The following is a 144179-nucleotide window of genomic DNA, read 5'->3' as shown; positions in this document are numbered from 1 at the left end:
CGCTAAAGCTGAAGCATGCCCATCACATCCCAGCCAGTCCGTCTCTACTCGTGCTTTTGCTGTGGTCTGGTCCTGTCGCTTCAAAGTCCTGGAGATCAGCTTAAAGGAACAGGCCAGTGTTTTTCCACACTGAGATATGTTCTTACCTGAGCTGTGACGAGTTCTTTAGGACCTGTCTGATCTTCAGTCACGTAAACACAGCGCAGACGGCGTTAGCATTTAGCCTCTCCCTCTCTCCTCTATAGCTCCAAAACAGGTCGAGATAGAAGCTACCAAGCTCTTCCACGTCACATTTTTGTCATTTTTTTGTCATTTTTCGTCAATTTTTTATCAAATTTTGGGAAATTTTTTATCAAATTTTGGGAATTTTTTTATCAAATTTTGGGAATTTTTTTTGTCATATTTTTGTTATTTTTTGTCATTTTTTTGTCATATTTTTGTTATTTTTTTGTCATTTTTTGTCATTTTTTGTCACATTTTTGTCATTTTTTTTGTCGTTTTTTTGTCATTTTTCGTAAATTTTTTTTATCAAATTTGGGGAATTTTTTTTGTCACATTTTTGTCATTTTTTTGTCATTTTTTTGTCATTTTTTGTCATTTTTTTGTCATTTTTTGTCACATTTTTGTCATTTTTTTGTCATTTTTTTGTCATTTTTTGTCATTTTTTTGTCATTTTTTGTCACATTTTTGTCATTTTTTTGTCGTTTTTTTTGTCATTTTTTGTCATTTTTTGGTCATTTTTAGTCATTTTTAGTCATTTTTTTTGTCGGTTTTTTTGTCATTTGTCGTAAATTTTTTATCAATTTTTTGGATTTTTTTTCGTCAATTTTTCATCACATTTTTGTCACATTTTGTCATTTTTTTTAAATCAAATTTTTGTCATTTTTTGTCAATTTCTTGTGACATTTTTGCAACTTTACCGAGCTCTTCCACGTTTTCCCTATTTAAATATGGTTACGTGAAGTGTTCCACTACAAATTATAATTACACACAATTAAACAATGTGGATTTTCTAAGCGGATAAAAGGGGGGACTATATTGTAAGGCGTAATAATACCAGGAGTAGTTTGGCATCCGCACAGTAAAGTGAAGATTACTGCGCGGATGTCGAACTACTCCTGGTATTATTACGCCTTACAATATAGTCCCCCCTTTTATCCGCTTAGAAAATCCACATTGTTTAATTTTGTGTAATTATACACTGCAAAAAGTATTGAACTAGATCAGTATAAACATCTCAGTTTGAGCACAATAATCCAAACTTTATCTGTTTTGACTGGTTAAGAAGTTGTTGGGCATTTGTCCTGGATTATTTCACTTGTTCTGAGATGTTTCTGACTCGTTTCGATACATTTCGTCCTTATTTCAGGTCATTTTCTTTGCCAATGGGGAAAGAAAATTGCTCTTATCTCATTGGCAGTTTTACTTTCTTATTTCAAGCGAGATTTACCCTAGAACTGGTCTGAAATGTCCTCAAACAAGCAAAGTAAACTCGATCAGGAAAAGTGTCTAAATGAGTGAAAACCGCTCAAAACAAGAAACATTTCCTCAATTCAACTCATTTAATGCTTGACATTCACTTTTTGTAGTGTACTTTGTAGTGGAACACTTCACGTAACCATATTTAAATAGGGAAAACGTGGAAGAGCTTGGTAGCTTCTATCTTGACCTGTTTTGGAGCTATAGAGGAGAGAGGGAGAGGCTAAATGCTAACGCCGTCTACGCTGTGTTTACGTGACTGAAGATCAGACAGGTCCTAAAGAACTCGTCACAGCTCAGGTAAGAACATATCTCAGTATGGAAAAACGCTGGCCTGTTCCTTTAAATCCTACAAATGTGTGCAGTTAGTGAAGTGTAGAGGCGTCTTTGTGTCGAGCTCATCAGATTGTTTTGTTTTCTGATTCTACGCAGCCAAACACAGGCAAAAAGGTAAAAGTGTGTCGTGTCGGCCGCTTTGTGACGTCCTTGTTGTTCGTGCGTAGCCTGGACAGAAACGCCTTAAAGAAACTCTGCAGTAGTTTTTATATGACCCCATTGTTGTTCAGCTTTTTTATCACTCCAAGCAGGGGCGGACTGGCCATGTGTCCGTTCTGGAAGAGCACAGAAGGGCCGCCGGTCCCGCCTCAACAGAGCTTTACCCAAATCTAAAAGCTAAAACGAAAAGCGTCAAAATAGCGAGAAAAAGAGGATGAAAAGAAAACAAAAATGTGCTGGAAAAGCAACAAAAAAATGACAAAAATGTGATGAAAAGGCGAAAGAACATGAAAAAAACACGGACAAAAAAACCTACAAAAACGTGATGAAAACACAACATAAAATGACAGAAAAAATAATGAAAAAAACAAACAGAAATATGACAAAAAATGACAAAACGTTTCCATCACTTTTGTAGGTCTTAGCTTTCAAATGAGGCGTTACATTGTTGGTCTCCAGTCGAGAAGCTTTTAGATTTGGGTAAAGCCCAGTATAAAAAAACATGAATCTAAAAGGAATTCCGTGGAGTATGGTGCACCACAAGGGTCAGTTTTGGGGCCGTTATTATTTATTATTTATATTAATGATTTTGCTTCTGTTTCTACGACCGCCTTTCCCGCTCTTTTTGCTGATGATGCCGATCAAAAAAATAATAATAAAAAGTCGACCTGGGGAAAATGCACTGGTTAATGTTAAGGCGGGGGGTCAGAGGTTAAAATATGTATTTGTGGAAGTCACAATTACGCTAATTTGGGCCGGGCTGGTCAGAGTCCAGGTCCCAGTCCGCCCCTGACTTCAAGTATAAAAGCAAAGAAATAATCAGGTTCCTCATTCATTTGTAACTCAAACAAAATGCCACATTAGATCATTTTGGAAATGTCAGTTCAGCATAAATTCTTATACAAGTCAGTTTTTAACACGTGCCTTTGTTGGTGTCAACGACCATTGCAATAAAAGTTGGTAAAATGTGATTGATAAACACCAAGACACAAATGTTTCCTTAACTTTGTGAAAGGAGTGAAACAGCGCCCCCAATTTGACGCTGGTGGCCAAAAGGTGTACTGCATCCATATTTACAAGTGAGAATGAATGGGAGAGAGTTAGTATTAACCACATGTAGGTCCCTCTCTCAGAGTTGTTTGGGCACCCCTGCTTTAGCTATTTAACTATAATTTGAAGCCAGTACAGTATTTTAAATTATTTATATTCCAAATTACATTGTTAGTGGGGTCACGGTTTGGTGTTCTAGATTAATGGTGGGTCCTGACTTGGGATGATCATGAAATTTGGGGTCGTGATTATCTTGGCCAAAATAATTAACAATATTATCGTCATATTTGCCTGTGGTTTAAAAAATCACTGAAACTGCAGAAATGATCGGGCAGTTGTTAAATATTCCTCTTCATTGTCTGCTGTAAAAGTCATACTGAGTGAGATGTAAAGTAGGTGTTTAAAGGCACACTGTGTAACATTTTGGATTATACTGTTGTCATCAATACAAAACATGCAGATAATGAGCAGCTCGACACAGAAAATCTTCCTTCTGTAATCAAAGATCGATTAATTCCCGCATTTTTTGTCGCAATTAATGATATTATTGTTTATCGTCCCATCCCTCGTCCCGACACCAGCTCAGACCCGCTGCCCCAGAGGAATGAAAATGATAACTTTATATAGGGCTGTACAATTAATCGAAATTCGATTACGATTTCGATTACAACAGTAAACGATTACAAAATTAGCATAATCGCAAAAAATCGCTTATAAATTTTTTTTTTCAAATTTTGTTTTTTTTCAAAAAAAAAATTTTTTTCAAATTTTTTTTCACATTTTTAATTTTGGGATTTTTGTCACTTTTATGCTGGATTTTTGTCTTTTTTTTGCTGGATTTTTGTCTTTTTTTTGCTGGATTTTTGTCTTTTTTTGCTAGATTTTTGTCACTTTTTGATGGATTTTTGTCACTTTTTTGCTGGATTTTTGTCACTTTTTTGCTGGATTTTTGTCACTTTTTTGCTGAATTTTTGTCACTTTTTTTGCTGAATTTTTGTCACTTTTTTGATGGATTTTTGTCTTTTTTCTACTAGATTTTTGTCTGTTTTTGATGGATTTTTGTCACTATTTTTGATGGATTTTTGTCTTTTTTTTGCTGGATTTTTGTCTTTTTTTGCTAAATTTTTGTCATTTTTTTGCTGGATTTTTGTCACTATTTTTGCTGGATTTTTGTCACTTTTTTGATGGATTTTTTTAAAGGCAACAAATAATCGTTTGAATAATCGTGATTTCAATTATGACAAAAATAATCTTGATTATTATTTTTTCAATAATCGAGCAGCCCTAACTTTATACTAACGTAAAATGAAGATGTGGATGAAAACCAACTTAAAGGCCAAAAACGCCATTTTCTCAGAGCCTCGGTCACAGTTTACATTTTACTTTTAGAAGTTTCCCTGTAGAGCTTCTCCCCAGTGTTGAAAGTCTGATTCTTGCCGCTCGCTAACATGATGTTTTGTGACGACAGCGGGTGACCTACCACAGCTCGTCCCCCCAGCTGAGCCCCCGCCTGTCCACGGTGAAGAGCCCGGTGATGGAGCCGAGCAGCAGCGAGGAGGCGGCGGACTCGGAGCTGACGGAGCACCAGCAGGCGGCCATGCAGCAGGAGGAGAGGGTGCTGACGGAGCAGATCGAGAGCCTGCAGAAAGAAAAGTACAGGGTTCTGCTCAGAAATACACATCCCACATGAAAGGTTTAGGTGCGACTGGTACTGGAGGAAATAACAGTGTCGAAAGCAGGTAGCGGATAGAAATATAACATCTTCATTTTCGAGTTTTGATGCTGTCGGTCATCAAAAGTTGAAAGAAAAAAAAAAGTGAAAGACAAGTTGGAAAAAAGTGGAAAAAATGTGGCTACATTTGAGGAAAATAGGGGAAAAACACGTAAAAAATGTATTATTTTTTTATTGGAAAATTAGGGATTAAAAAATAAAATAAACAAAATTGAAAATTGGGGAAAAGTTGTGGTTAAATATGGGGAAATTGGGGGTAAACACATAAAAAATTGGTGCAATTTGTAAAAAAAAAAAATCAGTAATTTAGGAAAAAATTGGGGGAGGGGGTTGGTGGGGGAAAAAATAAAAAAATTGGGGGGGAAATTTGGAGGGAAAAAAAATTAAAAAAAATTGAAAATTGCCGAAAAAATGTGGCTGCATTTGGGGAAATTGGGGAAAAACATTAAAAAAAAATGTTTTTTTTTTAATTGGAAATTTAGGGGAAATTTTTTTGGGGAAAAAAAATCATATTTGGGGGAAAATTGAGGAAAAAATAAAATATACAAAATGTAAAATTGGGGAAAGATTTGGTTTAAAAATGGGAAAATTGGGGAAAAACACGTAAAAAATGTATACATTTTTTTATTTGAAATTTAGGGAAAATTTCGGGGGAATTGGAGAAAAAGTAAAATAGACAAAATTGAAAATTGGGGGAAAATTGTGGTTAAATGTGGGGAAATTGGGGGAAAACGCGTAAAAAACATTTTTTAAATTATTTATTTTCCCCAGAAATGTAGGGAAAAAAATTTTGGGGGGGGAAACTGAGGGAAATTGGGGAATAACATTAACATTTTTTTAGTTTTTTTCTTAAATTGGAAATTTAGGAAAAATTTTGGGGGAAAAACTGGGGGGAAAATTCAATTTTGGGGAAAATTGAGGAAAAAATAAAATAAAATGTAAAATTGGGGAAAAGTTTTGTTTAAAATTGGGAAAATTGGGGAAAAACATGTACAAAAAATTGGGAATAAACTTTACTTTTTCAGGGGGGGAATTTAGGAAAAATTGGGTGAAAAATTTAGGAAAAATTAAATAAACAAAATTGAAAATTTGAGGAAAAAATGTCGTTAAAGGAAGTTTCTTTGTTGTTTCCCCTCAAACAAATGATACAAATGCTAAAGAAATGAAATGGAAGGAACATTATTCATCTGTTTTTAGTTCTATATGTCAAATAATGTAATATAGGAAATAATATCGTTAAATTACTGGAATTGAAAAAAAAAAAGTACCCCAGCCCTTCTCAAAAGCAAACTTAAAATGGTTTGTATTTGTCTTAATTTAGAAAGTAGCTTTGGCTTTTCCCCGTTTGAACCTGACCTGATATCTCCATCCTCTCTAACGTGCTGCTGTGATGTTTGTCTCAGGGAGGAGCTGACCTTCGAGATGTTGGCCCTGGAGCCTCGAGCCTCAGACGACGAGACGCTGGAGTCCGAGGCTTCCATCGGGACGGCCGACAGCTCCGAGAACCTGAACGTGGACTCGGAGGGCCTGTCCGACCTGTCAGGTACGCTCAGACCTCGAGGACGCAGACGGGTCATTTATCAACACAAGTGCAGGCTGGGAAAAAGCCTATAGGTACATGAGGACGCCTAGTTTCCCTTTTGAAAGTGCCTGTACTGCAGTGTTAGGGCCCCGAATGTGATGCTGCGTGAGTGAAAAAGAGATGAATGACTCTCCTGCTGATCCACTTTTGCACATGAGCAAACGCTTAGCAACGCATGACACAGCTGAATCAGATAAAGGCGTAATTAGTGACTGACAGGAACGTATGAGATGGATTTAGTGTTTGCTAAATGTTTGTAGAGGAGAGTGAGCAGCTAGGTTAGCTACTGTTAATAACATATGAGCTTTACATTTCTATTGGAAACGGTTAAGGCTATTCATCATTTTCAGGCGTACATAAAATGATCCTGCATTGAAGCATATTTGTCTGGATTAGTAAAGTCAAACATAACAGTTTGAGTTGGGGGGGCCCAGGTGTGAGCGACTCCACCGCAGCTGTTTCCATAAACAGTTGAGCTGGTTGAGCTAGCTAGCTTTAGCTTCAGGTTAAACCTTGTAAAAGGTAAATAACTCCTGCCCACGAGTGCCGCATATCGGTGTTTACTTCCAGGGAAAAGTGTTTCCGGGTTAGTCCTGTTGTGTTGTGATTCTGTGCTGATGTTGTGTCGTTGAGCCTGACTGAGATCCTCGTAATAGCTGCGGAGAATGACTCGCTCTGAGACCAGCCTTCAGTGACCGGCTAATAACCCACACAAAATAGTCCCGTAGTCTGGCAGATTTAGTGACTTTAGTCAATGAAAAACACATTTATTATAGATGTTTTTTTTTATTTTTTTTTATTATTATTTCAAATTAAAACCATACATGACAGGACAGGACAATTGACATCGACAAAGCAAAAAAAAAAAAAAAAAAAAACACACACAAAACAGACACACACACATGCATGCACACCACATTCTATGAAATGTACATGGTCTTTTAACTTAATCAAGGAAATATAGAAGGCAAATGTTTAAAAGTAGATAATAATAAATATAACTAAACAATGCAAACTAAAATTATGATTAAATACATACATATTACAGGGAGGGAAAAAATAAATAAAATGAAAAAAAAAAAAAAAAAAAAAAAAAAAAGGAAGACTCATTTTGAAATATATTAAACCGGGGAAACTTATAACTACCAGTGACTAAGTAGTAGTTACGATACAAACAGACAAAACAGAAAAATCATCCGATGCATTTCTAATGGAATGATTTGAATTTTATACAAAAAATAAAAATAACAAGATCACCTATCTCTCCCAGATATCCACTCCATCAATCTGGACCACCGTTTTTCATGAAGGCTTTTTTCTTTTGCAGATATTACTGTACATCCCTCAACTTTGTTTATTATAAATGTTATGTTTGTGGGACCCTGGTATAAGCGGATTAAACAACGAGGAGCCGCGTTAGACGTTATAATGCAGGAGGAACAACACTGTGTCGGGCGTTAGAACCGTCTAATGTGGCTCCGAGGTGTTTAATTCTTACTTAAACAATGTGGATTTTCTAAGCGGATAAAAAGGGGGACTATATTGTAAGTCAACTCGTCCAAGCTCAGGTTTATAAAAGTGTTCCGGGACGGTGGCACATCAGTTATCGCTCGTGCTTCACAGTTTGAGTGTCCCTGTATCAGTGTAAGCTTCTTCCACCACTGAAAAACGAACGACGAGTGACTGATGGAATGGCGGTGTCCGGAAAGTCTGCGCCTCTGCCCCAAACGTAGCTTTACCTCCAGCTTTTCAAACACAGGAACATCTGGATTCCTCCTCACAGCGAATCATCCGCCATCTGATTATGTCCCGGTCCAGTCACGGCCGGTGAAGCACTTCAGTCGAATGTGGAAGAAAACGTTTCCTCTCGATAATCCCTTTATCATTCAGAACTTTACAACTTCTCTCTGATTATCACCGTCACTGTCGGACTATGACCATATCTGTGCCTGTAACCAGTGCTGGGCAGTGGCTGAATGACATGTACAACTGGATTCTGTGAGGGGAAAAGTGAAAAAAAAAGTGTTACCGATTAATAATAATAATACTAATAATAAACTAATGGAAAAAACATGACAGAAGGATCACTGGACTGGTCTGCACGAACTCTCCTGTGGTTTAAGACGGGCTTTAACATTAACATGAACAATATAGTGATCTGATTATTACAGATGTTAGATCAGTTTTTTTTCTTTCACAGCGTTTCATAAACTAAAACACTTGGCCGCGTCATGAAAATTAAAAAAGCAGCATTAAGAAAGCAGAAAACATTTGGGGGGGGGGGGATGAGAAATGTTTTGGGGGAAAAAAGGACAAAAACAGGGAAAATTTAGGTCAAAATTGGGGGGGGAATAGAAAAATTGGGGATTTTTTTAAATTCAAAAATTGGGGGGGAAATGAAATAAATGAATAAATAAGGAAAACTTGGGAAAAACATTAATTCTGCCCTTTTTTTCGTTGAAGGAAGTTTCGTGGTTGTTTCTCAAAACAAATGATACAAATGCAAAAGAAATTAAATGGAGGGAAAAAGGAAAACGGATAAACAATGTTAATCCATTTTATACTAAATTATTTGACACAGGTGCTCATTATATGATAAAGAGATCATAAAAAAGTGCATTTATTTCTGTAATTCAACTTAAAATGTGAAACTAATATCATATCGACTCATTAATTGCAAAGTGACATGTGTCAAACCTTTGTTTTAATTTTGATGATTATGGCTTACAGTTAATTTTATGAGATTTTTAATTTGGTGTTTTTACAAGCTGAGCCATAATAATAAAATTATAACAAATAAAGGCTGTACATGTGTCACCCAGCATGTAATGAGTCCATCATATATCAGTTTCACATTATACGTTGAAAAACATAAGTAAATGCACTTTTTTCGTGATCTCTTTATCATATGATGAGCACCTGTGTTAAATAATTTAGTAAAGGTATCGTATCGAAAACCAAATATCGTTAAAGTACTGGTATTGACATTTTTAACTGTATCCAGCTTTACTCAAAAGCAAACTTAAAATGAAGTTTTTTGGTGTTTGTCTTAACATAGGAAATAGATTTCTAGATTAGATTTTGATTAGTTGACGTTAGCATTAGCTGCGTTTTGCGCAGTGATTAAAAGTATGTTTACGTACAGGTACAGCATGTCAATATCTCTTAGATTTATTTGGGGATTTGATATTTGTTGAAGAATTTGCCATTAAGGAGTTGAATAAACTGTAATCCGTGAATCTGCTGTGTGTGTTATTATATAGACTACATGACAGTGGATGTTACTGTTACGTTACTTTTTAAATGGCGGTATTCTGCAAAATTGACTTTTTCAAGCTTTCCATCATGTTATTCTGTCACTCCCTCATTAAAAACATGGCTGAAGTGTTACCTTGGCACATTCACGTATTTCTGAGTAATCTGTAAAAACTCTGATGGCGGCCATTTTAGGGATAGGTTTGCCTGAGTCCTCCTAGGAACGCCCCCACCTCCTGGAGACGCCTCCGAGCTTTGGTCACCAGCCGAGTAACCAACCACTGCTCCTCAGCAGAACCCCCTCCCCACTGATGCCACAGACAGCGTGTGGAGGGGGCGTGTCTAAAGGCTCAGAGGTTCTTAAAGAGACAGAGGCCTATTTCAAGACATTCACTACAGCCATTTTGAGAGAGACATTTTATACAAGGCAGTTATTCTAATTTACTGCATTTACAGACCAACAGAAGGTTTGTCATCATTGTAGTGTGATATAGACTGGTGCTATGGGACTGAAAAAAGCTGAACACCCCCTCTTTAACCTCTTAACTCCCGCCTGAACCGAGAGGATCTTTTTCCTCACGCCATCAGATTTTTTTTCCATCATTTTTTTGTTGGGTATTCAACTCCTTTTTGTAACTTTTTTGTCAAATTTTTATCACATTTTTGTATTTTTTTTGTCATTTTTTTGTCACATTTTGTCATTTTTTTCCTCAATTTTTCCTCAATTTTTTGTCAATTTTTTGTATTTTTTCGTCCATTTTTTGTCAAATTTTCATCCAATTTTTGTCATTATTTTGTCACATTTTTGTTTGTTTTTTTTGTCATTTTTTGTCAATTTTGTATCAATTTTTCATCATTTTTTGTCACATTTTGTCATTTTTTTCCTCAATTTTTCCTCAATTTTTTGTCAATTTTTTGTATTTTTTCGTCCATTTTTTGTCAAATTTTCATCAAATTTTTGTCATTTTTTTGTCACATTTTTGTTTGTTTTTTTTGTCATTTTTTGTCAATTTTGTATCAATTTTTCATCATTTTTTGTCACATTTTTGTATTTTTTTTGTCATTTTTTTGTAACATTTTGTCACATTTTTGTCACATTTGCATCATTGTTTTCGTCTCATTTTATACAAGGCAGTTATTCTAATTTACTGCATTTACAGACCAACAGAAGGTTTGTCATCATTGTAGTGTGATATAGACTGGTGCTGTGGGACTGAAAAAAGCAGAACACCCCCTCTTTAAAGCAGAACACCCCCTCTTTAAGTATCTCCCCACTGTAACTCCGTTTGATTAGAAAAGAACGTATTTCTCACTGTGTCGTCTCCGTTGCTTTGTCTGTGCAGAGCGAGCGCCGCTGACCTCGCCGTGGCCGCGCAGGACGGACGGCCGCAGCCCCCGCCAGCGGACCCTCCGCCGCCAGCCCGACTCCCTGGACTCCGTGGACTCCTGCTCCAGCATCTCCTCCTACTCGTCCTCCTCGCACTTCCACCCCTCCTCGGCCTCCTCCTCGTCCGCCACCGCCCGCCGCTTCCGCTTCCACTCCAAGTCGCCCTCGTCCCCCACGCCGGGCCCCTCCCAGCAGCAGCATCCGCCTCCGCCGCCGCCACTGCGCGCCGACGCCCCCGACCCGAGCCCCGCCGCGGCCGCCGCCGAGCCCGACCCCGCCTACGACGAGCGGCCGCGGTTCACGAGCCGCGGGACGTTCAACCCCGAGAAGGGCAAGCAGAAACTCAAGGGGGGCAAGCAGACGGCCCTGCGGCACGCCCGGGACGGCAGGGACCCGCCGGACTTACCGCAGCAGCTCGTGTTGTACGGCAACAACGAGTTCATGGTATGAAGGAAGCACCGGCCCCCACCAAAGCAACACCCCCCCCACCCCCCTCTCTCTGGAAGGAAGAGGATTCCTAATCGGGAGCTGTTAGCTATTGGCTTGTTGCGCAATGTGGCTACGCTACTTCCTCTGAGCTGAAGTTGTGGGCGCTAGTACTTCCTGTTCGTATTAATTTCCATCTAGATTAGCTTAGACCCGTTCGAATCATCATATTTCCTAAAGATTCTGTGGTGGACGGTGAGTTCCTGGTAGATGATCACTTACTGCAGGTTAACGTAAATATTTTATAGCATGTTAGCCTTTAGCTTCAAGACAAACAATCAATCCTTTATGATCACAGGCGTCTCCGATCTGAACTCAACACATCCTACATTAAGATCGGAAAACACGCAGTAAATGATCGTCTACCGGGAACTCACCGCCCACAACATAATCTTTAGACAATATGATTATTATTGTTCCAGGAAAAAGAATACAGACAGGAAGTACTGGCGCTCACAACTTCAAGTCAGAGGAACTAGCATAGCCGTACCGCGCAAAACAAGCCAATTAGCATCCTCAATGCAACGTTCTCCTTAAAGCACTCTCGCTTAAGCCTTTTTATCGTGCAAAGAAATGTTCCCAAGTGCCACACGGAGCCGCCGTCAGAAGGTGGAAGATGTTTGGGGTTTTTTTTTGGGGCCGAGGAGCAGAAAACAAAAGTCAGCGGTGGCGGGGACTGTCGTAGGCCGCCGCCCCCCTCGCTCTCACCGTGCCTTGGCAGCTCTCGGCAGCTCTCGGCGACGGGAGGCGCTGAGAAAAGGGAATGTTCCGACTTTTTCTTTTTCTTTTTTTTGTTTTTTTTTGAACGGAAGAGCAAACTCCGCATCAGGGATCGTGTCCGGAGCGAAGAAAGCTTGGAGCTGTGGGACTTTCCAAAAACAGCGTTGAAGAAGAAGAAGAAGAAGTTACGACGTTAGCTGCTTTCTGAGTTTACACTTCACAACAATCAGTATAAAAGCAGTGGTTGTTTTTGTTTTTGTTTTGTTTTTCGTTACCGCAAATTAATTTTCCTTTTTATTTAATAAAGTTTTAAATGTCACAGAAATTCTTTATAGCATATAATATACAGGTATAAATACTGTACAAAGCCGGAGCCCCAGTGTCTGCTGGGTAGTTGAAGTCAGATATTTATCTTTTGTGTCTTTTTTTTTTTCTTTTGAGTGTCTCGGACGGAGGGTTTTGGGGCTGGTGTCTGTGTGTGAATGTGCCAAGCGTTCATGTTTGTGTGTGTTTGTGTGTTTGTGTGTGTGAGAGAGAGAAAAAAACACTCTGTGTTTTTATTTCGTGCTGCTATTTCCTGGACCGGGGGGGAAATGGCGCCATCAAAGGGACCAAGTGTGCTGCGCTCCAGCCGAGGGGGATCCCAGCTCTGTGGAGAATGTTACTTCTGTACAGAACGTTCACTGCTTCAGCCATACGACCGTCGTAAAAGTTCGGGTCATCGCGCGGACGGCGGACGAACGAACACGCCGTTATCCCGGAGAGACCGCGTTACCCGCGACGCCCCATCCATGTCTTTACTGTGTTCGCTTTGACGGCAACAATGAAAGAAAATGTTAAAAACCAATGTGGCTCGTGTCTTTATTCGAGAGTTTTTACACTTTTTGTTTTAGTTGTTTTTACTAAATGACAGGACTGAATATGAGTCAATGTTTTTGGGGACTTTCTCCATAACGGTGATGATGCTGCAAACGTCTTAACCTCTTACCTCCCACTTGAACAGAGCACTTTCTCTCCAGTTTGGTTTCACCCAAATGTAAAGGCTTATTGGAAGAAGTGTAAAAAAAAAATCAAATCAAAAATGTGACAAAAAAACAAAAATGTGACAAAAAAAATTATAAAAATGTGACAAAAAAAATAATTAAAAAGTGACAAAAAATAAATAAAAATTTGATAAAAAAATAAAAAAAATGTGACAAAAAAAATCAATAAAAATGTGACAAAAAATAAATAAAAATGTGACAAAAAATGATAAAAATGTGACAAAAAATAAATAAAAATGTGACAAAAAATGATAAAAATGTGACAAAAAAAATAAATAAAAATGTGACAAAAAATAAAAAAAAATGTGACAAAAAATTATAAAAATGTGACAAAAAAATTAATAAAAATGTGACAAAAAATAAATAAAAATGTGACAAAAAATAAATAAAAATGTGACAAAAAATAAATAAAAATGTGACAAAAAAATCAATAAAAATGTGACAAAAAAAATAAAAATTTGACAAAAAAAATAAATAAAAATGTGACAAAAAATAAATGAAAATGTGACAAAAAACTAAATAAAAATGTGACAAAAAATAAATAAAAATGTGACAAAAAAACAACAAAAATGTGTCAAACTCTGGCAAATATGAGATGAAAAAGAATGTGAAAAAGTGACAACAATGAGGCAGCAGTGCGAGGAAAAGGATCTGTTTTGTATGTCTGGCTTGAGGCGTTACTCTGGCCAATATGCTGTAAGCGCCAGGTGAGAACTTGTTAGATTTGGGTAAAGCCGAACTGGAGAAACTGTGCTCGGTTAAGGCGGGGGGTAAGAGGTTCATGTGCATCTTTTTGTTGCTCAAAACTCCTGAACAGACAAAAGGGCAGAAAAACACACACTCCACATGTTTCTAAACTTTATCCCCAAAATTTTCCCCGATTTTCTCCCTAAATTTTCCCATTTTTTTCACCCAATTTTACCCCTAGATTTTCCCCTTTTATTTTTTTTTTATTTTTTTTAACCCAATTTCTTCCCTAGATTTTCCATTTTTTCCCCATTTATTTCCATTTTTTTTCTTCTGAATTTTCCCCCAGATGTCGTCCTCGATCCTCTAATTTTGTTTTCAATGTTTTTTTTCCCAATTGTCTCCCAACATTATCTCAGTGTTTTCCCCAATTTTTCTCAAGTTTATCCCCAATTTTCCCCCTAGATTTCCCCCCCAATTTTTCCAACTTTATTCCCCAATTTTTTGCTTGCATTTTCCCAATTTTCTACTTTTTTAAACCCAATTTCCTCCCTAGATTTTCTATTTCTTTCCCAATTTTTCTCAATTTCCCCAAAAATTTTCCTTTAAGATTTTCTAATTTTGTTTTCAATTTTATAGAACTTTTCCCCCCAATTGTTTCCCAACATTATCTCAATGTTTTCCCAATTTTTTCCCCAATTTCTTTTTTTCTCCTCCTTTTTTGTCTCCGGTTTGTCTCCAGTCTCTGTGTCTCTGTAAAGGCGTCTCAGTGTTTGTGGCTCAGACGGTCACGAGGAGCCGTTGACCCCAATTGTCATTATTCCAAAAATAAACAGGCCTGATGTTGTTGGTAAAATAACTGGAGCTCAGGGGCAGAACTGGGCCTGAAACTGTTCTAGTTACTTTTTAGGCCTCCAGAAAACACTCAGAAGTATTTTTGTTTCTGATCAGATCATTTTTATTCCCTGATTATGTGTATGCGGCGACAAAGATCGTGGCAAAAATCAAAGTGCTAAAACTCTAAGGTGAAATCCTAAGTACTTTAAATTTGAATCCCAATCCAGAAATGAAAAAGTACAGATACGCGCTCAGAAATGTAAAGTGAAAATCATGAATTCATTATTTTCCAGCGCTGAGTAAGAGTAAAATACTGTGAGACGATAGAACTACTGGAGACCATCGAGTGACTTTTACAAGAGAATGTTTTTACGCATGAGCTGCAGACGGTGCTGGACAGAACAATAATAATGTTCTGTGTTAAACAAACTTCTTCCAAAAAAGTTCCACAAGTGTGACTGTGTCAGAGAGCAGACACTCTGTTTTACACTAATACAGACGATATCACAAATATTCAGTCCATGGAAGTATGAGGTGGACAGCAGTGCTGGTTGTGAAGAAATCTTATTTTCATTTTATATTCACTGCTGCCCCCTCAGGTCTTATGTGTAACTGCAGCTTCTATATTAAGCTCGTGCATGACTTTCTGAGTGACAGTGCAGGATTTTAGAGGCAGTTGTGGTGAACAGGTCTGAGCTCATTCTACACATGAGGACATGGAGGAACATGTAGGAGGAGGAAAATACTATACTCCGTATAGTCCCTTTAAAGCCACACCGTGTAGAATTTTAGAAGAAGAAGAAGAAGATCTTTATTTATATAGCGCCTTTCACAGACATGGTCACAAAGCGCTTTACATGAGACAGTTGTACATTCACTCCATACTCGTTTGTAGCTTCAGTTTCCCCTGGGGGAGACCGACAGAAGCGCTGTCGCGACTACACACGTCTGCGCCAACGGACCCTCTGACACCACCACACATTCCCTCACACACATCATTCATCCTGGCCTATTGTGCATGTTTTTAGTGGTAGGGGAAACCGGAGTACCCGGAGGAAACCTACGCAGACACAGGGAGAGCATGCAAACTCCACACAGAAAGGCCCCGTCCAGGTGGGAATCGAACCCGGACCTTCTAGCCGTGCCGCCCATTTTACCCAGTAAATAAAATTGAAATACAAGCATTTATTTTATGACAGATTGTTTCATAATTGAAAAATACCTCATAAATGTACAAACATTAATGAGGCTCACCCCTCCTACGATATGACTGTAAACTTTGCTGGGAGTGGGGGCGTCTCCAGCTCGTCTGAGATGTGACGAAAGGCAGTGGATTTAAACAGGTGAGGTTCTCATGCAAATACATTCTTTTATTACACACTGCAGTAACGGCATTTTCTGTGTTGAGCTGGGCATTAGGAGCAGGTTTTGTTTGTTGCGCAGTCAGTTTACCTTTAAACATTTTGGCCAGAAATTCTTGTCATTGTTCTACATTAAAAGATGTTTTATTTTTTTTATTTTTTTATCATCTTTATTTTACATAGTAAGTTGCCAACAAAGAACTCACAACACAATCTATGTGTTTTTCCACCCACTTCCCTTTAAGAAAAAAGAAACACTTAATGTATGATAATAACATTCAACATAACAGACAGAGTAGAAGGGAGGCCATGGTCGTTTTTTGTTTTTGTTTTTACATCATCATATTTTCTTTTCAATGAAGTTTAAATGTGTCTGCCTAAACTGACTAATTAAAATTAAATTTAAGGAAGACCAACTTAGAAATGTTTGGTCATGACGACATATCCCTGGTACAAAACGACCAGGAGATATTTTCTATCCTGAACATAAAGCAAGAAATAATTTCACTACATTGTAAAGTTTTTCATGTAGTTTGGTAATGTTTTTATTCACAAAAACAAAAGTCACGTCTGTATTTCTCCTTATTTTTGACCTCTTAACCCCCACCTGAACTGGTTTGGCTTTACCCAAATCTAAACGCTTCTTTGAAAAAATGACAAAAATTCAACAAAATGTGTCAAAAATTCAACAAAATGTGTCAAAAATTCAACAAAAAAAAAGACAAAAATTCAACAAAAAAATGACAAAAAATCAACAAAAATGTGAAAAAAGTTCGACAAAAATGTGACAAAAGTTCAACAAAAAGTGACAAAAATTCAACAAAAAAAAGACAAAAATTCAACAAAAATATGAAAAAAGTTCAACAAAAAGTGACAAAAATTCAACAAAAAAGTGACAAAAATTCAACAAAAAAATGACAAAAAATCAACAAAAATGTGAAAAAAGTTCGACAAAAATGTGACAAAAATGTGACAAAAGTTCAACAAAAAGTGACAAAAATTCAACAAAAAAGTGACAAAAATTCAACCAAAAAGTGACAAAAATTCAACAAAAATGTGACAAAAATGTGACAAAAATGTGACAAAAGTTCAACAAAAAGTGACAAAAATTCAACAAAAAAAAGACAAAAATTCAACAAAAATATGAAAAAAGTTCAACAAAAAGTGACAAAAATTCAACAAAAAAGTGACAAAAATTCAACAAAAAAATGACAAAAATTCAGCAAAAATGTGACAAAAATGTGACAAAAGTTCAACAAAAAGTGACAAAAATTCAACAAAAAAGTGACAAAAATTCAACAAAAATGTGACAAAAGTTCAACAAAAATGTTCATCGGGGGTTAGGCTTAATCAGGATATAACTAGGGTTAAGAACGGCAAATGTAAAGTAAGTTGTGTTTCACTCACACATATTTTTAGAAACTAGAAGGTCTTAGCTTTCAAATTAGGCATCACACTGACATAGGCTGTAAGCTCTCCTGTCAATACGCAAGCTCTTAGTTCTTAGCTTTCAAACACAAGCTCCAGTCGAGAAGCTTTTAGATTTGGGTAAAGCTGAACTCGGTTAAGGTGCGGATTAAGGGGTTAAGCAAGGCCGTGGGAACCCAGGGTGCTGAGGGCGCTGCAGCACCCGCTGGTGGATAGTTTGTGAACTGCAGGCAATATTAACCCCTTAACTCCCACCTGAACCGAGCACATTTTCTCCAGCTTTACCCCAATCCAAAAGCTTCTGGAAAAAAGGTGTGAAAATAGCAACAAAACTGAGACGAAAACAAGGAGGAAAATGTGGAAAAAGTGAGAAAACATTGACGAAAAAGTGACAATTTTTTTTTTCTAAATTTGACAAAAAATGAGAAAAAATTGACAAAAAATTGAGGAAAAAATGGACGAAAAAGTGACAAAAAATTGACAAAAATTGAAAAAAAATTGACAAAAAATGGAGAAAACATTGACGAAAAAGTGATAAGAATTTGACAAAAAAATGCGAATAATTTGACGAAAAAGTGACAAAAAATGGACAAAAAAATGACAAAAATGGAGAAAAAAATGGACAAAAAAGTGAAAAAAATTGACGAAAAATGGATAAAAAAGTGATAAGAATTTGACAAAAAAAATGCGAATAATTTGACGAAAATGTAACAAAAAAATTGACAAAAAAATCGAAAAACTTCACGAAAAAGTGACAAAAAATGTAGAAAAAATGACAAAAATTTACAAAAAATTGACAAAAAAGTAAAAAGAAATTGACGAAAAATTGAGAAAAAATTGACGAAAAAGTGATGAAAAAAAATCTGACGTGAGTAAAAAGATCAGTTTAGTTTTGTAGGTCTTTCAAATGAGGCGTTACACTGGCCTACAGGATTTGGGTAAAGCTGAACTGGAGAAAATGCTCTCGGTTCCGGCGGGAGTTAAGAGGTTAATAAATAGGATTTAAGCACAGAAAAGGTATTTTGGGGGTAAATTTTGTCCCTCAGCGGTTAAGAGCTAACAAACATGCTAACCGTAACGAGCGCCGGGTGACTGTGCATCTTCCGATGACGTGGGCCTCCCTCCCTCCCTCCCGCCTCTTGAGCCGCGCATGCGCAGTCCACAGCCGCAGCAGCAGCATCAGGGAGGACGGCTCACTGTATCCTGACCCAGAGCCGCAGGAGGAAGCGCTCTCTCTCGGCCCCATTTCGCTCCGAAACAACCGCAAACATGTCCGGCTTTGACAGCAACCCCTTCGCGGACCCGGTGGACGTCAACCCCTTTCAGGTCAGCGCGCGCTTACACCGCTTTAACCGCTTCGGAGTTGTTGGAAGTTGGAACAATATGGTGCACCTAAAACCTGTTTGGGTGGTTGGTTTAGGCTGCGGGGTTCGGTGCGTGTATTTCCTGGCTTCACTGAGGCGGGTTTTGCTTTTCAGGGAGAGTTAAAGCGTAACTGTGTGTTGTTGTGTGGTTAAAGTTGGATATAAATGAGTTTGTCGGTGTGTGGCGGGGGTGGAAACGAGCCTGCGCAGGTAAGAGACGAGGCAACAGGTGTTTGGACGCCTCCTCTGCGAGCGCCATTACAGCGGACACGGAGAGGATTGTGTTTAAAGCTCTGAACTCCCACCTGAACACGTCCCATTTTCTCCAGTTGGGCTTTACTCTAATCTAAAAGCTTCTTAGGGAAAAAGAACCAAAACAGCCACAAGAAATGAGAAGAAAAGAAGGATGTAAATGCGACAAAAAGTGACAAAAATTTTACGAAAAGTGACAAAAATTTTACGAAAAGTGACAAAAATTCAACAAAAATGTGACAAAAATTCAACAAAAATTCAACAAAAAAATGACAAAAAGTGACAAAAAACTCGACCACAAAGTGAGAAAAATTCAACCAAAAATGTGACAAACATTCAACAAAAACTCAACAAAAATGTGACAAAAATGCAACAAAAATGTGACAAAAATTCAACAAAAATGTGACAAAAATTCAACCAAAAAGTGACAAAAATTCAACCAAAAAGTGACAAAAATTCAACAAAAATGTGACAAAAATTCAACCAAAAAGTGACAAAAATTCAACCAAAAATGTGACAAAAATTCAACAAAAATTCAACCAAAAATGTGACAAAAATTCAACAAAAAGTGACAAAAATTCAACAAAAATTCAACCAAAAATGTGACAAAAATTCAACAAAAAGTGACAAAAAACTCGACCAAAAAATGACAAAAGTTCAACAAAAAGTGACAAAAAATCAACAAAAAGTGACAAAAATTCAACAAAAATGTGACAAAAATTCAACATAAATGTGACAAAAATTCAACAAAAATGTGACAAAAATTCAACAAAAATGTGACAAAAATTCAACCAAAAAGTGACAAAAATTCAACAAAAATGTGACAAAAATTCAACAAAAATGTGACAAAAATTCAACCAAAAAGTGACAAAAATTCAACAAAAATGTGACAAAAACTCAACCAAAAATTGACAAAAATTCAACAAAAACTCAACAAAAATGTGACAAAAATTCAACAAAAATGTGACAAAAATTCAACCAAAAAATGACAAAAATTCAACAAAAATGTGACAAAAATTCAACTAAAACTCAACCAAAAAATGACAAAAATTCAACAAAAATGTGACAAAAACTCAACCAAAAAGTGAAAAAAATTCAACAAAAATTCAACCAAAAAGTGACAAAAATTCAACCAAAAAGTGACAATAATTCAACCAAAAAGTGACAAAAATTCAACCAAAAAGTGACAAAAATTCAACAAAAACTCAACCAAAAAGTGACAAAAATTCAACCAAAAAGTGACAAAAATTCAACCAAAAAGTGACAAAAATTCAACAAAAATTCAACCAAAAAGTGACAAAAATTCAACCAAAAAGTGACAAAAACTCAACCAAAAAGTGACAAAAATTCAACAAAAACTCAACCAAAAAGTGACAAAAATTCAACAAAAACTCAACCAAAAAGTGACAAAAATTCAACCAAAAAGTGACAAAAACTCAACCAAAAAGTGACAAAAACTCAACCAAAAAGTGACAAAAATTCAACCAAAAAATGACAAAAACTCAACCAAAAAATGACAAAAAATCAACAAAAATGTGACAAAAATTCAACCAAAAAGTGACACAAATGTGACACAAATTCAACAAAAATTAAAAAACAAAAATAAAAACAACACAAGGAAAAAGATCAGTTTTGTGGGTCTTAGCTTTCAAATGAGGTGTTACACAGGCCTATAGCCAAAGAGGACAGAATGCATTTGGTTTAGGCGGGTGGTAAGAGGTGAAAGCTCTTAGCCTTGATATAAACGGGCGTGAGGACCTGAGTTTGCCTTCCAGCGTAGTTCTGAGCTGCCTGTTAATGTTGTGTACGTTTCTCAAAGGCAAACATGCTTTTTACTCGAGGCAATTCGGAGAAGCTGTTCGTTTGTTCTTAAATTAAACTAAAAACTGACACGTTTGATAAAGTGTTCTCAACATATAACATGGCGTACACGGATGTATTTCATGCTAAAGAGTTGTCCTCGTTTTCCTTGGTTTGACATTATTTGAGATGGTTATTGAGCTTCGGGCACAGGAAGTGACGTATGTCGAGGTGACGAGGCAGAGGTCATTTTTTCCAACTTCAACTCCTCCCTTTAGAAAACACCCTATTAGTCTGTTAACCCCCACCTGAACCAAGCACATTTTCTCATTTGGTTTTCATTCATATCTAAAAAAATAAAGTGTAAAAAATGAGATGAAAACAAGGATGAAAATACAATAAAAAGGCAACAAAAAAGGGACAAATGTGTGACAAAAATGCAACAAAAGAGGATGGAATGGAAATGTGACAAAAATGTGATGAAAGCCAAACAAAAAAGTGATGGGAAAAAAATTCAAAAAGTTGACGACAACAAGTGGAAAAAGATCCACCAGTTTTTAGGTCTTTGCTTTCAAATGAGGTGTGGATTTGGGTAAAACTGAACTGGAGAAAATGCACTCGGTTAAGGTGGGAGTTAAGTAAGGGATAATGTATAGAACGCTGGTCATTATCGGGAAAATAAGCACCGACAGGGCGAACCGGACTTGTTCGCACACTTATTATCCGGCCATTTTCCAACTGAACACACACAACATAAACTTCGTAGACTTTTATGAAGGTCGAAAGGTTTATTTAATGACTTCCGCGACAAATAGTTCCCAAAAGTTTGCGCGTTGCTCGGCAACGTTTGGCTAGGCTAGAAGCAGCAAGGCTAGCAGCTAGCCTAGCTACTTAGCTGAAGGCGCAGTTGGAGGAATGGTGGTGAATCTCTGGGTAAGTTGAAAGTCAGACTCACGATTCCCCAACTTCTCTCTCAGTGACGGGACAGATAGTGTCGCTGCTATGTACGTGCGGAGTAGGGTGCATCAAATCCCCTTAGGTCTTTCAATTCCACCTACCTTTTTTGGGGGGGTGAGGTTCATGCTAAATAGCAGCTCTGCAAAATTTGAAGCCAATCAGAGTTCATCTAAGGGTCCCACATTGACACCAAAATGTGTTTATCGGCATTTTAATGGGGTAAAGTGAGAAAAAAAAATCAGAACATAAAAAGTATGGTTTTGTTTTGTTTTAAAGTTATATAGTTTGTTACTGTCTGCTTTCAAGACATTGTATGCAAAATGTCATTTCATTTGCTCAAAAAATGTAAAAGTTATTGACATTTTAGTGCTAAAATAAACTTAAAACTCGAGAATCTATTGCGTTATGAGAGATAATCGAATTAAATTTTTATTTTTGACATATTTATATAAACCCTTTTTATAAATAAATAGTAAGCTTTATTCTGAAATGGTGCAGCACCTCCTGGGTTTGTCCCAGAGCATGGTGTCCTGCACTGGTCAGCTCACCTCCTTCCTCTTCCTCCTGCAGCTACCTCTGTTCCACAACAGTCTTTCACCATCTCCTCGTTTGTCCTTTTTTTGTTTTCTGTAGCTCCTCTTCCGTTGCCATTGGCAGCGTCATTATTTTTCTCAGACGTCCTTTATCAGAAAATAATGACCGGTAGAACGTTGGGAAATCCCATTCAAATCAACGGAGCTTCTACTTAGGTTGTGAAGAGCCGTATAATAAGAGGTTTTAGAGGAAATGTGTGAATAAACGTTTTTGGCAGAATTGCGTGAAACGAATGGGATTGAACCTGTTCACGAGGCCGTGTTATGACCATAGTCCAGGGGGAGGCAAGTCTGCGTCGTGGAGGCTGATTTTCATCATTTCCAAAACACCCAAGGGCCGAACCTCAACATTATAGCCTAAAGTAAAGAAGAATTTTCTGCAAATGCCAATGTTTTACATCAGTGTCTCTGGGATCCTCCATCACCCTCGGATGACGAGCCGAGGACCCAAATAAAACTCATTTGTCATATATCGCATGTGTATTTTCCACACGTTGTTGTTGAGCAAGCCGTAGATTTCCCCCCGAAACTCTGATCAAAACAACCCAATAACATTAATTTTAACACTTTAACACAGTTAGTGTTTCTGCAGTTTCAGATGGAAAATATTGAATAAAAGTTCCCCATAGACTCGCGACCCACTGGAAATGGTTCCGTGACCCACTTTTGGGTCCCGACCCCCCAGTGGAGAATCACTGTTTAACATTATATATGATCAAGCGGGATGTTCTGACATTTTAAAAATACTGACACTTCTTTATGGCATTTTCAGACAACTCTAACAGGTATTTGATCTCTTATTTGCAGAATAATATTTCTCAAAATCATCTTGGGGGCCAGAGCTTCTGTGCTGGAGGGCCGGAAAAAAAAAAAAAATTAGTGAAAAGATAAAAATGAGGATGTTTAAGATACGAATAACAAGTCTGTGTTCAATCATTACTTTAAAAAGGCCATAGAAGGCGGAAACCTCTGGAGGCAGCTGCCATTTCCTTACGGTTTCAGGACGAAGGGGTGTTATTATTACATTCTTAATTCATAGTTATGGTTATGGCTGGAGAAGCAGGCAGTTTTGTCCGTGTCGTCGTGTTATACTTTAGTCCAGGGGTCCTCAAACTTCGGCCCGCAAGATGATTTAATCCGGCCCCGACTTGTAGAGCACAAATCCCCGAGTATGTCACAAAAAAAAGTAAGTCTCAGCTAGGGCTGTGCAATTAATCGAAATTCGATTACGATTTCGATTATTACACTAGACGATATCACAAAAATAGCATAATCGAGAACAAACGATTATTAAGGATGCCCTCCCGCTCGTCGGTCCTGCTCTGTTTGTGTGACGCGTCTGATCAGCTGAAACACCAGCGTGACAGAACTGTAAATAATATCGTACTAATATTTTTTATACCTAACTCTTTGATAACTCCGCTGTTCAGAGCTCACCTTGTGCTGAAAGAGAACAGCTGTTCAGAAGCCTCCACATCCTTTGCTCATGCCCTGGTTTTGTTTAGTAGAAAAGTCTAAAACTCTACTTCAGGAGCAGATCAAGGAGCTCAAACAAACTCTTATTACTTCAGCTGAGATGATTGCTTCTGTTCCCTTCGCATTTCACGAGCTAAAGGCTCAGGCTTTGGTTTGACATAAAAACATTAGCGCTGTGTGATGATGTCATCAGGCCGCGCGGCTCTGTTGGACAGGTGTGAGGGCGGCCAGCAGGGGGCAGGTGTGAGGGCTGTCCAGCAGGGGGCAGGTGTGAGGGCTGTCCAGCAGGGGGCAGGTGTGAGGGCTGTCCAGCAGGGGGCAGGTGTGAGGGCTGGCCAGCAGGGGGCAGGTGTGAGGGCTGTCCAGCAGGGGGCAGGTGTGAGGGCTGGCCAGCAGGGGGCAGGTGTGAGGGCTGTCCAGCAGGGGGCAGGTGTGAGGGCTGTCCAGCAGGGGGCAGGTGTGAGGGCTGGCCAGCAGGGGGCAGGTGTGAGGGCTGGCCAGCAGGGGGCAGGTGTGAGGGCTGTCCAGCAGGGGGCAGGTGTGAGGGCTGGCCAGCAGGGGGCAGGTGTGAGGGCGGGCCAGCAGGGGGCAGGTGTGAGGGCTGTCCAGCAGGGGGCAGGTGTGAGGGCTGTCCAGCAGGGGGCAGGTGTGAGGGCTGGCCAGCAGGGGGCAGGTGTGAGGGCTGTCCAGCAGGGGGCAGGTGTGAGGGCTGGCCAGCAGGGGGCAGGTGTGAGGGCGGGCCAGCAGGGGGCAGGTGTGAGGGCTGTCCAGCAGGGGGCAGGTGTGAGGGCGGCCAGCATGGGGCAGGTGTGAGGGCGGGCCAGCAGGGGGCAGGTGTGAGGGCTGGTCAGCAGGGGGCAGGTGTGAGGGCTGTCCAGCAGGGGGCAGGTGTGAGGGCTGGCCAGCAGGGGGCAGGTGTGAGGGCTGTCCAGCAGGGGGCAGGTGTGAGGGCTGGCCAGCAGGGGGCAGGTGTCCCTATAGGATTAGTTTAGAAACGTGAGCATATTAAAAAAAAAATGCTTTTATTGTCCAAAGAAAATGTAGTCCATAGTTGTTTTTAAAATAATAATAAAAATGAATAAATAAAATAAAGATTTTTTTTAATGCAACAAATAATCGTTTGAATAATCGTGATTTCAATTATTACTAAAATAATCGTGATTATTATTTTTTCTATAATCGAGCAGCCCTGGTCTCAGCCCATTCCTGTGCGGAGTTAGGATATTTTAACTAAATAACCAGCATTCCAGCCACTAATTTGAATGAATAGAAAAATAATTCCACAGGTGTCCAGCAGAGGGCACTGACGTAAGAGATCAGAATATAAACACATTATAGCCACGTGGTAAATGAAGCTTAACCACAGAGTGTGGAGAGAATGAATAATGACGACAGAACTTTGAGAAACTTGTGAACAGGCTTGTAAAGCACAAGTGTAAGAAGTTATTACTTTGGTCACATTACATGATGTTTTATTTGAAAATATAAATAAATGGAAATTAAAACAAAGTGTGAAGACTTGGTCACTTACAAACCACTACAGTGAAACAAACATGAGCCTGAATCAGGTGTTGATCTTGTGGATAAAGTTGTGGGGTCGACTGTGCAGGCGAGTCGTCTCTACTTCACACTGAGGCATTTTGCTCTGAGTCAAACAATTCTATGTAATAACCCGGCCCGGCCCGGCCCGGCCCCCCATCACAGTCAGGAACAACAATGTGGCCCCCAGAGAAAAAAGTCTGAGGACCCCTGCGTTTAGTCTAATAAATCACAATCAAGTCATTATGTTGTTGGAAACTGAAACATTTATTATTTTTTGCTTTGGAAAAGAGTGTTCTAAATCAGTAAATAAACAATTGGTTCATGTGACATCACAACATTCTAAAGCGCCTATAGTTTAAATGGAGGTGGACGAGCTCATGGCGGTAACTGTGGTAACATGTAGTTTTCTATTAGTTTATTGATGATTTCTCTAATTACTGGGCCAATTCACATACAGCAAAAACTCTCACAAAGTTTGGAAATGAGCATATTTGCTACAATCTGGCATATTTACATTACAGATGTTCATTAATATGCACAAAAATAATAAAAATAACTGAAATACTGACCAGGGGAAACATTTGGACATTTTCTTTTTGGAAATTCCTTTTAAAGACGGTTTAATTCTCGTAGAGTTGTTTCGGCTCCGACTGAAACAGAATTCTTTAACATCAATGCAACCTGTTATTAGACACAAAAGTATTTTTTCGTGATCCAGTGTAATCGATGTCTCCTACAAACAGTACGAGCCACTCCCATTAGACAAATGTTGACTTAACTGGAGCAAGACTTTGAGTGTTGGGCTTGTGTGTCCACAACTGTAATACTTTTATTATCAATGACTAGTTTTTACTCTGGCTGCACAATATTAAAAAAAACATAATTTTACTAAACCAGTTCAACAGTTTGTTCCATTCGATCTAAGTCAGAGGGTTTTTTTTGGAGATATTTTGTTTTGTAATTCATGCAGTTCTTATAATTGAAGAGTTTTGTGGCGCTAGGCTAATGCAAGGCTAATGCATGTCTATGGTATCAGCTAGCCTGCATTAAAAACAGTGTGACCCGCTCCACAGAGCACCTGAGGCAAATCACTGATAACACCAGACTAACCATATAAATGTCTGTGTCCAAAGAATCATGTTTTGAATATAACTGACCTGCATCACATGAATGATCACATTTTGAGGGACTATTTTCTCACAGATCACTCCACCGCCGCGTAGCTTATACAACCACGAAGCTGAAGCTGCTCAAATATAAGGTCTTTTAAATGCAAAATGGTTAAAGTTACTCTAAGTGATTTGCCTCAGGTGCTCTGTGGAGCGGGTCACACTGTTTTTAATGCAGGCTAGCTGATACCATAGACATGCACTAGCCTTGCACTAGCCTAACGCCACGAAACTCTTCAAACATAAGAACTGCTTGAATTACAAAAGAAATGAAATGAGGCCCTATGTCAAAAATCCTGAAATACCTTTAAACTACAGCCCAGATGGACAGAAAGAGAAAGTCCTACCTCTGAGCTCCATCAGACTTTTAACATTTTTAGAAACGGTTCCGGAATGACTGAAATACGGCTGAACAAAAAACGGAGGACGCTTAATTAAATATGCGCGATCGTAATGCGCCAATAGTGCGGCTGTTTCCCAATCAGCAGAGAGCAGGTCTGAACCAGGGTCTGAACCAGTGACTAAACCAGTGACTAAACCAGTGACTAAACCAGTGACTAAACCAGTGACTAAACCAGTGACTAAACCAGTGACTAAACCAGTGACTAAACCAGTGACTAAACCAGTGACTAAACCAGTGACTAAACCAGTGACTAAACCAGTGACTAAACCAGTGACTAAACCAGTGACTAAACCAGTGACTAAACCAGTGACTAAACCAGGACTCGGTGTGTTGAACTGAGCAGAGGAGAAACGCATCACGTCATATAGGGCTGGGACGATCCACTTTTTTCACAATCCGATATGTAGCACGATACTCGGGCCGATCCGATATGTATTGCGATACAGTAAATAATAAAGATTTTGAAATATGTCTACCTTAAAACTTGGAAAACAAAGGAGTGCAGGATAAAAATGCCTCCAAACACAGATATCGAAAGTAGTTATTGTAGTTAAGTATTGCGATACTTGAAAAAGTATTGATACTTGGTATTGCAGCACAAAGTATTTCGATCCGATATTTTGTCCCAGCCCTACATATTATGTGCACATTGTGTATAATAGAGGCTGTGCTTTTTGCGTTTTAAGAGCCAAAACAAAAAACAATAACAGGATTCACTTAATTGCATTATTTTCAAATCACAGTAATAGATTTAATAAAAGCATAAAAATCCCTTTAATCCTGAATTAACCCCGTACGTTCCGGACATTTACGTGACCTTTTCATTTTTTTTTTCATTTTGGACTTTGGGGAAATTGAATCCGTGACCCCTGATCGAAACACAAAGTCTTGAATTTAAAACCATGGAAACTGCACTTTTACACACAGCAGTTTCTTGCGTTTTGTTTTTATTTAGGCTGAGTCTGCAAAAGATGTGTCGATCTCAGTCTTGTGGAAAATTTAAGTCATTTTGTCACATTGTGGTTTCTTGCGATATCTATTGCATCCCTCAGTATCGCGATACTTTGTCCCGCCCTGGTTTATACCTGGTTTTGGACCCCGTGCTGAACGTTATCCCTGATTCCCTTCACAGATAATGAATTCAAATCAAATGTGCTGCAGTGAGATGAACGTCTGCTCTTTAGACTCTTTAGTCGGGTTATGAAGATGTGTCACTAGAGGCCGGAGCAGATAAATAAATGATGTGGTGAAAGTCTCCTCTGTTTCTCCTGCAGGACGCCTCGGTCACACAAGCCACCAGCGGAGGCGCCGATCGGCTCAACGACTTCAACCCCTTCACTGCGCCGGAAACAGTGAGTACTTTCAATACTTCTGTAATACAGTACTCCTTATAACTCCTGCAGTGTGTTTATCATCATCATCATCTGTCCATCAGGGGAGCGTCACCGGCACCACCATCCCCATCACGGCCACTGTGTCCCAGCCCGCGGTGCTGCCGACGTCTGTGGAGCAGAGCGCACAGGTGAGCCTTGTAGGGCTTCAGGACCCGTCACTACACCGAGAGTAGAGTCAGTTTACATGTCAGAATCACTGTGTTTGCATAACTACACTGCAAAAAGTGAATATCAAGCATTAAATGAGTTGAATTGAGGAAATGTATCTTGTTTTGAGCGGTTTTCTCTCATTTAGACACTTTTCCTGATCGGACCAAGTTTGCTTTGCTTGTTTGAGGACATTTCAGACCAGTTCTAGGGTAAATCTCGCTTGAAATAAGAAAGTAAAATTGCCAATGAGATAAGACCAATTTTCTTTCCCCATTGGCAAAGAAAATGACCTGAAATAAGGACGGAATGTATCGAAACGAGTCAGAAACATCTCAGAACAAGTGAAATAATCTAAGACAAATGCCCAACAACTTAACTAGTCAAAACAGCTAAAATTTGGATTATTGTGCTCAAATTGAGATTCTGATCTAGTTAATTACTTTTTGCAGTGTAGTGAACTTTTGCTTCAGCAGCATTTGCCCAATCCGACCGTCCTTACCCAGGGGGAAGGGGAAGTGACATCACCGACAGCTGCTGTTCTTCTTCTTTAAGGCTATTGGCAGACTGCAGGCAAACACAAGCGCATGTCGCCCCCTACTGTACTGCATATGTAACAGTGTCCAAATAAAGATATTGAAGGTGGAAAAAGAAGAAAAATCTGAACAAGTCATCACATTTCCCTTTTGCCTTGTTTTATCTCGTAAAGCTACAGTATGCAAATGATCCATGTGACGTAAGTTTCTACCCAATGAAAGCAAAAGCACAAACTGCCTTCATTTAATCTGTTTACTGAGGCGGCTCTTAACCCCTTAACTCCCACCTGAACCGAGCACATTTAAGGACAAAAATGCGATAAAAATTTGACACAAAGTTGACCACAAATGGGCAAAAAAAATGACATGAAAATGACAAAACATGACAAAAATGTGACAAAAAATGGACATAAAAAGTGGCAAAAATGTCACAATAAATTGATGAAAAAATGACAAAATATTGACAAAAAATGGACAAAAATGTGACTAAAAAATGTCACAAAAAATTACAAAAATGAGTTGAATAATCCTCAATAAAAGATGGAAAAAAATCTGACGTGTGGAAAAAGATCCATTTAGATGAGTTTTGTAGATCTTAGCTTTCAAATGCCTACAGGATTTGGGTAAAGCTGAACTGGAGAAAATGCTCTCGGTTCAGGCGGGAGTTAAGAGGTTAACTCTGACATGTGACTGTGCTGTGACGACAACATGTATTTTGACGGTGAGTTAGCACCAGAGATCCCTATGCTAAAGTAGCTTTGATAGTTAGCATTGAGGCTCCTTTTCCTACCTACTTCCTAATTGCCCAATTTGGAGGCTTCTTATCATGGCGGACGCTGATGCACATCCGGTTTGGCGGGAGAACTCTGACCAATCTGCTCGTTTCGGACGGGGTCTGAGTTTCCATCTCATCAGTAGGCACTCAAAGCACTTTAAGGTCAGCACAAACTAAACGACTTTTATATAGAATGGGGGGTCCACACTACACGACTGGATTCAGGTCGATTATAGAACGTCTGGGGGTTCACACGCGACTCACGATTCTGACAAACAGCTGATGTTTTATAACACAGCGCGTCTGTCGTCTCTACGGCTTCAAAACTGAGCCCAAATCCACAAAGACAGGCCTGTGTTTGTGAGCGCGGGATAACGTGTGTGTCCCGATTGGTCAACGGTGTCAACAATGTCACAACACCGCAGCGCTAGCTTACTGCTACTACGAAGCTTCAACTGGGCTATAGTTCTGTCACATGGAGATAAAAGTCGGCGACAGGAAGAAGCGGGACGTGTTTCAGTGGATTTAATAAGAAAAGGGGACGGACCTCAGTGATGGAGGAGACGGAGGAGAAAGCGGGGAGGCTAGCCGCCGTTAGCCACCGTTAGCATCGAGGTGAAGCTAAACAGTTTGTCTCCAAACTCAGTAAGAGCCGCTAAACTCTGCTCGTGGTTGAAATGTAGCTGGAAAAGGTGGTTGTGGTGAACTTTTGCTGATATAAAGTTGTGCTGTTTCGTGTGTGGGGCTGTGGCCATGAAATGAGTCGTTTGTGCCGCTGGTTTAACAGAGAAGTGAAAAAAGGAGGCGCGGCGGTGTTTTTCTGTCTTTATATCTCTCTGTCATTCACATTTGTGTCGGTAAAATCACCCGCGTTTCTCCCGTGCGTCCAAAATCAAACATGTTTGATTTCCTACGACTGGAGTGTAGTCGTGTCTTTCTACCCCCCACACTACACGATTCGAACGTCAGTCCAGTCGTGACCCCCCCACAAACTCAAAGGGGAGCAGAGAGTACAGAGCTCAAAGGTTTGGTCCGGCCTAAACAAACGCTGGGGGGTGATGTTTTGGTTTGCTTGGGCAGGTGTGAGGGAGACTTAAAAGCTCTCATAGTGGATTAGTTTAGAAGGGTGAGCATCATTTTATTTAATTTGGACTTTTGTAATTGTTAAAAGCAGTGTTAATTTTGACAACATATTTTAATTTAGTTTGTCTTAGTCTTTTGACTAAAATGTAATGTAATTTTAGTCGAGATTTAGTCGAAAAAATATTTTTTTCAATTTTAGTCTACTTTTAGTCGACTCAAATTGCATGTCAATTTAGTCGACTAAATTTAAGACTAATTTAGTCGACTTTGCATTGATAATATTCATTATAATCATATTTGACCTCTTAACTCCCGCCTGAACTGAGAGCATTTTCTCCAGTTCAGCTTTATTTATTTATTGTTTATTCTGAGTTCAATGTACAATATATATATTTTTTTTTACACCATTTTTTACATTAACATGTGCAGCTTTTGCGACATTTTAACATGCATTCATGACATATATACTTGCATATAGACATAATGCTGTACATAAACTCGAAAAGGAGTGGGAGCTTTACCCAAATCCTGTAGGCCAGTGTAACGCCTCATTTGAAAGCTAAGACCTACAAAACTAAATTGATCTTTTTCCTCACATCAGATTTTTTTCATCACTTTTTTTTGTTGGGCAGTCGTCTCATTTTTGTCAAGTTTTCATGATTTTTTTTGTCACTTTTTCGACAAATTATTCAAATTTTTTCGTCAAATTCTTATCACTTTTTTGTCACTTTTTTCTAAATTTTTCGTCAAATTTTTCTCTTTCTCTTTTGTAAAATGTTGTCCATTTTTTGTCACTTTTTCGTTAGTTTTTTCCTCACTTTTTTCACATTTTCATCCTTGTTTGAGCAGCTCCTATAGCAGAATTTACATGATATGAGGCTCTTTCAGACTGGCATTTGTAGTTTAGTAGTAGTGGTAGTAGTAGATTTTCTGATCTGATTTTAGTCGACTAAAACATCTGGACATTTTAGTCACAGTTTTAGTCTCATGAAAAACTTTTAATTTAGTTTTAGTCCAATTTTAGTCACAAAAATATCACTTTGACTAAAATTAAGACTAAATATTTTAGTCGACGACATTAACACTGGTTAAAAGAACATTTTTGCATTGCTTTTGTTGATCGGAATTCGATGGATTATTACTAAAATAATCCTGATTATTATTTCATCTATAATCGAGCAGTCCCAGCAGGATGATGCATCAATAACATGAGCTGTTTGACAGAGACGCACTGCAGCAAGTCAAATACTCAGGGGATGGATTGTATACATGAAGCATACATTTATTTCCTCTGTTACTGTAGAAAAAGAAGACGATTGTTAACTGATTGAGTTGTTGATTGATTGTTGTCCGTCCACAGGCCAGTGCGAGTGCAGCCGCTGCCTCTCTGGCCAAACAGCAGGAGGAGCTGGAGAAGAAAGCTGCGGAGCTGGAGAGGAAAGAGCGAGAGCTGGAGACACGCAGTGCACCACGAACCAACACTGGAGGTCAGTGACAGACACGGATGTTCAAGGACACTCACACACTGCATCTTTGTGTCTGTCTCTAACTTCTTGTCCGTCACTTGTGTTGTTCCAGAGAAGGAGAACAACTGGCCGCCCCTGCCCAAGTTCTTCCCAGTGAAGCCCTGTTTCTACCAGGACTTTGAGGAGGACATCCCGGAGGAGTACAGGAGGATCTGCAAGAGGATGTACTACCTCTGGATGTGTGAGTCTTTGGAAAACAACACCCTGAAGTATAGAATAGACACCAACAACCATACGACTCGTTTTGTGGTTAAACAAAATGATATCTTTTACTTTAGTGATGTTAGTGATTGAAATGCTTAAGTTAAAGGTCATGTGAGGAAGAGAGTTTGAACTTTATTAATCTGTTAGGAAGGGCTGTTGGAAGTGATGCTGCTCCACAAGTGAAGTTTTTGGTAAAGTGTCTGAGCTTTAATACACAGAGGGGAAAAAAAGCTCCAAAAAGTAAATATTGCATGATATAGGACCTTTTTAACCTCTTAACTCCCGCCGGAACTGAAAGCATTTTCTCCAGTTTAGCTTTACCCAAATCCTGTAGGCCAGTGTAACACCTCATTTGAAAGCCAAGATCTACAAATCTAAATGGATCTTTTTCCTCACGTCATCAGATTTTTTTCCATCATTTTTGGGGCTATTCAACTCACTTTTTTCATTTTTTTTGTAATTTTTTTTCTTCATTTTTTTTTTTTTTCATTTTTTGTCACATTTTTGTCTGGGTTTTTTTGGTCATTTTTCCGTCAGTTTTTTGTCCATTTTTTGTCATTTTTCGTAAATGTTTTGTCACTTTTTGTCACACTTTTGTCATTTTGTCGTCATTTTTTGTGTAATATTTTGTCAAATTTTTATCACATTTTTGTCCATTTTTTGTGACATTTTTTGTCAATTTTTTGTCAATTTTTTATCACATTTTTCATCATTTTTCGTCTTTTTTTCCCTTTTTTTGTCATTTTTTTGTCCATTTTTTGTCACACTTTTGTCATTTTTTATGTCATTTTTTTGTCAATTTCCGTCAATTTTTTGTGACATTTTTTGTCAATTTTTGTTATTTTTTTGTCAAATTTTTTGTGACATTTTTTATCACATTTTTTATCATTTTTCGTCTTTTTTTTTCTTTCTTTTTTTTGTCATTTTTTGTCAAATTTTTATCAAATGTTTGTCAATTTCCGTCAATTTTTTGTGACTTTTTTCATCAATTTTTTGTCACATTTCCATCATTGTTTTCGTCTCAGTTCTGTCGCTATTTTCACACCTTTTTCCCAGAAGCTTTTGGATTGGGGTAAAGCCAAACTGGAGAAACTGCTCGGTTCACGTGGGAGTTAAGGGGTTAAACATGGGATTACTTAGGAACAAAAAGGCTGAAATAACATGTTGAATGAGCGGTCCTGTGTTTGTGTGGTCTTGTGTGGTCTTGTGTGGTCAGTCCACAGCGCCACCCTGTTCCTGAACCTGCTGGGCTGCCTGGCCTACTTCACCGCCGCCACCACACACGGGGTGGACTTCGGCCTGTCCATCCTGTGGTTCGGGCTCTTCACCCCCGTGGCCTTCCTGTGCTGGTACCGGCCCGTCTACAAGGCCTTCAGGTAAAACGTCAGCCGGTGCCGTCGTCTGGACCGGGGGGTTCAGGGGGAAGTCGTACTGACCGTGTCTCCCTCTCCCTCCAGGTCCGACAGCTCCTTCAGCTTCTTCTTCTTCTTCTTCGTGTTCTTCTTCCAAGTCGTGGTGTACATCATCCAGACGGTGGGCATCCCGGGCTGGGGGAACAGGTGAGTGTGGGCTGGGGGAGCGGGCGAGTGTGGGCTGGGGGAACGGGCGAGTGTGGGCTGGGGGAACGGGCGAGTGTGGGCCGGGGGAGGAGGAGACTTTGGGCTGGGGGAGCAGGAGACTTTGGGCTGGGGGAACAGGAGACTTTGGGCTGGGGGAACAGGAGACTTTGGGCTGGAGGAACAGGAGACTTTGGGCTGGGGGAACAGGAGACTTTGGGCTGGGGGAACAGGAGACTTTGGGCCGGGGGAACAGGAGACTTTGGGATGGGGGAACAGGAGACTTTGGGCTGGGGGAACAGGAGACTTTGGGCTGGGGGAACAGGAGACTTTGGGCTGGGGGAACAATAGACTTTGGGCTGGGGGAACAGGAGACTTTGTGCTGGGGGAGCAGGAGACTTTGGGCTGGGGGAGCAGGAGACTTTGGGCTGGGGGAGCAGGAGACTTTGGGCTGGGGGAACAGGAGACTTTGGGCTTTGGGAACAGGTGACTTTGGGCTGGGGGAGCAGGAGACTTTGGGCTGGGGGAACGGGAGACTTTGGGCTGGGGGAACAGGAGACTTTGGGCTGGGGGAACGGGAGACTTTGGGCTGGGGGAACAGGAGACTTTGGGCTGGGGGAATAGGCGAGTGTGGGACCAGATGTTGTGCAGCTGTATTGTCTCATAATGACTCATCATCCTGCTCTTCTCTGCTTCTCCAGATCTGCGCTGCTGAGCTAAGCTTCTGCCACTGCTTTCCTTCTGTGGGATCTTCTCCTGGGACTCTCTCGCTCTCACTGTGGGGCTTTTCTCTTTCATTCATTCCATCCATTTAAATATCGCAACACAGGCCTGGACATGGATACGTTAAGACACTCCTGCTCGCACAAACATGGCTGACAAACACATTTAAGGAAAACCCTGGTGTTAGCTCCGTGTTGACTCCACAGACTCATGTCCAGCCCTGTGCCCCCCCAGTTTGCTCCTCTCCAGTGTTGTTCCAGCTGTGTACTGACCGCTCTTGTGTTGGCAGTGGTTGGATCGCAGCCATCAGTATGATCCAGACCAACCTGGCTGTGGCCGTCACCATGATGGTGGTGGCAGGATTCTTCACGGTCAACGCTGTGCTGGGAGTCATCCTCCTCAAAATGGTACAGAGGTTTTTTATTCAGCATGTATATATGAAGGGTTGCCAAATATTACTAAAAACAAACATTATCCTTCAACAATAATCACATGTTTTCCCAATGTAAAGTGTTGGACAGATCCTGAAGCCACATTTTGAAAGTGGGTGTTGCTAACCCTTCCCATGACATAAGAAGTGACGTTTGCAGTAAAATGGGAGTCTGAAATGAACCGCTGCTGGGCTGAAGTACATTTTCTAAATGACTGATGTCCCAGGGATAATCAGCAATGGTTCTGGTGACAATCTGGTTAATGTGGTGTTGGGGTCTTGACAATACATTAAATACATCAGAGCAGTACGGCACTTACATCAGCCTCCAAACCAGGGACGTCGCCGTTCTAAACTTTATTCACAATGCTTCCACGTTTCGTGCTGATAAACAAAAACCAGGGTGGTTAAAAATATTTCACCTCCCCCAGCGTGGTCACATGGGTCATAGTGATTTTTAGAAAAAGAAAAACTCTTAAGAGCCAGACTTTTAGGCCGTTCTTGGCAGCATTGATTCTAATGAGACTTCAAACGTCCCAAGTGTCTGTTGGAGTCGCCCCTGGCCACCAGGGGGCGGTATTACAGCAATGTCAGCTCTTCACCATAAGGACCATAGAGAAGCGCGATCCTCGCCCATTGTTTGGGATTCTTCCTTTGGCAACATTAGGCAAATAGGTGTGTTTAAGATGAGCGAGGCGCTGCAGGCGAGCGGTGCAGGCTGGTCAGATTCGTGTCCAAGCTGGCCGCCCCTCGCTCTGACACCACCTGTGCGACGGAGCCGTATTCTCGTGAGACCGAGGCGGCTGGAGCGCCTTGGGGCGGCGAGCGAAGCTGCTTTTCTCCGCCTCGCTCGGCTGGCTGAACTACAAAGGCCAAAGGGATTGTGGGAAATGAAGTGCCGTAAACACGTTTGCTGACAGAGGACTGACAGATGATGGATCTGAGTTGTGTTTAGATCAGAAACGTGTTGCCCTGACGCTCCACAGCTCCTGCCTCATCTTTTCTCATCACCAAGATCTACTTAAATCTGCAGAAATGCTTCATATTTGACAGAAAGTGCCGTGTGTTCAACATATGGCCTACATTTAAATAAGCATAAGTTTATTATTCTAATCCTGAACTGTAAGAGGAGAGTCTGTTATTGTAGCTGTAGTGATGGGTCTGTCTGGTGTGTGCGAGAAGCACAAATGTGTCACAAACTTTAAAAATAGTTAAATTTGAAAAAAGAAAATTGGGCATTATCCGCGTGTTTATGCGGCTCTGCTACCGTCACCTCAGAGCGGCTGAAATGTAAACATGGCTCTGCAAACCGGGGGAAAACTAAACTAAACTACGAAGACGAGAGGCTGATTGTTGGACGGACTGGCAGATCTGACCAAACCAAAGCACAAGGACTCGTGGACGTGTTTTCTGACATTTTCACGGATTATTCTGGAGGAGCAGGATCTTCACAGTCCTCGGCAGGTGGACAGTGTGTTTTCCTTCTTCATCAGTACAAAGGCCTGACCAGTAACTTTAAGGTAGGGAACTTTAGTGTTGGATGTGTTTACAAAGCGGGTGATGAAGCTGATGTAGCCTGAGTTTGGGGAAACTGCCCCGGGCTGGCACGCGTTTTCAACCGGTCAACACGCGTGTGAAACCTCTGTCTGGACTCTTAACTTAGCCAAATAATATCAGAACAATTCATCTGACAGGTAAATGTTTGCTTCCTTTCTCCTTTCACTCAGTTTGATCTGTATGTGTGGGAAATATAAAGATACAAGCGCAGAGATGTTTGTTTGCGATGGTCGGAGTGAAGAGGCTGAAGCTGAATAAATGATCAGCGAACATGACGTCACCTCATAATTAGAGCCTAATTCACTCAGTTTTTCATAAAGCGCCAGGTCTGACAGGAGATCAGCGGCTCAGGTGCTTGGAGAGCCCCCCTCCCCCCTTCAAATGTGTCTCCCCACCTTTGAAACGCTTCTGAAGCCAATGAGCGTACATCGCAAAAATCCAAAACCGGCACAGCCCTAACTCACCAATCATGAGCTCTGTGTGGTCTCTCGCAGGTCCACTCGAAGTACCGCCGGACCGGAGCCAGCTTCACCAAAGCCCAGCAGGAGTTCTCTCAGAACGTCATGAGCAACCGCACCGTCCAGAGCGCGGCCGCCAGCGCCGCCTCCAGCGCCGCCTCCAGCGCCGCACAGGGCGCGTTCGGCCGGAACTGAGGGCGGAGCGTCGGCGTGGGCGGTGCTCACGAAGGGACGAGTTCATTCACTGGATATTTAAAGATTCTCTCTCTTCACACACGTACTGCAGCGGCGGCCGGTCACACCCAATGTCTTCAGTCCAGTCTGTGCGGGCCTGACCCAGCGTCAGTGTAACGGGTTAAACACACGAACATCTCAGGGCGCGGCTTTCACCCAAACACTCACGGTTACCACGGTTACACGACTCTGGAAACACTAAAACACACGCACTTTAGATTCCTCCTCATGCCACGGTGGTTCATCTTCATCATCTGAAGGTGGAATTTTACTGCATTACATTCTTTAAGGCGAGACACTGCAGGCGAACAGGTGAAACATGTATATTTACAGATATCAATTTGAGTTAGATATCAAGTTTTCTGTCATTTTATCTTTTCTTATAAGAACAAGGTGTTTTATGCCTAAAAATGCCCCTAATTTCCCATCTTTTCGGCGCCAAAATCTGACTAATGGATAGAGCTCAAATTTATGGTTTCATTTTATTGATGAATGAGTTGCCAAGACGTTTTCAGAGGAGATTTTGGATTTCTTGTTTAGTTTTAAAATAAGCTGTTTTTTAGTGAAAAATTTTGTAAAAATGTAATTTTCGCCTCGTTTTTTGACATTCAAAACTCAATAAATGGGGTTTAAGGGATTAGCTCAGTGGTTCTCAACCTGGGGGTCGGGACATGTGTGTGCTATTTTACCAGAGTGCCATTATTAGTTTGTAGTTTGATGAATTTCATTTTAGCCTTTTCTTTTTTTTAACCCCTGAACTCCCACCTGAACTGAGCACATTTTCTCCAGTTTGGCTTTACCCCAATCCAAAAGCTTCTGGAAAAAAGCAACAAAACTGAGTCGAAAACAATGATGGAAATGTGACAAAAAAGTGAGAAAACATTGACGAAAAAGTGACGAAAAATGTATGAAAAATGACAAAAATGTCACAAAAAATGGATGAATAATGGACAGAAAATTGACCAAAAAATTGACGAAAAATTTATGAAAAAATTATGAAAAATTGACAAAAAATGACCAAAAAATGACAAAAAATTGACAAAAAGATTATGAAAAATTGACAGAAAATGGACAAAAAATGGACGAAAAATTTATGAAAAAGTGGCAAAAAATTGACAAAAAATTGATGAAAAATCGACAGAAAATTGACAAAAAATTGACGAAAAATTGACGAAAAATTGATGAAAAAGTGGCAAAAATGTCACAAAAAATTGACAAAAAAAATGACAAAAAGTTACAAAAATGAGCTGAACACCCAACAAAAAAATGGTGTAAAAAAAATGTGACGTGAGGAAAAAGATCCTCAGGTTCAGGCGGGAGTTACGAGGTTAAGAATTACGTCGGCCACTATATCTATCTCTATTCCTCACGGTGTGACCCGAGCCGGGGTCACGAATCCCTTTTACTGTTAAAATGGGGGTCGCGGCGCCAAAAGGTTGAGAACCACTGGATTAAATAATAAAAAATCCCTCTGAAAAAATCCTCCAAATATCGTTCAGTCCGAGGCTGGAGAATGTGAAGTCTTTCGGTCCGACTGACGTGGACAAAGCGTCGCCACAATGACAGAAAAGTGTAGTTTTGCCTGTAGTGTCTCGCCTTAACCACAGCCCCACGTCGAGTTGTGAAATCGCTCTTTTCTCTTGTACCAAAAGGTGAAAGTCGAGCCCTGAAAACGTCCCCAACTCGACCTGCAAATGATTGTCGATCCTTTTTGATTTCGTGTGAATATTGTGAAGCTGCTTTTAAAACGAAGGAAACACTTGACGCTCGACGTTTCTGATTTATTTGGTTCTTAAAGCCATATCGGGGGGAAGTCGCTGTTTATGTAGGAAAGAATCAAGGAGCACGAAGAACAATAGTCGATCTCATGTTTGAAATGTAATACTGTCGTTTCCGTGGTTACAGTTGTCTCACGCCGCGCTTAAAGCCACACTACGTCACATTTAAATTTCTTAGTTTTTAGGTCAGATTATAAAAGTCAAACTTGGCTGGGGATAGAATCTTTAGAGAAACACACTTTTCCACTGTTTTTAGCCGTTTTCTGGTGGAAAATGAACTTATTTATCACATGCAAACAAAGTCAAGTGTAAATCGGGCCCATACGGATGTTTATTCACAGCAGCAGAAGTGAAAAAGCGGCAGTCGTAGCTAACACGAGCTAACCGTTAGCATTAGCGTGGATACAGACGGCATCTCGTCATAGAAGGGGGTGAATAGAATCTTTAGAGAAAACACAATTTTCCTCTTTTTTTTAGCCATTTTCTGGTGGAATATGAACTTATTTATCACAAATAAATAAAGTCAAGTGTAAATCAGGCCCATATGGATATTTTCTCACAGCAGATTGTTCAGTAGAAGTGAAAAAACGGCAGTTGTAGCAAGCGCTAGCTAACCGTTCGCATTAGCACGGTGCTAACATGTAGCAACAGGTTAGCATTCTCGGTTATTCATGTATTTATGGGCTGTTGAACCACTTTGCTCCTCCCCATGTCTTTGTTTCTTTATTTAGTAGAAACTATATTCATAATTCAGCGTTTGTTAAAGTAGTTTCTGAATAATTAGAGAAAGTTTTCCCCCTTAACTGTTTTCAAACATGACCATATATGGGCGATTCCAGAGATGCGTCTGTATCTATTAGTAGTTTGTGAATAATAATCTATAGATGACGGCGTCTCTGGACTCGCCCATATATGGTCATGTTTGAAAACAGTTAAGGGGGAAAATTTTTATTCAAAAACTACTTTAACAAACGCTGAATTCTGAATATAGTTTCTACTAAATAAAGATACAAAGACATGGAGAGGAGCAAAGAGGTTCAACAGCCCATAAATACATGCATAACGGAGAATGCTAACATGATGCGACTTGTTAGCACCGTGCTAATGCTAACGGTTAGCTAGCGCTTGCTACAACTGCCGTTTTTTCACTTCTACTGAACAATCTGCTGTGAGAAAATATCCATATGGGCCCGATTTACACTTGACTTTATTTATGTGATAAATAAGTTCATATTCCACCAGAAAACGGCAAAAACAAGTGGAAAATTGTGTTTCCCAAAAGATTTTATTTTCCCCCTCGGCGAAGCCACGCCCCCTTCTATCTGATCTATATCCTGGAAGTGACTCCATCGCGTTGCAAAGGCCGGATTCCCTCATGGATTCATTCTCAAATACTGACATATTTTATATCCACGTGTCCTGTGAAGGGTTTTCCAAATATGGTCATTTCCTTTGTATGTGTCACTCTGGGACCTAACATTATTTTGAAGGTCTCTTCATTAGGATTTTTAAATATTTTTTTCCAGCTTTCCAGTTTTTTGACCTTTGAACACCCCCCCCCCCCCAAAAAAAAAAAAAAAAAGAGGCAAAATGTGAGTTTTTACAGATTTTTTTCACTCATTAGACTCAAAACCGACTCAAAATCTCCTCTGAAAAAAAAATCTTTGTTACTAATACATTCAAATTTGGGCGTCTCCGTTTTTTTAGATTTCAATTTTGGCCATTTTACATATTAAAGCTGCACTGTGCCACTTTGTAGGTGAAAAAAAAATCCTAACATTTTCACATATTTGAGCTTTTAATGACTGTGGCGTTACGGGTGCAGCACGGGATGCTTGTTGCCTCTATGACACTCCAGAAACGGGCCAGAAACCCCCAAAAACTACTGATTCTGGAGCTCCCATGACGCCACAGAGTCACAAAAAGATCATGTAAACACTTTTTTCCTCATTAAAAGTGACATAGTGCAGCTTTAACACGACATCTTACATGTTCAGAATACAATATAGATCTGAAAACGGCTTTTTTTTCCTGTTCACCTGCAGCGTTTCTCCTCCTTTTACCCGGGATGTTCCGCAGTGTGGCTTTAACTGCAGGAGAACACTGTTAGAACGTAGTAGTGCCTTTTTAAAGACGAGCTTATGGAGATGTTACGAGGATGATGACGGTCACTCTCCGGGGTTTTGCTTTTTACTGCTGATGTAAATATGGGGGATGTGCTGATGGTATTTAAACTGTGGTTCTTATGAAGATTAGTGTCTTTATGATGTAATAAAATGTTTGTTCCAAATGTTGTTCCACATCTGTTTTATTATCGGCACCTCCTGCTCCATCAGGCACTGAGGAACGGTCAGTATTCAAAGACAAAAGGATTTCGAAGCAAACTTTCTCACTTTTCTCCATCACTTTAACCCCTTAACTCCCGCCTGAACCAAGCACATTTTCTCCAGTTTGGCTTTACCCCAATCCAAAAGCTTCTGGAAAAAAGGGGAGAAAAAAGCAACAAAACAGACGAAAACGATGGAAATGTGACAAAAAAGTGAGAAAAGTTTGACAAAAAAATGACGAAAAATTTATGAAAAAGTGACAAAAATGTGACCAAAAAATGACAATAAAAAATTTTAAAAAATTCCCCAAAAATTACAAAAATGTGACAAAAAATGACAAAAAAGTGAGAAAACATTGATGAAAAAGTGGCAAAAATGTCACAAAAATTTGACCAAAAATTGACCAAAAAATGAAAAGAAAGAAGAAAAAGAAGAAGAAAAAATGGACGAAAAAATGACAAATGTGACAAAAAATGACAAAAATGTGATAAAAATCTGACCCAAAAAGTTTTAAAAAATGACACAAAATTGACGAAAAAAATGACAATATGACAAATTACAAAAATGTGATACAAATTTGACCAAAAAATTACAAAAATTTGACACAAAAAAAATGACAAAGAAACGACAAAAATGTGATTAAAAAATGGGCGAAAAAATGACAAATGTGACAAAAAACTACAGAAATGTGATAAAAATTTGACCAAAAAATTACAAAAAATGGACAAAAAAACGACAAAGTTACAAAAATGAGTTGAATACCCGACAAAAAAATGATGGAAAAAAAACAATCTGACGTGAGAAAAAAGATCCTCTCGGTTCAGGCGGGAGTGAAGAGTTTAACAAACGCTGAATAATCGAAATGTTCTTCAGGTAAATAAAGACACAGGCATGGAGGGAACGGCCCATAAATACTTTTAATGCCATAAACGCAGAAACAAATCAACACATCATTCATTTGTGAAGATTTGATTTGATTTTGGCTCTAAGCTAAACAGGCTAATTTTGATCAAAATCACTAATTTTTGTCTAGATTCGGAGATGAGTGTTTTCTCATTAACTCCTCTCTGGACGGACACTAACGTTATGTGAAGAGACAAATGCCTAAAAAATATCTATAATATGTCTATAGTTTCAAGTCAATTTTCAACGACAACATTGTTTTTTATGTTCTGAAACACGTGTGATCTCGATCTCCTTTTATGGCGTGTGCATTTAAACAGCCTGGTTCTGGATTGAAGACTTTAACAGGATGTTTCTCAGTCGTCCTTGGACCGATTTTAACCATTTAAAAACTCAGAGAAATGTTTAAATCTGAACTGTTTCGATCCATGGGGGAAAAAAAGAAAAAAAACGCAATAATATATAAAACATCCAGATCGTGACTTTTTGACCCTCATTTATTTCACTTCTGTTCATCACAGAGCTACAAAACCACACATAAGGAGTATTAGAGAGTCTAGTTTCACAATTAATATGAGCCAGTGTGTAGATTTATGTGACCGCATCACACCTGACTTTGAATAGGAGATAATACATAAACCAAACACTCTTAAATTGTCCCGGTGAATCTGCCAATTGCATTACAGTCATTTTGCTGATGGACTTAACTCGAGAATCCCTGCATTTTTAAATAGGTAAGAAGTCATTTGTTTGTGTGTAGAACAGCTCCCTCTGGTGGCGGCGTCCTCACAGTGTCTTGTCCTCAAAAGCTTCTTTCCAGGCCGGCATGATGTGCTCGTAAACCTTCTCTATCTGCAACACAGGAGACATGATGTTCAGCAGCAGCAGCTCAGGGGGGGGGTCACGGCTGGGGGGTCACGACTGGGGGGTTACACTAAGAATAACTGATCAGAAACTCCAATAAGAAGGAAGATCAATGTTTCCTTTGCAAACAACAAACTCATCGTGTCTTCATGAGGTTTCATTATGATTTAGTTCTGATGTGAATGTGGTTCTTCAACTATGAATGGACTGGATGGAGCTCGATGGGAGCAGCATCTATTGAGAAGGTTAGCGCCCACAGGGACCGGCACGTGGGGGCCGCTCGCGGGCATTGGCCAGGGGTCCATATGGACCGCGGTGCTGCTGTCCGAGGACAACCCGCCGTCACAACAATGCGCGTGCACGAGATCTGACTGCTGTGTGTGTGCGCGCATCCAAACAGGGCGATGTGTCATCGTCACTCACGCTAAACTGCAGCTGTAGACGCTCCACACAGGGACAGGTACATCCTCCAAAACAAAACATATCTGCGCGTCTTTGTTTCAGTCTCTCCTGCAGTGACCGAGGCTGTGGTTCATTATAGATCCAGTGCTGCGTCATGTCAGAAGCTCAGACACATGCGTAAGATCCAATCGTGGCCACATCCGTCTCCAAAGCTTTGTCTCCGTCAAAAAATTACCCGTAAACAGTGGCCAAACAACTGCTTAAACACGAGCCTCTAATCAAACGCGCTGCTCCGAGTGCTTCAGCCTCCGTGTGCGGAAAGCAAAAATGAAACTATCTCTTAATGAGCGCATGGCCTGCACTGCTGCTTTTGTTTTCTATTTTGCTTTCACGTATTGTGAGCCCAGAGCTACATTTCATTATAAAGCAGCTTGGAAAGCATTGCCAATTTTATTGTACAGTCAGTTCAAAACAAACGTATTATTTCTTAGATTGCACTTGCACCGTGATGCACCAAACCACGGGTCCTGCACCGTGAACTAAACCGTTAGAGCTGAACCCCTAATGTTTATCCATAATTATTCCACTGTCTCTTGAATTCTATTCCCTGAGTTTATCGAACATATTGTGGTTGTAGTTAATAAGAGAGGAGTACGGGTGCATCAAACACTCCAATGGATGGATGGATATTTTAAACATCTGTAGTGGCCATAGTTTTTGGACTGGGTTGGGAACCACTGGTCTTAGTGCGGGTCTACAGCTGTACTGAGTGACAGGTTATAGGGACTATATGGACATTTCTTTGTAATCACTCATGATCTCACAATATCAAATGTGGAGACGAGCTGAGAGTAAAGCTATATTATTCTCCTTTTGTTTTTACCCAGAGGGGGCGGGACCTCATCAAAAGTGCCTGGACGTTACAGCCGCTGGGTCACTGAAAGGTCAAACATGCACTGATATGTTTCTTCCACATAAAAGCTCCATAATGCGCCTTTAAGAAACATCCCGATCAGAAATGTGACACACAGTCAGTGACACTCGCTCTACAAAGCTGATCTAATCCCCACCGCAGAGCCTCTGTACGGACCTGCGTGGACTTCTTCACTCCGTATCTGAGCAGCGTGGCCTGGTGCTCGCTGTTGTGGTACAGGACGTCAAAGGTCATCTCTCGGCCAATCAGGTCGTCGATGGCCGGCTTCACCAGGCTGTGGAAGTCCCGCGCCGGGAACGAGTCGTCCAGCATGTTGTTCACCTGCAGAGACGCGTCACGTTAAACCCTGAGCTGGAGCCTGAGCGTCACTGTATTCAGGAGATGGACAGTGTTTAACTCACAGTCAGGGGGAGAAGCTGCCTGGGGCCCCCGACAGTCAAGGGCCCCCGTGAACTGACCCATTTTTTTAATAAACTTGCATCAAATTCAGCTTGATATACAGTCCTCTAAGATTTTGGAGCTGCAATTACACCATGTCTCCACTAATGAGCCTTGGCGCTGTTTATCCCCCTCCTGCTGCTGCTTTAGTGAGTCATGGTTCCCTGTAATGTTAAGCTCTCACCACCTCTTTGGCTATAGACCTGTGTAACAGCTCATTTGAAAGCTAAGACCCGCAAAACTGATCTTTTTCCTCGCGTTGTTGCTGTGTTGTGTCACCTTTTATGTTTTTGTCACATTTTTTGTTGAGTTTTTGTCAAATTTTTGTCAATTTTTTGTCAAATTTTTGTCACTTTTTGGTTGAGTTTTTGTTGAATTTTTGTTGAATTTTTGTTGAATTTTTGTTGAATTTTTGTCAAATTTTTGTCGAATTTTTGTCAAATTTTTGTCAAATTTTTGTCAAATTTTTGTCACATTTTTGCTAAATTTTTGTCACTTTTTGATTGAATATTTGTCAAATTTTTGTCAAATTTTTGTCAAATTTTTATTTAATTTTTATCACTTTTTGGTTGAGTTTTTGTCACATTTTTGCTGAATTTTTGTCACTTTTTGGTTGAGTTTTTGTCAAATTCTTGTTCAGTTTTTGTCACTTTTTGGTTGAGTTTTTGTTGAATTTTTGTTGAATTTTTGTCACTTTTTGGTTGAGTTTTTGTTGAATTTTTGTTGAATTTTTGTCACTTTTTGGTTGAATTTTTGTCACTTTTTGGTTGAATTTTTGTCACTTTTTGGTTGAGTTTTTGTTGAATTTTTGTCACTTTTTGGTTGAGTTTTTGTTGAATTTTTGTCACTTTTTGGTTGAATTTTTGTCACTTTTTGGTTGAGTTTTTGTTGAATTTTTGTCACTTTTTGGTTGAATTTTTGTCACTTTTTGGTTGAATTTTTGTTCAGTTTTTGTTATTTTTTTTTGTTGCGTTTACATCCTTGTTTTCTTCTCATTTCTTTGTGGCTGTTTTGGTGCTTTTTTCCCCAAGAAGCTTTTTGATTGGGGTAAAGCCAAACTGGAGAAAATGTGATCCGTTCAGGTGGGAGTTAAGAGGTTAATCTATAATGAGCAGTGGACAGACTTTTTACTCATGTCTCCACTAGATTATATTTCTAAAGTGAACCAGCGACACCAGATTTTCCCGTCTCTTCCGGTCCTCGACAAGATTTAGAAAAAGTATTTTCAGCAGAATTCTTTGATCTCTGAACTCTAATTCCTATAGCCTTATTCATCCACACCTGAACCTCAAAAACATCCATCTTTACTGATGATTTCCATGAACAACCGGTTCATTCAAAGTCTAAACAAGATGTAAGTGTCGTCGAAAGGACTTGCACTTAGTATTTTTTGTTTTAAGGGTTAATATTTTTTGTTGAAATTTATTGTGACTCACGTTGGGATAGATACGTTTATTTGCCAAAGGGGTATTTTTATTTTTGTGAGATTTTTGGTTTAGTATAAGAGGCTGCGAGACTTGCATTGTGTCTAATTATTTGTATATTTGTGAAGTACATTGGTCTAATCATTGTTTGCTTGTTTAGTTTGCACAAAACTGAATATTTGCTGCCCAAGAACCTCCGAAGTGGCAGCCATTTTGTTTGTCGTATATTATTTCATCTGTGACTGGATCATGTCTAAAGAACTGTATTTCATGTCCCGTCCAACAGTTTCCACGGCGCCCGTCTTTAAGAAGCCGAGCCTGTGTCGTCATTTCGGAGCCACACAAGATGTGAAAAGGTTTTGTTGTTTTCCTCAGTGAGTCTTAGTGACTTTCCAACGTCCAAAACACCTGAAAGTCCTGAACTCAACCTACAGATGAGCATTGAGGATGTGTTCAGGCCCAGTAACTGAAGATCTCAAAGGTACATCAGGTAAATCGACTCTACAGCACATTGTTTATTTCGAACAATTTAAAAACAATGATAACACAAGTAATGGACGCCAACACAGCAGTTGTTCAAAAAGGAGTGGCTTGAAGTGTGACCTTATTTAGTCCCGCCCCCTTTTCTACGTGATATTTTTACAGGAGCAAAAGAAGCTCAAATCGTTCTTCTTTTACAAACTGTGAATGTCTTTCCACAAGATACACATCACGGCCATAGAAATCCAGCCACAATAATGTTACTGATTGTTTAAATTATAATGAATATCCAGCTCTATAGTTTGTGAAGACCATGTTTTTATACATAGATTTAAATTGGCAAAACTGTGGTACATTTCTTGAGTGACACATTCAAGCTATTCCATAGTTTTACGCCGCAAACAGCTAGAAACTCCTCCTGGTGGATCGGACGACCGGGGTTTGGAAAATCATGTGACCCTTAATCTGTGCCCTTCCTCCTGTTGTGGAAAGAAATCCTGAACACTGGCTGGTAATAGATCATTTTTAGCTTTAAACATCATTATTGTTAGCGACAAAACTGAGACGAAAACAATGATGGAAATGTGACAAAAAAGTGACAAAAAATTACTGAAAAAGTGGCAAAAATTTCACAAAAATTTCACAAGGAATTGATAAAAAATTGACAAAAAAATGACTAAAATTTGATAGAAAATGTACGAAAACATGACAAAGTGTGACAAAAAAATGACAAAAATGTGACGAAAAAAATACAAAAATGTGATAAAAAATTGACGAAAAAACAATGAAAAATTGACGAAAAAATAAAAAAAATGTGACTAAAAAAGACAAAAATTGATAAAAAATTGACAAAAAAAAAAAAAAATGTGACTAAAAAAGTGACAAAAATGTGATAAAAAATTGACGAAAAAAAAAAAAAAAAAGTGACAAAAAAAGACAAAAAATTGACGAAAAAACAATAAAAAATTGACAAAAAAATAAAAAAAATAAAAAAAATGTGACAAAAAAAGACAAAAAATTGACGAAAAAATAAAAAAAATGTGACAAAAAAAGGACAAAAATGTGATAAAAAATTGACGAAAAAACAATAAAAACTGACAAAAAATTTAAAAAAAAATGTGACAAAAAAAGACCAAAAATTGATAAAAAATTGACGAAAAAATAAAAAAAATGTGACAAAAAATGACAAAAAATTGATAAAAAAATGACGAAAAAACAATAAAAAATTGACAAAAAAATAAAAAAAATGTGACTAAAAAATGACAAAAATTTGATAAAAAATTGACGAAAAAATGACGAAAATGTGACAAAAAATGACAAAAATGTGACGAAAAAAAATACAAAAATGTGATAAAAAATTGACGAAAAAACAATAAAAAATTGACACAAAAACTAAAAAAAATGTGACAAAAAAAGACAAAAAATTGACGAAAAAATAAAAAAAATGTGACAAAAAAAGACAAAAAAATGACGAAAAAATAAAAAAAATGTGACAAAAAAATGACAAAAATGTGATAAAAAATTGACGAAAAAACAATAAAAACTGACAAAAATTTTTTAAAAAAATGTGACAAAAAAAGACCAAAAATTGATAAAAAATTGACGAAAAAATAAAAAAAAATGTGACGAAAAAATGACAAAAAATTGATAAAAAATTGACGAAGTTTAGGTAGATTTGACTTTAGGAAAAGTTCCTCGTACCTTGTATTTCTGTCCGAGCATCAGGAGCGGATCCAGCTTGACCTCTGACCTCAGCGCTCGGCCGAACAGCACCATTCTGGAGTCAGAATCTGCACATTTCAGATCGTATTAACACTTTCAGCAAAAGATAGAACTGGGTAAAAACTGAATAACATCTGTTCTTTGTAGTAATTATTTCAGTGAAGTGAAGCCGTGATTCAGTGAAGACGTGTCGGATAAGAAAGTGATTTTGACTTGACTTTTTGAGCCACTGAGAGGAAGCCCTGTGGTTTTGTGCAGTGTGTTTCCTGTGTGTGGCTGACGGACCGCGGGACGTGAGGTGGGCCACGTACGGCACCCCGTCCTTCTCTCCGTAGTACACGGCGAAGTGCGAGAAGTACTTGGTGCGCGGGTACTCGATGATGTCGCCGGGGAACACGGTGGGGCGGGAGTTCTTCTGCGGGAGAGACGAGACACAGAACGATTCACAAGGTTACAGTGTGGAGTGAGACTGGGCGAGGCTGTGGGTGGGGGCTCTGTCTCGGATGAACGCAGCTCTTCGGGACCCCCCCCCCCCCCCCCCTCTAAGCAGTAGAATCATCAAGGCTTGGCTTGGTGAGTAATTCGAGGTGTGGTTCGGTGCAACAGTAGTACCTGTGTTGTTTATTCTAGCTTTTGTATAATACCTGCGAATCAGACCATTTATGTTTTGTTTTTTTTGTCTACTTTTTGTATTTGAAGAAAGGGGCACTTAGCATAAGCGTTGTCTTCATCGTGCTCCTTTTCAATCATGTATAAAAAAAAAAGCATGTATAGTTGTTGAAATGTGAAAACATGTAACTAACATGACTGAAATAAATAAAAAAAAAAAAAAAAAATAAAAAAAAAAAAGTGTGACAGGTTGAGGCGAGGTCCTGCTCCCGAACCTGATCAATAAATACTGTCGAGAGTCAGTAGTCAGACTAGAGCAGTGTTTTTCAACCTTTTTTGAACCAAGGCTAAAAAAATTTTCATCGATAAAATCACGAGGCACCACCAGCAGAAAATGTAACTCTGTAGCCTATAGTCACAATATGAAGTCGTGTCTTGAATATGCCACTGTCACCCATGCGTCACTTACTGATATGGAAGAGTTTTACATGGTTACTCTGCCGACTCCACAACGGCACATTATTTGCAGAAAATAATGCATATGTTTTCAAAAAAAAAGTTTTTTTAAACCAACTAGGTGAAATTGGATAATTTCCCAAGGCTCACCAGACAATATCTCACGGCACACTAGTGGTTGAAAAACAAGAGTGATTCATGCCCAACCCCTGCTGACTGAGAGGTGCACATTTAATAATATTTAAAAAAAAAAAAAGGATTCTGCACAAGCCAAAGTGACAAAATCCATGTTGTCACTTCACCACAGCTCAGTCACATGTCAGTGTTAAAGAGCCGCCTCAGGAAACGGCTTTAATTAAAGAGGGGGTCTTCTGCTTTCTTCAGTCCCATAGCACCAGTCTATATCACACTACAATGATGACAAACCTTCTGTTGGTCTGTAAATGCAGTAAATCAGAATAACTGCCTTGTATAAAATGTCTCTCTCAAAATGGCTGTAGTGAATGTCTTGAAATAGGCCTCTGTCTCTTTAAGAACCTCTGAGCCTTTAGACACGCCCCCTCCACACGCTGTCTGTGGCATCAGTGGGGAGGGCGTTCTGCTGAGGAGCAGTGGTTGGTTACTCGGCTGGTGACGGATGCTCGGAGGCGTCTCCAGGAGGTGGGGGCGTTCCTAGGAGGACTCAGGCAAACCTATCCCTAAAATGGCCGCCATCAGAGTTTTTACAGATTACTCAGAAATACGTGAATGTGCCAAGGCAACACTTCAGGCATGTTTTTAATGAGGGAGTGACAGAATAACATGATGGAAAGCTTGGAAAAGTCCATTTTGCATAATACCCCCCTTTAAGGAAACACTGTTGTGGTGTCTTGGTGTTTATCAATCACAGAGCGTCGTAGCATCAACTTTCACAGTTTTCCAACTTTTATTGCAAAGGTTGTTACGTCAACAAAAGCATATGTTAAAAATTGACTTATAAAAGTTGATGCTGAACTGACACTTTCAAAATAATCTAATGTGGCATTTTCTTTGAGTGAGCGAATGAGGTAAAGTCACTGTAGGTGCTGTAGATGCAGGTGTTTCTTTTTGCACTAAATTGCTGCAATTGTTGATTTTGTTTTACTAAAATTAGGCTTTTGCCATCGTTACCATTTGTTTTAATATAGCATGTTATTTGCATAGATAGAATCAAATGCAAATGTGGGCTATCAAAAAAAATAAAAGTAAGTAAATATAGTAACTTTATAATTTGCAGTTATATGTGTTCCGTGCTTGTCATCGAGGTGTTTGGCACTTTTAAATTTTGGCCTCGGAGACAAAAAGTTTGGGCACCGCTGGTCTAGAGTCAGTCAGACTAGAGTGATTCATGCGCAACAACTGTTGATTGACAGGAGCACATTTAATAATAATAAAATCCATGTTGTCGTCCCCACAGCTCAATCACATGTCAGTGTTAAAGCAGTGCTAAGTAACTCTTCCCCCTAGAGGCCATAAGCGCAACTGCAGGTGTTGTAGCAAGTTACGATTTTTTAACTTATTAATTGTCTTGGAGAGTAAATACTACGCTGACAGGAAAGGCGAAGGGACAGGGGGTTACTGTGCAATTACACAATGGAAACCTGGCTGTAAATACTGTTTAAAGTGACGTTAGCCGCAGTTAGCTTTGCCCGCTAGCATGTTAGCTTCTTCTTCGTGATTCCATTAGTGTGTATTGGCGACTCCGGACCGGTGGCAGTCAAGTTGCAAACATGGTTTTCTGTCCAGAGACACCAGGGGGCGATGAAAGACCCTCCAATCATCCCATAAACACTTGTATTACCCCCACAGGGACAACGGGGAGGATTTATTAAGGTAAACACGGTACTTAGTGCTGCTTTAAAGAGGAAACTCAGGAAACGGAAATGAAGACAGTTTGTGCTTTTGCTTCATTTAGTAGAAACTTAAGCCACGTGGATCATTTGCTGCTGTAGCTTTAATGAAACTGTTGAACAAAAACAACACTAAAGGGAAATGTATGGCACTGTACACTAGGGGGCGACATGCGCTTTTGTTTGGCCTGCACTCCACCAATAACTTTAAAGAAGAAGAAAAACAACTGTTGGTGATGTCACTTCCCTTTCCCCTGTTTAAGGACGGACGGATTGTTCAAATGCAGCTGAAGCTCTAGTTCACTAACTGCATAGATCTAACAGTCGACCCATGAAAGGTTAAAGGGATATTTCAGGATGTTTGACATAGGGCCTGATCTGCTGGGAAATAGTCCCTCTAAATGCGATCGTTCATGTGATGCAGGTCAGTTATATTCCAAACATGACTCTATGGACACAGACATGTATATGGTTAGTCTGGTGTTATAAGTGATTTGCCTCAGGTGCTCTGTGGAGCGGGTCACACTGTTTAATGCAGGCTAGCTGATACCATAGACATGCACTAGCCTTGCATTAGCCTAGCGCCACGAAACTCTTCAAATATAAGAACTGCATGAATTACACACAAAAAATATCTCCAGAAATCAGCAACACTCTGGATAACGATGAAATGAGGCCCTATGTCAAACATCCTGAAATATCCCTTTAAGGATTTGTAGCTAATGTTTGTACTTAGAGGCTGTAATTTGATGGTTTCGGTCGCAGCCTGACTCTCCCTTTCATTCTCAATGGTAAATATGGATGCAGTACACTTTTTGGCCATTAGCGTCAAATTGGGGGCGCTGTTTCACTCCTTTTGCAAAGTTAAGCAAACACTGTTCTGGTGTCTTGGTGTTTATCAATCGCAAAGGTATATGTTAAAAATGGACTCATAAAAGAATTGATGCTGAACTGACACTTTCAAAATGATCTAATGTGGCATTTTCTTTGAGTTAACGAATGATTTAAAGTCACTGCAGATACAGGTGTTGTTGTTGTTTACATTTTGCACTATGTTGCTACAATAATTGACTTTGTTCAACTAAAACTAGGCTTTTGCCATAGTTTACATTTGCTTTAATGTAGCAGGTTATTTGCATAGGATTTAACCCCTTAACTCCCACCTGAACCGAGCACATTTTCTCCAGTTTGGCTTTACCCCAATCCAAAAGCTTCTGGGAAAAAGCTGTGAAAATAGCAACAAAACTGAGACGAAAACAGTGATGGAAATGTGACAAAAAAGTGAGAAAACTTTGACAAAAAAGTGACAAAAAATTTATGAAGAAGTGGCAAAAATGTCACAAGAAATTGACAAAAATGTGACAAAAAATGACAAAAATTTGACAAAATGTGAGAAAAAAAAGTGACAAAAAATGACAAAAAAATTGCAAAAATGTGAGAAAAAAATGATACAAATGTGACAAAAAGTGGCAAAAATGTCACAAAAATGTCACAAGAAATTGACATTAAATTGACAAAAAAATGACAAAAAAGTGATAAAAATGAGTTGAATACCCAACACAAAAATGATGGAAAATAAATCAGATGACGTGAGGAAAAAGATCCTCTCGGTTCAGGCGGGAGTTAAGAGGTTAAAATATCAAACATATTTTGAGTTAATTCACCCTTGAAACAGACACTTCATTTTAATATTCCTCAGTATGAAAACTACTTGCAAGAGCTACTTATGCAAGTACATGTACTCGAGTAAATGTAACCGAGCACATTTTCTCCAGTTTGGCTTTACCCCAATCCAAAAGGTTCTGGAAAAAAGGTGTGAAAATAGCAACAAAACTGAGACGAAAACAATGATGGAAATGTGAGAAAAAAGTGAGAAAAAATTACTGAAAAAGTGGCAAAAATTTCACAAACATTTCACAAGGAATTGATAAAAAATGGACAAAAAAATGACTAAAATTTGATAGAAAATTTACGAAAACATGACAAAGTGTGACTAAAAAATGACAAAAATGTGACAAAAAAAAAAAAAAAATGTGACTAAAAAATGACAAAAAAAATACAAAAATGACAAAAAAAATACAAAAATGTGACAAAAAATTGACGAAAAAACAATAAAAATTGACAAAAAAAACAAAAAAAATGTGAGAAAAAAATAAAAAAAATTGACGAAAAAACAATAAAAAATTGACAAAAAAATAAAAAAATGTGACAAAAAAATGATACAAAATTGACGAAAAAATAAAAAAAATTTGACTAAAAAATGACAAAAAATTGATAAAAAATGGACGAAAAAATGACAAAAATGTGACAAAATGTGACGAAGTGTGACCAAAAATTTACAAAAATGTGACAAAACTTTGATAAAAATATGACAAAAATGACGAAAAAGTTACAAAAATGAGTTGAATACCCAACAAAAAAATGATGGAAAAAAAATCAGATGACGTGAGGAAAAAGATCCTCTTGGTTCAGGCAAGAGTTAAGAGGTTAAAATAGAAGAATAGTAGAAGTCAGTATGAAACTTGCATGACATATGACTACTGGCAAGAGCTATTTATGCAAGTACTCGAGTAAATGTAACCTCTGCACATTCTAACATCCACAACAGAGACGTAAACAACAGAGGCGAGTTCACAAACATGTCTTACAAACTGATATCCCTGATTTTATGCCACGATTGACGATAAACCCGACAGCGATGGTTCATTCCTGGACGACGGAGCGGTTTTGGTTGAAGGTACTCACCAGCCCCATGAGTGGAGCGGTTTTGGTTGAAGGTACTCACCAGCCCCATGAGTGGAGAGGTTTTGGTTGAAGGTACTCACCAGCCCCATGAGTGGAGCGGTTTTGGTTGAAGGTACTCACCAGCCCCATGAGTGGAGCGGTTTTGGTTGAAGGTACTCACCAGCCCCATGAGTGGAGCGGTTTTGGTTGAAGGTACTCACCAGCCCCATGAGTGCGGTTTGTAGTTCTCTCTCCTGAAGTGAAGCTGACAGACAGACGGCAGCTGTTTGTGTCTTTTTAGAGACGCTGTTCCACCACAGTGAACACAGGCGGCCCAGCCCAGGAACCTGCTCCACCACGCTGGGCTCAGCCTTAACAATACTAGGTTTTCGATACCGATACCTGAACGATACTTTCTCCGATACTTTAACTAAAATATTTGTCGTCTAGAAGCAGAAAACAGAATAATAATGTGTGGAAGTTATGCAAATGTAAAAATCGGATTCATGTGCAATGTAAATGTGTGACCGGAATAATGAGGAAAAAATGTGGAAAAAATTGTGTAAAAAAATAAACAAATAGGGGGAAAAATAGGGAAGAAATGGGGAAAATAGGGAGAATATTTATATAAAAAAAACAAAAGAGCAAAGATTTGGGAAAAATAAGAAAAAAAAGTGTAACAAATTGGGAGAAATGGAGCAAACATTGGCAAATAATGAAGAAAAAATCATTTATTTTAGCTGAACAAGTCACTTCCATTAATGCTCTCCCCGGACCAACAGCATCAAAACTTGAAACTAAAGATACACCATTTTTTTTCAGTACCTGCTTGTGATACTTTTATTTTTTCGATGCCAGTAGAACCTCCATCCTTACATCATCCATCCATTTTCTTCCTCTTTCTCCGGGCCGGGTCGCGGGGGCAGCGTCTCAGCAGAGACGCCCAGACATCCCGATCCACACACACCTCCTCCAGCTGTTCTGACCCCAAGGCCACACCTCCTCCAGATGTTCTGACCCCAAGGCCACACCTCCTCCAGCTGTTCTGACCCCAAGGCCACACCTCCTCCAGCTGTTCTGACCCCGAGGCCACACCTCCTCCAGCTGTTCTGACCCCGAGGCCACACCTCCTCCAGCTGTTCTGACCCCGAGGCCACACCTCCTCCAGCTGTTCTGACCCCGAGGCCACACCTCCTCCAGCGTGTCCTGGGTCCACGAGGCCTTGTCCCACTAGGACATGCCTGGAACACCTCCCGCTGGAGGCGACCAGGAGGTATCCGGAACAGATGCCCGAGCCACCTCAGCTGCTCCTTTCGACATGAAGGAGCAGCGACTCTACTCCGAGCTCCTCCCGGGTAACTGAGCTCCTCCAGCCACCCTGCGAAGGAAACTCATTTCGGCCGCTTGTATTCACGATCTTGTCCTTTCGGTCATGACCCAAATCTCATGACCATAGGTGAGGATCACATGACCATAGGTGAGGATCACATGACCATAGGTGAGGATCACATGACCATAGGTGAGGATCACATGACCATAGGTGAGGATCTCATGACCATAGGTGAGGATCACATGACCATAGGTGAGGGCGGGAACGTAGATTGATACAGACGGCGTCTCTGGAATCGTCCATATATGGTCATTTTTGAAAACAGTTAAGGGGGAAAACAATTTGGAGAAAAATATACATTTTCTCTAATTATTCAAAAACTACTTTAACAAACGCTGAATTATGAACATAGTTTCTACTAAATAAAGATACAAAGACATGGGGAGGAGCAAAGTGGTTCAACAGCCCATAAATACATGAATAACAGAGAATGCTAACATGATGCTACATGTTAGCATCGGGCTAATGCTAACGGTTAGCTAGCGCTTGCTACAACTGCCGTTTTTTCACTTCTACTGAACAATCTGCTGTGAGAAAATATCCATATGGGCCCGATTTACACTGGACTTTATTTATGTGATAAATAAGTTCATATTCCACCAGAAAATGGCAAAAAAAAGAGAGAAGCCACGCCCCCTTCTATGACGAGATGCGTCTGTATCTATGGACTCAGCTCCCTCTTCACCACGACAGACCGATACAGCGACCGCATCACTGCTGACGCCGCACCGATCCGTCTGTCCATCTCACGCTCCATCCGTCCCTCACTGAGAACAAGACCCCGAGATACTTGAACTCCTCCACTTGAGGCGAGGACTCCCCACCGACCTGAAGAGGGGAAGGAAGGAGGAGTAATTAATTTGAAATGTGAACATCTTTAAAGTGAACTAAACAACTCGTGACAGTGAACCTGTGGGTGCCGGGCTTTGTGATCTGACTTTAAGAATAACAGAACTGTGTCTCGCACCCGGGGGAGACTCACCCACACTGTAGGAACGTGTGACTGGTTTAATGTTAGTCTCCAGTGACACCTCTCAGTTTGTCTTTGGTAGAGTATCGTGACCACTGTGTAGTCGAGCTAACATTCAGATTGCACTGCAAAAGTAATGAACTAGATCAGTATAAACATCTCAGTTTGAGCACAATAATCCACATTTTAGTTGTTCTGACTGGTTAAGAAGTTGTTGGGCATTTGTCCTGGATTATTTCACTTGTTCTGAGATGTTTCTGACTCGTTTCGATACATTTCGTCCTTATTTCAGGTCATTTTCTTTGCCAATGGGGAAAGAAAACTGGTCTTATCTCATTGGCGATTTTACTTTCTTATTTCAAGCGAGATTTACCCTAGAACTGGTCTGAAATGTCCTCAAACAAGCAAAGCAAACTCCGTCCGATCAGGAAAAGTGTCTAAATGAGTGAAAACCGCTCAAAACAAGAAATATTTCCTCAATTCAAGTCATTTAAGCCAATGCTTGATATTCAAGTGTAAGTGAATAAAAACAGTCTGATTCAGTGAGTGCGTCTGAGAACTTCCTCTTTCGCTGCCTCTGTTGAGGAAACACCTGCTCACGGCCTCCTGAGAGCGGGACGGCCCTGTCTGTGAATTACACTGTTTCACTTTATCAGTGTCGAACAGTGATGGGCCGTGTCGTTAGTGTCACATGTACAGACACAGGCTGTAGAACACGGGGCAGGAAGTGAGTGCTTTATGTGTAGATCAGGTGGGTTCGTCCTGAGCCGCTGTGGGCCGACCTGAGAAGCCGACCTTCTGTTTCAGAGCATTTTTTGTCTTTTTTTTTGTTCTTTTTTGGTCATTTTTTGTTCTTTTTTTGTCATTTGCTTTTCTTTTTTTGTCATTTTTTTTTGTCATTTTTTGTCATTTTTTTCTTTTTTTGTCATTTTTTTCTTTTTTTTGTCATTTTTTTTGTTCTTTTTTGGTCAAATTTTGTGTCTTTTTTTGGTCATTTTTTTCATCACTTTTCGTCAAAGTTTTCTCACTTTTTCGTCACTTTTCCATCATTGTTTTCGTCTCAGTTTTGTCCCTATTTTCACACCTTTTTTCCAGAAGCTTTTGGATTGGGGTAAAGCTGGAGAAAATGTGCTCGGTTCAGGTGGGAGTTAAGGGGTGAATATTGCCTGCAGTTCACAAACTAACCACCAGGGAGTGCTGCAGCGCCCTCAGCGCCCTGGGTTCCCACGGCCTTGCTCTTCCTCCTGCACAGCTCCATCCGCTCCACAGCAGTGTTTCTCCATCTTCTGGGAAGAGCGGAGCGGACGAATATAATCTGTCTTATTCTCCAGTGAGCAGGGCTGGACTGGCAGAAAAACTCGGCCCGGGACTTTTGGGTCAAGACCGGCCCAAAAAAACTGTCATATTCAATACAATAACTAAATGAACTAAAACAGTAAAAGCTACGAATCGAGGACAAACTGCTATTGTTTCTGCCGAATTCAAGCTAACCCCTCAGAGCACTCCATCCATCCATTTTCTTCCGCTTTATCCGGGGCCGGGTCGCGGGGGCAGCGTCTCAGCAGAGATGCCCAAACTTCACGATCCACACACACACCTCCTCCAGCTGTTCTGACCCCGAGGCCACACCTCCTCCAGCTGTTCTGACCCCGAGGCCACACCTCCTCCAGCTGTTCTGACCCCGAGGCCACACCTCCTCCAGCTGTTGTGACCCCGAGGCGACACCAGGCCAGCTCGGAGACATAGTCCCACCACCGTGTCCTGGGTCCACGAGGCCTTGTCCCACTAGGACATGCCTGGAACACCTCCCGCGGGAGGCGACCAGGAGGCATCCGGAACAGATGCCCGAGCCACCTCAGCTGCTCCTTTCGACGTGAAGGAGCAGCGACTCTACTCCGAGCTCCTCCCGGGTAACTGAGCTCCTCCCCCCCAGCCACCCTGCGAAGGAAACTCATTTCGGCCGCTTGTATTCGCGATCTTGTCCTTTCGGTCATGACCCAAATCTCATGACCATAGGTGAGGGCGGGAACGTAGATCGATTGGTAAATATTTTAGTTTTAGTTTTAGTCTTTTGACTAAAATGTAATTTAATTTTAGTCAGATTTAGTCAAAAAAAACTTTGCGATTTTAGTCTAGTTTTATTCGACTAAAATTAAGACTAATTTAGTGGACTTTGCATTGATAATATTGATTATAATCATATTTAATGTTGTTCCTCTGCTTCATGGAGCTGCTCCACATGAACAAAGCTCAGAGCTGATCCTTTAACAGAGAATTTACATGATCTGAGGCTCTTTCAGACGCTCAATACAAGTTTGGATGATTTTAGTCTCTCCTTTTCATTTTTATTTAGTCTCATTTTAGTTTAGACTAAAATATCTGGACATTTTAGTCACAGTTTTAGTCTCATGAGAAACTTTTAATTTAAATTTAGTCCAATTTTAGTCACAAAAATATCACTTTGACTAAAATTAAGACTAAATATTTTAGTCGACGAAATTAACACTGGTGTGCTTGACCCCTGACCTCTCTGGCTCCTTCAGAAATATTGATAATGATAATACTAACAGCTAGCTTAAAGGAAATTAGCATCCAAGGCTGCTTCTCAGGACAAGATTCCACCATCTGCTTGTTTTGGTTTATTGACAGAAATGACAGCTAACCCAGGCTGATTTTTAAAGATTTTATTCTTTTAAAAGTGAACTTTGCAGCTTTTTAAAGCGTCATCATCGTCAGCGCTGACTCGTCGCGTCTCCATGGCAACCGCCCACTGTTGTCACTCCACTTCCAAGATGGCGGACGAGGAGACGAGCGCGGCGGTGAGTGCGCGGCTATAACCTCTTTTTCTGCGGATAAAACAAAGTGTTGAGTCGGAGCAGAGCCCGGGGGCGTCGCGCAGCCCCGTGCGGACGTGCCCGCGGTGTCTGTGCGGAAACACGTCCGTGAATGTGTCCGTACGGGGGGCGTTTCGGAGCTAGCTTCAGGCTAAACCTGCCTAAGTAGCGGATAAGTTGATTAGCTAACCTTCAGTTCACATTATTATCCGCGGACGACATGTTGTTATCGAGCTCCATCAGTGTCAGAGAGCCAAGGAAACAACAACAACAACAATAACAACAACAATAACAACAGTGTGCTGTGTTCATGGCTCATGTGGCGCATGTTAGCCTCACTCCTGCAACTCATGTCGAACATACAAGGCTTTTCCAGACATGATGGGCTGAATGACGACTGGAAAACATTTCACTGTCCTGCAACGAAGGGGAAGATTAGATTAAAGGTAGTGCCCATAACATCTGAGAGTTTGATGTAAATGTTAATATGATATTCCACACATGTCAAAGGCACAGTCTCCCTGTTTCAGTGAGAGAGACTTTTAAAGCACGTTTTAAACAGAGGCTAAAGGGAAACACTTTCAGCTGTTATTGCATTTGTAGTGATCTGTTGTCACATTTTGTAAAGTGTAAAGTGTGTATGAGTTTCCTGCCTGGGGGCTACAGATGGAAACTATATCTCTGCAGTGCTCATGTGCAACCGCTCATTAATATGCACTGTCCCTATCAAATAAATAAATGTTTAGTTTAGTTTAGTTTTAGTTTTATTTTATTTATTTATTTGAGCAGGGACAGTGTACAATATACATTAACCTCAAAGGGAGAGATGCTGTACCGGGTTATAGCACTTGTGCTAATTTCCACCTGTAGTCCCAGGGCACTGATGTCAACAAAGTCATAAAAATACTAATACAGAATAATACATTTCCCCAAAAACAGCATTAAAATCAACACACACTTCATTCATTCAAAGCATTAGATGAAATATGAAATAAATAAGTAAATAAATAGAATATGACCTGCAGTCAGTGACCCAGATCTCAGCTTGTTGAGGATGTGCTTGATCTGGTTATGGTTCAGGTCAGGAGTTTAGAAAGTGAGGTTAAGGAAAATGTTTTGGATTCGGTTTATTTAGCGATATTTGCTTTGTGACTATGTCTGTGAAAGGAGCTGTAAATAAAGTTCTTCTTCTCCTTGAATGAATAAAGGTTTATTCGGTTACAAAACATAAAACAAAATCAAAAACAAAACAAATTCATCACAGACAAGGCTGAGGTATTGAGGTTTTTAAAAGTAAACTGAAGACCCACTTATTTTGGCCGGCTTACTCTTAGTGTGTTTATTTTGTGTTTTTACTGTTATTATTCTTCGGGTTTTTACTATTGAAATGTTATGTTGTCTTTGTTGTCTGTTTTTTTTTTGTGTGTGTCAATTGTAGCACTTTGAAATGTGTTTTCATATGTAAAGTGCAATACAAATACAATTTATTATTATTATTATTATTAAGGCGAGAAACGGAAAAGGTGCAGCTGAAGCCGTGGCTTATTTTGCCCTAATTACAAAACAACAAAACAACATCTGCCCATCAAAGACGTTACAAAAAACAAATATATACAATGTATTATATATATACTTATACATACACACATATACAGTACATATTTTTTCTTCTTTTCTAAAATAATAATATGGTCATTTGTAAATACAGATGCTTGTTTGTTTCTCTGTTCCAGTTTATGCACCACAGTGATGCATGAGCTTAACTTAACCACATTTTCTTAAGCATTTTTTGTATATTTCTCAAAAATTCAGGTTTTAAACTGTTTTTTAAATAACGATGGAATTGCTCCTCTTAAAGATCGTCGTTGAATTTGTTCCACAAGTCGACCCTTTGACCGAGATGGTTCATTTTAAAGTTTGTTTGGACCATTTGTTTTTTAAACATATTTTCTCTCAGGTTATATTTCTGGTCCCTGTTTGCAAACAGACAAAGTTTATTTTCAGGCAGTATTTATGTGGACTTTGTACATAAAGACAGCGGTTCAGACTGACTCGATCACAGAATTTAATTGCTTTAAATTTGCAAATTTCTTCTTCTCCTCCTCCTTCTTCTTCTTCTTCTTCTTCTCCTCCTCCTTCTACTTCTTCTTCTTCTCTTAGTGTTAGTCATGAATTGTAGATGATAAATTAAGTGTTAACTCATCATTTATTAAGACTAAATAAGATGTAGTTCTTATAAAGTGTCACAGTTTATTCACAGATTAGATCAGATAAAGCCCAGAGGGACAAAAAAAAAAATCTTTATCCTAAATATGTCAACAACATAAACCCAATTTTTACATCCATCACTGAGATTGTCATAAAAGATGTTATTTTCATTAAAAACAGTAAATGATAGAAACCTTGCTTTATATTTCCTCCTCTCTTCAGCTGCAGCGTCTCACCACCTTCACCACTTTGACAGATGTAAATAATGTTTATTTTCTGTAACATTTGTCTTTTTTTTTTAGGCTCCTGTTGTTGCCGAGCCCAAGAAAAGACGTGCACCTAAAGGTATGAGAAACGAGTCACTCATTTCTAGCTCTTTATAACCACGCGCTGAGCAGAGGAGTTTAGCTGTGTGATATTTGTCCAGCAGAGGTCACTGTTGCTCTTCCCTGAAATCAGTGACAAACACACTGCTCTCCAACACCGCTCTGTCATTCTTCAACTAAAGGAATAAACGTTTCAAACAAAGCTGAACAATGTGAGGATGATGTTTATTTGCAACATTTCTGATTTGTGATGAATCAGGACAAACATATGGTTTCAGGAAGTCGTTGTATCACTTTAAATATTGCGTTTTCCATTTGCTGTCGGTGCTGATTGTCATGAAGGAGTGTTTTAATGTCAGTAGAAGCTGTAGTTTGTTAGTACAGGAACAACATTTGTGAAAAAGGACAGAGCCGTGGGAAGATGTTTTAGTAAGGGGGCGCTAAATCCTATTTATTAACCTCTTAACTCCCGCCTGAACCGAGAGCATTTTCTCCAGTTCAGCTTTACCCAAATCCTGTAGGCCAGTGTAACGCCTCATTTGAAAGCTAAGATCTACAAAACTAAATGGATCTTTTTCCTCACATCAGATTTTTTTTCATCACTTTTTTTGTCGGGCAGTCGTCTCATTTTTGTCAAATTTTCGTGACTTTTTTTGTCACTTTTTCGTCAAATTATTCGCATTTTTTTGTCGAATTCTTATAATTTTTTTGTCAATTTTTCGTCCATTTTTGTCAAATTTGTGTAATTTTTTGTACATTTTTTGTCACTTTTTTTGATTTTTTCCCCCCATTTTTTTGTCACTTTTTCGTCAAATTATTCACATTTCTTTGTCAAATTCTTATCACTTTTTCGTATATTTTTTCTCAATTTTTCCCCAAATTATTGTCCATTTTTGTCATTTTTTGTCACTTTTTCGTCAATGTTTTCTCACTTTTTTACCATTTTCCTCCTTGTTTTCGTCTCAGTTTTGTTGCTATTTTCACACCTTTTTTCCAGACGCTTTTGGATTGGGGTAAAGCTGGAGAAAATGTGCTCGGTTCAGGTGGGAGTTAAGGGGTTAAATCCTATCTATGTCACATTTTTTGTCACTTTTTCGTCAAATTTTTCGTTTTTTTTTTTGTCCATTTTTTTGTCACTTTTTCGTCAAATTATTCGCATTTTTTGTTAAATTCTTGTCACTTTTTTGTCCATTTTTCGTCCATTTTTTCCTCAATTTTTCGTCCATTTTTTTTCACTTTTTGGTAAATTTTTGTCATTTTTTTGTAAATTTTTTGTCACTTTTTCACATTTTCATCCTTGTTTTCGTCTCAATTTTGTCGCTATTTTCACACCTTTTTTCCAGAAGCTTTTGGATTGGGGTAAAGCCAAACTGGAGAAAATGTGCTCGGTTCAGGTGGGAGTTAAGGGGTTAATATTGCCTTCAGTTCACAAACTATCCACCAGGGGGTGCTGCAGCGCCCTCAGCACCCTGGGTTCCCACGGCCTTGAAAAAGGACCATGTCAGTGTTGCTCCCTGTTGCTGATTATCTCATCCTTGTGACGATTCCTGATGTTTGAAACGTGTGAAGAATGTTAGGAATGTTAACGCCCCGTCTTTTGTTGTTGTTCATGAACACATTAGGTGCCAACAATCCAGACCATTTTTCCTGATATTTGTAGCACCACAGTGTATTCTATGTTATAGCTATGGACACATGTTATGGCTCATTTGAAAGCTGAGAATCTAAGCTCTCCGTAAGTGAAAACTGTTTAATTCTACGTGCCTCGGTTCCTGAGAAATCTAAGCTAAACAGAGGCTAGTTTTGATCAAAATAACTGCCCCTCAGACTAACACCACGCCCCTCAGACTAACACCACACCCCCTCAGACTAACACCACGCCCCCTCAGAATAACACCACGCCCCCTCAGACTAACACCACGCCCCCTTAGACTAACACCACGCCCCCTCAGACTAACACCACGCCCCCTCAGACTAACACCACGCCCCCTTAGACTAACACCACGCCCCCTCAGACTAACACCACGCCCCCTCAGAATAACACCACGCCCCCTCAGACTAACACCACGCCCCCTCAGAATAACACCACGCCCCCTTAGACTAACACCACGCCCCCTCAGACTAACACCACGCCCCCTCAGACTAACACCACGCCCCCTCAGAATAACACCACGCCCCCTCAGACTAACACCACGCCCCCTTAGACTAACACACGCCCCTTAGACTAACACACGCCCCCTCAGACTAACACCACGCCCCTCAGACTAACACCACGCCCCCTCAGACTAACACCACGCCCCCTCAGACTAACACCACGCCCCCTCAGACTAACACCACGCCCCCTCAGACTAACACCACGCCCCCTCAGACTAACACCACGCCCCTCAGACTAACACCACACCCCCTCAGACTAACACCACGCCCCCTCAGACTAACACCACGCCCCCTCAGACTAACACCACGCCCCCTCAGACTAACACCACACCCCCTCAGACTAACACCACGCCCCCTCAGACTAACACCACGCCCCTCAGACTAACACCACACCCCCTCAGACTAACACCACGCCCCCTCAGACTAACACCACGCCCCCTCAGACTAACACCACACCCCCTCAGACTAACACCACGCCCCCTCAGACTAACACCACGCCCCCTCAGACTAACACCACGCCCCCTCAGACTAACACCACACCCCCTCAGACTAACACCACGCCCCCTCAGACTAACACCACGCCCCCTCAGACTAACACCACGCCCCCTCAGACTGACACCACGCCCCCTTAGACTAACACCACGCCCCTCAGACTAACTCCACGCCCCCTCAGACTAACACCACGCCACTTCAGACTAACACCACGCCCCTCAGACTAACACCACGCCCCCTTAGACTAACACCACGCCCCTCAGACTAACACCACGCCCCCTCAGACTAACACCACGCCCCCTCAGACTAACACCACGCCCCTCAGACTAACACCACGCCCCCTCAGACAAACACCCCGCCCCTCAGACTAACACCACGCCCCCTCAGGCTAACACCACGCCCCCTCAGACTAACACCACGCCCCCTCAGACTAACACCACGCCCCCTCAGACTAACACCACGCCCCCTCAGACTAACACCACGCCCCCTCGGACTAACACCACGCCCCCTCGGACTAACACCACGCCCCCTCGGACTAACACCACGCCCCCTCAGACTAACACCACGCCCCCTCAGACTAACACCACGCCCCCTCAGACTAACACCACGCCCCCTCAGACTAACACCACGCCCCCTCGGACTAACACCACGCCCCCTCGGACTAACACCACGCCCCCTCAGACTAACACCACGCCCCCTCAGACTAACACCACGCCCCCTCAGACTAACACCACGCCCCCTCGGACTAACACCACGCCCCCTCGGACTAACACCACGCCCCCTCGGACTAACACCACGCCCCCTCGGACTAACACCACGCCCCCTCGGACTAACACCACGCCCCCTCGGACTAACACCACGCCCCCTCAGACTAACACCACGCCCCCTCAGACTAACACCACGCCCCCTCAGACTAACACCACGCCCCCTCAGACTCAAACACGCCCCCTCAGACTAACACCACGCCCCCTCAGACTAACACCACGCCCCCTCATACTAACACCACGCCCCCTCAGACTAACACCACGCCCCCTCAGACTAACACCACGCCCCCTCAGACTAACACCACGCCCCCTCAGACTAACACCACGCCCCCTCAGACTAACACCACGCCCCCTCATACTAACACCACGCCCCCTCAGACTAACACCACGCCCCCTCAGACTAACACCACGCCCCCTCAGACTAACACCACGCCCCCTCAGACTAACACCACGCCCCCTCAGACTAACACCACGCCCCCTCAGACTCAAACACGCCCCCTCAGACTAACACCACGCCCCCTCAGACTAACACCACGCCCCCTCATACTAACACCACGCCCCCTCACACTAACACCACGCCCCCTCAGACTAACACCACGCCCCCTCATACTAACACCACGCCCCCTCAGACTAACACCACGCCCCCTCAGACTAACACCACGCCCCCTCAGACTAACACCACGCCCCCTCAGACTAACACCACGCCCCTCAGACTAACACCACGCCCCCTCAGACTAACACCACGCCCCCTCATACTAACACCACGCCCCCTCAGACTAACACCACGCCCCCTCAGACTAACACCACGCCCCCTCAGACTAACACCACGCCCCCTCAGACTAACACCACGCCCCCTCAGACTAACACCACGCCCCCTCAGACTAACACCACGCCCCCTCAGACTAACACCACGCCCCCTCAGACTAACACCACGCCCCCTCAGACTAACACCACGCCCCTCAGACTAACACCACGCCCCCTCAGACTAACACCACGCCCCCTCAGACTAACACCACGCCCCCTCAGACTAACACCACGCCCCCTCAGACTAACACCACGCCCCTTAGACTAACACCACGCCCCCTCAGACTAACACCACGCCCCCTCAGACTAACACCACGCCCCCTCAGACTAACACCACGCCCCCTCAGACTAACACCACGCCCCCTCAGACTAACACCACGCCCCTCAGACTAACACCACGCCCCCTCAGACTAACACCACGCCCCCTCAGACTAACACCACGCCCCCTCAGACTAACACCACGCCCCCTCAGACTAACACCACGCCCCTTAGACTAACACCACGCCCCTCAGACTAACACCACGCCCCCTCAGACTAACACCACGCCCCCTCAGACTAACACCACGCCCCCTCAGACTAACACCACGCCCCCTCAGACTAACACCACGCCCCCTCAGACTAACACCACGCCCCCTCAGACTAACACCACGCCCCCTCAGACTAACACCACGCCCCCTCAGACTAACACCACGCCCCCTCAGACTAACACCACGCCCCCTCAGACTAACACCACGCCCCCTCAGACTAACACCACGCCCCCTCAGACTAACACCACGCCCCCTCAGACTAACACACGCCCCTCAGACTAACACCACGCCCCCTCAGACTAACACACGCCCCTCAGACTAACACCACGCCCCCTCAGACTAACACCACGCCCCTCAGGCTAACACCACGCCCCCTCAGACTAACACACGCCCCCTCAGACTAACACCACGCCCCCTCAGACTAACACCACGCCCCCTCAGACTAACACCACCCCCCCTCAGACTAACACACGCCCCCTCAGACTAACACCACGCCCCCTCAGACTAACACCACGCCCCCTCAGACTAACACCACGCCCCTCAGACTAACACCACGCCCCCTCAGACTAACACCACGCCCCCTCAGACTAACACCACCCCCCCTCAGACTAACACCACGCCCCCTCAGACTAACACCACGCCCCCTCAGACTAACACCACGCCCCCTCAGACTAACACACGCCCCTCAGACTAACACCACACCCCCTCAGACTAACACCACGCCCCCAAGACTAACACCACGCCCCCTCGGACTAACACCACGCCCCCTCGGACTAACACCACGCCCCCTCAGACTAACACCACGCCCCCTCAGACTAACACACGCCCCCTCAGACTAACACCACCCCCCCTCAGACTAACACACGCCCCCTCAGACTAACACCACGCCCCCTCAGACTAACACACGCCCCTCACACTAACACCACGCCCCCTCAGACTAACACCACCCCCCCTCAGACTAACACCACGCCCCCTCAGACTAACACCACGCCCCCTCAGACTAACACCACGCCCCCTCAGACTAACACCACCCCCCCTCAGACTAACACCACGCCCCCTCAGACTAACACCACGCCCCCTCAGACTAACACCACGCCCCCTCAGACTAACACCACGCCCCTCAGACTAACACACGCCCCCTCAGACTAACACCACCCCCCCTCAGACTAACACCACGCCCCCTCAGACTAACACCACGCCCCCTCAGACTAACACCACGCCCCTCAGACTAACACCACGCCCCCTCAGACTAACACCACCCCCCCTCAGACTAACACCACGCCCCCTCAGACTAACACCACCCCCCCTCAGACTAACACCACGCCCCCTCAGACTAACACACGCCCCCTCAGACTAACACCACGCCCCCTCAGACTAACACACGCCCCTCAGACTAACACCACGCCCCCTCAGACTAACACCACCCCCCCTCAGACTAACACCACGCCCCCTCAGACTAACACCACGCCCCCTCAGACTAACACCACGCCCCCTCAGACTAACACCACCCCCCCTCAGACTAACACCACGCCCCCTCAGACTAACACCACGCCCCCTCAGACTAACACCACGCCCCCTCAGACTAACACCACGCCCCTCAGACTAACACACGCCCCCTCAGACTAACACCACCCCCCCTCAGACTAACACCACGCCCCCTCAGACTAACACCACGCCCCTCAGACTAACACCACGCCCCCTCAGACTAACACCACCCCCCCTCAGACTAACACCACGCCCCCTCAGACTAACACCACCCCCCCTCAGACTAACACCACGCCCCCTCAGACTAACACCACGCCCCTCAGACTAACACCACGCCCCCTCAGACTAACACCACGCCCCCTCAGACTAACACACGCCCCTCAGACTAACACCACGCCCCCTCAGACTAACACCACGCCCCCTCAGACTAACACCACGCCCCCTCAGACTAACACACGCCCCTCAGACTAACACCACGCCCCCTCAGACTAACACCACGCCCCCTCAGACTAACACCACGCCCCTCAGACTAACACCACGCCCCCTCAGACTAACACCACGCCCCCTCAGACTAACACCACGCCCCCTCAGACTAACACCACGCCCCTTAGACTAACACCACACCCCCTCAGGCTAACACCACGCCCCTCAGACTAACACCACGCCCCCTCAGACTAACACCACGCCCCCTCACACTAACACCACGCCCCCTCAGACTAACACCACGCCCCCTCAGACTAACACCGCGCCCCCTCAGACTAACACCACGTCCCCTCAGGCTAACACCACGCCCCTCAGACTAACACCACGCCCCTCAGACTAACAACACGCCCCTCAGACTAACACCACGCCCCCTCAGACTAACACCACGCCCCCTCAGACAAACACCACGCCCCTCAGACTAACACCACGCCCCTCAGACTAACACCACGCCCCCTCACACTAACACCACGCCCCCTCAGACTAACACCACGCCCCCTCAGACTAACACCACGCCCCCTCTGACTAACACCACGCCCCCTCGGACTAACACCACGCCCCCTCAGACTAACACCACGCCCCCTCGGACTAACACCACGCCCCCTCGGACTAACACCACGCCCCCTCTGACTAACACCACGCCCCCTCAGACTAACACCACGCCCCCTCAGACTAACACCACGCCCCCTCAGACTCAGACTAACACCACGCCCCCTCAGACTAACACCACGCCCCCTCAGACTAACACCACACCCCTCAGACTAACACACGCCCCCTCAGACTAACACCACGCCCCCTCAGACTAACACCACGCCCCCTCAGACTAACACCACGCCCCCTCAGGCTAACACCACGCCCCCTCAGAGTAACACCACGCCCCCTCAGACTAACACCACGCCCCCTCAGACTAACAGACTAACACCACGCCCCCTCAGACTAACACCACGCCCCCTCAGACTAACACCACGCCCCCTCAGACTAACACCACGCCCCCTCAGACTAACACCACGCCCCCTCAGACTAACACCACGCCCCCTCAGACTAACACCACGCCCCCTCAGACTAACACCACGCCCCCTCAGACTAACACCACGCCCCCTCAGACTAACAAAAAAAGAAAAGAAACGCAATAATATAAATAAAATGTCCAGATCGTGACTTTTCACAAGTTTTTGAACTAAAAAGAACTCAGGATATGTGAATATGTGCAAAGGTAGTGGCAGTACTTCAGTTTTCACGGCCCCGTTCACTTTTTAAATCACATTTCCTAATCCACTTTGGCCGTTCACTTCCCTCCGTCCGATTTCAAAACCTAAATTCTGAGCTGAACTTTTTCAGGGGGAGAAGTTTTGAAATAATTGAAATCCTATTTTCATTACCCTCGCCCCATGTGTCTTTTGATCTCAGCACGGCGCCCCCCCCCCCCCTCGGCTGACGCTCCCTTGAAGGCTGTTAGCATTAGCCTCTTCAAGTAACAATGTGAAACCCGCTGTATGTTTTGGGCTGAAGTTTTTCAAAGAATCATATTTAGGGCACCTCCCGCTGTTCGCTTTTTATCGCGCTCTCAGACGTCGTTTTCTCCTCCAAAAATCTGGCGGTTTTTGGTGCGGGGCCGCGGCTGAAGCGGGGAGACAAGGATATTACTGCCGTCTCAGCGGGAGAAAGCCGATTATGTGGCTACAAATAGGGGACGTTTCGCCAAATCTTGACAAGGCGAACGTGCGGCGCTGGCAGCTCTGGGCTGAAAGGGTTTCCCGGCGAGCGGGTTCTTCACGTGCTGACAAACAGAACGCGGAGGCAGATTTAGTGTGATTCTGTCTGTGTTCGCTAACGTTAAAGGGCTTTTATGCAAAACCGACTCTTTACAGCCTTTTGTCGTGTTGCCACGTTGTTCTTTTATCAACAACACACTCGGGGCTTTGTTTTGAGTCATTCACGCATGTTAGAGTCGTCTTTTAACCTCTCGCCACCCGCCAAAACCAAGGGCATTCTCTCCTCTTTGCCATTGTCGTCACTTTGTATTTCCCTTATGTGTTTTTCTTTCTTTTTTGCTGGATTTTTGTCACTTTTTTGCTGAATTTTTGTCATTTTTTTGCTGATTTTTTGTCGTTTTTTGGCTGATTTTTTGTCACTTTTTTGCTGGTTTTTTGTCACTTTTTGATGGATTTTTGTCGCTTTTTTGCTGGATTTTTGTCTTTTTTTGCTGGATTTTTGTCGCTTTTTTGCTGGATTTTTGTCTTTTTTTGCTGGATTTTTGTCACTTTTTGCTGGATTTTTGTCACTTTTTTGCTGGATTTTTGTCACTTTTTTGCTGGATTTTTGCCATTTTTTTGCTGGATTTTTGTCACTTTTTTGCTGGATTTTTGTCACTTTTTTGTTGGATTTTTGTCACTTTTTTTGCTGGATTTTTGTCGCTTTTTTGCTGGATTTTTGACACTTTTTTGCTGGATTTTTGACACTTTTTTGCTGGATTTTTGTCGCTTTTTTGCTGGATTTTTGTCGCTTTTTTTGCTGGATTTTTGTCGCTTTTTTTGCTGGATTTTTGTCGCTTTTTTTGCTGGATTTTTGACACTTTTTTGCTGGATTTTTGTCGCTTTTTTGCTGGATTTTTGTCGCTTTTTTTGCTGGATTTTTGACACTTTTTTGCTGGATTTTTGACACTTTTTTGCTGGATTTTTGACACTTTTTTGCTGGATTTTTGTCGCTTTTTTGCTGGATTTTTGTCGCTTTTTTTGCTGGATTTTTGTCGCTTTTTTTGCTGGATTTTTGTCGCTTTTTTTGCTGGATTTTTGACACTTTTTTGCTGGATTTTTGTCGTTTTTTGGCTGATTTTTTGTCACTTTTTTGCTGGTTTTTTGTCACTTTTTGATGGATTTTTGTCGCTTTTTTGATGGATTTTTGTCGCTTTTTTGCTGGATTTTTGTCTTTTTTTGCTGGATTTTTGTCGCTTTTTTGCTGGATTTTTGTCTTTTTTTGATGGATTTTTGTCGTTTTTTGCTGGATTTTTGTCACTTTTTTGCTGGATTTTTGTCACTTTTTTGCTGGATTTTCGCCATTTTTTTGCTGGATTTTTGACACTTTTTTGCTGGATTTTTGTCGCTTTTTTTGCTGGATTTTTGTCGTTTTTTGGCTGATTTTTTGTCACTTTTTTGCTGGTTTTTTGTCACTTTTTGATGGATTTTTGTCGCTTTTTTGATGGATTTTTGTCGCTTTTTTGCTGGATTTTTGTCTTTTTTTGCTGGATTTTTGTCGCTTTTTTGCTGGATTTTTGTCTTTTTTTGATGGATTTTTGTCTTTTTTTTGCTGGATTTTTGTCACTTTTTTGCTGGATTTTTGTCACTTTTTTGCTGGATTTTTGCCATTTTTTTGCTGGATTTTTGTCACTTTTTTGTTGGATTTTTGTCACTTTTTTTGCTGGATTTTTGTCGCTTTTTTGCTGGATTTTTGACACTTTTTTGCTGGATTTTTGACACTTTTTTGCTGGATTTTTGTCGCTTTTTTGCTGGATTTTTGTCGCTTTTTTTGCTGGATTTTTGTCGCTTTTTTTGCTGGATTTTTGTCGCTTTTTTGCTGGATTTTTGTCACTTTTTTTGCTGGATTTTTGTCACTTTTTTTGCTGGATTTTTGTCACTTTTTTGCTGGATTTTTGTCACTTTTTTGTTGGATTTTTGTCTTTTTTTGCTGGATTTTTGTCGCTTTTTTGCTGGATTTTTGTCGCTTTTTTGCTGGATTTTTGTCTTTTTCTGCTGGATTTTTGTCTTTTTTTGCTGGATTTTTGTCTTTTTTTGCTGGATTTTTGTCGCTTTTTTGCTGGATTTTTGCCATTTTTTTGCTGGATTTTTGTCACTTTTTGATGGATTTTTGTCACTTTTTTGCTGGATTTTTGTCACTTTTTGATGGATTTTTGTCACTTTTTGATGGATTTTTGTCACTTTTTGATGGATTTTTGTCACTTTTTTGCTGGATTTTTGTCACTTTTTTTGCTGGATTTTTGTCACTTTTTTTGCTGGATTTTTGTCACTTTTTTGCTGGATTTTTGTCACTTTTTGATGGATTTTTGTCACTTTTTTGCTGGATTTTTGTCGCTTTTTTGCTGGATTTTTGTCACTTTTTTTGCTGGATTTTTGTCACTTTTTTTGCTGGATTTTTGTCACTTTTTTGCTGGATTTTTGTCACTTTTTTGTTGGATTTTTGTCTTTTTTTGCTGGATTTTTGTCGCTTTTTTGCTGGATTTTTGTCGCTTTTTTGCTGGATTTTTGTCTTTTTCTGCTGGATTTTTGTCTTTTTTTGCTGGATTTTTGTCTTTTTTTGCTGGATTTTTGTCGCTTTTTTGCTGGATTTTTGCCATTTTTTTGCTGGATTTTTGTCACTTTTTGATGGATTTTTGTCACTTTTTTGCTGGATTTTTGTCACTTTTTTGCTGGATTTTTGTCACTTTTTTGCTGGATTTTTGTCACTTTTTTGCTGGATTTTTGTCATTTTTTTGCTGGATTTTTGTCACTTTTTTGCTGGATTTGTGTCACTTTTTTGCTGGATTTTTGTCACTTTTTTGATGGATTTTTGTCACTTTTTTGCTGGATTTTTGCCATTTTTTTGCTGGATTTTTGCCATTTTTTTGCTGGATTTTTGTCGCTTTTTTGTCGATGTTTTGCCTCCTCGTCTCCTCGCTCGAGCCTATTTTTAGCTTTTACAGGAAGCCGGCCGGCGTGTTCTAACGGCTCCTCCAGGACGGAGTTTGTTTCTGCTGGAATGAAAAGCCGGGCTGCCGCTCCCCCCCCCCTTAAAGCCGGCCGGGATCGGCATTGTCATGGTGATGCTCCGCACACCTCCGTCTCTACCTGACTACAGGAGACACGGTTGCCCCGGTAACAGGCGGAGGGTGTCGACTCGCCGACTGTAAAGGCGCTCCTCTCGCCTCGGGGCATATACGAAACGGGGATTCAAAACATAAATGAAACTCATGGGCAGAATCCACGAGGCTCCACAGTTTTCATGTTTTTGAGTTGCTTCTTATTTGTGTGACGGGATAATGTGAGAGGTGAGCGTTAAAGGGGCGGTGCCGGGGCAGGAGAGTGAGAGCCATTCACTCCCTGATGGTGTATTGTGTTCAGTTATTTATGAGAATTATCCGATAAAGAAAAGGCTACATACAGCGCTCCGGTCGATGTTGCTGTTAGGGCTGAGTATCCTTACATTATTTTATACCGGTACTTTAACTCTGCTTGGTTTTTCATACCGATTCCTAAAATACTTTTTCTGATGCGTATCGCTGGGTTGTCGTGACATCACAGCGTTCGTTCTAAAGGCCTGTGATATTATGTAGAGGGAACAATATTTAGTTTTCGGGGAGAGATCATGGACCCAGTGACTGATATTAATGATCATTTTTGTAATCCATGCATTTTCTTTGGAGATACGACTTGTGAAAGTGTAATGCAGGTAATAGATACAGACGGCATCTCGTCATAGAAGGGGGCGTGGCCTCGCCCAGGGGGAAAATAGAATCTTTTGGGAAACACAATTTTCTCTTTTTAGCCATTTTCTGGTGGAATATGAACTTATTTATCACATGAATAAAGTCAAGTGTAAATCGGGCCCATATGGATATTTTCTCACAGCAGATTGTTCAGTCGAAGTGAAAAAACGGCAGTCATAGCAGGCTATAGCTAGCGTTAGCATTAGCCTGATGCTAACATGTAGCATCATGTTAGCATTCTCTGTTTTTTTAATGTATTTATGGGCTGTTGATAGGGCTGTCACGGTATGAAAATTTGACCTCACGGTTATTGTGACCAAAATTATCACGGTTTTCGGTTTTATTGCGGTATTTTTTTAAATGTGTGTTTATATGTTCAGAAAGCATTGATAGTCCTGCACAAACTGGAATAGTTTCAAAAAAGTTTAACTGTGCTTGTTACATAAAAAAATACAGACAAAGCCTTTTCACATCAAAGTAAAGGAACTACAAGGATGTGTTGTTGATGTTTCGATGGTTTTACATGAACTATTTATAGCGTCAGAAACGAAGATAAACCGTCTATATCAGGAACATTGTTGTTGTCCTTCCAGTGAGCTTTCGCTTTGCAGATTTGGGAAAATGCCTCAGACAGTGATTATTATTAAATTCATAAAACTGCGGCGAATCTATTGCAATCTGCCACCGGGAGCCCCGTAACGCCTTGTGCCAGTGTGCGGAGGTATCCGGACACGGCTTATGCTGGCGGTGGCGCTGCAGCCGCACTATGGGGCGACTCGTTACATTCTCCCTCAACCTAAAACGCTAACGTTAACTTCCTGCTATAGAGCTGTGGGAGACGGTCACGCAGGAGAGTCACAGGTTCGAAGTCTTGCTGCTTTAGAGACACTTTTTCCTGCTCGCTCCACAAACTGAACTCTGAGGCTGATCCTGCGCTGTCGTGACGGACATGATTCCAGCTTCGAGAAAGTTTTGTTTGGTTTGAAAACAACAAAGTGCGCATGCGCGGAAACTGCAGCAGATGAGACGGTGGCTGGTGAGGCTCACCGTGCCGACACCGCGGGTGCCGTTATTCACCGAGATAATAATAAAAACACAAAACAAGACGGTCATTTTCACCGTCAAAATTTGTACCGGGGTTTACCGCTACACCGGTTACCGTGACATCCCTAGCTGTTTGTATCTTTTTTTAGTAGAAAACTATATTCATAATTCAGCGTTTGTTGAAGTAGTTTTTGAATAATTAGAGAAAGTTTCGTTTTCTCCAAATTGTTTTCCCCCTGAACTGTTTTCAAACATGACCATATATGGGCGATTCCAGAGATGCCGTCTGTATCTATAGGAAAAACTGGCTCCTTTGATCAACGGGCTCTGGAAAACTGGAGCTTCTGCTGCTCAGCCGACCACAAGGGGGCAGAGTTTCTTGTCTTTTGGTCCTTTTTTTGGAACATGCTCTTGTAGGAGGAGATTGAGCAGCATCATGATTCATGAGTTCTCTCTTGAATAGAGTAATTCATGTAAATGGGGAAAAGTGAGCAATGACTCTAGTCTATTAATATTAAGTCTATAGAAACAATCAAGTAGGCAAGGCAAGCTCTCCATCGTCCCTCTGTAGAAGAACCCACAGAGGGATGTAGGTTCTTCAGTTGCATAATATTACAAGAAAACAGATCAAATCAATAAAACATCAACATAAAATTCATTAATTACAGTAAAAGGCTAACGCCAGAGGAGGGACGGCGAGACGATGACGCGCTACTCGATATACGGAAGCTTGGACTGAAGATGGACAACTCCTGTACGACTGAGAGCTCACACATGATGCTGCTCCTGGACCCAACAGGAATCAAAACGTGGTCTCTAAAGATTTTTTTTACTTCTATACTTCCGATACGTTTATTTTTTAGTATAACGTAAACTAGGGCTGCTCGATTATTGAAAGAATAATAATCATGATTATTTTTGTCATAATTGAAATCACGATTATTCAAACGATTATTTGTTGCCTTTTAAAAAATCCATCAAAAAAGTGACAAAAATCCATCAAAAAAGTGACAAAAATCCATCAAAAAAGTGACAAAAATCCATCAAAAAAATGACAAAAATCCATCAAAAAAGTGACAAAAATCCATCAAAAAATGACAAAAATCTATCAAAAAAAGTGACAAAAATCTATTAAAAAAATGAAAAAAATCCATCAAAAAAGTGACAAAAATCCATTAAAAAAATGAAAAAAATCCATCAAAAAAAAAGACAAAAATCCATCAAAAAAGTGACAAAAATCCATCAAAAAAGTGACAAAAATCCATAAAAAAAATGAAAAAAAAATCCATCAAAAAAAAGACAAAAATCCATCAAAAAAGTGACAAAAATCCATCAAAAGAGTGACAAAAATCCATCAAAAAAGTGACAAAAATCCAGCAGAAAAAAGACAAAAATCCATCAAAAAAGTGACAAAAATCCATTAAAAAAAAGACAAAAATCCATCAAAAAAATACAAAAATCCATCAAAAAAGTGACAAAAATCCATCAAAAAAATACAAAAATCCATCAAAAAAAAGACAAAAATCCAGCAGAAAAAAGACAAAAATCCATTAAAAAAAAGACAAAAATCCATTAAAAAAATGAAAAAAAATCCATAAAAAAAAAAGACAAAAATCCATCAAAAAAGTGACAAAAATCCATCAAAAAAGTGACAAAAATCCATCAAAAAAATGACAAAAATCCATCAAAAAAAAGACAAAAATCCATCAAAAAAAAAGACAAAAATCCATCAAAAAAGTGACAAAAATCCATAAAAAGAGTGACAAAAATCCATCAAAAAAGTGACAAAAATCCATAAAAAAAAAGACAAAAATCCATCAAAAAAATACAAAAATCCATCAAAAAAGTGACAAAAATCCATAAAAAAAAAGACAAAAATCCAGCAGAAAAAAGACAAAAATCCATCAAAAAAAAGACAAAAATCCATTAAAAAAATGAAAAAAAATCCATAAAAAAAAAAGACAAAAATCCATCAAAAAAGTGACAAAAATCCATCAAAAAATACAAAAATCCATAAAAAAAAGACAAAAATCCATCAAAAAAGTGACAAAAATCCATCAAAAAAGTGACAAAAATCCATCAAAAAAGTGACAAAAATCCATCAAAAAAGTGACAAAAATCCATCAAAAAAGTGACAAAAATCCATCAAAAAAGTGACAAAAATCCATCAAAAAATGACAAAAATCTATCAAAAAAAGTGACAAAAATCTATTAAAAAAATGAAAAAAATCCATCAAAAAAGTGACAAAAATCCATTAAAAAAATGAAAAAAATCCATCAAAAAAAAAGACAAAAATCCATCAAAAAAGTGACAAAAATCCATCAAAAAAGTGACAAAAATCCATTAAAAAAATGAAAAAAAAATCCATCAAAAAAAAGACAAAAATCCATCAAAAAAGTGACAAAAATCCATCAAAAGAGTGACAAAAATCCATCAAAAAAGTGACAAAAATCCAGCAGAAAAAAGACAAAAATCCATCAAAAAAGTGACAAAAATCCATTAAAAAAAAGACAAAAATCCATCAAAAAAATACAAAAATCCATCAAAAAAGTGACAAAAATCCATCAAAAAAATACAAAAATCCATCAAAAAAAAGACAAAAATCCAGCAGAAAAAAGACAAAAATCCATTAAAAAAAAGACAAAAATCCATTAAAAAAATGAAAAAAAATCCATAAAAAAAAAAGACAAAAATCCATCAAAAAAGTGACAAAAATCCATCAAAAAAGTGACAAAAATCCATCAAAAAAATGACAAAAATCCATCAAAAAAAAGACAAAAATCCATCAAAAAAAAAGACAAAAATCCATCAAAAAAGTGACAAAAATCCATAAAAAGAGTGACAAAAATCCATCAAAAAAGTGACAAAAATCCATAAAAAAAAAGACAAAAATCCAGCAGAAAAAAGACAAAAATCCATCAAAAAAAAGACAAAAATCCATTAAAAAAATGAAAAAAAATCCATAAAAAAAAAAGACAAAAATCCATCAAAAAAGTGACAAAAATCCATCAAAAAATACAAAAATCCATAAAAAAAAGACAAAAATCCAGCAGAAAAAAGACAAAAATCCAAAAATTAAAAATTAGGGAAAAAAAAGTAAAAAAAAAAAAAATTGAAAAAAAAAAATATATAATCGATTTTTTGCGATTATGCTAATTTTGTAATCGTTTACTGTTGTAATCGAAATCGTAATCGAATTTCGATTAATTGCACAGCCCTAACGTAAACCTTTTTTTATACCATGGGCCTTTTCAGAAGTCTTTTGGAAAAAACTAGGAATTTGGAGTTTACGCCACAACTAATAATGAACCATCTCCCACTGGGGCAGTTCAGTTTTTATGTTCTCACACCTCTGCTCCCGTGACAGGAAGAGGGACTGTTTCATTTTCCAGGGATAGTTTGGCTGGAGCTTATGGCCCCGTGTTACAGCGACAACAGTAACAGCTCGGCCCGTTTCCAAAGAGGGGAAACAAAGCAACATGATCAACACAGGCTTTGTTTGTTTAACATGTTCTAATGACAAACGAGCTCATCATAGACTCATAAAGGCAGCCACTGGGGGGGCTTTGTCTGGAGCCATGCTTTATTCTGATTCTGACTGTTATTTTATGTCTTTGCTTTGATATTAATCATGTGTTTTCTCCCTTTGTTCTTGCACTTTGATATCTTTACTCACACTGCAAAGAGTGAATATCAAGCATTGGCTTAAAGGGGGGGTATTATGCAAAATCGACTTTTTCAAGCTTTACATCATGTTATTAAGTCACTCCCTCATTAAAACCATGCCTGAAGTGTTGCCTTGGCACATTCACGTATTTACGAGTAATCTGTAAAAACTCTGATGGCGGCCATTTTAGGGATAAAACGCCTGATTCCTTCAGGGAACGCCCTCGAACCTCCAGGAGACGCCTCCGACCTTTCGTCACCAGCCGAGTATCCAACCACTGCTCCTCAGCAGAACCCCCTCCCCGCAGTGTCTAGCCCTAAGATGTAAACAGAGTCATCATGGAGGATTAGCTTCGTGTGTTGTGAACCGGAGCCACAGCAGACTTTTACAAAGACACACATCAGTGTTTCTGTTACCGAAACACCCAGGATTAAAACCGGTGACAAGAACACTTATTTCAGTGTCTGGTTCTGCGCTGGGCCTTGATGATGCGCAGAGCCTCCGGAGAAAGCTAATGCTAAGCTAAACCTCGAGTCATCACGTGAAAACGAGAAATATGCACAAATAAAGTCAAACTTGCCCACCCCTGACCTATAGTGACTTTGGCAACCGTCAAAATACCGTAGTCTCTCGACCAACTCAAAGTTCTCTCACAAAGGCGTCCAAAAGCGCAGAAAACATTCAAAACCCGCGCTCGATGTTGGCCAGTTCGAGAAGCATCCATTTTCAATACGGCTCAACAGATTTCTTTCAAAAACCATGTCTTTTCCATCGACTTATATTTGTTGTTATCATTCGGGTCCGACCCACTGAGTTTCCATCTGAGCGAGGACTTAGAAACTTTGCATCCAGCTCCACTCTTGTTTTCACTTACTCAGCCGTCAAAAATAGTGTATGAATGTGTAAAACAGATCTATTGACCCCGACCATCTGCGCCTCATTAAAAAACTGCCTACAGACTCAAACCCAAACTCTCCCTCGAGAATCGCCTTCACTTCATCCGGAGTTCAGTCTGAAGTTTTACTCTTCTTCTCCTCTTCTGCTGTTTGGACACATTGTGAAAGTGGGAAGAGGAATTTGAGAACTTTCAGTCAGTGATGTAACGGTTTACAGACACGGGTTTGTACAGTGTTAAAGTCATGTTGGATAACTGGATATCAGAATGTCACATGCTCCTCTGACTGTGTCTTTTAGCTCCAGACCTTCCCATTGTGGAGAGGAGGAACTGGCTCATTCATCAGCATTACATCCGCAAGGACTACGACACCTGTAAGGTAAGAAAACAACAATTACTGGACATCGTGAGGAACAATATAGGGAAGAAATATTCTAACATCTCTAATTAGAGATGCACTAATCTAGAGCTGAAACAACTAATCGATTAATCGATAATTTTCCTACACCATTCACAGCCAAGCGATTAATCGTGAAAATAATCGGTAGATTAATCGATTATCAAATAATCGTTAGTTGCAGCCCCACATCAATCCAGCTTTTTTGTTTACGATGCCGATACTGGAGGTTTGAGTATCGGCCGATACCAAGAGACTTTCTTAAAAGTGTCTTTCGCTGAGAGAAAAAGCGAATGGTCTCTTTTTTCAATGTTAAGATCAATAAAGTCTTATCTTTTCTTGATGTTGCAGATCAATGATCAATTATGTTTATTAATAAACTAATGGAAAAGCATTTAAATGAACAGGCCACTGCTTTTCCAGACTGAGATATGTTCTTACCTGAGCTTAGACGAGTTGATGCGTACCTGTCTGGGCGATGTTCCCTTAATTGGCCGTTGACGTTGTTTACAGTGAACCATCGATATCGTCCATCTCTCATTATAAGCATTTTTTAAAGATATTTCCATAGCCTATATATAAGCTGCATATTATTTATGTTAGGAATAATATAAGAATGCAGGATAAATGGATCTAAACTAAACCTGATCTGAACAGAGTCATGGAACACGACTTTTGCAACAGAAATGTGTTAAAACGTGCGTAAAGTCTGAGAGGAGAACGACTTCTTCAGTCTGGTGTTATCAGTGATTTGCCTCAGGTTCACTGTGGAGCTGGTCAGACGGTTTTTAATGCAGGCTAGCTGATACCATAGAAATGCACTAGCCTCGCATTAGCCTAGCGCCACGAAACTCTTCAAACATAAGAACTGCGTAACATTTTGGACTATAATCTAAACTAAACAAGCTCCTAATGACCAGATCGACACAATGCCATTACTGCAGTGGATAATCGAAGAATGGATTTGGTTTCAGACCTCGCCTGTTTAGATCTCAAATTCTTCAGACTTTAGTCAGAGCGTTAACTCCTCTATACCAGTGCTCTTATCACACTAATACGAATGTAAATCAGAGCTTATTATTTGCATTTGCTCAATTTTAACGTAATGTTTAAGAAACAGTGGGTCAACGGGACAATATTTAGAAGTTTGCGTCGTAGCCACGTTTTTGAAGCCGCTCCACGCGCCGCCCGGTCCGTGAGCTCGTAACCTCGTACCTCCTGCACCGCCTCTTTCTCTCTCGGTTCTTCGGGAGAATAATCCGCGCGCTCAGCTAGCTCCGATGTGAGAGCTATCTCGTCATTTTAAAACGGTTTAGTTTCCGTGCGAAGCAAAGCAAAGCAAAACCACACGCTGTTAAACTCTGAGCTGCAGAGAGAGAGAGAGAGCCCCGCGCGTCAGAAACAGAGCAGCTGCGTCTTTACTTTAAAGCAGTACTAAGTAACTCTTCCCCCTAAAGGCCATAAGCGCAACTGCAGGTGTAGTAGCAAGTTACGATTTTTTAATTTATTAATTGTCTTGGAGAGTAAATACTACGCCGACAGGAAAGGTGAAGGGACAGAGGGTTACTGTGCATCCAATTATACAATGGAAATATTTGTTTTCACTCAAACTTGGCTGTAAATACTGTTTAAAGTGACGTTAGCCCGCAGTTAGCTTTGCCCGTTAGCATGTTAGCTTCTTCTTCGTGATTACATTAGTGTGTATTGCTTTCTCCGCACCGGTGGCAGTCAAGTTACAAACATGGTTTTCTGGCCAGAGACACCAGGGGGCGCTGAAAGACCCTCCAATCATCCCATAAACACTTGTATCACCCCCACAGGGACGACGGGGAGGGTTTATTAAGGTAAATAAGTGACTTAGTACTGCTTTAATAATTACGGCGAACACATCATGGCTTCTGGCAGGTACTGAAACTAGCGTGCATATTAGTTATATTTATGAGGAGGGGGCGTGGCATCACGGTGGTGGCTCGTCCATCGTGATGTTGCTCATTCATCACGATGGACGATGATATCGCACATCGGAACAACCCTAGCGCTCATGCTTCACACCTGGACGGGGCCTTTCTGTGTGGAGTTCGCATGTTCTCCCCGTGTCTGCGTAGGTTTCCTCCGGGTACTCCGGCTTCCCCTACCGCTAAAAACATGTACAACAGGCCAGGGTGAGTGAGAGAGTGTTTGACAGTGTGAGTGGAGGCCGACAGATGGAAATGAGCCTGTGTGTGTTCATTAACATGCACCGTCACGGCCGAATAAACCAACAAACAAATGAATATTCAGAGTAACACTGGTGATGTTTTCTCTCTGTGCAGACCATCATTAAAGAGCAACTACAGGAAACCAACGGGATGTGTGAATATGCCATCTACGTGCAAGGTACAGTCTGCCAAACTGACCCGAGGAGCGTTCTGTGGGAACACTGAACCCTCTCCATTGTTATATTTTAGATTGAGTCCTTTTTCAACAGAGCTGTCATTTTTTAGATTGTTAATGAAGAGTGAAAAAACTGCAAAAGTGGCGGGAATTTTCCTCCACTTTTCCCCCTTGATTTGAAGTCCCCAGTGTATCGCGGGGTGAAAGTGCGTCCTCTCTCCTCTCACCCCCCCCTCTCCCTCTCTGCAGCGCTAATCTTACGTCTGGAGGGCCAGATCCAGCCGTCCCTGGAGCTGTTTCAGAGCTGCGCCATCCTTAATCCGGGCAGCGCTGACAACCTCAAGCAAGTGGCCCGATCTCTGTGAGTCTCCTCTCCGCCTCTCGCCGCCGCCTCTCTCCTCGCCGCCTCCCCTCGCCGCCTCCCCCTCGCCGCCTCCCCTCGCCGCCTCCCCTCGCCGCGTGAGACTTCATAGAGAGAGGAAGTGTTCAGCCGGAGATAAGGGCCCAGCCGGGAGCCTCAGCTGACCTTACACACATCCTCTTTAAGTCAGAGAATGTAAAGTTGTGGGATGTAGGAAAACTGGTATAGATTTAGTCTGATATGAACTTAAAGACAGTGTTGTTCTTGATTTCATTACTTAAACAAACATACAGATACTACTGGACAAATATTCCTCCTATAAAATTAAAGTTGCTCAGTCAAAGGCACTTACTTAAAGGGATATTTCAGGATTTTTGACATAGGGCCTTGTTTCCTAGTTATCCAGAGTGTTGCTGATTTCTGGAGATATTTTTTTTTGTAATTCATGCAGTACTTATATTTGAAGAGTTCCGTGGCGCTAGGCTAGTGCGAGGCTAGTGCATGTCTATGGTATCAGCTAGCCTGCATTAAAAACAGTGTGACCCGCTCCACAGAGCACCTGAGGCAAATCACTTATAACACCAGACTAACCATATAAATGTCTGTGTCCATAGAATCATGTTTGGAATATAACTGACCTGCATCACATGAATGATCGCATTTTGAGGGACTATTTTCTAGCAGATCACTCCGCCGCCGCGTAGCTTATACAACCACGAAGCTGATGCTGCTCAAATATAAGGTCTTTTAAATGAAAAATGGTGAAAATTACACACACACACAAGACCAGACAGGTACACATCAACTCGTCTAAGCTCATTAGGGCTGAAACAACTAATCGATTAATCGACAACTAATTGATGATTGAAATAGTCGACAACTATTTAGTTTACTTTAATAAATCCTCCCCGTAGTCCCTGTGGGGGTGATACAAGTGTTTATGGGATGATTGGAGGGTCTTTCATCGCCCCCTGGTGTCTCTGGCCAGAAAACCATGTTTGCAACTTGACTGCCACCGGACCGGAGTCACCAATACACACTAATGGAATCACGAAGAAGAAGCTAACATGCTAACGGGCAAAGCTAGCTGCGGGCTAACGTCACTTTAAACAGTATTTACAGCCAAGTTTGAGTGAAAAAAAATATTTCCATTGTATAACTGGATGCACAGTAACCCTCTGTCCCTTCGCCTTTCCTGTCAGCGTAGGATTTACTCTCCAAGACCATTAATAAATTAAAAAATCGTAACTTGCTACTACACCTGCAGTTGTGCTTATGGCCTCTAGGGGGAAGAGTTACTTAGTACTGCTTTAATAATCGGTTTTCTGTTTCATGAAAATTTAGTATTTGTGATAAAAACCTACTTTGTTTTTATAGTTAGAGTCTGTAGTGTTTTGTACATTGTACATTTTATGAATATCTGTCTGTGTCTCGTCCAATCAGAAGCAGAATTAGTGCCAAGAGCAAACATTTACTTCACTTTTTTTGAAAAAATAAAATTTTCCTACACCATTCACAGCCAAGGGATTAATCGATTAATCGTAAAAATAATCGATGGATTAATCGATTACAAATAATCGTTAGTTGCAGCCCTAAAGCTCATGTAAGAACATATCTCAAAAGAAAAAAACGGTAAAACCGGTTCCTGTTCATTCAACACATTTCAAAAACAAGTTTAAAGCAGTGCTAAGTAACTCTTCCCCCTAGAGGCCATAAGCGCAACTGCAGGTGTAGTAGCAAGTTACGATTTTTTTAACTTATTAATTGTCTTGGAGAGTAAATCCTACGCTGACAGGAAAGGCGAAGGGACAGACGGTTACTGTGCATCCAATTATACAATAGAAATTTTTTTTTTCACTCAAACTTGGCTGTAAATACTGTTTAAAGTGACGTTAGCCCGCAGTTAGCTTTGCCCGTTAGCCTGTTAGCTTCTTCTTCGTGATTACATTAGTGTGTATTGCTTTCTGCGGACCGGTGGCAGTCAAGTTGCAAACATGGTTTTCTGGCCAGAGACACCAGGGGGCGATGAAAGACCCTCCAATCATCCCATAAACACTTGTATCACCCCCACAGGGACTACGGGGAGGGTTTATTAAGGTAAACACGTTACTTAGTACTGCTTTAAAGCCTGGACCTAAAGACTTTTATTGTTAAAGGTAAAGGTTAAAGGTAAAGGTTAAAGGTAAAGGTTAAAGTGATCTCCTGATCTGCGGTCGGTCTGGTTTAGGTTCAGCCACACTATGAGCCCAAAGAATAAGATGAGCCGACGACCTGGACATCCTGAATGACCAGGTTATTCCATCAGCGGATTTCTTCTGCCTCGATATTCAGGCGTATTCCGGGATGACAATGTCAGGATTCACGCGGCTCGTGTTGTGAAAGAGCGGCTCAGGGAGCGTAAGCCGGCTCGTCCACCACAGAGTCCAGATCTTCACCACTGAGGATCTGTGGGCTGATCTCAGTGACAGACGAACGCAACCCTGGATCTTTTTTCAAAGCCAAAGCGAATCCACGCTGTGATCAAAGCCAAAGGCCCCACAGCCAAATATCAGAGCGCCTGAGTTTTCTTTTGGTTGCGACTTCTTTTTGCTCGATAATTGTGATGTGGATTTTTTTTTTCTGATATTGTATTCCTTCACTGGGCCGCGCTATTAAAAAAAAGTAAAGTTTGTTTTGCTCTCTGCTCAGATTTCTCCTGGGAAAGCACAAAGCAGCCATCGAGTTCTACCACGAAGCGGCCAAGCTGAACGACAGAGACTGGGTAACAAACGTTTGATTACTCTCGCACGTACACGCACGGCCGTTTGATGACGGAGGCTCGTCGAGAATGCAGAGTTTTCACAGATTTACAGATGGTCTCTGGGGGGGGAGCGCCGCCGTTCCTTTCTTTGGTACGAACCCTCTCACATTACGGATGATGTGCCGCGCTCCTATGTGCGTGTGCAAATTCAACCGGTTTGGGGGGAAGATTAATAAATGCCATGTTTGTCAGGCTGATTAGCAAAGAAAATCAGCCGTGTTTTAATGAGTTCAGTCGTTATGTGGAAATATTAGTCCTGCATTTGCACAAATCAGCCGAGGAGGGGAAGGACACAAATAATAATAATAATAATAATAATAATAATACATTTTATTTGTATAGCGCTTTTCAAGACACTCAAAGACGCTTTACAGAAAAATGTATGACGGCACGAGGCGGCTTTGGGAAAACAGAAAAGTGCAATAGATACAGACGCATCTCGTCATAGAAAGGGGCGTGGCTTCGCCGGGGGGAAAATAGAATCTTTAGAGAAACATAATTTTCACTCTTTTTAGCCATTTTCTGGTGGAATATGAACTTATTTATCACATACAAATAAAGTCAAGTGTAAATCGGGCCCATATGGATATTTTCTCACAGCAGATTGTTCAGTAGAAGCGAAAAAACGGCAGTTGTTGCAAGTGCTAGCTAACCGTTAGCATTAGCCCAATGCTAACATGTAGCATCATGTTAGCATTCTCTGTTATTCATGTATTTATGGGGTGTTGAACCACTTTGCTCCTCCCCATGTCTTTGTATCTTTATTTAGTATAAACTATATTCATAATTTAGCATTTGTTAAAGTAGTTTTTGAATAATCTATAGATACAGACGCATCTCTGGAGTCGCCCATATATGGTCATTTTTGAAAACAGTTAAAGGGGAAAACAATTTTGAAAAAATCAAAACTTTCTCTTATTATTCAAAAACTACTTTTAACAAACGCTGAATTATGAATATTAGGGATGCACCGATACCGATACCAGTATCGGGTATCGGGCCGATACCACATGCTTGTACTCATACTCGTACTCATTCATGAGGTCCCGATACCAGGAACCGATACCATTTGACGTGCGGCCAGCGCAGCTACGAGGCGCAGCTCTCAGCTGAGGAGAGAAAATAGCAACAAACTGGAGAATTTTTTAGTGGAAATACAATAATCCACATAGAGCTGACTTTATTACAGACTGCGCTCTCTAAACCAGAGTCTGAGCTGGATTTAACCAGAGCTTAATGTTGTTAGCGCTGCAGCGTCTGCAGTGTTTACAACATACAGGCTAACGTTGCTAACTCGCGGCTAGCGCAGTTTTGGCCATTCTGACGCCGTTTTATGACCAGGGGTTTATTCTTCTGAAAAACTAACCCAGCGACTAAAAAGTCCTCAGAAAATCCAGATTAAAGACATACAGCATGTTTATATTGAGCCAAAATGAGCTGCAGCAGAACAATGAAAACGCTGTAGCTTCTCGCTAAGTTGCTACAAAACACACGAGAAAATCCACACGGAGCTGCAGTAAAGGCGAAAAGAGACCATTTAAGTAACATCTCAATACTATTGTTAAATAAAAGCACATAAATGAATAAAGCTCAGACATTGGGAGCTTTAGGACATGGGCTTTTCTGTCTATGATGGACAGAGACATAAAAATAAAAATTATATTGAATGAAAATAAAAAATGGCATCAGCACAATTCTAATATAACTGCTCTTAAATGTGTAGCCTACTTGTAATGTAAATGAGTAAATTTACTAATTACAAACCAATCTGCTGTGAAAAAAGTAAGAATGTTGAAGAAAATGCCTTGTACTCGTATCGGTATCGGCGAGTACTTAAATCCAAGTACTCGTACTTGTATCGGTTTTAGAAAAAGTGGTATCGGTGCATCCCTAATGAATATAGTTTCTACTAAATAAAGATACAAAGACATGGGGAAGAGCAAAGTGGTTCAACAGCCCATAAATACATGAATAACGGAGAATGCTAACATGATGCTACATGTAACGGTTATACATGGTTAGCTAGCGCTAGCTACAACTGCCGTTTTTTCACTTCTACAGAACAATCTGCTGTGACAAAATATCCACATGGGCCCGATTTAGACTTGACTTTATTTGTATGTGATAAATAAGTTCATATTCCACCAGAAAATGGCTGAAAAGAGAAAACTGTGTTTCCCAAAAGATTCTATTTTCCCCCTCGGCGAAGCCACGCCCCCTTCTATGACGAGATGCCGTCTGTATCTATATCCGGGACTTTTGCGATTTGGATCCGTTTTGTTGCTTCAAAGGCAATGCAGTGAGGCTGAATAAGGACAGACACATTTAACTCGCCATCAGTTGATTTCAGTGTTTCAACTTCACTCAATGTGCGTGATGTAGTTTCCATGAGCAGGACCAAACCATTACCAACACAGTGTTGCTTTTTGTCAATGAAGACGATATGGAGCGTCTGACAGCGATATCACACAGACTGTTTTCTCGGGACAGTTTTAAATCAGTACTAAGTAACTCATGCCCCTAGAGGCCATAAGCGCAACTGCAGGTGTTGTAACATGTTGCGATTTTTTTACTTATTAACTGTCCGTGAGAGTAAATCCTACGCTGACAGGAAAGGCGAAGGGAGAGAGCTGTATGCTGTTTAAAGTGGCGCTAGCCCGCAGTTAGCTTTGCCCGTTAGCCTGATAGCTTCTTTGTGATTCTATTAGTGTGTATTGCTGCTCCGACAAGGTGGCAGTCAAGTTGCAATTGTGGTTTTTTGGCCAGAGACACCAGGGGGAGAAGAAAGACCCCCCAATCATTTATTTATTTATTTGACGGGGACACTGTACATTAATCAACATTTCTGTAAATGTACCAGAATTAGGCAAAAGGCTATTTTTCATCCGTAGTCCCTGGACAGTTGTAAAAAGTCTCCCTAAGACAATAAAACATTCAAAGTCAGTGCAATAAAATACAAAGTCATCATCCCATAAACACTTGTTTTACCCCCAGAGGGACGGGAAGGATTTATTAAGGTAAACACGTTACTTAGTGCTGCTTTAAATACTGTAGCGCAGGGATAGGCAAGTTTGTGTTGTTGAGGGCCGACTTTAATTATTGCCAAAACACCAAGGGCCGAGTCTCACCATTTTATCCTAAAGTAAAGAACTTTTTTCTGCAAGTGCCAATGTTTTACATTAGTGTTTCTCAAGTCATGGCTTTGGGACCCACCATGACCCAATGGTGACAAGCTGCGACCCAAATAAAACTGTAAATTGTCATATATCGTCTAAAAAAACAGCCCAATAACATGCATTTTAAGTGATTCCATGCAGTTTACAATAGAAAATTTAGAACATTTCCTATAGGCTCGCGACCCACAGAAAATGGTTCCGCAATCCACTTTCTGGTCCCAACCCACAAGTTGAAAATCATGTTTTACATTATATATGAGTAAGTGCGGTGCTCTGCCAGGAATGTTTTTAAATACTGACACTATTTCTCGCATTTTCAGAATTTGATCTCATATTTGCATGAAAATATTTCTCAAAATCATTTTGGAGGGCCAGAGGTTCTGTGTGTAGGGCCGGATTTGGCCCCCGGGCCTGACGTTGCCTACCCCTGCTGTAGCGTATCAACTTAGAAAGCAGGTTGATGTACAGATGTACAGGGCTCGTTTGGGAAACGTCCTGTTCACAGCGACACTTCTGCCTGTGCCATAGACAGATTATTAATAGATCGTCATTACGCACTTCTCCCCGTTTGACAGAATAACTACGTTAGAGGGGGAATTCATGGAGGATTTACAGACTCCTCCTCCCCAGCTCTGACGAAGCATGTTCCTAAAAAGGGCATAAGGGCGGGGTCTTCACTGTAGACTCCGCCCTTGCGTGACGTGTAGCTCGCGCGGCTCCAATGCTAACAGTCCGACCCTCATCACGAGATTTCGGACATTTTTCTCATGAAAACCAGCCTGGTTTCTTTAACTGTAACTAACCCAGCGGTTTCACAGGAGGAAAATCGAGCTGTAGAAAGTTTAACGTTTTTAACGTGTCTAAAGTCCAATGTTTTCCAATGGGAGACTAGCGGCGATATGGAGGTACTACAGCAATGGCGGCCTCTAGTGTCGTCGTCACAAAGCAGAGCAGCCATTGGCCAGCGCCTATTGTGGTGTAATCTGTTTGTCGAAAAATATAAAGGCAAGAGATCATTATTATTTATCCCTATTTCCAATACTTATCGGAGTAATGTATTACTTTTTATAATGAAGCAGACTAAAGCTTGACCTTTTTAGTTTCGTGCTGTTAAAGCAGTACTAAGTAACTCTTCCCCCTAGAGGCCATAAGCGCAACTGCAGGTGTAGTAGCAAGTTACGATTTTTTAATTCATTCATTGTCTTGGAGAGTAAATACTACGCTGACAGGAAAGGCGAAGGGACAGAGGGTTACTGTGCATCCAATTATACAACGGAAATATTTTTTTTCACTCAAACTTGGCTGTAAATACTGTTTAAAGTGACGTTAGCCGCAGTTAGCTTTGCCCGTTAGCATGTTAGCCTGTTCTTCATGATTCCATTAGTGTGTATTGCTTTCTCCGCACCGGTGGCAGTCAAGTTGCAAACATGGTTTTCTGGCCAGAGACACCAGGGGGAGATGAAAGACCCTCCAATCATCCCAGAAACACTTGTATTACCCCCACAGGGACTACGGGGAGGGTTTATTAAGGTAAACACGGTACTTAGTGCTGCTTTAAAAACAACACTGGGCCAACGTGAAACCAACCTGTCTGCACTTTGTATTTAGTTTGAATTTAAGCATTTTGTTCTGAGAAAAAGAGAAGAGCCGCTGTCACTCGCTCGCTCAGACAACAATCCCAGGACATGACGGGACAATCGAACTCGGCCAGAGCATTAGAGTGTCCTAGAGTGGACTCTCACTGGTCCTAGTTAAACAACAAATACATAAAACACAGTTGGCTTTAATCAGCAGGTCTATGTTTCTACCACATGTGCCCCGTCCTTGAAGAGGTCTGGAGAAAAGTTCACGTCTAGTTCAAGGTCTTTCTATTGTCTGTTTTCCAGGAGATCAGCCATAACCTTGGCGTGTGTTACTTCTTCATCAAAGACCTGAAGCATGTGAGTACAGAACAAACCCTCCCCCCCCCCTGGACCTCCTGGATCTCCTGGATTCTGACTCTGGTTTGGGTCGTCAGGCTGAAGAACATCTGAACTCGGCCCTGCAGCTGAACAAGCACGACCGGAGCTTCATGATGCTGGGGAAGGTGCTCCTGCAGGCCGGAGAAACCGACAAGGCCATCGACGTGTACAAGCGAGCGGTGGAGTGAGTAAAGGAGACGCACCCTTAACCTGAGCCGCCGTTTCTAAAGATTTTCTCCCCATTTTTTATTCAGTTTTTGCCCAATTCTATCCCCTATTTTTTCCCTGAATGTTTTTCCCCTATTTCTTCCCATTTTTTTTAACATTTTTTTTCTTTCCCCATGTTTTCCTTCTTTTTCTCGTCTTTTTTTTGTTCTTCTTCCAAATTTCGCCCACATTTCTTGACATTGGAGACGAACTCGATATTGGAAATGTCCACGTCTTCCATTCTGATATTCTCTTGATATATTGGGCCGATATTTGGGTGTTTTGTATTTTGCATCACTTCATTTGCATCACTGCCACACCTTCCTCGGCCTCAGGGGAACTCGGAAACATCGCAAGTTCACCTGTTTTACATATTTTATGTGGAGTCAAACTGCTTTTGTTTTGGAATCTGCAGATTTCTGTCTTTAACACATTGAGTGCCAACAATCCAGACCATTTTTCATGATATTTGTAGCACCACAGCGTATTCTATGTTATAGCTATGGACACTATGGCTCGTTTGAAAGCTGAGACTCTAAGCTCTCCGTAGGTGAAAACAGTTTAATTCCACGTGCCTCGGTTCCTGAGGTAAACAGAGACAGGTTTTGATCAAAATCATGGATTTTTTTTTCTAGATTCAGAGATAATTAGTGTTTTATGAAACTCTCTCCTTTCTGGACGGACACTAACGTTATGTGAAGAGGCAAATGACTAGTTACATGTTCTGAAACACGCGTGTTCTCAATCTCTTCTTATGGCGTGTGCATTTAAACAGCCTGGTTCTGGATTGAAGTCTTTAAAGGAATAGGCCACCGTTTTTACATACTGAGATATGTTCTTACCTAACCTTAGTCGAGTTAATATATCCCCGTCTGGTCTTTGTCCGTGCGCTCACACATACGCAGACTCTCCCACATGTCACATAGCTCCAAAAAAGCTCACGATAGAAGCTACCAAGCTCTTCCACGTGTTCCCTATTTAAATAAAGTTACGTGAAGTGTTTTCATGCGAAGTATATTTGTATATACGCGCTCCTCGTAGGAGGAGCATCATGTGCACGCAGATGAGGCGCGCAGTGGCCCAAGGGGCTTTACATCTGTAACGTATCTAGATTACCGGAAAAAGGTGGCTTCCCCTCTTCGGGTCGGTGGGGAGTCCTTGCCTCAAGTGGAGGAGTTCAAGTATCTCGGGGTCTTGTTCTCAGTGAGGGACGGATGGAGCGTGAGATGGACAGACGGATCGGTGCGGCGTCAGCAGTGATGCGGTCGCTGTATCGGTCTGTCGTGGTGAAGAGGGAGCTGAGTCGGGGCAAAGCTCTCGATTTACCGATCGATCTACGTTCCCGCCCTCACCTGTGGTCATGAGATTTGGGTCATGACCGAAAGGACAAGATCGCGAATACAAGCGGCCGAAATGAGTTTCCTTCGCAGGGTGGCTGGGCGCACCCTCCGAGATCGGGTGAGGAACTCAGTTACCCGGGAGGAGCTCGGAGTAGAGTCGCTGCTCCTTCACGTCGAAAGGAGCCAGCTGAGGTGGCTCGGGCATCTGTTTCGGATGCCTCCTGGTCGCCTCCCGCGGGAGGTGTTCCAGGCATGTCCTTGTGGGACAAGGCCTCGTGGAAGACCCAGGACACGGTGGTGGGACTATGTCTCCGAGCTGGCCTGGTGTCGCCTCGGGGTCAGAACAGCTGGAGGAGGTGTGTGTGGATCGGGAAGTTTGGGCATCTTTGCTGAGACTGCTGCCCCCGCGACCCGGCCCCGGATAAAGCGGAAGAAAATGGATGGATGGACGTATCTAGATTAAACAGATATGAGCGTGTAAAATCCGATGCATCTTCGATCTGTGGCTTCTCTGCCGATGCACTCGCATTTCTTGTGCGCAAATCGTTTTTTCGTCCCATCCCTAGTCCAGATGTTTATGATCGTCATTTATTTCACTTCAGTTCATTGGCTTGAGAAAAACCCATCTCGGTCGGCCTCTAATCTTGAAGACATTGTATTTTCCAGCTCCACTCTCTTCCTACATGGAGTATGTGACTGTTCGATGTTTAGTTGATGGATCATGTTGTCCAGCTGCTGTTTAACATTCTTACCTGAAGTAACGATGTTGAAATGGGAGGGATTTGGAAGGTGCTCGGACTCGCTGGATAAACCTCTCGTTTTAAATGCAGCTCACGCCGGCGCTTTCCTCCTCAAAATGTCACCGTCTTTCCCCGTCTGTTGTGTCGCGCCCTCATTAGCGCTGATCGTCAGCGAGCCGAATCGCTGCAAAATAAGCTCCAGGCTCGAGTCAAACACCTTTCTTCATCTGCGTTATCCTCATTTAGAACTGGAACCACCAATTTCACATATTATTTAGTTACAAAGGACTTTCAGATTGGTGCTCGTGAAGAACTAAACCGCCGTGAACTCCAGTGACGACAATGGAAGGTGCAAAAGACCGAGCATGTTTGTTAAGAATGTGATTTTAAGATAAGAAAAAGGATGGAGGTTTCTTTATAAGCTCCTTTAACACTCTGCGTTGGAGAAATCTGCTCCTGCTTTGGGTCTTGTCTCTTTTTCTGACCGCATTTTGTTAAGTTCTTCCATAGGCTCTTTCCTAAATGCACCTCTCCTGGAGGATATTGCAGTGATTGTGCGGATCGGCGTCTGGTCCATAATCTTTATAGTTTAAAATGACCTGATGTGTTTTGTGGCTGAAGGAGCGTCCCGGGCCCATGCAGTCCTGCAGTGTGATGTTCACTTGTATTTATTTGTTATTTGTGTCCTTGTCACGTCAGAATCTGTGACCTGAAACGAGTGAGAGTTTGTTGTTTCCTCATGTACGGCAACTCACTGCTGCCAGTGTGATTGAAACTTTTTCTCGTTCCAACATAATACTAAGTCGTTCAAACGTATTACCAACTCGTTCTAGCGAGTTGCCAATGTCGTTCTAACGAGTTGCCAAAAGCCCAACGCACACCAGAGCGCAGCGGCACATCATCTCAGGGCACTTCAGTTCAGAGGCTTTTCCTCAAACCATGTGGTGCTTTAAACGCGTGATTTATACATTTATCATGAATAAAATAAGACACGTATGTCCGTGTTGCGAGAGAGAGAGAGAGAGAAATCGTGTCTCTCTTTTGCAGGTTAACAGGGGGCTGGCGAGTTTAACATGCTCCACCTGAGCCCTGATGATGGTTCTGTCTCCGCTGCTTCCATCATCCCCTTAAACAAAGTGTACGGCGTCTCCCTGTTTGTCACAGCCGAGACCCGTCTGTGCCTCTGCAGCAGGTCAAAAAACCCTGCGGTTTATTGAATCCTAACTTGTTGGCATTTTTATTTTATTTTATTATTTTTATTTTTTTTATATATATATATATATATATGTATATTTTTTTCCTCTCTCTAATATCTATTTTTCTACATATAATTCTTTTTTTTAATTTTTTTTTTATTTTTTTTTATTTATTTTTTTACTATAATGTTTCCTTATCATGTTTACACGTATTTGTCTCTGTATGATGGTTTCAAATTTTTACTGTTTTACTTTTGTATAGTTATGAAGGTGAAGTTATTTATTTATTTATTTTTTATTTTTTAAACTTTCCTTTTTTAGTGCCTCCGTGTGAACGGCTGAGGGGTCCCCAGGAAGTGATCCAGCGATTGCTTCCTGGGCTCCCTTGATGCCGAGCAATATTCATCCATCTTGTTATGGACTGGATCCTCTGCTGATCGTGAGCCAGTACAGGATGGATGGATATATACAATATCCGAGTATTCTCTCAAATAATGTAATGTCTCGATTGCGCCTCTCTCCTCAAGTGTGCATGTATGCGTGACAGAGTGAACGAGTGAGTGGATGAATGCAGTTAAGGGTATGAGTGGACAAAGTGTGAGTGACCAATGTGATTTTAACTGTAAATTCAATAAATATATTTGGATAAAAACCTCCGCGGCACCGCGTCTGGATCACAGGAGGCGGCTCTTTTGCCACACCGTCAATCGTCTGCGTTGGGCTTAAAAAGTCGTTCACACGACATTGGCAACACGTTAGAGCGAGTTGGCAATACGATCTAACGACTTGGTATTACGTTAGAACGAGAACGCGCAGTCAAAAATGTTTCACTCACACTGGCAGCTCAGCGTTTCCGTACTCATGTCCGTGTTTTCATTTTAGAATCGCTAAAGATTTAAAATCCTCTTGGCATTAGTCTTATTGGCCTACATTCCCCATAAACAACTCCCAAGGTTTTTGAATATTTAAATTCTGTTTGCGTCTATGAATACGAGAAGAGCCTGAACGTCTAACTCGCTCTTCATTATTTGGCCTCCTGTTGGGGTTAATGAATTAATCAAGTGGCCTAAAAATACCGGCGTTGTTTTTAGCGAGAGGCGCCGCGGGGAGGCGGGGCTTCACGTCGTCCTCTTCCGCGTCTTCTGTCAGGCCGCCTTAAACACGTCCTCCCACAGGTCATCATTACCTCTCCACGCCTCTGCTCAATCAAACCCTCGGAATAATCACAGCGATCCGGAAGATTATGAAGTTTTTACCCGCCGTTTGCTCTTGACGATTACGAGAGACGATGGATAATTAAAGCCTGTCCTTGTGCAGGTTTTCTCCGGAGAACACGGAGCTGCTGACGACGCTCGGGCTGCTGTATCTGCAGGTGGGCGACTCTGAGTCTGAGTGGATCAACACACCCGATGTTCTCTTTACTTTACGATAACGGTGTTGTTTCCTGTTGTTTTTTTTCAGCTCGGTCGATTCCAGAAGGCGTTCGAGCACCTCGGTAACGCCCTCACGTTTGACCCCAGCAACTACAAGGTACGAGCCGCACACGACGGAGCGAAGGGAAAAGAACTGAAACGAGGGAGAAAGGAGAGATTAAAGATTACAAAACCACCAGAAAGCAATTTTGTAATGACATTAAAGGGATGTTTCAGGATTTTTGGGGCCTCATTTCCTCGTTATCCAGAGTGTTGCTAATTTCTGGAGATATTTTCTTTTGTAATTCATGCAGTTCTTATGGTTGAAGAGCTACGTGGCGCTAGGCTAGTGCGAGGCCAGTGCATGTCTATGGTATCAGCTAGCCTGCATTAAAAACAGTGTGACCCGCTCCACAGAGCACCTGAGGCAAATCACTTATAACACCAGACTAATCATATACATGTCTGTGTCCAGAGAATCATGTTTGGAATATAACTGACCTGCATCACATGAATTATCGCATTTGAGGGACTATTTTCCAGCAGATCACTCCGCCGCTGTGTAACTTATACCAGGGGTTTACCAGGGTGCTATTATATGTTCTAAATTTGATTCTTTATTTTTTTGCCATTATTTTTTAAGAATTGTATAGGTTAATGTCCCTGTTTTTCCCATGGTCAGACCCGGGCGGGGGTCACGATCCTAATGAACTGTTATAATGGGGGTCGCGGCTCCAAAAGGTTGAGAACCACTGGCTTCTACAACCACGAGGCTGATGCTGCTCAAATATAAGGTATTTTAAATGCAAAATGGTTAAAATGACTCTATGGTCACAGACATTTGTATGGTTAGTCTGGCCTCAGGTGCTCTGTGGAGCGGGTCGCACTGTTTTTAATGCAGGCTAGCTGATACCATAGACATGCACTAGCCTTGCATTAGCCTAGCGCTACGTAGCTCTTCTAACATAAGAACTGCATGAATTACAAGAAAAAATATCTCCATAAATCAGCAACACTCTGGATAACGAGGAAATGAGGCCCTATGTCAAACATCCTGAAACATCCCTTTAACCTCTGACCCCCCACTTAAACCGAGCACATTTTCTCCAGTTTGGCTTCATCCTGATCGATAAACTTCTTGAACAAAGCTTCATCATAGGGACGAAAACGAGGAGGAAAAAAGCTACTACAACACAATAATAAAGCGACATGAACACGACTGAAGAGGGATGGAAAAGCAACATGAAAGCCAAAAAGAGCGACAAAAAAACGTGACGAAAACGCAAGAAAAAAGCCACAAAAATTAGATGGAAAAACAGATGACAGCAAGACAAAAAAGCGTCCAAAAAGGAAGAGAAAAAGCAACAAAAACACGATAAGAAACACGACAACAAAAACTAAGAAAACACAACAAAAAAAGGGATAAAAATGTGGCGTTTCAGCCGGTCTTCTTGATTTGTTTGAGGTGAAACAACCAAGAAACTTTCCACAAAAAGGGCAGAAAAAACACTTTCCAAGTTTTTCTTTTCACCAAATTCTTTCCCCCAATTTTTCTACGTGTTTTTTTCTAATTTTTTCCTTTAAAAAAAAAAAAAATGCACATTTTTCCAAAATTTACCCCAATAGGCTGCGTTCACGTGACATCACAACATTCTAAAGAGCCATAGTTTAACATTGAGGTGGAGCAACTGACGGTAACTATGGTAACGGTGGTAACTGACAAAATGCATATTTTTATGTCTTTGTTTTTTGGCTCATGTCTCAGTCATTACTGGAGGAATCCACATGAAACAAAAACTGGCACAAAGTCCATTATCTCCTCTGTCGGCTCATATGAGCTAATGTACAATTATTATCTCTGAAAAATGTCAAAAAGTGGTGACAATATGTGAAAACATGACCATGATGTTGTCCAATAGAAAGGACTTTCAGACAAAAAAAATAATATCACAGGTTTGTGAATCCGATCACGATCAAATACTGAAGAGGAAAAACATTTGTCAATTTTCGTTTTGGAGATTTCTTCCAAAAACTGCATTTCTCCCATAGAGTTGTATTGGCCCCGCCCTCCACCTGACATTATGACATCATCACATTCTAAATCGTGAACGCCACCTATTGTTTTCCACTAGTTTTTCACAATTATTATTATTATTTTTTTCGTTTTTCCCACTTTTTTCGTTTTTTTTCAACTTGTGTTTGACTTTTTTTTCTTTTAAATTTTTATAACACCAGACTAACCATATAAATGTCTGTGTCGATCTTAATTTTAACCATTTTGCACTTTTATTTGAGCAGCATCAGGTTTGTGGTTGTTGACCAGTGTGACGCCTCATTTGAAAGCTACGACCCCCAAAACAGAGACTTTTCCTTGTGTTTCCATGCGTTGTTGCTGCATTGTCGTCATATTTTTGCTGCTTTTTTTCCTCCTCCTCATTTGCGTCTTTTTGTTTTTCGTCACTATTTTGACGCCTTTTTCCGGAAGCTTTCAGAGTTAACTAATGCCTGGATAATAACTGGAGAAAAGTGCTTGTGTAGGTGGGGGTGAAGAGGTCGATTCTGTAAATGTACGTCGGCCCAAACACTATGACACCCTTTAAAAGTTTCTAAAGTGGCCGTGGTTTTATGAAAGCGAAGGTGCGAGTTTTCGCCTCTTTTATGTTTGATCTCAAACACTTTACAACACTACGGTTTTGTTTTCCAATTGGATTTGCCTTGTGAACCCAGGGGCACATTTTATTGAGCAGCTTGTTAGAAACATTACCAACTTTACTCTGAGATTATAAACACTGCCTAATAATGAACATTTAGGCTATTTTATTACTAAACCAACCTATTATTTACATCAGGGGGGCCCAGGCTTTTTGTCTCTGAGGCCAAAATGAAAAAGCGTCTGTGGGTCATGGGCCAAACTCTGACTCAAAACTGCAAATAATACTAGTTACTTTATTTTCTTTTTTGGTATACATTTGCATTTAATTCTAACTATGCAAATAACATGCTACAAAAGCCTAGTTTTAGTAGAACAAAATCAATGATTGTAGCAATATAGAGCAAAATGTAAACACCACCTATACCTGCATTTACCTCCAGTGACTTTAACTCATTCATTTCAAGTCAAAGAAAATGCCACATTAGACAAATTTGGGTAACACTTTACATTACGGGCCGGTAAGTCCTTGGTACTTACAGTGGTAAATACTAGTAATAATAGGGGTACTTTTAGGTACTTATCGTGGTACTTAAAGGATACTATCGTGAGAATTACAAGGTATGTACTTCTAGAAACAGTGGTAACTCTTAGTAATGAAGGTTGTACTTCTTCCATATGCTGTTTAATGTTGTTTTATAGTCACAAAATCCTAGAAATTACTTCTGTTTGAAGTTAGAAGTACCTCATTTACTACCTATGAATTGCTGCTGTAGAATCCTTGAATTACCAGTAAGTACCATAGTAAATAGAAGTATAACCTTCATTGTATCTCTCACTACTAAGAGATACAGGGGTAACTCTGTGACTCCCAAACCCTAACCCCAATTCCTAGTAATTACCACTTTTAGTGCCACAATAAGTACCACTGTTATTACCAGTAATTACCACTGTAAGTACCATGGACTTACCGGCCCGTAATGTAAAATGTGACCCAAATGGTAAAGTGTCAGTTCAGCATCAATTCAATTATAAGTCATATATGTCAACGACCTTTGCAATAAAGTTTGGAAAAATGGGAAAGTTGATGCTACAACTGACAAATACCAAGACGCCAGAACAGTGTTTCCTTAAAGGGGGGGGGTATTATGCAAAATGGACTTTTTCAAGCTTTCCATCCTGTTATTCTGTCACTCCCTCATTAAAAACATGGCTGAAGTGTTGCCTTGGCACATTCACGTATTTCTGAGTAATCTGTAAAAACTCTGATGGCGGCCATTTTAGGGATAGGTTTGCCTGAGTCCTCCTAGGAACGCCCCCACCTCCTGGAGACGCCTCCGAGCTTTGGTCACCAGCCGAGTAACCAACCACTGCTCCTCAGCAGAACCCCCTCCCCACTGATGCCACAGACAGCGTGTGGAGGGGGCGTGTCTAAAGGCTCAGAGGTTCTTAAAGAGACAGAGGCCTATTTCAAGACATTCACTGCAGCCATTTTGAGAGAGACATTTTATACAAGGCAGTTATTCTAATTTACTGCATTTACAGACCAACAGAAGGTTTGTCAGCATTGTAGTGTGATATAGACTGGTGCTATGGGACTGACAAAAGCAGAACACCCCCTCTTTAAAGTAAGTCTAAAAATGCGAGAAGTAGTGTCAGTATTTTACTGTCCTGTCAGAACATCCCGCTTGATCATATATAATGTTAAACAGTGATTCTCTACTGGTGGGTCGGGACCCAAAAGTGGGTCAAGGAACCATTTCCAGTGGGTCGCGAGTCTATAGGGAACTTTTATTCAATATTTTCTATCTGAAATTGCAGAAACACTAACTGTGTCTGTTATACACTGCAAAAAGTGAATATCAAGCATTGGCTTAAATGACTTGAATTGAGGAAATGTTTCTTGTTTTGAGCGGTTTTCACTCATTTAGACACTTTTCCTGATCGGACCGAGTTTGCTTTGCTTGTTTGAGGACATTTCAGACCAGTTCTAGGGTAAATCTCGCTTGAAATAAGAAAGTAAAATTGCCTATGAGATAAGACCAATTTTCTTTCCCCATTGGCAAAGAAAATTACCTGAAATAAGGACGAAATGTATCGAAACGAGTCAGAAACATCTCAGAACAAGTGAAATAATCTGGGACCAAATGCCCAACAACTTCTTAACTAGTCAAAACAGCTAAAGTTTGGATTATTGAGCTCAAACTGAGATGTTTATACTGATCTAGGTAATTAAACAGTGTAATGAATGTTATTGGGTTGTTTTGATCATAATTTCAGTCTTATTGGGGAAATCTACGGCTTGTTCAACAAAAACTGTGTGGAAAATACTATATTTTATACCAGTGGTTCTCAACCTGGGGGTCGCAAGACAAATTTGGGGGGTCGCCAGACTAGTTTAGTTAAAATATACATCTTTTTTTATTGTAGCCTGTGTTTGCTATTTTACCAGAGTGCCATTATTTGTTCGTAGTTTGATGAATTTTATTTCAGCCATTTTTATTCCTTTGGTTTTTTTTTAAATTGGCTTGTTGCACGGTATTGCTATGCTAGCTCCTCTGACCTGAAGCCGTGAGCGCCAGTACTTCCTGTTTGTGTTCTTTTCCTGGAATAATCTTGATGAGTTCAGAGGAGACGCCTGAGATCATAAAGGATCGATAGTTTGTCTTGAAGCTAAAGGCTAACATGCTATGAAAGAACTGAATAAACGCACTATTTCAAATGTTTAACCTCTTAACTCCCGCCTGAACAGAGAGCATTATCTCCAGTTCAGCTTTACCCAAATCCTGTAGGCCAGTGTAACGCCTCATTTGAAAGCTAAGACCTACAAAACTCATCTAAATGGATCTTTTTCCTCACGTCAGCAGATTTTTTTTCCATCTTTTTGGGGGGGTTTTCAACTCATTTTGTAGCTTTTTTGTCTTTTTTTTTAAAATTGTTTTGTAATTTTTTTGTCAATTTTTTTGGTCATTTTTTTGTAATTTTTTGTCATTTTTTTGTAATTTTTTTGTAATTTTTTGTCATTTTTTGTCAATTTTTTGTCATTTTTTTGTTGTTTTTTTGTCATTTTTTTGTCATTTTTTGTCAAATTTCGCGTCACTTTTTTGTCACATTTTTGTAATTTTTTGTCAAATTTTTTTGTCAAATTTTGTTGTAATTTTTATTCATTTTTTGTCATTTTTTGTCATTTTTTTGTCATTTTTTTGACATTTTTGGTCATTTTTTGTCAATTTTTTGTCATTTTTTTGTCATTTTTGGTCATTTTTGGTCATTTTTGGTCATTTTTTTGTCATTTTTTGTCATTTTTTGTCATTTTTTTGTCAAATTTCGCGTCACTTTTTTGTCACATTTTTGTAATTTTTTTGTCATTTTTTTGTCATTTTTTTGACATTTTTGGTCATTTTTTTGTCATTTTTTGGTCATTTTTTGGTCATTTTTTTGACATTTTTGTGTCATTTTTGGTCATTTTTTTGTCATTTTTTATCAAATTTCGCGTCACTTTTTTGTCACATTTCCACCATTGTTTTCGTCTCAGTTCTGTCGCTATGTTCTCAGCTTTTTTCCAGAAGCTTTTGGACTGGGGTAAAGCCAAACTGGAGAAAATGTGCTCGGTTCAGGTGGGAGTTAAGGGGTTCATGCATGAAGTTAATGTAAGCCTTTAGCTTCAAGACAAACTCACTGATCCTTATAAACATAAATATTTACTCTGTACAGCAACTCGTTCACCTGCAGGAAGTGATCGTCTACCAGGAACTGTAGGAAATACCATGATTCGAACGGGTCTAAGCTAATCTTAATGGAAAAGAATACAAACAGGAAGTAGTGCCCACAACTTCAGCTCAGAGGAACTAGCGTAGCCACATTGTGCAACAAGCTAATTATGTCGGCTAATGTTCCTACTTCTCACGGTGTGACCCGGGCGGGGGGTCACGAACACCTTTACCTGTTATAATGGGGGTCGCGGCTCCAAAAGGTTGAGAACCACTGTTTTATACGATATATGACAAATGACAGTTTTCTTTGGGTCCTCGGCTCGTCATCCGAGGGTAATGGAGGGTCATGACAGGGTCAAAACATTGGCATTTGCAGAAAATAGTTCTTTACTTTCGGCCACAATGTTGAGGTTCGGCCCTTGGGTGTTTTGGTGTTTTGCCTCCCCTTGATTTAGGCTATTTTATTTCTACACCAACCTATTATTTACATTGTACTTGCACTGAGGTGTGTGTGATTTCTGGACCGTTACACTCCCACAAAATAGTCATGCTTTTAATGCTAATGGCGCCTCAGGATTCGGCACAAAAACAGATCGATATTGCAGAACCAAATGAGGAGCTGATCAGGCGTAACCCGGATCAGGAGCCGCTCGTGCGTGAGCATTAAAACACACTGTGTGCTGGTGTCTGTCTGCACACAGGCCATCCTGGCTGCCGGCAGCATGATGCAGACTCACGGAGACTTCGACGTGGCCATGAACAAGTACCGTGTGGCGGCCAGCGTCGTGCCGGAGAGCCCCCCTCTGTGGAACAACATCGGCATGTGCTTCTTCGGCAAAAAGAAATATGTGGCGGTAAGAAGTGACCAGCTGGAGATCCTTTTAACAGGGCTGTTCTTGGCAGGTCTTTAGTTTCAGTCTTGAAATCACACGGGATTAGAAAAACACAGGGACCTCAGGTAAAAAGTCAATATCACTGATGTCTTAGGAGTTTCTATTCCCGTGCGAATCTGCCGTGTCAGTCTTTTGGAAGGTAATTCTGCAAACTCTGAGGAGATTCTAGTCCTGTATGAATCGACATCGGAGTTTGGAAAGTTTTTAACCTGCGTAATGTAGTTTTAATAAGGCAAGGCAAGTTTATTTGTAGAGCACAATTCATACACGAGGCAATTCAAAGTGCTTCACGGTTAAAGCAGCATAAAATATAAGAAAAACAAATAAAATCAATAAAACATCAACATAATTTTCAATCATCAGTGAAAAAATCTGTAAAAACTCAAATTCCGCCTGTTTTTTTGGTTTCAAAGCTGAATAAATCAGGCTAGGAATTAGATATTAAAAGATCCCTCTGAAAAAACCTTCCAAATGTTGTTGTGTCTCAGCCTGTAAAGTTTGGAGTCTGTGGGAGCTTCTATAAGGGCTCAGGCTCTGCCCGAGTGCGGCTTCTCTCATTCAGAGAAAACCAGCCCTGAAGTTTTGTAGCGAGTGCGCATGCTCGGCCCGTTCTTCCACTTTTCCGCTCCAGCGTCTCGTAGGAGGAAAAACACCATATTTGGGTGAAAGCGTCTTCACGGGGCCCCTTAGCAGGACACGTGGATGTCAAATCTGTCAATATTTATGAATGAAAACCCGCGGGAAAGACGGCCTTTCTACTTCCGGGTCGCCCCCACCTCGCAGACAAAACATCATCAAATAAACATCATCATTTTTATATCTGACATGAAAACTAAGATGTAAAGGGAGGAAAACAGATACAAATCTCCACTTCCACCACTGCGAGAAACATCAATACTTTCACCTAAAGTGTCTCGCCTTAAGAGTCCAGGATCACTCCCAGATTTCGAACCTGATTTGTTTGGTTTTAGAGAGAGAGACTCAAGGCGACTGAGAACGCTTTGTCTTTGAGTCTCATCTGCATAGTTGCTGATACGACACATTGTTTAGTCAGTTAGTTTAACACTTCTCTAATATGGCTTCCATCCTGCGAGTTCCTTATTCTTCTATAACCCTATTTTATTCCGTCATCGCTCATTTTCCCGGCTCTTTATCCCGTCTTCCAGACTTGTACAATGACAGTGAGATGTAAGTTTGCCTGTAGTCACAAAGTTGTCGGCCGTTTAAACGATCTCTTCCCTTCGCTCTTCATCCGCGGCGCTGTGGTAAAATTCCATCAGCCTGTCGTATTTCGCAGCCTATTTCCTTGACACATTTTCAGACATTACCTTTAAAATGAGTTCTCAAGAGGAGGGTCTCAAGGCGATATTATCACTGGGAAAATGAACTGACACTCTTTTTCTGGGCACTTTGATATGTCTCGTATCACTCATCCCGGACTGTTCATATGGATGTGCAGTTATTAGGAATATCTTGCCTGTCGAGTTTTATTTCCATAGCAATATTAAGAGTCATCAGCCTTCCACACTCCCCGATTGTTCACAGGAAGTATGTGCACGTTTCGGGTTCAGCTTTATGAGACGGTGAAGTAAAAAACATCATAAATAGTCAGACTCTAAAGCCGCGGTTCCACATAACCCGCTGGCCTTGTCACGCATCGACTCTACCCAGGACAGGACAGGGTTTCCACGAGTGCGTTTCTGAAGCATCAACAGAACGGTCTGCAGAGTTTTGTAAACGTGGACAAATGCTGCCTTTGGTGGGGTTTATGGAATCCTTCAGAGGTGCCAAGGCAAATACTAGAGGAAAGAAGCAGCTAGAAGACGAACCATGATGGTGATCGACGTGTAAATATTATGCTAACAGCAGCTAAAGTAGCTCTAACAGCGGCTAAATGCTATGGTCGGCAAAATCTCATTTTTCAACAGCGGTCTGATGATGATGTGAAATATTAAATCCTATGACCTGCATGTTAACACACTGAGTGCCCAAAACAGAAAAATGTGTTTTTTAAAATACAAAACTAGACACTCTAGTACACATTATGTGTGATTTTGGCAGCTCTGTGATGAACAGAACTGAAAAAGATGATAAAAATGTCACGATCTGGACATCTTATATATTATTGCGTTTCTTTTCTTTAGTTTTTTTAGTCTGAGGGGGCGTGGTGTTAGTCTGAGGGGGCGTGGTGTTAGTCTGTTAGTCTGAAGGGGCGTGGTGTTAGTCTGAGGGGCCTGGTGTTAGTCTGAGGGGGCGTGGTGTTAGTCTGAGGGGGCGTGGTGTTAGTCTGAGGGGGAGTGGTGTTAGTCTGAGGGGGCGTGGTGTTAGTCTGAGGGGGCGTGGTGTTAGTCTGAGGGGATGTGGTGTTAGTCTGAGGGGGCGTGGTGTTAGTCTGAGGGGATGTGGTGTTAGTCTGAGGGGCGTGGTGTTAGTCTGAGGGGGCGTGGTGTTAGTCTGAGGGGGCGTGGTGTTAGTCTGAGGGGATGTGGTGTTAGTCTGAGGGGGCGTGGTGTTAGTCTGAGGGGCGTGGTGTTAGTCTGAGGGGGCGTGGTGTTAGTCTGAGGGGGCGTGGTGTTAGTCTGAGGGGGCGTGGTGTTAGTCTGAGGGGGCGTGGTGTTAGTCTGAGGGGGCGTGGTGTCAGTCTGAGGGGGCGTGGTGTTAGTCTGAGGGGGCGTGGTGTTAGTCTGAGGGGCGTGGTGTTAGTCTGAGGGGGCGTGGTGTTAGTCCGAGGGGGCGTGGTGTTAGTCTGAGGGGGCGTGGTGTTAGTCTGAGGGGGCGTGGTGTTAGTCTGAGGGGGCGTGGTGTTAGTCTGAGGGGCGTGGTGTTAGTCTGAGGGGGCGTGGTGTTAGTCTGAGGGGGCGTGGTGTTAGTCTGAGGGGGCGTGGTGTTAGTCTGAGGGGGCGTGGTGTTAGTCTGAGGGGGCGTGGTGTTAGTCTGAGGGGGCGTGGTGTTAGTCTGAGGGGGCGTGGTGTTAGTCTGAGGGGGCGTGGTGTTAGTCTGAGGGGCGTGGTGTTAGTCTGAGGGGGCGTGGTGTTAGTCTGAGGGGGCGTGGTGTTAGTCTGAGGGGCGTGTGTTAGTCTGAGGGGGCGTGGTGTTAGTCTGAGGGGGCGTGGTGTTAGTCTGAGGGGGCGTGGTGTTAGTCTGAAGGGGCGTGGTGTTAGTCTGAGGGGGCGTGGTGTTAGTCTGAGGGGCGTGGTGTTAGTCTGAGGGGGCGTGTGTTAGTCTGAGGGGGCGTGGTGTTAGTCTGAGGGGGCGTGTGTTAGTCTGAGGGGGCGTGGTGTTAGTCTGAGGGGGCGTGGTGTTAGTCTGAGGGGGCGTGGTGTTAGTCTGAGGGGGCGTGGTGTTAGTCTGAGGGGGCGTGGTGTTAGTCTGAGGGGCGTGGTGTTAGTCTGAGGGGGCGTGGTGTTAGTCTGAGGGGGCGTGGTGTTAGTCTGAGGGGCCGTGGTGTTAGTCTGAGGGGGCGTGGTGTTAGTCTGAGGGGCGTGGTGTTAGTCTGAGGGGGCGTGGTGTTAGTCTGAGGGGCGTGGTGTCAGTCTGAGGGGCGTGGTGTTAGTCTGAGGGGGCGTGGTGTTAGTCTGAGGGGGCGTGGTGTTAGTCTGAGGGGCGTGGTGTTAGTCTGAGGGGGTGTGGTGTTAGTCTGAGGGGGCGTGTGTTAGTCTGAGGGGGCGTGGTGTTAGTCTGAGGGGGCGTGGTGTTAGTCTGAGGGGGCGTGGTGTTAGTCTGAGGGCGTGGTGTTAGTCTGAGGGGCGTGGTGTTAGTCTGAGGGGGCGTGGTGTTAGTCTGAGGGGGCGTGGTGTTAGTCTGAGGGGGCGTGGTGTTAGTCTGAGGGGGCGTGGTGTTAGTCTGAGGGGGCGTGGTGTTAGTCTGAGGGGGCGTGGTGTTAGTCTGAGGGGGCGTGGTGTTAGTCTGAGGGGGCGTGGTGTGAGTCTGAGGGGGCGTGGTGTTAGTCTGAGGGGGCGTGGTGTTAGACTGAGGGGGCGTGTTTGAGTCTGAGGGGGCGTGGTGTTAGTCTGAGGGGGCGTGGTGTTAGTCTGAGGGGCGTGGTGTTAGTCTGAGGGGCGTGGTGTTAGTCTGAGGGGGCGTGGTGTTAGTCTGAGGGGGCGTGGTGTTAGTCTGAGGGGGCGTGGTGTTAGTGTGAGGGGGCGTGGTGTTAGTCTGAGGGGGCGTGGTGTTAGTCTGAGGGGGCGTGGTGTTAGTCTGAGGGGGCGTGGTGTTAGACTGAGGGGGCGTGTTTGAGTCTGAGGGGGCGTGGTGTTAGTCTGAGGGGGCGTGGTGTTAGTCTGAGGGGGCGTGGTGTTAGTCTGAGGGGGCGTGGTGTTAGTCTGAGGGGGTGTGGTGTTAGTCTGAGGGGGCGTGGTGTTAGTCTGAGGGGCGTGGTGTTAGTCTGAGGGGGCGTGGTGTTAGTCTGAGGGGGCGTGGTGTTAGTCTGAGGGGCGTGGTGTTAGTCTGAGGGGGCGTGGTGTTAGTCTGAGGGGGCGTGGTGTTAGTCTGAGGGGGCGTGGTGTTAGTCTGAGGGGGCGTGGTGTTAGTCTGAGGGGGCGTGGTGTGAGTCTGAGGGGGCGTGGTGTTAGTCTGAGGGGGCGTGGTGTTAGACTGAGGGGGCGTGTTTGAGTCTGAGGGGGCGTGGTGTTAGTCTGAGGGGGCGTGGTGTTAGTCTGAGGGGCGTGGTGTTAGTCTGAGGGGCGTGGTGTTAGTCTGAGGGGGCGTGGTGTTAGTCTGAGGGGGCGTGGTGTTAGTCTGAGGGGGCGTGGTGTTAGTGTGAGGGGGCGTGGTGTTAGTCTGAGGGGGCGTGGTGTTAGTCTGAGGGGGCGTGGTGTTAGTCTGAGGGGGCGTGGTGTTAGACTGAGGGGGCGTGTTTGAGTCTGAGGGGGCGTGGTGTTAGTCTGAGGGGGCGTGGTGTTAGTCTGAGGGGGCGTGGTGTTAGTCTGAGGGGGCGTGGTGTTAGTCTGAGGGGGTGTGGTGTTAGTCTGAGGGGGCGTGGTGTTAGTCTGAGGGGCGTGGTGTTAGTCTGAGGGGGCGTGGTGTTAGTCTGAGGGGGCGTGGTGTTAGTCTGAGGGGCGTGGTGTTAGTCTGAGGGGGCGTGGTGTTAGTCTGAGGGGGCGTGGTGTTAGTCTGAGGGGGCGTGGTGTTAGTCTGAGGGGGCGTGGTGTTAGTCTGAGGGGGCGTGGTGTTAGTCTGAGGGGCGTGGTGTTAGTCTGAGGGGGCGTGGTGTTAGTCTGAGGGGCGTGGTGTTAGTCTGAGGGGGCGTGGTGTTAGTCTGAGGGGCGTGGTGTTAGTCTGAGGGGCGTGGTGTTAGTCTGAGGGGGCGTGGTGTTAGTCTGAGGGGGCGTGGTGTTAGTCTGAGGGGCGTGGTGTTAGCCTGAGGGGGCGTGGTGTTAGTCTGAGGGGGCGTGGTGTTAGTCTGAGGGGGTGTGGTGTCAGTCTGAGGGGGCGTGGTGTTAGTCTGAGGGGGCGTGGTGTTAGTCTGAGGGGCGTGGTGTCAGTCTGAGGGGGCGTGGTGTCAGTCTGAGGGGCGTGGTGTTAGTCTGAGGGGGCGTGGTGTTAGTCTGAGGGGGTGTGGTGTCAGTCTGAGGGGGCGTGGTGTTAGTCTGAGGGGGCGTGGTGTTAGTCTGAGGGGGCGTGGTGTTAGTCTGAGGGGCGTGGTGTCAGTCTGAGGGGGCGTGGTGTCAGTCTGAGGGGCGTGGTGTTAGTCTGAGGGGGCGTGGTGTTAGTCTGAGGGGCGTGGTGTTAGTCTGAGGGGGCGTGGTGTTAGTCTGAGGGGGCGTGGTGTTAGTCTGAGGGGGCGTGGTGTTAGTCTGAGGGGGCGTGGTGTTAGTCTGAGGGGGCGTGCTGTTAGTACGAGGGGGCGTGGTGTTAGTCTGAGGGGGCGTGGTGTTAGTCTGAGGGGGCGTGGTGTTAGTCTGAGGGGGCGTGGTGTTAGTCTGAGGGGGCGTGGTGTTAGTCTGAGGGGGCGTGGTGTTAGTCTGAGGGGGTGTGGTGTTAGTACGAGGGGGCGTGGTGTTAGTCTGAGGGGGCGTGGTGTTAGTCTGAGGGGGCGTGGTGTTAGTACGAGGGGGCGTGGTGTTAGTACGAGGGGGCGTGGTGTTAGTCTGAGGGGGCGTGGTGTTAGTCTGAGGGGGCGTGGTGTTAGTCGGAGGGGGCGTGGTGTTAGTCTGAGGGGGCGTGGTGTTAGTCTGAGGGGCGTGGTGTTAGTCTGAGGGGGCGTGGTGTTAGTCTGAGGGGGCGTGGTGTTAGTCTGAGGGGGCGTGGTGTTAGTCTGAGGGGGCGTGGTGTTAGTCTGAGGGGGCGTGGTGTTAGTCTGAGGGGGCGTGGTGTTAGTCTGAGGGGGCGGGTGTTAGTCTGAGGGGCGTGGTGTTAGTCTGAGGGGGCGTGGTGTTAGTGTGAGGGGGCGTGGTGTTAGTCTGAGGGGGCGTGGTGTTAGTCTGAGGGGGCGGGGTGTTAGTCTGAGGGGGCGTGTGTTAGTCTGAGGGGGCGTGGTGTTAGTCTGAGGGGCGTGGTGTTAGTCTGAGGGGGCGTGGTGTTAGTCTGAGGGGGCGTGGTGTTAGTCTGAGGGGGCGTGGTGTTAGTCTGAGGGGGCGGGTGTTAGTCTGAGGGGCGTGGTGTTAGTCTGAGGGGGCGTGGTGTTAGTCTGAGGGGCGTGGTGTTAGTCTGAGGGGGCGTGGTGTTAGCCTGAGGGGGTGTGGTGTTATTCTGAGGGGGCGTGGTGTTAGTCTGAGGGGGCGTGGTGTTAGTCTGAGGGGGCGTGGTGTTAGTCTGAGGGGGCGTGATGTTAGTCTGAGGGGGCGTGGTGTTAGCCTGAGGGGGTGTGGTGTTAGTCTGAGGGGCGTGGTGTTAGTCTGAGGGGGCGTGGTGTTAGTCTGAGGGGGCGTGGTGTTAGTCTGAGGGGGCGTGGTGTTAGTCTGAGGGGCGTGGTGTTAGTCTGAGGGGGCGTGGTGTTAGTCTGAGGGGGCGTGGTGTTAGTCTGAAGGGGCGTGGTGTTAGTCTGAGGGGGCGTGGTGTTAGTCTGAGGGGGTGTGGTGTTAGTCTGAGGGGGCGTGGTGTTAGTCTGAGGGGGCGTGGTGTTAGTCTGAAGGGGCGTGGTGTTAGTCTGAGGGGGCGTGGTGTTAGTCTGAGGGGGCGTGGTGTTAGTCTGAGGGGCGTGGTGTTAGTCTGAAGGGGCGTGGTGTTAGTCTGAGGGGGCGTGGTGTTAGTCTGAGGGGGCGTGGTGTTAGTCTGAGGGGCGTGGTGTTAGTCTGAGGGGCGTGGTGTTAGTCTGAGGGGGCGTGGTGTTAGTCTGAAGGGGCGTGGTGTTAGTCTGAGGGGGCGTGGTGTTAGTCTGAGGGGGCGTGGTGTTAGTCTGAGGGGCGTGGTGTTAGTCTGAGGGGCGTGGTGTTAGTCTGAGGGGCGTGGTGTTAGTCTGAGGGGGCGTGGTGTTAGTCTGAGGGGCGTGGTGTTAGTCTGAGGGGGCGTGGTGTTAGTCTGAGGGGGCGTGGTGTTAGTCTGAGGGGCATGATGCAGGAGGCCGCCATTGTTGCAGTATCTCCATCTAGTGGCAGCAGAAAAAGCTAGTTTTCCATTAGAAAGCATCGCTCTTTACACACGTTTTAAAAAATGGTTTCCTATAATGTTAACCTTTCTTATATGGCTCCTGTGATAACGCTGGGTTAGGTATTAATTAAAGAAAACAGGCGGGTTTTTGTAAGGTACATTTTGTAACTGTTGCATATTATTGAGGGCCTGGCTTTGATTGACGGGCCCAAAGCTGCACCCTTCTTTAAAAAAATGTTTGTAGCTAATGGTCTCAGCTCATACTGTAAACCCGTGCGTTTGTGCCGTGTCTCCGCAGGCCATCAGCTGCCTGAAGAGGGCGCACTACCTGTCTCCGTTTGACTGGAAGGTGCTGTATAACCTGGGCCTGGTGCACCTGACCATGCAGCAGTTCGCCTCCGCCTTCCACTTCCTCAGCGCGGCCATCAACCTGCACCCGCGCATGGGCGAGCTCTACATGCTGCTGGCAGGTACGCCGCGCCCCACCCCGTAGTACAGTCACCCCCAGACTCTGAGCAGCAGGGTGAAATACAGACAGCAACAGAAGCCACGTGTCCCGACGTGAATTAACCTTCTATTACTTACTGCCAATACGCACTTTCCCACAGTTTATTCCCCACAGTCGTATATTTTCCCCAAAATGTGAGCTCACGAGCGCAGGTCAGAGAGAAGCGCGAGCTCGAGAGGAGGAGACAGGAGCAGAAAGAGCTTAGCGGTTTATGTTCCTACCTGAGTTCGCTCTGATCTCCTCGCGGTCAGAAAAAGCTTGTTTTAGAGCGCAAATGTAAAGCTAACGGAGAGCTAACGTAAAGCTAACGGAGAGCGAACGTAAAGCTAACGGAGAGCTAACGTAAAGCTAACAGAGAGCTAACGTAAAGCTAACAGAGAGCTAACGTAAAGCTAACGTAAAGCTAACGGAGAGCTAACATAAAGCTAATGGAGAGCTAACATAAAGCTAACGGAGAGCTAACGTAAAGCTAACGGAGAGCTAACGTAAAGCTAACGGAGAGCTAACGTAAAGCTAACAGAGAGCTAACGTAAAGCTAACGGAGAGCTAACGTAAAGCTAACAGAGAGCTAACATAAAGCTAACAGAGAGCTAACATAAAGCTAACGGAGAGCTAACATAAAGCTAACGGAGAGCTAACGTAAAGCTAACGTAAAGCTAACAGAGAGCTAACGTAAAGCTAACGGAGAGCTAACATAAAGCTAACGGAGAGCTAACGTAAAGCTAACGGAGAGCTAACGTAAAGCTAACAGAGAGCTAACGTAAAGCTAACAGAGAGCTAACATAAAGCTAACAGAGAGCTAACATAAAGCTAACAGAGAGCTAACGTAAAGCTAACAGAGAGCTAACGTAAAGCTAACGTAAAGCTAGCAGCTGCTGTTATGGCCCGCCCTCTCCCTCAGCAGATTCAGCCCCTGTTTATTATTTAGGCTTTGGGTTAAATAAGTGACAGTGATGTTGCAGATTTGGAAAGAAAGAGACAAACAATTGTCAAGGAAGATGAATAATAATGGATTGAAAACACAAAATTAAAGCAGAACAATGCAAAAAAAAAAAATTATAATAAAACTATATAAAATCACTAATATTAATATGAAAAACTCAATTTTAAAAAGTTTTAACACTATTTTAATCATTGTCAGGATCAATTATTAGTGATTTTGAACATGTTTATAACGGTCCTTGTTTTAATTGATTGAAATGGTGAATATATATATGTTGTGTCTCGAGTCTGTGCGACCAAATGAAAAAGTTGGCAGCACCAGCGCTACTAAAATAAACGTTAGTCTGGAGCCCTGTTTTGTCTTGTTCATGTAAACACAGAACCCTGGTTTCATTTCCCTGGATGAGCCAATATCCAGGTTATTAAAAAAACAGGATATTCTCACTGGGATTTTCCCAAAGTTCCAGGACACTGTATCATGTAAACACAGTATCCTGGTTTTTGATCTGATGAACTGAGCATGTGCAAACCTTTGAGACAGATATGGCAGGAGCAAAACATTTCCTCCAGCCACTTTACCTTTACCTGGACTTTGAAAACGTTGTATCTTTAACCAAACATGGAAGCAACCTGAAAAATATAGCCGACCGCCCTGCCCCCTTTTGTGTCCCTCAATCTAAATTTACGGTGTTGCTACTGCCTTTATGTTTGTTTGTTTTATACGTTTTTTTCCCGAGGTTCGTAGATTTAGGATTTTTGGAATGCGCTAAATTTATACAATATACAGAGAAAAACACTGTGAACACCGGTTCCAAATTATTCTGCAAATGACATTTTTCTCTGATTTCCTAAACTGTCATTTTCAAGTCTTTCACTGGTCGAGGATCATTTTAATGTGGTTGAAAAAATCTCCCAGTGAAAACAGTATTTCTTTCAAAAATAAATATAGTAAAAAAACTCAAAATCTACTGTTAATTATTATGGAACTCATCGTTTCAATACATTTTAAAGCTTGTAATTAACTGAAAATGGTCATTGCATCTGCAAATTCAACAAATTACCATTTTCAGTTAATTACAAGCTTTGAAATGTATTGAAACGATGAGTTCCATAATAATTAACAGTAGATTTTGAGGTTTTTTACTATATTTTTTTGGAAAAAAATACTGTTTTCACTGGGAGATTTTTTCAACCACATTTAAATGATCCTCGGCCAGTGAAAGACTTGAAAATGACAGTTTTGGAAATCAGAGAAAAATGTCATTTGCATAATAATTTGGGACGCAGTGTTCACATTTTTCTCTGTATAATGTGTAAATTAAGAGCAGAGTTCTCAGCATTGTCAAAAAACTGTTTTTTTTTCCTGACAAAAACTTTGTCAGATACCGAGAGGGCACATTAGCGCATTCAGGCAGTAACAATACCGTAAATTTACATTGAGGGAGACAAAAGGGGGCAGGGCGGTCGGCGAGGGCCGATAATCGCCGCTTGCAGCTATATTTTTATTTTAATTCTTATGTCTGTCTCTAAAGCTGGGAAAGAACTCTATTATTTTAAGTACTTATTTGGATAGTTCTTGTATCTGTGCTTGAGAAATGTCAGAAAAGGCCAGGCGTTAGCCACATTGCTAAAGTATTTAGCTCCTTACCATATTCGTCATTAGCTCCGCCCCTCTCTGGAGCCTAAATATCCAGGATGCTGTAGTTGCTCATGTGAACAGGGATATGAGTGTCCTGGTTTCTTAAGGTCGGCTCACACTACACGACTTTATATCACCAAAAGTTCAACCACCTTTTCCAGCTACATTTCAACCACGAACAGAGTTTAGCGACACTTACTGAGTTTGGAGACGAACTGTTCAGCTTCACCTCGCTGCTAACGGCGGCTAACGGCGGCTAACGGCGGCTAGCCTCCGCTTTCTCCTCCGTCTCCTCCATCTCGTCTCATTTTCTTATTAAATCCACTGAAACACGTCCCGCCTCTTCCTGTCGCCGACTTTTATCTCCATGTGACAGAACTATAGCCCAGTTGAAGCTTGGTAGTAGCAGTAAGCTAGCGCTGCGGTGTTGTGACATTGTTGACACCGTTGACCAATCGGGACACACACGTTATCCCGCGCTCACAAACACAGGCCTGTCTTTGTGGATTTGGGGTCAGTTTTGAAGCCGTAGAGACGACAGATGCGCCGTGTTATAAAACATCAGCTGTTTGTCAGAATCGTGTGTCGCTCTGACGATTCTCAGTCGTTAAGTGTGAACCCCCACACGTTCTATAATCGACCTGAATCCAGTCGTGTAGTGTGGACCCCCCATTCTATAGAAAATCATTTAAGACTAGAAAAGTCATGTAGCGTGTGCTGACCTTTAGACGCTTGTAAACACCATATCCAGAATATCGTCATAACCAGGATATGCTGAATAACCAGGTTACTCCAGCGCATGTAAACACACACTCAGTTTTGACCCCAACCCACCCCACAATTACATGATGAGGAACCCACAACCTGCGCATCACTGCTATGTCCCAGCTCTTTCTCAACTTAATCCTCTCATTGCAAAGTGAAAACACTCGCCATAGCTTCCCGAGCAGCACAGTCTGTATTTCTCGCTTCTTTTGGCAGCAGTGGACGACGAAAGGGTAAAGTGCACGGGAAATGTAAAAATATAGGAGACGGATGTTTTCATTTACTCCTCACACGGGTCGATGCCACGCTCCTCGAGAAGCAGATAACACACAGTTGTTTCTATTATTCATTTGTGCTCAGACTGAGACATCGCTACAAGTATGGATTTGTCAGTCTGGACCCACCGGGCACTAAAAGTCGGGGCAAAACATAAATAAACAATAAGGTTTCAGTTTTTGGGACCAAAATAATAACAGGCTCTTCCTGACGTGTTGTTTTGTTTGGCTGAAGGTCCTTTCCACTGCAAAAGCACATGTTTGGAATATTGTCACCACTTTCAGAGAAAAAGTGCTTTTGTCTGTCTGAGTCTATCCAGGTTGAAATAAAGTTTAACTTAACTTTGCTGATCTGGGGTCAGTTTTTCTGCTCTAAAGACAGAAATGCAGCAGGAGTGAGGACACATACGAGCCGTGGACCCCCCATGCTTCACATAATAGATACAGACGCATCTCGTCATAGAAGGGGGCGTGGCCGAGGGGGAAAATAGAATCTTTAGAGAAACACAATTTTCCCTCTTTTTAGCCATTTTCTGGTGGAATATGAACTTATTTATCACATACAAATAAAGTCAAGTGTAAATCAGGCCCATATGGATATTTTCTCACAACAGATTGTTCAGTAGAAGTGAAAAAACGGCAGTTGTAGCTGGCGCTAGCTAACCGTTAGCATTAGCCCGATGCTAACATGTAGCATCAAGTTAGCATTCTCCGTTATGCATGTATTTATGGGCTGTTGAACCACTTTGCTCCTCCCCATGTCTTTGTATCTTTATTAGTAGAAACTTTATTCATAATTCAGCGTTTGTTAAAGTAGTTTTTGAATAATTTGAGAAAATGTATTCTGCAAAATGGACTTTTTCAAGCTTTCCATCATGTTATTCTGTCATTCCCTCATTATAAACATGGCTGAAGTGTTGCCTTGGCACATTCACGTATTTCTGAGTCATCTGTAAAAACTCTGATGGCGGCCATTTTAGGGATAGGTTTGCCTGAGTCCTCCTAGGAACGCCCCCACCTCCTGGAGACGCCTCCGAGCTTTGGTCACCAGCCGAGTAACCAACCACTGCTCCTCAGCAGAACCCCCTCCCCACTGATGCCACAGACAGCGTGTGGAGGGGGCGTGTCTAAAGGCTCAGAGGTTCTTAAAGAGACAGAGGCCTATTTCAAGACATTCACTACAGCCATTTTGAGAGAGACATTTTATACAAGGCAGTTATTCTAATTTACTGCGTTTACAGACCAACAGAAGGTTTGTCGTCATTGTAGTGAGATATAGACTGGTGCTATGGGACTGAAAAAAGCAGAACACCCCCTCTTTAACTGTTTTCAAACATGACCATATATGGGCGATTCCAGAGATGCCGTCTGTATCGATCTTATTCACCTTATTCCGGAAGTCCGCTATGAATTGTGCCCGCCCCTTTTCTCCTATCAGTTAACATTGGATTGGAGAAGTCAAGACAAAATCAGTTACTACAAAAACAGCCTTTTTTAAGCCGGGCAGAGAAACGGTGCAGTGTTACACAGCGTACACAAATCAATCGACTAAACATCGTTCTCCGTTTAAATGAACGGGCTTCACGCTCTACAGGGAGAGTCAATACAGCTGTAGTGCAGAGACAAGGCAAAAGTGGGCGGGGCGTAATGAGGGGAATAAGACTGAATCGTATAGTCTGTGCTCCGCTTTAGTCATCAACACTGCTTCATTCACCAAGGCTGTCGGGAGGCTGAACTCTCCCCGTCCAGTTTCGACTGTCTGTGGTAGAACTGACCAGGAAACCGACTGAACTGTGTCTTTGTCTTTTGGCAGTGGCTTTGACCAACCTGGAGGATCAGGAGAACGCCACGAGAGCGTACGAACAAGCTGTGACTCTGGACCAGTAAGTCTCAAGGAAACAGAAACTCCATTTTCTGTATAGTTTTACAGAGGAGTAATTAAACCGAGGCCCTTTTCACAGAGCCGTGGGGAGATGTTTTAGTTAGGGGGCGCTGAGGGACAAAATTTACCCCCAAAATACTTTTTCTGTGCATAAATCCTGTTTATTAACCTCTTAACTCCCGCATGAACCGAGAGCATTTTCTCCAGTTCAGCTTTACCCAAATCCTGTGGGTCAGTGTGACGCCTCATTTGAAAGATCTACAAAACTAAACTGATCTTTTTCCTCACGTCTTTTTTTCATCACTTTTTTTGTCGGGCAGTCGACTCATTTTTGTCAAATTTTCGTGACTTTTTTGTCACTTTTTCCTCCATTTTTCGTCAAATTTTTGTCACTTTTTTGTAATTTTTTTGTAAATTTTTTGTCACTTTTTCGTCAAATTATTCGCATTTTTTTGTCAAATTCGTATCACTTTTTTGTCAAATTTTTGTCATTTATTTTCTTTTTTTGTCTCATTTTTATCATATTTTTAGTCATTTTTTCATCATTTTTTGGTCTTTTTTTGTCACATTTTGTGTCATTTTTCCGTCAATTTTTTGTCACATTTTTGTCATTTTTTTGGTCACTTTTTTATCACATTTGACGCCATTTTTTGTCATTTTTTTGTCTTTTTTTGTCACATTTTTATCATATTTTTAGTCATTTTTTCATCATTTTTTTGTCTTTTTTTGTCATGTTTTTTGTCATTTTTTCATCATTTTTCCATCATTTTTTCGTCCATTTTTTTTCTTTTTTTGTCACATTTTTTGTCCTTTTTTGACATTTTTTTGTCATTTTTTTGTCTTTTTTTGTCACATTTTTTGTCATTTTTCTGTCAGTTTATTATCATATTTTGTCCTTTTTTTCTCCATTTTTTCATCATTTTTTTTGTCATTTTTCCGTCAATTTTTTGTCACATTTTTATCATTTTTTTGTCACATTTTTGTCATTTTTTCATCAATTTCTCGTCAATTTTTCGTCAATGTTTTCTCACTTTTTTCACATTTTCATCCTTGTTTTCGTCTCAGTTTTGTTGCTATTTTCACACCTTTTTTCCAGAAGCTTTTGGACTTGGGGGTAAAGCTGGAGAAAATGTGCTCGGTTCAGGTGGGAGTTAAGGGGGTTAATATTCCCTGCAGTTCACAAACTATCCACCAAGGGGGTGCTGCAGCGCCCTCAGCACCCTGGGTTCCCACGGCCTCGCCTTTTCAAATCTACAATGTGGCAGTCACTCCACCACGCTGTCCTCATTTCTCCTGACTCCAGTTCCCTTCAGGTCATGTGTGCTCACAGACGAGACTCTCTTTTTTGATTATTTTCTGTGGACTGAAATGTTTGATTGCGCCGCAGATCCAATCCGCTGGTCAACCTGAACTTTGCCATCTTCCTGTACAACCACGGCGACAAGAAGGGCGCGCTGGAGCAGTACCAGGAGATGGAGCGCAAGGTCAACGTGCTCCGGGACGGCAGCGCCAGCCTGGAGTTTGACCCGGAGGTGTGTGGGACGTGGGAGTCCGAGACGCAGGGAGATAAAGGCTGTGTTCGAACGTCCACCTCAGTCCCTAACCCCCCTTTCACTATTTCACCCCCCACTATAGCAGACTGAGCATGAATATAAGATAAGAGGAGACTTTATTGATCTCACAGTTGTTACATCAGCTCTCAAGAAACACTCAGACAGGATAGTGTGCAAACAATGTAGAGGTGTCTTATATATGATGAATAAAAAGTATAAATAATACAAATGAACCCCTTAACTCCCACCTGAACCGAGCACATTTTCTCCAGTTTGGCTTTACCCCAATCCAAAAGCTTCTGGGAAAAAGGTGTGAAAATAGCAACAAAACTGAGACGAAAACAATGATGGAAATGTGACAAAAATGTCACAAGAAATTGACAAAAATGTGATGAAAAAATGACATAAATGTGACAAAAATGTGATAAAAAATGGACCAAAAAATGACAAAAATATGACAAAAAAAGGCAAAAATGTGACAAAAATGTGACAAAAAATTGACAAAAAATGTGACGAAAAAATGACAAAAATGTGACAAAAAATGACAAAAATGTGACAAAAATGTGACAAAAAATGACTAAAAATTGACCAAAAAAATGACAAAAATGTGACAAAAAATTGACAAAAAATGACAAAAAAAATGACAAAAATGTGACAAAAAATTGACAAAAAATGACAAAAAATGACAAAAATGTGACAAAAATGGACAAAAAAGTGACAAAAAAATGACAAAAATGACAAAAAAAAATGACAAAAAAATGACAAAAAATGACAAAAATGTGACAAAAAATTGACAAAAAATGACAAAAAAGTGACAAAATGAGACAAAAAAATGACAAAAAAATGACCAAAAAATGACCAAAAAATGACAAAAAAGTGACAAAAAAAATGACAAAAATTTGACAAAAATTGACAAAAAATGGACCAAAAAATGACAAAAAAAATGCCATAAAAGTTACAAAAATGAGTTGAATACCCAACAAAAAAATGATGGAAAAAAAATCTGATGACGTGAGGAAAAAGATCTCTCGGTTCAGGCGGGAGTTAAGAGGTTAAAAGAGACTAAAATGTCAGCACTGGCGGTGTAACGTTTACAGTCATAGTGCAGGTGTCTGATAAAGTGACGCTGGTAAAGAGATTATTGCACAGTTTTTGCATATGTGAAACTTCGACCACTGTGTGAAAAATCAATACTTTCACCTGCCGTGTCTCGCCTTAAATGACGAAACTGAGATCATTGTTTTTGGCTACAGACACAGACTCTCTAAAAACGAAAAAAGGTCAGAAATCTAGGGGTCATGGACTCAGACCTGAACTTAAACAGCCACATCACAGCAGCTTTTTACCATCTGCCCCACGTGAGCCGCCTGTTCACAGACCAGTCCCGATAATCAGCATCATTTCATTGCTGGACAGTTCTACGACATGACTGACTTGGTTCCTGGGATTTAAACCAGGCTCTCCGTCCTAAGTCCTGCTTGTGTTCCAGCTCATCGACATGGCGCAGAAGATGGGCGCGGCCCTGCAGGTGACGGACACTCTGGTGTGGACCAAACCCTCCAAAGACTCCAGGTCCAAAGGCGGCGCTGGATCGGCCTCTCAGACCGGCGGGACGGCCCTGGGAACCAACCAGGCCCTGGGGCAGGCCATGTCCTCTGCAGCCAGCTACAACAAGAGCATCACCATGCAAGCAGGTCGGTCCGGGGCGCGGGGGGCGCGGGGTCAGGTGGGAGGGTTAAAGGTCAGATATTCTGCTTCAAACAAAACAAACGAGACAAAATGTAATGGTTCTTTTCAGGCAAGTTTTAAAAAGCGCACACTTTGTTGGTTCGAAAATGCAATAGATCTGAAACGGCTGAAACAAAACATCCAATAGTTTCACTTCCTGATTTTAAAGCGATCTCGGACACCTAACTCCCTTTGCTCCCCTTTACTGTGCAGCTGTTTCAATAAAGAGAAAAACAAACACTAAACTTGCAGCTCCTGTGGCTGTAGTGAAACCACGGCGAGTGTTTTTGCTGAAAGGCCTGTTCTTGCTCCACAAGACGCTCCCACAGCTGCGAGAACGAAACGATGTCATTTTGTTTCTTCCTGGTGAGAAACACGAGGACGTTTTGGGCGAAGACGAAGAGGAAACGGAAGAGCCGGGCGTTTCCTGCGTGAAAGAAGTTAGTTATTTAAAAAAAGTGGTCAGGCTCGAGGACAGAGGGACACCAGGCCTGTACACATTAGACCAGTTGTTCTCAACCTGGGGGTCGGGAGATAAATTTGTGGGGTCGCCTGATCATTTAGATAAAATATACATATTTTCATTAGTAAATCTAATGTTTTGTTGTAGTGTGTGTTTGCTATTGTACCAGAGTGCCGTTATTTGTTCATAGTTTGGTGAATTTTATTTCAGCCATTTTGTTTTTTTCTTTGTTTTTTTAAGAATTGTGTGGCTAATGTTCCTATTTCTCACGGTGTGACCCGGGTGGGGGGTCACGAACCCCTTTACCTTTTGTAATGGGGGTCGTGGCTCCAAAAGGTTGAGAACCACTGCCTTAGACCTTCATCAAACACCGGGAAACGTCACCAACATGTTCAGTGAAGGTTCTTGGATTGAGAAAACCCGTACTGAGCTACACAGACGTCAAACACATGGTTTTACCGAGTGACACGGAGGTAAACTTTTAACTTTAACGTTTTCTAACGTAATAAACCAGCGGGAGATGCGGCTAAACATGAAGTCAATCTTCAAAATGTTTGCAATTACCGTGACTGACACATTTTATAATAGTTTGAACTCAAATGGCTCGTTTTATTTCGGTCATTCCTTGTTTGTTTTGGCTGAAAAAGGGGGCGTGGCCGTTCGGCAGCAACACGTCATGTGGAGAATGAAATATCAGACCCCGGACGAACTTTGTTCTCGTTCTTTTTGCCTCAAGAACAAGAACGTGTCTTGTGGAGGATGAACAGGCCTTTAGCAAAAGATAGAGAGGTGAGGGAAGCTTTTCCTGGATGTGTAGGAGCTTTTGGGAACTGCCTCCATGATGCCAAACACTGGGCAAGATTCAAAGATTACTCAAAGATTACTCAAAGATTACTCAAAGATTACTCAAAGATTACTCAAAGATTACTCAAAGATTACTCAGAGTCTGAATTCAGAATCTATCGTGCTTCGAAGATTCTACAGCGCTGTGTCGTAAGGGTTATTTAGACAGTGCAGGTTAAAGGGGCCATACGGAGTTTAAAAATATAAAAAATGAAATTACTCAAAGATTACTCAAAGATGCGTGAGTGGGGCGAAACACAGCCCTAAGTTTGTTTTTTGATGAAAGAACAATTTTGTAATTGTCAATTTTGCATAATTCCCCCTTTAATCCAAACCACGTAACCAATTAGTGGAAGAAAACACCCGTCAGTATCTAGTTATGGAAGTGAAATATACTTAAAAATGTGGAGGACAAGTCAAATCAAACTGCATGAATGAAGAGATTTGACTGTTTTTGGCTTTAGCTTTGTTTAAAGGTAAAGTAATTGTGCGCGTCTCCTTTAATGAATCCACTCTGAGGAGGTTTTACTTTTGAACAGACTCCAGCTCTTCAAGTTTCCCTCTTATAGTATAAAAATAAATGCCTCTGTGGGAGTAACAGACAAACCCTCCTCGGTGTTGTTAAATCTGACTTTACATTCCAGACTTTATCCTAACTCACAAATTGGGGCAGGAGCCTGAAATATCCCGTCTCGTTAGTCTATACGTGCTTCAGTAATGACAGCGCGGGATGTTCTGACACTTCCGAGCGCTGCAGCTGAGTTTCTCATATCTGTTCTCATACAGCGCGTCGAGGTTTCTGAGGAGCTCAATGTAAAGATGGAACCGGTAACTCAGTAACTCCTGCAAGAGCTTAATGTGGCAGTTACCAAATCACTGTGGCTGCTGTTTCTGCCCGAGCACATGACCCAAAATATGTTCTACACTCGGGCCTTTTACTGTAATGGGGACACTTTTATGTTGATGTCCAGAGTAGGGATGGGCGACACCCGACACCAGACAAAAAAAAAAAAAAAAATGTGATAAAAATGTGACAAAATGTGATAAAAAAAAAAAGGCAAATAAATGACAAAAAAATGACAAAAATGTGACAAAAATGTGACACAATGTGACAAAATGTGATAAAAAATGACAAAAATGTGACAAAAAAATGACAAAAAAAATTGACAAAAAAAATGACAAAAAATGACAAAATGTGACAAAATGTGATAAAATGTGACAAAATGTGATAAAAAAATGACAAAAATGTGATAAAAAAAGACAAAAATGTGACAAAAAAATGACAAAAATGTGACAAAAAATGACAAAAATGTGACAAAAAAATGACAAAAAAAATTGACAAAAAAAATGACAAAAAATGACAAAATGTGACAAAAAATGACAAAATGTGACAAAATGTGATAAAAAATGACAAAAATGTGATAAAAAAAGACAAAAATGTGACAAAAAAATGACAAAAAAATGACAAAAATGTGACAAAAAATGACAAAAATGTGATAAAAATGTGATAAAAAATGACAAAAATGTGATAAAAAAAGACAAAAATGTGACAAAAAAATGACAAAAAAATGACAAAAATGTGATAAAAAATGACAAAAATGTGACAAAAAAATTGACCAAAAAAATGACAAAAAAAATTGACAAAAAATGTGACAAAAATGTGACAAAAAATGACAAAAATGTGACAAAAATGTGATAAAAAATTGACAAAAAAATAACAAAAAAGTTACAAAAATGACTTGAATACCCGACAAAAAAATGATGGGAAAAAAATGTGATGACGTGAGGAAAAAGATCTCTCGGTTCAGGCGGGAGTTAAGAGGTTAAAAGAGACTGTAAAATGTCCGCACTGGCGGTGTTAAGTTTACAGTCATAGTGCAGGTGTTTGATAAAGCGACGCTGGTAAAGAGATTATTGCACAGTTTTTGCATATGTGAAACTTCGACCACTGTGTGAAAAATCAATACTTTCACCTGCCGTGTCTCGCCTTAAATGACGAAACTGAGATCATTGTTTTTGGCTACAGACACAGACTCTCTAAAAACCTCCTGCAAGAGCTTAATGTGGTAATCAGCAAATCACTGTGGCTGCTGTTTCTGCCCGAGCACATGACCCAAAATATGTTCTACACTCTGGCCTTTTACTGTAATGGGGACATTTTTTTGTTGATGTCCAGAGTAGGGACGGGCGATACCACATTTTTTGGAATCGATACGATACCGATACTTTTAGGGTCTTTTTTGTCGATACTGATACTGGTCATTTCATATGTGAATGTATTTCAATCAATATACATATCTGAAACTGGTTGTTTTATATAATTAATTGGTCAATTCAAATGATATTACTTTAACTGGTTAATTAAACAATACTAATGTGAAATTAAATACATAAACAACATTTAAAATTAATACTTAAATGACAAACAGAACCTAAACCAGAATGATCAGCCCGGCTCAGTTCAATCCTTTGCTGTTGTGACTGTTTTGGCTCAGAACAAAGAAATAAATCATCCTTTTGTGTTGATAATTGCTGCCCCGCCTTCTTTTTACATATGCAAATTAGTATCGATGCTTTTAGCCCAATATCGATACTTAAAAAGTAGCCGTTTGGTATCGATCCGCCCATCCCTAGTCCAGAGGAGAAGGAGCGACAAAACAGAGGTAAGGTAACTGTGTGAACGAGTCAAAACAAGACTTAAAAATGCAAATAACTGAAAGTATTTTATCTACACTCTTGCCTCTTACTGTAATTGATTAATTTCATGTTGTTTTTATTGATTGTATTTGTTTTTCTTATGTTTTACGCTGCTTTAACTGTGAGGCACTTTGAATCGCCTCGTGTGTGAATTGTGCTCTACAGATAAACTTGCCTTGCCTTGTTTAGGTCATGGACATGTGCAAAGTTTACCATGTTCCAGTGTTGCAGAGGTGACATTAACCGAAAATTCTCCCTCATTTACGGAATGTTTTTTACTTAGACAAAAAAAAGACAAAAAATGACAAAAAAAAGACAAAAAAAAGACAAAAAAAGACAAAAAAAGACAAAAAAAGACAAAAAATAGACAAAAAAAGACAAAAAAAAGACAAAAAATGACAAAAAAAAGACAAAAAAAGACAAAAATAGACAAAAAAATGACAAAAATGACAAAAAAAAGACAAAAAATGACAAAAAAAGACAAAAAATGACAAAAAAAGACAAAAAATGACAAAAAAATGACAAAAAAATGACAAAAAAATTACCAAAAAATTACCAAAAAATGACTAAAAAATGACTAAAAAATGACCAAAAAATGACAAAAAAAATAGACTAAAAAATGACTAAAAAATAGACAAAAAAAGACAAAAAAGACCAAAAAATAGACAAAAAATAGACAAAAAAAGACAAAAAAATAGACAAAAAAATGACAAAAAAATTACCAAAAAAAGACTAAAAAATGACTAAAAAATGACTAAAAAAGACCAAAAAAAGACCAAAAAATAGACAAAAAATAGACAAAAAATAGACAAAAAAAGACAAAAAAATAGACAAAAAAAGACCAAAAAATAGACAAAAAATAGACAAAAAATAGACAAAAAAAGACCAAATAAATGACAAAAAATGACAAAAAAAAGAGAAAAAAATGACAAAAATGACTAAAAAATGACTAAAAAAATGACAAAAAAATGATAAAAAAAAGACAAAAAATGACTAAAAAGACCAAAAAAAGACAAAATGTTTTTTACTTTGACGGAAAATTTCTAAGGCGCAGCTCTGTTGTTTTTCAGAGCGCGGGTCTCTGTCTCTCTCTAAAGTTTCCCAGCGCGTCTTGTCTTGCATGAGCTCTTACAGTTGTATCACTGCCTCGCTCGCTAACTTTCCTAACAACAACACGTGGAAGGAAACCACGATGCAAACGCGGTTAAAGACTAATAATATCCTTCCCTCTGGAGCCGCTCTTCTCACGTCAGTCTCAGGACGAGCTCGTCTATGTCCCCCCCTCTCTCTCTTTCCCTCCCCATGTGCGGAGCGGCGCGTCCTGCAGTGATGGAACTGGTAAACATTGTCCCGTTCACCCACCGTCTCTTACATTCCGTTAATATTGGAAAAAATGCAAATAATAAGCTCCACTTTACTTTTGTATGAGCGTAATCTGAGCCTTGATATTGAGGAGCAGGTGACTCTGAAAGTCGTCTCCTCTCAGACTTTTACACACAAGTTTATGCACATTTCTGCTGCAAAATGTACCAAGACTGTTCAGATCAGGTTTAGTTTAGCTCCATTTATCACATTTTCACTAACATAAATCATATGCAGCCTATATATATATAAACATTTATTTAAAAAGAAAAAAACGCTTATGAGAGATTAATTCATGAAGGATAAAAATTGCTCATGACGGATTTTTTTCAACCCCGTCCTTCAAAATGAAGGAGAGAAATGATCCTGAGCGAAACCACAGCAATGTTGTTCCCCTTGTCATAAATATCCTCGGTCCCGCGCTTTTGTTAGCACGCCGTTAGCTGAAATGGTGGCTTGTGTTTTGTTTTTGTCACGGTTGATTCCCCCTGATGAAGCACCATATAAGACGTCCAAAAACATCGGCAACAAAGAACCCTGCAGCTCAGAGGCTTTAGACGACATGTGATCTTAAAATATCTCTCCTCGCGTGACGAAGGGAACATACGTGACACATGAAACGGGAGCTGGTCTGTATTTTTGGCACAAAGGCACATCAGCACAGAGTTAATAACACCAGAGACTCTGTGATGAAGCGACGCGAGGTGGACGGGTTCGAGCTTATCAGACACTTACAAGGACGAAAGAGTCTGATTTCAGAATCCTGTCGTGCTTCCAAGACTCTAAAGCGCTGGGTCGTGAGGGTTATGTAGACAGTGCAGGTTAAAGGGGCCATATGGAGTTTAAACATATAAAAAAGGAGTTTTCAAAAAGGTGAAAAAGGTGTTGATTTGGGTCCGAAGTGCCGTCATGCACGATCTTAATATAGAAGCTGCAGTTACACGTATGACCTGAGGTGGCAGTAGTGAGTGTGAAATGGAGACATATCATGTGTCTCTTAACTCCCGCCTGAACCGAGCACATTTTCTCCAGTTTGGCTTTACCCCAATCCAAAAGCTTCTGGAAAAAAGGTGAGAAAATAGCGACAGAACTGAGATGAAAACAAGGATGGAGATTTAGAAAAAAGTGAGAAAACTTTGACAAAAATGTGACAAAAAATTGATAAAAAAAGACAAAAAATGACAAAAAAAATGACAAAAAATAAAAAAAAAAATCACAAAAAAAATCACAAAAAAATCACAAAAATTGACAAAAAAAATGACAAACAAATGACAAAAAATGATAAAAAATTTCAAAAATTCTAACAAAAAATAACAAAAAAACCGACAAGAAACCCGACAAAAAATGTACATAAAAAAGACAAAAAAATGACAAAAAAAGACAAAAAAATACAAAAAAAACGACAAAAAATTGGACAAAAAATTGGACAAAAAATTACAAAAAAAATGACAAAAAACCACAAAAAACCACAAAAAATGACAAAAAATGACAAAAAAAGACAAGAAAAATGACAATTTTTTTTACAAAAAATTACAAAAATAAAGACAAAAAAAACGACAAAAAACAACAAAAAATTACCAAAACATTACTAAAAAATTACAAAAAAAAGACAAAAAAGACAAAAAAAAAGACACAAAAAAACACCAAAAATCTGACAAAAAATTACAAAAAAAAAAAAAATACGACAAAAAATGACCAAAGAAAGACAAAACAATGACAAAAAATGACCAAAAACTTACAAGAAACCCAACAAAAAATTTAAACATTTTTTTACAAAAAAAAGACAAAAAAAGACAAAAAAAAGACAAAAAAATTGACTAAAAATTGACTAAAAATTACCCTAAAAAAGACAAAAAATGACAAAAAAAGACAAAAAAGACAAAAAAATTGACACAAAATTACAAAAAAAAAAGACAAAAAACGACAAAAAAAGACTAAAAAGTAGGTTGAAAAAAATGTCAATGTCGACTTTATTTGTATAGCTCGTTTACAACAACACTAGGTGCCCAAAGTGCTTCACATACAGGTACACAATATAAAATTACCGTACACAACAACAAAAACAGACCTGGAGTAATATGTTGTAATACAGTGACAGGCACAATAATAAAGCCTCAAAGCGGCGATTACTGGCCCTCACCGACCGCCCTCAGTCTTAGATCGCGGTGTTATTGCTGCTGCCTATATTTCTGGGTTTTGGAATGCACTATTATGGCGATTGCAGTGATTGAAAAGTGAAATGGTGCTTTTTGGCTCTGAGCTCAGTGTTAGTTGACCTTGAATACATTTGTTCTCCAAGTCCTTTGGATAACTTTTGATTCCACACTTCTCTAGATCTTTTAAAGGGGGGTATTCAGCAAAATGGACTTTTTCAAGCTTTCCATCATGTTATTCTGTCACTCCCTCATTAAAAACATGGCTGAAGTGTTGCCTTGGCACATTCACGTATTTCTGAGTAATCTGTAAAAACTCTGATGGCGGCCATTTTGAGTAATCTGTAAAAACTCTGATGGCGGCCATTTTGAGTAATCTGTATAAACTCTGACGGCGGCCATTTTGAGTAATCTGTACAAACTCTGATGGCGGCCATTTTGAGTAATCTGTATAAACTCTGACGGCGGCCATTTTGAGTAATCTGTAAAAACTCTGATGGCGGCCATTTTAGGGATAGGTTTGCCTGAGTCCTCCTAGGAACGCCCCCACCTCCTGGAGACGCCTCCGAGCTTTGTAACCGACCACTGCTCCTCAGCAGAACCCCCTCCCCACTGATGCCACAGACAGCGTGTGGAGGGGGCGTGTCTAAAGGCTCAGAGGTTCTTAAAGAGACAGAGGCCTATTTCAAGACATTCACTACAGCCATTTTGAGAGAGACATTTTATACAAGGCAGTTATTCTAATTTACTGCATTTACAGACCAACAGAAGGTTTGTCATCATTGAGTTGTGCAGCCGTGATTCTCAATATATGAATTCCAAACAAGTGAGTGTTTGACTGTGATGATTTGTGGCGTTGCAGAATTGGCAAATAATAGATGAAAACTGTGTGAAAAATGTAACTCTTGTTCCAAACTTTTCCCTCCCAGTGGTTTGTGTGCGAGTCCGGTCTCAACATGAAAAGGGGAAATGAAGTATTAACTGTATAAACCTCTGTATTCGTTTGTGTTTTCGTTGCAGTTGTGTCCAAAGGGCCCTCGCTGCCCCGGGACCCCGAGGCGGACGTGGAGGCGGCCCCCAGCCCCCCCACAGACCCCCCCGGCTCCCCCGAACCTGTGGACCCCGACAACCCCAAAGCCAAGAGCTCCCGGAGGAAAACCCGAGCGGAGGAGAGCGCTTAGAGACTGAGCCCCGCCTGTACATACTGTAAATGATCTGAACGGGGAGGATTGTATATTAGAAACACATCTTCATCACTTCATCTCACCCTTTTCCTTGATTAGAATGAGCTGTATTTATTTAGAGAAGTCTTTTTGGTTTGGCTTTCGGACGATGTGGCGAAACTCACATAGGAAACAGGAGGAGGTTTATTGATTTTTACGGCTAAAGTTGCGCATCAGGGCTCCAGACCGAGACCGAAATAGTCGCTGCTAAAATACGCGACTATTTTAGGGTGGTTTTGCTGTTACTGCCTCTCGCTCACAGCACTGCAACATGACAGAAAGATCCACAGAAAAGAAGCCATTTTGGATCAGTTTGACAGGATTTGATTTTACTTTTCTCTTCTTTACAAAGGTTCTGTGAACGAGAGCCCTTAGAGACGATTGTGTTCAGATAATGCTGACAATCCGAGCCACAACCAAACCACTCGGGCTGTTTCTCGATGTCCAGGATCCTTCCACCTCGTTGTCTTCCTCAGGAGTGTCCTCTCATTTGGAAATCACACGATAAAATACCTGTAAATGCGAAAAACAACAAACAAAAAAGAGGTCAGAAAGCTGTTCATGAACTGGTTTTGGTCGGATGTCTTAGGCTCAGGGGCAGGACTGGCCGTATGTCCTGTATTCTGGAAGAGCACAGAAGGGCCACCGGCTCTAGGGCCACCGGTCGGGCCTCTCACTTATAAGGGTAAGGCCCTTATCCCCCCCGGGCGTAACCGAGCTTTACCCAAATCTAAAAGCGTAAAAGAAAAGCATCCGAAAACGAAAATGTGCTGGAAAAGCGACAAAAACACAAGAAAATGTGACGAAAAAATTACAACAAAGCGATGAAAAAACAACAAAAACATGACCAAAAAAAACAGCGAAAATCAAGAGACAAAAACACAACGAAAAAGCAACAAAAACATGACAAAAATGCAGCGACAACGTGACAAAAAGTTACCGTCACTTTTCTAGATTTGAGCTTTCAAATGAGGCGTCACAGTGTTGCTCTCCAGTCAAGAAGCCTTTAGATTTGGGTAAAGCCGAACTGGAGAAAATGCTCTGGGTTAAGGCGGGGGGTCAGAGGTTCACATGTGTATTTGTGGAAGTGTCGCATTTACGCTAATTTGGGCCAGGCAGGTCAGAGTCCAGGCCTGTTCTTCAGTCCCAGTCCCGCCCCTGCTTAGGCTGGGTTTACACTGTGCATTTTTAGACACATTTCTGGCGCCATTTTGAAGTCATGTGATCTCCGTGTCCTCGGCGTCTCTGTTGTGCGATCACAGGAGGCCACGAGCCGCTCACCACAAACGGCCGAAAGTCACACGGTCACAAGGTTTTCAAACATGTTTTTTAGCGAGTCGTGCGGTCCTGGTGCTGTGGCGGCGCAGAGACCAGACCTGGGCCACATCCGGCCCGCGAGATGATTCAGTCCGACCCACGACTTGTAGGGCATAAATTCTAAGTATGTCCAAAACAAAGTAAGTCTAGCCCATTCCTGTGCGGAGTGATGAACGCTCACTCCAGCCACAAGGGGGCAGCTTACATCAAAACAAAAGGAAGGAATTCCACATGTGTCCAGCAGAGGGCGCTGACATAAAGAGAGATCAGGATATAAACAACACAGTGTAGTCAAGTGGGACATGGACAGTCTGAGTGTGGAGTGAATGAATATTGACACAAAGTAGCAGAGACTGAAGTGCTATAAGTGTTTTTAAGAGGCTGCAGTCCTGTCAGCCTCATTATTGTTCATTTATTGAAAAAAGTTTCCTTAATAGTATTTTCCAAATCCAAACATTTTTTTTTTTTGGAGCTTTTGTTTGAGCAGAGGTGCTTTCAGTGCGATGGTTGAAGTTGACCAGGATAAAAAGTGGAATAACCTAAATAACGACGCTCACACCAGCGCGTCCTTGGCTTGACCTGGATCAATATTTACAGAAAATAAACGTCCTTCTAAATAACGGTAGATCTCAGATATTCAAAATACACAAAGTGTTTGTTTGAGTTACTGTTGGTGCTTCTCATGTGGCCCATAGACGGTGAGAGGAGGAGGGAGACCCGGCACGGTGGCACAGTGGGTTTTAGTCTGATGGTCAGAATCACCTGGCTGGAGGATTCACCTAATGTACATGTTTTTAGTGGTAGGGGAAACTGGAGTACCCGGAGGAAACCTACGCAGACACGGGGCAGCCCAGGTGGGAATCGAACCCGGGACCTTCTAGCTGTGAAGTGGAGCTAGAAGGTCCCGGGTTCGATTCCCACCTGGGCTGCCCCGTGTCTGCGTAGGTTTCCTCCGGGTACTCCAGTTTCCCCTACCACTAAAAACATGTACAATAGTCCAGGATGAGAGTATGTTTGAGTGTCTGCACTGCAAAAAGTGAATATCAAGCATTGGCTTAAATGACTTGAATTGAGGAAATGTTTCTTGTTTTGAGCGGTTTTCACTCATTTAGACACTTTTCCTGATCGGACCGAGTTTGCTTTGCTTGTTTGAGGACATTTCAGACCAGTTCTAGGGTAAATCTCGCTTGAAATAAGAAAGTAAAATTGCCAATGAGATAAGACCAATTTTCTTTCCCCATTGGCAAAGAAAATGAGCTGAAATAAGGACGAAATGTATCGAAACGAGTCAGAAACATCTCAGAACAAGTGAAATAATCTGGGACAAATGCCCAACAACTTCTTAACTCGTCAAAACAACTAAAATGTGGTCAGCCGTGAGCGCCTCCATCGTCTGTGATTCATTTAGCTTGTTGAAAGTGGGTGCACAGTGTCTGCCCAGCTTTACTGTTTGAACATTTTGGCCTGAATAAAATACTTTTCAGTTCAAATTTCAAATATGAAATAAATGCAGCAGGTCCGGTTTATTGTAGCGAATATCCTACGATTGCAGAGTCGAGCTGCGAGGTCCGAGTGAAGTGGAACCACGTGGACTCAGAGAAACAGCCCTCGTCTCAGCCACACTGTAAATGTCGTGATGAAGTGCAGAGAAGATGAGATGTTTATTAGATCTATATGTTTAATAATAAATGAGACTGAAAACTGACTGTGCTTTGTTTATTCCATGTCCTGTTTCCGCCCTAAAGCAGAGCCATGGTCTATATAGTATATTAGGGATGTCCCGATCCGATACTGGTATGGGATATTGGGGGCCAATACATGCCTTTCAGTCATGTGACTTTTGTAGTTATGGCAGCCATTTTGAATATCGAAGTCGACTTTTGCAGTAGTACAACACGTAACAATATCTCCACTCAGGATCAACGGACTGACAGAGGCATTTTTATATACTCGAAATCATGGCTCTAGAACAGGGGTGTCCAAAGTGCGGCCCAGGGGCCAAAATTGGTCATTCGTTTGTGCTTCGTTTGTGCTTCGTTTGTGCACATAAAATGAGCGTTCGTGCGCACTTCGTTTTTGAGGTATTGATCGTTCATTGGTAGTTGGCTCGGGTCTTGGTCCTCTTTGTTTGGTCTGGTCTTGGTTTGGTTCTTAGTCTTGATCTTTGTTCGGGTCTTGGTTTTAGTCTGGGTCATGGTTCAGGTCTTGGTTTTAGTCTGGGTCTTGGTTTTAGTCTGGGTCTTGGTTTTAGTCTGGGTCTTGGTTTTAGTCTGGGTCATGGTTCGGGTCTTGGTTTTAGTCTGGGTCATGGTTCGGGTCTTGGTTTTAGTCTGGGTCATGGTTCAGGTCTTGGTTTTAGTCTGGTCTTGGTTCGGGTCATGGTTTGGGTCATGGTTTGGGTCTTGGTTTTAGTCTGGGTCATGGTTCGGGTCTTGGTTTTAGTCTGGGTCTTGGTTCGGGTCTTGGTTTGGGTCTTGGTTCGGGTCTTGGTTTTAGTCTGGGTCTTGGTTCGGGTCTTGGTTTTAGTCTGGGTCTTGGTTCAGGTCTTGGTTTTAGTCTGGGTCTTGGTTCAGGTCTTGGTTTTAGTCTGGGTCTTGGTTCAGGTCTTGGTTTTAGTCTGGGTCTTGGTTCGGGTCTTGGTTTTAGTCTGGGTCTTGGTTCAGGTCTTGGTTTTAGTCTGGGTCTTGGTTCGGGTCTTGGTTTTAGTCTGGGTCTTGGTTCGGGTCTTGGTTTGGGTCTTGGTTCAGGTCTTGGTTTTAGTCTGGGTCTTGGTTCAGGTCTTGGTTTTAGTCTGGGTCATGGTTCAGGTCTTGGTTTTAGTCTGGGTTTTAGTCTGGGTTTTAGTCTGGGTTTTAGTCTGGGTCTTGGTTCGGGTCTTGGTTTTAGTCTGGGTCATGGTTCGGGTCTTGGTTTTAGTCTGGGTCTTGGTTCAGGTCTTGGTTTTAGTCTGGGTCTTGGTTCAGGTCTTGGTTTTAGTCTGGGTCTTGGTTCAGGTCTTGGTTTTAGTCTGGGTCTTGGTTCGGGTCTTGGTTTTAGTCTGGGTTTTAGTCTGGGTTTTAGTCTGGGTCTTTGTTCGGGTCTTGGTTTTAGTCTGGGTCTTGGTTCGGGTCTTGGTTTTAGTCTGGGTCTTGGTTCGGGTCTTGGTTTTAGTCTGGGTCATGGTTCGGGTCTTGGTTTTAGTCTGGGTCTTGGTTCGGGTCTGGGTTTTAGTCTGGGTCATGGTTCAGGTCTTGGTTTTAGTCTGGGTCATGGTTCAGGTCTTGGTTTTAGTCTGGGTCATGGTTCAGGTCTTGGTTTTAGTCTGGGTCATGGTTCAGGTCTTGGTTTTAGTCTGGGTCTTGGTTCGGGTCTTGGTTTTAGTCTGGGTCTTGGTTCGGGTCTTGGTTCAGGTCTTGGTTTTAGTCTGGGTCATGGTTCGGGTCTTGGTTTTAGTCTGGGTCTTGGTTCGGGTCTTGGTTTTAGTCTGGGTCTTGGTTCGGGTCTTGGTTTTAGTCTGGGTCTTGGTTCGGGTCTTGGTTTTAGTCTGGGTCTCTGTTCGGGTCTTGGTTTTAGTCTGGGTCATGGTTCAGGTCTTGGTTTTAGTCTGGGTCTTGGTTTGGGTCATGGTTTGGGTCTTGGTTTGGGTCTTGGTTTTAGTCTGGGTCATGGTTTGGGTCATGGTTTGGGTCTTGGTTTGGGTCTTGGTTTTAGTCTGGGTCATGGTTTGGGTCATGGTTTTAGTCTGGGTCATGGTTTTAGTCTGGGTCTTGGTTCGGGTCTTTGTTTGGGTCTTGGTTTTAGTCTGGTCTTGGTTCGGGTCTTGGTTTTAGTCTGGGTCTTGGTTTGGGTCTTGGTTTTAGTCTGGGTCTTGGTTTGGGTCTTGGTTTTAGTCTGGGTCTTGGTTTGGGTCTTGGTTTGGGTCTTGGTTTGGGTCTTAGTTTTAGTCTGGGTCTTGGTTCGGGTCTTGGTTTTAGTCTGGGTCTCTGTTCGGGTCTTGGTTTTAGTCTGGGTCTTGGTTTGGGTCTTGGTTCGGGTCTTGGTTTTAGTCTGGGTTTTAGTCTGGGTTTTAGTCTGGGTTTTAGTCTGGGTCATGGTTTGGGTCATGGTTTGGGTCATGGTTTGGGTCTTGGTTTTAGTCTGGGTCTTGGTTCGGGTCTTGGTTTTAGTCTGGGTCTTGGTTCGGGTCTTGGTTTTAGTCTGGGTCTTGGTTTGGGTCTTGGTTTTAGTCTGGGTCTTGGTTTGGGTCTTGGTTTTAGTCTGGGTCTTGGTTCGGGTCTTGGTTTTAGTCTGGGTCTTGGTTCGGGTCTTGGTTTTAGTCTGGGTCTTGGTTCAGGTCTTGGTTTTAGTCTGGGTCTTGGTTCAGGTCTTGGTTTTAGTCTGGGTCTTGGTTCAGGTCTTGGTTTTAGTCTGGGTTTTAGTCTGGGTTTTAGTCTGGGTCTTGGTTCAGGTCTTGGTTTTAGTCTGGGTCTTGGTTCGGGTCTTGGTTTTAGTCTGGGTCATGGTTCAGGTCTTGGTTTTAGTCGGGGTCATGGTTCAGGTCTTGGTTTTAGTCTGGGTTTTAGTCTGGGTCTTGGTTCAGGTCTTGGTTCGGGTCTTGGTTCAGGTCTTGGTTTTAGTCTGGGTCTTGGTTCAGGTCTTGGTTTTAGTCTGGGTTTTAGTCTGGGTCTTGGTTCAGGTCTTGGTTTTAGTCTGGGTCTTGGTTCGGGTCTTGGTTTTAGTCTGGGTCATGGTTCAGGTCTTGGTTTTAGTCGGGGTCATGGTTCAGGTCTTGGTTTTAGTCTGGGTCTTGGTTCGGGTCTTGGTTTTAGTCTGGGTTTTAGTCTGGGTTTTAGTCTGGGTCTTGGTTTGGGTCATGGTTTTAGTCTGGGTCTTGGTTCAGGTCTTGGTTTTAGTCGGGGTCATGGTTCAGGTCTTGGTTTTAGTCTGGGTCTTGGTTCGGGTCTTGGTTTTAGTCTGGGTCTTGGTTCGGGTCTTGGTTTTAGTCGGGGTCTTGGTTCAGGTCTTGGTTTTAGTCGGGGTCTTGGTTCGGGTCATGGTTCGGGTCTTGGTTTGGGTCTTGGTTTTAGTCTGGGTCTTGGTTCGGGTCTTGGTTTTAGTCGGGGTCTTGGTTCAGGTCTTGGTTTTAGTCGGGGTCTTGGTTCGGGTCTTGGTTCGGGTCTTGGTTTTAGTCTGGGTTTTAGTCTGGGTTTTAGTCTGGGTTTTAGTCTGGGTCATGGTTTGGGTCTTGGTTTTAGTCTGGGTTTTAGTCTGGGTCATGGTTTGGGTCTTGGTTCAGGTCTGGGTTTTAGTCTGGGTTTTAGTCTGGGTCTTGGTTTTAGTCTGGGTCATGGTTCAGGTCTTGGTTTTAGTCTGGGTCATGGTTTGGGTCTTGGTTTTAGTCTGGGTCTTGGTTCGGGTCTTGGTTTTAGTCTGGGTCATGGTTTGGGTCTTGGTTTTAGTCTGGGTCTTGGTTTTAGTCTGGGTCATGGTTTGGGTCTTGGTTCAGGTCTTGGTTTTAGTCTGGGTCTTGGTTCAGGTCTTGGTTTTAGTCTGGGTCTTGGTTCAGGTCTTGGTTTTAGTCTGGGTCATGGTTCAGGTCTTGGTTTTAGTCTGGGTCATGGTTTGGGTCTTGGTTTTAGTCTGGGTCTTGGTTCGGGTCTTGGTTTTAGTCTGGGTCATGGTTTGGGTCTTGGTTTTAGTCTGGGTCTTGGTTTTAGTCTGGGTCATGGTTTGGGTCTTGGTTCAGGTCTTGGTTTTAGTCTGGGTCTTGGTTCAGGTCTTGGTTTTAGTCTGGGTCATGGTTCAGGTCTTGGTTCGGGTCTTGGTTTTAGTCTGGGTCATGGTTCAGGTCTTGGTTTTAGTCTGGGTCTTGGTTTTAGTCTGGGTCTTGGTTTGGGTCTTGGTTTTAGTCTGGGTCTTGGTTCGGGTCATGGTTTGGGTCTTGGTTTTAGTCTGGGTCTTGGTTCGGGTCTTGGTTTTAGTCTGGGTCTTGGTTCGGGTCTTGGTTTTAGTCTGGGTCATGGTTCAGGTCTTGGTTCAGGTCTTGGTTTTAGTCTGGGTCATGGTTCAGGTCTTGGTTTTAGTCTGGGTCTTGGTTTTAGTCTGGGTCTTGGTTTGGGTCTTGGTTTTAGTCTGGGTCTTGGTTCGGGTCATGGTTTGGGTCTTGGTTTTAGTCTGGGTCATGGTTCAGGTCTTGGTTTTAGTCTGGGTCATGGTTCAGGTCTTGGTTTTAGTCTGGGTCTTGGTTTGGGTCTTGGTTTTAGTCTGGGTCTTGGTTCGGGTCTTGGTTTTAGTCTGGGTCTTGGTTCGGGTCATGGTTTGGGTCTTGGTTTTAGTCTGGGTCTTGGTTCGGGTCTTGGTTTTAGTCTGGGTCTTGGTTTTAGTCTGGGTCTTGGTTCGGGTCTTGGTTTTAGTCTGGGTCTCTGTTCGGGTCTTGGTTTTAGTCTGGGTCATGGTTCAGGTCTTGGTTTTAGTCTGGGTCTTGGTTTGGGTCATGGTTTGGGTCTTGGTTTGGGTCTTGGTTTTAGTCTGGGTCATGGTTTGGGTCATGGTTTTAGTCTGGGTCTTGGTTCGGGTCTTTGTTTGGGTCTTGGTTTTAGTCTGGTCTTGGTTCGGGTCTTGGTTTTAGTCTGGGTCTTGGTTTGGGTCTTGGTTTTAGTCTGGGTCTTGGTTTGGGTCTTGGTTTTAGTCTGGGTCATGGTTTGGGTCTTGGTTTGGGTCTTGGTTTGGGTCTTAGTTTTAGTCTGGGTCTTGGTTCGGGTCTTGGTTTTAGTCTGGGTCTCTGTTCGGGTCTTGGTTTTAGTCTGGGTCATGGTTCAGGTCTTGGTTTTAGTCTGGGTCATGGTTTGGGTCATGGTTTTAGTCTGGGTCATGGTTTGGGTCATGGTTTTAGTCTGGGTCATGGTTTGGGTCATGGTTTGGGTCTTGGTTTGGGTCTTGGTTTTAGTCTGGGTCATGGTTTTAGTCTGGGTCTTGGTTCGGGTCTTTGTTTGGGTCTTGGTTTTAGTCTGGTCTTGGTTCGGGTCTTGGTTTTAGTCTGGGTCTTGGTTCAGGTCTTGGTTTTAGTCTGGGTCTTGGTTTGGGTCTTGGTTTTAGTCTGGGTCTTGGTTTGGGTCTTGGTTTGGGTCTTGGTTTGGGTCTTAGTTTTAGTCTGGGTCTTGGTTCGGGTCTTGGTTTTAGTCTGGGTCTTGGTTTGGGTCTTGGTTTGGGTCTTAGTTTTAGTCTGGGTCTCTGTTCGGGTCTTGGAAAAGTTGAAAACTGCTGAAAATCAGGAAAAAGACAGAAGTTAAATAAAACATAAAGAAACATGAAAAACAATTATTGATGCGGAGGATCCACAGTCAATCAATATCTCACCAATGAAGCACCAACGAAGCACAAACGAAGCCCCAACGAAGCACCAACGAAGCACCGACGAAGCACCAACGAAGCACCGACGAAGCACCGACGAAGCACCAACGAAGCACCGACGAAGCACCGACGAAGCACCGACGAAGCACCGACGAAGCACCGACGAAGCACCGACGAAGCACCAACGAAGCACCGACGAAGCACCGACGAAGCACCAACGAAGCACCGACGAAGCACCAACGAAGCACCGACGAAGCACCGACGAAGCACCGACGAAGCACCGACGAAGCACCGACGAAGCACCGACGAAGCACCGACGAAGCACCGACGAAGCACCGACGAAGCACCAACGAAGCACCGACGAAGCACCGACGAAGCACCGACGAAGCACCAACGAAGCACCAACAAAGCACCAACGAAGCACAAACGAAGCACCAAAGAAGCACAAACGAAGCGCCAACGAAGCACCAACGAAGCACCAACGAAGCACCAACGAAGCACCAACGAAGCACCAACGAAGCGCCAACGAAGCACCAACGAAGCGCCAACGAAGCACCAACGAAGCACCAACGAAGCACCAACAAAGCACCAACGAAGCACAAACGAAGCACCAAAGAAGCACAAACGAAGCGCCAACGAAGCACCAACGAAGCACCAACGAAGCACCAACGAAGCACCAACGAAGCACCAACGAAGCACCAACGAAGCACCAACAAAGCACCAACGAAGCACCAACGAAGCACCAACGAAGCGCCAACGAAGCGCCAACGAAGCACCAACAAAGCACCAACGAAGCGCCAACGAAGCGCCAACAAAGCACCAACAAAGCACCAACAAAGCACCAACGAAGCGCCAACGAAGCACCAACAAAGCACCAACAAAGCACCAACGAAGCACCAACAAAGCACCAACGAAGCGCCAACGAAGCACCAACAAAGCACCAACGAAGCGCCAACAAAGCACCAACAAAGCACCAACGAAGTGGGACCAACAAAGCACCAACGAAGCGCCAACGAAGCACCAACGAAGCACCAACAAAGCACCAACAAAGCACCAACGAAGCACCAACGAAGCACCAACGAAGCACCAACAAAGCACCAACAAAGCACCAACGAAGCACCAACGAAGCACCAACAAAGCACCAACGAAGCGCCAACGAAGCGCCAACGAAGCACCAACGAAGCACCAACGAAGCACCAACGAAGCACCAACGAAGCACCAACAAAGCACCAACGAAGCACCAACGAAGCACCAACAAAGCACCAACAAAGCACCAACGAAGCGCCAACGAAGCACCAACGAAGCGCCAACGAAGCGCCAACGAAGCGCCAACGAAGCACCAACGAAGCACCAACGAAGCACCAACGAAGCACCAACGAAGCACCAACAAAGTGGCACCAACGAAGCACCAACAAAGCACCAACGAAGCGCCAACGAAGCACCAACGAAGCACCAACGAAGCGCCAACGAAGCACCAACGAAGCACCAACGAAGCACCAACAAAGCACCAACGAAGCGCCAACGAAGCGCCAACGAAGCACCAACGAAGCACCAACAAAGCACCAACGAAGCGCCAACGAAGCACCAACGAAGCGCCAACGAAGCACCAACGAAGCGCCAACGAAGCACCAACAAAGCACCAACGAAGCACCAACAAAGCACCAACGAAGCGCCAACGAAGCACCAACGAAGCGCCAACAAAGCGCCAACGAAGCGCCAACGAAGCACCAACAAAGCACCAACGAAGCGCCAACGAAGCACCAACAAAGTGGCAACGAAGCACCAACGAAGCGCCAACAAAGCACCAACGAAGCACCAACGAAGCACCAACAAAGCACCAACGAAGCGCCAACGAAGCACCAACAAAGTGGCAACGAAGCACCAACAAAGTGGCAACGAAGCACCAACGAAGCACCAACAAAGTGGCAACGAAGCACCAACGAAGCGCCAACAAAGCACCAACGAAGCACCAACGAAGCGCCAACAAAGCACCAACGAAGCGCCAACGAAGCACCAACAAAGTGGCAACGAAGCGCCAACGAAGCACCAACAAAGTGGCAACGAAGCACCAACGAAGCACCAACAAAGTGGCAACGAAGCACCAACGAAGCACCAACAAAGTGGCAACGAAGCGCCAACGAAGCACCAACAAAGTGGCAACGAAGCACCAACAAAGCACCAACGAAGCACCAACGAAGCACCAACGAAGTGGCAACGAAGCACCAACGAAGCACCAACGAAGCACCAACAAAGCACCAACAAAGTGGCAACGAAGCACCAACGAAGCACCAACGAAGTGGCACCAACGAAGCACCAACAAAGTGGCAACGAAGCACCAACGAAGCGCCAACGAAGCACCAACGAAGTGGCACCAACGAAGCACCAACAAAGTGGCAACGAAGCACCAACGAAGCGCCAACGAAGCACCAACGAAGTGGCACCAACGAAGCACCAACAAAGCACCAACAAAGTGGCAACGAAGCACCAACGAAGCACCAACAAAGCACCAACGAAGCACCAACGAAGTGGCAACGAAGCACCAACGAAGCACCAACGAAGCGCCAACGAAGCACCAACGAAGCACCAACGAAGCACCAACGAAGTGGCACCAACGAAGCACCAACAAAGTGGCAACGAAGCACCAACGAAGCGCCAACAAAGCACCAACGAAGCACCAACGAAGCACCAACGAAGTGGCAACGAAGCACCAACAAAGTGGCAACGAAGCACCAACGAAGCACCAACAAAGCACCAACGAAGCACCAACGAAGTGGCAACGAAGCACCAACGAAGCACCAACGAAGCGCCAACGAAGCACCAACAAAGCACCAACGAAGCACCAACGAAGTGGCAACGAAGCACCAACGAAGCACCAACGAAGTGGCAACGAAGCACCAACGAAGCACCAACAAAGCACCAACGAAGTGGCAACAAAGCACCAACAAAGTGGCAACGAAGCACCAACAAAGCACCAACAAAGCACCAACGAAGCACCAACGAAGCACCAACAAAGCACCAACAAAGCACCAACGAAGCACCAACGAAGCACCAACGAAGCACCAACGAAGCACCAACGAAGTGGCACCAACGAAGCGCCAACGAAGCACCAACGATGCGCCAACGAAGCACCAACGAAGCGCCAATGAAGCACCAACGAAGCGCCAACGAAGCGCCAACGAAGCGCCAACGAAGCGCCAACGAAGCACCAACGAAGCGCCAACGAAGTGGCACCAACGAAGCACCAACGAAGCACCAACGAAGCGCCAATGAAGCACCAACGAAGCACCAACGAAGCACCAACGAAGCGCCAACGAAGCACCAACGAAGCGCCAACGAAGCGCCAACGAAGCACCAACGAAGCACCAACGAAGCACCAACGAAGCACCAACGAAGCACCAACAAAGTGGCAACGAAGCACCAACAAAGCGCCAACGAAGCACCAACGAAGCGCCAACGAAGCACCAACAAAGTGGCAACGAAGCACCAACAAAGCACCAACGAAGCGCCAACGAAGCACCAACAAAGTGGCAACGAAGCACCAACAAAGCGCCAACGAAGCACCAACAAAGCACCAACGAAGCACCAACAAAGTGGCAACGAAGCACCAACGAAGCGCCAACGAAGCACCAACAAAGTGGCAACGAAGCACCAACAAAGCGCCAACGAAGCACCAACAAAGCACCAACGAAGCACCAACAAAGTGGCAACGAAGCACCAACAAAGCACCAACGAAGCGCCAACAAAGCACCAACAAAGCACCAACGAAGTGGCACCAACAAAGCACCAACGAAGCGCCAACGAAGCACCAACGAAGCACCAACAAAGCACCAACAAAGCACCAACGAAGCGCCAACGAAGCACCAACGAAGCACCAACGAAGCGCCAACGAAGCGCCAACGAAGCACCAACGAAGCACCAACGAAGCACCAACGAAGCACCAACAAAGCACCAACGAAGCACCAACGAAGCACCAACAAAGCACCAACGAAGCACCAACGAAGCACCAACAAAGCACCAACAAAGCACCAACGAAGCGCCAACGAAGCACCAACGAAGCACCAACGAAGCGCCAACGAAGCACCAACGAAGCGCCAACGAAGCACCAACGAAGCACCAACAAAGCACCAACAAAGCACCAACGAAGCACCAACAAAGCACCAACAAAGCACCAACGAAGCGCCAACGAAGCACCAACGAAGCGCCAACGAAGCACCAACGAAGCACCAACAAAGCACCAACGAAGCACCAACAAAGCACCAACAAAGTGGCACCAACGAAGCACCAACAAAGCACCAACGAAGCGCCAACGAAGCACCAACGAAGCACCAACGAAGCGCCAACGAAGCACCAACGAAGCACCAACGAAGCACCAACAAAGCACCAACGAAGCGCCAACGAAGCGCCAACGAAGCACCAACGAAGCACCAACAAAGCACCAACGAAGCGCCAACGAAGCACCAACGAAGCGCCAACGAAGCACCAACGAAGCGCCAACGAAGCACCAACAAAGCGCCAACGAAGCGCCAACGAAGCACCAACAAAGCACCAACGAAGCGCCAACGAAGCACCAACAAAGTGGCAACGAAGCACCAACGAAGCGCCAACAAAGCACCAACGAAGCACCAACGAAGCACCAACAAAGCACCAACGAAGCGCCAACGAAGCACCAACAAAGTGGCAACGAAGCACCAACAAAGTGGCAACGAAGCACCAACGAAGCACCAACAAAGCACCAACAAAGCACCAACGAAGCACCAACGAAGCACCAACAAAGTGGCAACGAAGCACCAACGAAGCACCAACGAAGCGCCAACAAAGCACCAACGAAGCACCAACGAAGCGCCAACAAAGCACCAACGAAGCGCCAACGAAGCACCAACAAAGTGGCAACGAAGCACCAACAAAGCACCAACGAAGCGCCAACGAAGCACCAACAAAGTGGCAACGAAGCACCAACGAAGCACCAACAAAGTGGCAACGAAGCACCAACGAAGCACCAACAAAGTGGCAACGAAGCGCCAACGAAGCACCAACAAAGTGGCAACGAAGCACCAACAAAGCACCAACGAAGCACCAACGAAGCACCAACGAAGTGGCAACGAAGCACCAACGAAGCACCAACGAAGCACCAACAAAGCACCAACAAAGTGGCAACGAAGCACCAACGAAGCACCAACGAAGTGGCACCAACGAAGCACCAACAAAGTGGCAACGAAGCACCAACGAAGCGCCAACGAAGCACCAACGAAGCGCCAACGAAGCACCAACGAAGTGGCACCAACGAAGCACCAACAAAGCACCAACGAAGTGGCAACGAAGCACCAACGAAGCACCAACGAAGCGCCAACGAAGCACCAACGAAGCACCAACGAAGCACCAACGAAGTGGCACCAACGAAGCACCAACAAAGTGGCAACGAAGCACCAACAAAGCACCAACGAAGTGGCACCAACGAAGCGCCAACAAAGCACCAACGAAGCACCAACAAAGCACCAACGAAGTGGCAACGAAGCACCAACAAAGTGGCAACGAAGCACCAACGAAGCACCAACAAAGCACCAACGAAGCACCAACGAAGTGGCAACGAAGCACCAACGAAGCACCAACGAAGCGCCAACGAAGCACCAACAAAGCACCAACGAAGCACCAACGAAGTGGCAACGAAGCACCAACGAAGCACCAACGAAGTGGCAACGAAGCACCAACGAAGCACCAACAAAGCACCAACGAAGCACCAACGAAGTGGCAACAAAGCACCAACAAAGTGGCAACGAAGCACCAACAAAGTGGCAACGAAGCACCAACGAAGCACCAACAAAGCACCAACGAAGCACCAACGAAGTGGCAACGAAGCACCAACGAAGTGGCAACGAAGCACCAACGAAGCACCAACAAAGCACCAACGAAGCACCAACGAAGTGGCAACGAAGCACCAACGAAGCACCAACGAAGTGGCAACGAAGCACCAACGAAGCACCAACAAAGCACCAACGAAGCACCAACGAAGTGGCAACAAAGCACCAACAAAGTGGCAACAAAGCACCAACAAAGTGGCAACGAAGCACCAACGAAGCACCAACAAAGCACCAACGAAGCACCAACGAAGCACCAACGAAGCACCAACGAAGTGGCAACGAAGCACCAACGAAGCACCAACGAAGCGCCAACGAAGCACCAACGAAGCACCAACGAAGCACCAACGAAGTGGCACCAACGAAGCGCCAACGAAGCACCAACGATGCGCCAACGAAGCACCAACGAAGCGCCAACGAAGCGCCAACGAAGCGCCAACGAAGCACCAACGAAGCGCCAACGAAGTGGCACCAACGAAGCACCAACGAAGCACCAACGAAGCGCCAATGAAGCACCAACGAAGCACCAACGAAGCACCAACGAAGCGCCAACGAAGCACCAACGAAGCGCCAACGAAGCGCCAACGAAGCACCAACGAAGCACCAACGAAGTGGCACCAACGAAGCGCCAACGAAGTGGCACCAACAAAGCACCAACGAAGCACCAACGAAGCGCCAACGAAGCGCCAACGAAGCGCCAACGAAGCACCAACGAAGCGCCAACGAAGTGGCACCAACGAAGCACCAACGAAGCAC

General features: G+C 42.5%; 4 protein-coding genes across 6 annotated transcripts in view; 3 read left to right on the top strand and 1 right to left on the bottom strand.

The window, feature by feature from the left end:
* Positions 1-11456, top strand: part of myo9aa (myosin IXAa) — a 338748-nt gene extending 327292 nt beyond the window's left edge. For all 3 annotated transcript variants that reach the window (XM_079554645.1, XM_079554646.1, XM_079554644.1), the window contains 3 exons: positions 4493-4677; positions 6160-6299; positions 10937-11456. In XM_079554645.1, the coding sequence (XP_079410771.1) occupies positions 4493-4677; positions 6160-6299; positions 10937-11430 (819 nt within the window). In that variant the 3' untranslated portion in view covers positions 11431-11456. The remainder of the gene's footprint in view (positions 1-4492; positions 4678-6159; positions 6300-10936) is intronic.
* A 7158-nt stretch (positions 11457-18614) lies between these two features.
* scamp2l (secretory carrier membrane protein 2, like) lies at positions 18615-37753 on the top strand. Its single transcript, XM_079554747.1, has 9 exons — positions 18615-18868; positions 28373-28450; positions 28534-28620; positions 32394-32520; positions 32612-32740; positions 33980-34139; positions 34221-34322; positions 35332-35449; positions 37524-37753. The coding sequence occupies exons 1-9, from the start codon at positions 18812-18814 to the stop codon at positions 37680-37682; spliced, it is 1017 nt and encodes a 338-aa protein (XP_079410873.1). The 5' UTR covers positions 18615-18811; the 3' UTR covers positions 37683-37753.
* A 5730-nt stretch (positions 37754-43483) lies between these two features.
* On the bottom strand, positions 43484-54949 carry plaat1l (phospholipase A and acyltransferase 1-like). The gene is made up of 5 exons (XM_079554784.1): positions 54872-54949; positions 49279-49408; positions 48973-49061; positions 45086-45250; positions 43484-43581 (listed from the first exon to the last, which is right to left on the bottom strand). Exons 1-5 carry the CDS (start codon positions 54878-54880, stop codon positions 43516-43518), a joined length of 459 nt encoding a protein of 152 aa, XP_079410910.1. The 5' UTR covers positions 54881-54949; the 3' UTR covers positions 43484-43515.
* Positions 54950-59795: 4846 nt separating this feature from the next.
* On the top strand, positions 59796-128908 carry bbs4 (Bardet-Biedl syndrome 4). The gene is made up of 16 exons (XM_079554716.1): positions 59796-59829; positions 62355-62397; positions 80467-80546; positions 82877-82940; positions 83187-83298; positions 85987-86059; positions 91161-91214; positions 91292-91419; positions 96036-96090; positions 96180-96248; positions 103195-103347; positions 111212-111383; positions 116856-116925; positions 118312-118456; positions 119967-120171; positions 128744-128908. The coding sequence occupies exons 1-16, from the start codon at positions 59803-59805 to the stop codon at positions 128902-128904; spliced, it is 1611 nt and encodes a 536-aa protein (XP_079410842.1). The 5' UTR covers positions 59796-59802; the 3' UTR covers positions 128905-128908.
* Positions 128909-144179: the final 15271 nt, after the last annotated feature.

Source organism: Gobius niger (assembly GCF_951799975.1).
Source record: "Gobius niger genome assembly, chromosome: 4".
Classification (NCBI taxonomy): domain Eukaryota; kingdom Metazoa; phylum Chordata; class Actinopteri; order Gobiiformes; family Gobiidae; genus Gobius; species Gobius niger.
This window is presented reverse-complemented; position numbering and strand designations above follow the sequence as displayed.

Excerpts from the sequence above, each read along its gene's own strand:
- bbs4 (XM_079554716.1), top strand. The coding sequence starts at position 59,803 with ATGGCGGACGAGGAGACGAGCGCGGCG. Across the intron at positions 96,091-96,179 it reads TCGGGCTGCTGTATCTGCAG|CTCGGTCGATTCCAGAAGGC; the intron begins GTGGGCGACTCT and ends GTTTTTTTTCAG. Across the intron at positions 118,457-119,966 it reads GCCTGGAGTTTGACCCGGAG|CTCATCGACATGGCGCAGAA; the intron begins GTGTGTGGGACG and ends CTTGTGTTCCAG.
- scamp2l (XM_079554747.1), top strand. The coding sequence starts at position 18,812 with ATGTCCGGCTTTGACAGCAACCCCTTCGCGGACCCGGTGGACGTCAAC. Across the intron at positions 28,451-28,533 it reads CCTTCACTGCGCCGGAAACA|GGGAGCGTCACCGGCACCAC; the intron begins GTGAGTACTTTC and ends TCTGTCCATCAG. Across the intron at positions 28,621-32,393 it reads CTGTGGAGCAGAGCGCACAG|GCCAGTGCGAGTGCAGCCGC; the intron begins GTGAGCCTTGTA and ends GTCCGTCCACAG.
- plaat1l (XM_079554784.1), bottom strand. Across the intron at positions 49,062-49,278 it reads GGCCCACCTCACGTCCCGCG|ATTCTGACTCCAGAATGGTG; the intron begins GTCCGTCAGCCA and ends TGAAATGTGCAG. Across the intron at positions 43,582-45,085 it reads GAGTGAAGAAGTCCACGCAG|ATAGAGAAGGTTTACGAGCA; the intron begins GTCCGTACAGAG and ends CCTGTGTTGCAG.